Here is a 144,179-nt window from a genome sequence, read left to right as displayed (position 1 = left end):
CCCTACATGGCTACATCATTCTCCCATTTCAAAAGCTAACAGCCCTAATGGTTCACTTTCATGGCGGGTGTTCCTATTCCAATTCCATATTCATATTCCCGCCAACCAAAAGGACCCTAAAAATCTTATAGAGTACAGAAAAGGTTCTTTCACAGTTTCACCTACAAATAGAGAATGGGAAATATGAAAAAAACTTGGAAATCTGCGTCTGTTATATGGTCACCCAGAGAGAGCGAATAGGAAAAATTATTGGGAGTAGATAACAGAGATATCAACTGTTGCAATCTCAAATTGGGTCTTAATTAGGAATTTAAATGATACAATCAATTTGTAGGATTATGAAGGGAGAAAAATGATGGCTCATAAGCCATCAAAAACTCTAAAAAATCCCCATGCCCATTCACAATTATCCAAGCTGCGACAGCGTGTTCGTTGAAAGCTCCATGAGAGGTAGAGACAACTAGCCCGGCTATGCATATTTGGTACTACTCCACAGATGAAGTTGTAATCCACCATGTGTTAGAAACCTAGAAGCAAAGTGGCTTTTAATACGATGAATCCACATGTCTTTTGCCATCTTCTATCACTGTTGAACACTATTTAACAATCTAGTCATGATGAAGATGTTTGCTTGTAATGTCCAGGGTGCAGGAGGAAGAGAGAGAAGTAATGTCCAGTGGTGTTGTTATTTTAGCATCATTGATGAAGCTAGTAAGTGCTTGAACACTTTCAGTGTAGTGTTGCTACTCATTTTTATTTTGAGTTTTCTCTAATTTTAAGGCATGGACTAGTGTAATTCAATGTTGTATGTCGCTTCTGTTTTGTATAACTTGCATTTGAACTTGACATTAATCTCACTCATTGTTACCTTAGCTGACAGAAGTTTTTGAGTTAATAAGTGATGGAGGGTGATTTTCCCTGATGGAGGGGGACACGTGGGTATGACTCAGCATAACTGACAGCTCAGTGCGACAAATCTGCCAAGGTCCAGCATGGCAGCTCGGTACCAGGTGACACTCCAGTTATTCTGAGCTCCTCCCAAGTAAAGGAGCCCCCGAGCTCCTCCTCAGCAAGAAGCCCCTGAACTCCTCCTCAAGAAGGGAATACCCCGAGCTAAGATTCTTCCACAGAAGCATCCCGAGCCAAGGTTCTGCAAGACAGGAATCTCCCGAGCTCAAGGCACTTCGTGATGAGCTCGGGAGCCTCCTTATAAATTTATTCTGACTGACCTAAGTAGGCCACCTCGGGTAGAATCACCTCAGTATGGCACCTCCAACTCGGCACAGGGTAGCTCGGTGCAAGGTAGCTCGCAGGAAGACAACTCGGCGTATCACAGGAAGATCTCCCCTGACAACCATACTTGCCAAACCTGGAGCCCTGCACCCACGTCTCTCGCCAGGCAGCGTTGTGCCTGCCAAACCTGAGAGGTGTCCCCCGCTTGACAGAGCCGTACCTTGCAACAGTGACCTGTGCAGCCCTGGCAAGTAATGGCTGCGGTAGAGAATCAAAGGCGGTTATGTCAGATTTGACAGGGCACCATTATATAAGAATTCCAACCCCCAGAGAGAAAAGGTAATTTGTATTCGCGCTATCTGCACTCTAGCTTTCTTCATCTTCTCTGCAACTTTCTCTCAGAATTCTGACTTAAGCATCGGAGTGTTCCCGCCGGGAGAGCTCCCTGGGAATCCTTCTTTCTCTTCTTCTTCTTAGGTACCGTCCATCGCCAGCTTAGAGTGTGCCCCCTTGCTAGCTAGGAGTGCTCAGATTGCACACCATCATTTGGCACCGTCTGTGGGAATGCTTCAGAAAAGCCTCTCACCAAGCTACTTCAGAAAGACTTCCATGGCTTCCTCCAGCAACGCTGGACGAAGTGCCGACCAAAATACCTCTGGGGAACAACTTCAGCTCCCTACCATCTGCATTGGCCAGTTCACTCTACCCCTCTCCGCGGATGGAGTCCCTACCCTGAGCGCGCCTTAGATCATGGCGTCGGTAAGTGCTCCACTCCCCTCGTTGGTAGAGACGACCTTTGCAGAACCGTTAGTTCTCCCGGTGGCTGGACAGAACCAGCTGGAAAATCTGGTACACTGCATGCGAGCTATGCAAGCTCAAATGCAGTAGGTCCATCAGTTTCAGTTGTACCAGCAACAAATGCTCCACCACGTCTACCAACAGCAGTACCAGCAGCAGTTTCCACCGCTACCTCAGCATCAACAGCAAGTTCCACCTTGACACCCCGCTGCATAGCAGGTCCAGCCCCGCTGTCGCAGCGAGTGTCTCTCCCGCCGAGGAGAGACCTCCCGAACCCAGAACCCTCTCAGGAGTCAGGTCTCATCCAACGACAGGAAAGAAAGACATGTTACTCCCCCACCCCGCAGCTTGTAGTTAGGTCGGGGCGTTCTCATCCGATCAAACCCACGTTGCCTAAGCCTTTGCAGTTCGAGATCCCGTTCATTGAAAATTAGTTCAAGGTCCTGGCCGCAGACTATAGACAAGGCCCTTCGGTTCACAGCCATCGGCAGCAGTCCGAGCCCCTCCCTGGGCCTACTGAGCTCGGCAACACAGAAGCAATCAGTACTAATGTTGAGCCAGCGAAGAAGCAGTGGAGACGTCGCTGAGCTCGCTGAACTACAACCCACAACCTGCCCGAGCTCAAGAGTAAGGAAGAGGTAAACTCGGGCGAAGTGAAAGCCTGCATGTGCGTGGCCTTCTCAACAACTTTCAAAGGAGTTGCTCGCACGTGGTATAGGAACATCGCGCCCAGGTCAATAAGAATCTGGGCATAGTTTGTGCAAGTCTTTACCTCTCATTTTGTCACCAACAAGCGGTGCCCGAGAACCCAGGAGAGTCTCCTCGGCATAGTCCAGAGGGAAGGAGAGTCCATCCGGAGTTACATCAACAGGTTCAATGATGCTTGTTTGCAGATACTCGACTTGGACCCCGTAGTGCGGCTCACAACAGCCAAGAGAGGCATCACACACAAAGAGTTCAAGTGGCACGTGGTGGTCAATCGGCCCAAGACTGTAACCGAGTTTCTCAAGCTCGCGGACCAGTTCATAGGAATGGAGGAAGAGATCAACCAGAAAAATGAAAGTGTGCCTGAAAAGAGGAAAAGAGAAACTGAGTCCTCGACCCACGGGGACAGCAAGAAGAAGAAAGGCCCAGCTCGGGGGGCAATGTCAGGACAGTCTTTCCGAGCTCCTCCAGCAGATAGGACTGACTACACACCCCTGAACGCGAAGCGGTCCGAGATCCTCATGGCGATCAAAGATGCCCTGTATGTGAAGTGACTGCCCCAGCTGAAAGGGGACCCCAATGTAAGAAATAAGAATCAGTATTGTAGTTTTCATAAAGATCACGACCATAGTACCAAGAATTGTAAGAACCTCCGCGACGAGATAGAAGAGCTCATTCGTCACGGATACTTAAGAAATTTTGTACAAAATAATAATAATAATAATAAGGCAGGTCGACAAGGGGAGCAGGGTAGAGATGCTTCCAAGCCCAGCAGCAGGCAAGCAGAGCAGCCGCAGCGGCAGCCCCCTAAAGAGAGACCAGTTCGGGGGACCATTCATGTGATCGTTAGAGGATCGATCATTGCGGGCTGCACCTCAGCTACAGCTCAGACATCTGCCCGTGAGGTCGGAAGGGAAGAGCAGAACCCCCCGAAGCGGCCAAGGACAGAAGACCCAATCTTCTTCACTGAGGATGACGTGCGCGGGGTCCACTGCTCCCACGGTGACGCGTTCATCGTAAAGATAAGGATTAGTGACTTTGAAGTCAAGCGCATCCTCGTCGACTCCTGCAGTTCGGCAGATATCCTTTTCAAGACAGAATTCGATAAGCTTCAGCTCCAAGAGAGCGACCTCAAGCTTGCAAGTACTCCCTTGGTGGGCTTTAGCGGAGAGGAAGTCAGACCCTTGGGGAGAATCACTGTACCTGTGGAGGTCGGCACCTGGCCTAGCATGGTGAGACTCAACCACGACTTTTTAGTGGTCGCGACTCCCTCCCCGTACAACGCCATAATAGGTCGGCCCATCACCCATGCTCTACGTGCGGTGGTCTCCACCTATTATTTGGCGATGAAGTTCCCCATGCACTTCAGAGTTGGGATAGCGCGAGGCGACCAACCCGAGTCTCGCAAGTGCTACGTCGCCGCTCTCAAAGGAAAAGCCAAGGTGGTAGACGACCTCGAGCTGGAGCAACCTATGGAGCCTTGGGAAGAGCGAGCTGCACCTACGGAAGAGAATGTTTCCGTGCCAACTTCGACAGAGGACCCAGCTCAGACACTTCAGATCGACGCTTCTGTCGAGGAGCCTCTACGATCTCAACTGGTAAGTTTATTACTTAGAAATTTAGATGTTTTTGCATGGTCCGCAGCAGAGATGCCTGGCATAAACCCTAGCATCATCACTCACAAACTGAACACTGATCCTGTAGTTAGGCCCGTTAGATAGAAGAAATGCAACCTAGCCCCAGAGCCAGGGAGAGCAGTTGACGAGGAGGTCGGGAAGCTCCTCGCAGCCGACTTTATCAGGGAAGCCCCTTACCCAAGCTAGGTGGCCAACCCCGTTCTAGTAAAAAAGGCTAACGGTAAATGGTGCATGTGTGTCGATTATACCGACCTGAACTGAGCTTGCCCAAAGGACTGCTTCCCACTCCCCAGGATCGACCGTCTGGTGGGCGCGACCTCAGGGCATGAGTTGTTGAGCTTCTTAGACGCCTATTCGGGCTACAACCAGATCAGGATGGACCCTACTGACGAAGAAAAGATAGCCTTAATAACCGAGCTCGGCCTGTACTACTACAAGGTCATGCCCTTCGAATGGAAAAACGTCGGGGCAACATTGCATAGACTTGTAAACAAATTGTTTGATCCATTGATCGGCAAGAAAATAGAATGCTATGTAGACGACATGGTCGTCAAAACTTAGTTTTCAAATGATTTAATAAAAGATTTGCACTCTGTTTTCAAAATTTTGCTTAAGTTTAACATGAAACTAAACCCAAACAAGTGTGCCTTCGGTGTCACCTCAAGTAAATTCCTAGGGTACATCGTCAACCGGCGCCGCATTGAGGCCAACCCAGAAAAAATTAAGGCTATCCTAGATATGAGACCACCCTGAAAATTGAAGGAGGTTCAGAGGCTGAATGGTCTTATAGCCACCCTAAGCCACTTCATGTCCAAGTCGGCAGATCGCTGTCTGCCTTTCTTTAAGGCAATTAAAAGCAAAGGGTTTGAATGGACCGAAGAGTGTCAGCTCGCATTCGACGAGCTCAAAAGGTACCTCACCAGTATTCCAGTCTTAACCCAACCCGAAGAGGGTGATGTTTTGGAGCTGTACCTCACTGCAAGCGACGAGGTGGTCAGCTCAGTACTGATAAGAGAAGTATACTGGGTCCAACGACCTATCTACTATGTTAGCAAAGTGTTGTAGGGGGCAAAGACGAGGTATCCAGAGATTGAAAAATTGGCGTATGCTCTAGTCATTGCTGCTCGGAAGCTCCATCTGTACTTCCAAGCTCATACTGTCGTCGTCCTCACCAACAAGCCTCTGAGGCAAGTCTTGCTCAAGCCCGAGGTCTCTGGTAGGTTGACAAAGTGGGCCATTGAGCTCAGTGAATACGACCTCCGGTACAAGCCGCAAACTGCTATCAAGGCCCAAGCCTTAGCTGACTTTGTCGCGGAATGCACTTTCCGCACCGAAGTCCCTAGGCTGGTCGTGCCCGAGGCCCCCAGGTCGGATGAGCCCGAGGTTCCCAGGCCAGTTGGGCTCGAGCATCGTGAGGTACCAACCAGTGCAGCTTCTCTCCTAGTTAGATCAAACCTGAGCTGGGATGAGGAGCCCTGGATTCTTCACGTGGATGGCTCATCCAACCAGTAGGGCAGCAGAGCTGGAATCGTTCTGTATGGGCCAAGCGGGGTGAAACTGGAGTATGCGTTACGCTTTGAGTTCGCGGCGTCCAACAATGAAGCGGAACACAAGGGCGCTAATAGCCGGGCTGGCTCTAGCAAATGAAGTGAAAGCCAAGCACATCGTCATCTACAGTGATTATCAGCTCGTGGTCAACCAAGTTACAGGTGAATATGAAGCTCGCAAGCCAACCATGATCGCCTACTTAGCCAAAGTCAAAGAGGCTCTACTAAACTTCCAGTCACACTTCATCAAGCAAATCCCGAGATCAGAGAACGCTGAGGCCGACGCCCTATCCCGGTTAGCCAGCATTAGTGGTAATACCATGAGAACCGTGTACATAGAGAACCTGCTTCAGCCTAGCATTCTCGGGGGGGTAGAGGAGGCCGCTCCTGTCGTACAAGCAGTGCTGAGCTGGATCGATCCGCTCGCGAGCTTCCTGCTGCGCGAGACCCTCCCTGCAGATCGTAATACTGCTAGAAGGGTAGAGCGTCAAGCGGCCAAAACGTCATAATAGACGAACAACTGTACCAAAGATCTTACACGCTCCCCTATCTGCGCTGCTTGTGACATTTCGAGGCCGAGCTCGTGCTCTGCGACACTCATGAGGGCCTCTGCGGCGGACACTTGGGGGGCAGGGCTCTCGCCCAGAAACTACTACGACAGGGATACTACTGGCCAACGATGAAGGCAAATGCGATCGAGCTCGTCAAAAGATGTGACAAGTGCTAGAAGCACGCCAATATCCACCACCAGCCTGCCGTCGACCTGAAGTATCTCACCAGCCCATGGCCTTTCGCACAGTGGGGGATTGATATACTCGAACCATTTCTGGCAGCAATAGGGCAAAGGAGGTTCTTAGTAGTGGCAGTTGATTATTTCACTAAGTGGGTAGAAGCTGAACCTCTCACAACGATCACAACGCGGAATGTGCAGAACTTCTTCTGGAAGAATATAGTGTGCCGTTTTGGACTACCCCGAGAACTGATATCTGACAATAGTAAGTAGTTCGAGGATATAAAATTCCAGAACTGGTGCAAAGATATGGGAATTCAACAAAACTTCACCTCGGTGGTGCACCCTCAAGCAAACGGCCAAGCGGAGGTCACAAGCAGAGCCATTCTCCGCGGATTGAAGGCACACCTCGACCGAGCTAAGGGACTATGGGTAGACGAGCTACCCAGTGTACAATGGGCTTATCGGACCACGGTGAAGACCACAACAGGCGAGACCCCCTTCAACCTCACTTATGGCACGGAGGCAGTCATCCCAGCCGAGATCGAGGTTCCCACGCTACGTCTAGAACTGTGTGACGACAAAACAAACGAAGACGAGCTACTTACCAACCTCGACCTACTTGACGAGGTACGGGACCTCGCATATATTAGGACTGCGGCCTACCAGTAGTGAGTAGCTAGGTACTATAATGCCAAGGTCAAGAAGTGGAACCTCCGCGTCGGAGACCTGATTCTTCGTAAAGTCATGGTACCTGAGCCCGGTGTTGGTAAGCTCGGGTCAAATTGGGAAGGACCCTACTGAGTAAAGCGGGTGCTCGGGGAAGGAACGTATGAGCTCGAAAGCCTAGAAGGGAAACAAGTACCTCGGGCATGGAATATTGTCAACTTAAGACAATATTACCTATAATTACCGAGTTGAGTGAACCATAAGTCGCTCCCCCAGCCTAAGGGCTAAAATACCGAGCTAAGGACCTTGGTGCCCAATCGCCTCTTCGGCATGGGAAAACTCCAGAAGAGGGCAGACTATAAGTCGCTCCCTCAGCCTAAGGGCTAAAGCGCCGAGCTAACGAAAGACCTCAGCACCACATGAGACCTAGTCGCCTCGTTGGCATGGGTTAAGTACTTTTAATGCCAAGGCACAGGCAGCTTTGGTGTGAACCCTATGGTACATAGCCCACCTGGCATACAACAGGTTGAACCCGTTAGGGACAACCGATGTCAACTTAAGTAGCTCGGGTGCAGACAGTTTGGGCATATACCCTACTATGTTGCTCGCCCTGGTGCACATCTTGAAGTTACCCCTACTAAGTACTAGGAGACAGTTCGGGGTAACAATAGTTGAGAAACCTCCACTTCGGGTACTTAGCTCGATAGCTTGACAGTTCGGGGAAACCCTTACACCCCTTATTCCGATCAAAAAGGATAATTGCACAAGAAGGTTAAATGCACAACACTTAGCAAAACAACATATTTCATTACCAGATTTTCATTACAATGAATTTGGTACAAAAAAAAAAAAAGCTGAGCTCGTAGGCTCAAAGTACATGGACAGTTTGAACTACTTGGGGAACTCACTCGGAGCCTCCGCAGAAGTGTCAGCCTGGTTGGAAGCCTGGTTGGTAGCGTCAGCCTCTCCGATGTCCTCGTCGCCCTCCTCCTCAGAGTTCAGGTCTTCAGCGGCCTGACGAGCTACATCTCCTGTGATTCGCGAGGTAGTGATAGCACTTACATCGAGCTGTGGGAACTCGCACTTTATCAGCCACCTGCTGAGCTTGAAGCCCTTGCGGTAGGCATCCACCATTACTCCGTCGAACTCCTCTGACATGACGTAGTCTTGGACGGCCTTGACTTTGGCTTCCTCCACGGCATCAAGGAGGGCCTCAGTTCACTCCTTAACGTCAACTTCGAGGTTCTCGACCAGACGCTTCAGAGCTCCCTTCTCGTGCAGCAGTTCTTCCTTCTTGCGCAGCAACTCCTCCTTCTCGTGCTGCCACTCCTCCTTCTCTGACATCAGCGACGTAACTAGCTCTTTTTGAGCTAGCACATCAGCCTCCAGTCGGTGGATTTGGCCGCGAACTAGTTTCAGATCAGAGTGAGTTGTGCGGGCTGAGTCTTCGGCAGCCAGAGATTGCTTTAAGTGCTGCTCAGATTGGTAGGTCAGGGCGTGCACGGCATTGTTCACCTGCCAAGAGAATGCCAGTGAGCATTAGTAAAGCAACAATTGCAGAAAGTGAAAGTCGAAATGCAATGAGACTTACCCCCATGCAGTGGGTAGCTGCTCGAGCTCCGAGCTAAGCAGGGGATAGCTCGGCCCAGCTAGAGACCTCCTCAGCACACGCAGCCCCTTTGCTCTTCCGGAGGCTGTACTGCGGGTCCAAAATACTGCGGGCTGATCCTCGGGTTGATTTCCTACTTCCCAAAGTAGTTGCAGCGGTCTCGGGAGCAAGCTCGGCAGTGGCCTCGGGAGCGGGCTCTAAAGTCTCAGGGATGAGCTCCGAAATCGCCTCAGGCCTCCCAAGGTGGAAGGCTCTCCGACTCCTCCAAGTTGATCACCGGAGGAGCATCACCAGGTAGCCCGGGCTCAGGAGTAGAAGCCCGTGGGGACTCAATGCAAGCTCTCTTTGCAGCTCACTTCTTTTTCCCCTTCATCTTTCCGAAGAGATTTTTTGCATTGAATCGCTCCATAGGACCTGCAACAGAGTTTGATGTCAGTAATACTACCAAGAAGTAGAAACTGGCTACTAAGAAAAATACTAACTCTACACAAGGCAACCTACCGTGACTCAGGTCGGCCTCGATAAGCTTGTTCTCGGTGAGGTGGTCCTTGTAGTTGAAGCTGAGCTCCGCCCAAGATTGAAGCACCTCACTTGTATTCTTGTCCAACCTAATGCCGGAGTCTTGAATGGCTACCCTCCAATGAGTAGGGAAGGGCCACCCCGCGGTGTTACAAACTACAAAGTAGTCTCGTTTCTAGGCCGGGACTTTACTGGGAAGTTTGTGTAACAACTTGAAGCCAGGGCGGGGGGACAGGTAGTAGGTCCGCCTGTGCTCAGGGAGAACGCTAGATGCATTCTTCTTTATTGACAAGATAGAAGAAAAAATGTCAAGATCAAGGGGAAAGGCGTAGTCAAAACAGAGGAAAATTGTACCGACCATGTTCCGGAGAGAGTTCGGGTGGAGCTGATCTATCGTTACATCAAAGTGATTCAACACTTCAACAATGACAGGGTGCAGTGGAAGGCGAAGCCCAGCTGCGAGCTGTTCCCCGAAAATCACGATCTCGTCGCGACCGTGCTCCTAGGGAAAGTCGCCCGCGGGAAGATGGTAGGTGTACTCCCTAGGAAGGTTGTACTAGGTTATCAGGCTCCTAAGCCTGTCTACCGTCATGGTAGAAGGACCAAACTTGTCTGGTATCTGACCTCTATTAGAGGTGGATGCCGGGTTGCCCGAGGTCTTACGCATCTCGTAGGTGGAATGTGCTTCAGAGGCACCTACTTGAGCCGAGGTACCCACCTCGGGCTCATCTAGGAGACTATCCGCTGGAGCCGGGGCACCCACCTCGGGCTTGTCTAATTGACTGTCGAAGCTATTGTCTGACATAGCTACAGACTGAGAAATAGGCTAAAGGAGACTAGCTACAAAATCGAAATTGAAAAACTGGAAACAAACTGAAAGAAGGAGATAGGGAGACTCACCCAAGAAAATGCAACCAGACAGAAAAAGGGACAAACTGGAGAACCTGAGCTGAAGACCTTAGACGCGACCTCAAGGCGAGTGCTAGTTAGCTTATGGCGGAGAAAATGATGGGGGTCCCCCCCTATTTATAGCCGGTATGCCCGAGATTCAACAGTTGAGATCAAGACAATCTAACGGCTCTCAAGAAAACCGGCTGCATGACCCTCGAGGTGAAATCAGTTTACCGCATTTTTTGACGTCTGCGGAGTCTATAAATCGCGTCACGTCCGCGTGTGAACTGTACGCGATTCGGGTTATTCTTGGTTGAGCCAAACGACAAATTGGTCCGACCGGTGAATTCTGACAAGGCAGCCTAGACCTCGGGCCAAATCCACCCGTCACGTCGTGAACTCCCCGCACCAGGTTAGGACCCCTGGCTTGAGGAGTGGGGGGCAATTGATGGAGGGTGATTTGCCCCGACCTCATCATAGGGGGACACGTGGGCATGACTCAGCATAAGTGACAGCTCAGCGCGACCAGTCCGCCAAGGTCCAGCATGGCAGCTCGATACCAGGCAACACTTTGGTTATTCCAAGCTCCCCCCAAGTAAAGGAGCCCCCGAGCTCCTCCTCAGCAAGGAGCCCCCGAACTCCTCCTCAAGAAGGGAACACTAATGAGAGTAGAATTTATCATATTTTTATCCCCAAATATTGTGTCTCTCAAACCTAATTAGTATTTAATTGGACTCATATGTCTTGTATTTCGGTTCGGGACATGAAAAGAAGGCATCAGGAACAAAGAAAGGCAATTCGGATGATTTTTCACAGTTTCGGCATCGTTCAGTAATCTAGGCCTAACTCCCGTATCTGAACTCCGATTGGGCTGATTCAAGACCCACTGGAAATCTAAGAGAAAAATCCACAACTTTTGTGTTTTAGGCTTTTGCAGATTCAGCGTGCATCAAAGTCAAATCCAGGCCTGAAGTTGGGGCAAATTCGTAGGAAGGCCCAATCCGCAGCTGAAGCCCAACTTGCAGAAAAGCCTAGCTGAAGCACAATTCGCAGACAAGGTCTAATACGAATCCAAGAACAAGAAACTGAGAAGAGTCCTACCAGATCTAAATTTATGATGTAATCCCAGAAAGATAAAGAGATTGAGTTCATTAGATGAAGAGATAAGAGTAGGATTAGACTAGGACTTTCTAATCTTGAGAAATTAACTTCAAGAAAGAGTAGGAGACCACCCCCTCCCCTTAAGCTATATAAAGGGGTAGGGGTCAGACTAGAGAGGCATCACTCAATCTCTGGATTGAATAAAGAAGCAAAGAAGCAATCAATCAAGAAAGGAGAAAACAAATCAAGAAACTTGGGGAAGGTGATCAAGAATTCAAGAAACCTCAAGAAGAAGGTGGCGGCAAGAAGAAGAGATCTCAACACCATGGGAGAATTCAAGAGTTCTTTCTTTCCCTTTGTTTGCTTTAATCCTCTTATCATGAACTGATTTGTTTCTTGCTAGGGCTGAGGAAAGCCTAATCATGTTATTGAATATATTTTTATCTTTATGATTTAGCCAAGATTGTGATTTTCATATAGTCTATGAATTATTGTGCTTAATGCAATTAAGAGCTTGGTCATCTCTTAATTGATTTGAGTTATATGAATGAATCGAGAAAGGAATTCACATAATCGACTGAATAATTCATAGTGTGAATTGAATGGTATATAAAGATATATATACATGATTCATCTGAATTTCATGGTCTTCTTGGACTTAATGCACTCCCATCTTGAGAGTTCTACTCGAGAGATCGAAGGGCTACCTGATGGGCATAGGTTTAGTATATCTCGAGAGAGAATATTAAATAAAATTGGAAAGACTTCAGCTTATGAGAATGACAACTAATCTTGGTAAATCGAACCCATAAATATTCGTTGCATTGGTAAATCGAACCCAAAAGCCCTAGCGATTCCATCCTTTGAAGATTCGATTAGTGATCACCTTCGCTTTTATTTTCTTATGCTAATCTTTATTCTCAATAGTCCTTACTCAATTCTGAATTTTGGTTGTCTAGATAATTAGGGAAGATTGTGGTTCTAATACTTATTTTTTTAAATCCCTGTGGAAACGATATTTTATACTATTTGATAACTAGTGCACTTGCTAGGGTTATATATTTATAGCTATCAAATTTTTGGCACCGTTGCTGGGGATTTAATCCTAAATTAATATTAGAACTTGTTAACCTTGATTAATTTGGACTTTTTTTCTTTCTTTTTTTTATTTAAAGAAATGCTTGGGAAGTATCCTCACCATGGAATACCAGTTTGGCATCAAATTCAAACTTTTTGTAATAGTATTACTCCATCCTATCACTCCATTATTGATGCAGCAACAGGTGGCACAATCATGAGAAAAGTACCAGAGGAAGCCTATGACCTAGTGGAGTAGATGATATCAAATAGCTACCAGTGGAGCAATGACCGAACCAATCAGAGGGGAGTACACCACATCGATTCCTTTGCAGCCCTATCTGCGCAAATTGCTAATCTGAATAAAAAACTTGATACTTTTAATATTGCAGCCATTAATACATCATCTAGCATCTCATGCAATTTATGTGGTCAAATAGGACATATAAATTCTGATTGTGAATTAAATAGTCCTTTTATTTTCCATGAGAATGCTAATTTTATCTTTCATGTTGGCAGGCCGAATTTCAATCCCTACTCAAATACATACAACCTAGGGTAGAGCAATCATCCAAACTTTTCATGGAGCAACAATCAACAAAAGGTACCCATGGGATTCCAACAACAGCCACCCCCACAAGAAAAAAAGAGTAATTTGGAAGAGATGATTTCTAAGTTCATCAATGCTACCGAAGCAAGATTCCAAAGCCATGAAACATCGATTAAGAACTTAGAAGTTCAAGTAGGGCAGATTATAAGCATGTTGTCAGAAAAAAAAGAGGGACGGTTACCCAGCAACACGGAGAAGAATCCCAGAGAGCAAGTAAACGCCATAGCCTTACGAAGTGGAAAGATAGTTGGTGAAATCCAGAATGACGACAAAGAAGTTGAGGCAGCCGATTCTCAAATGGAGATCGAAGGGAGTACACCTAAACTGAGTTTAGATGCTATTAAACTTCCTCTCCCTTACCCTGAAAGAATTTTGAAAGATAACTTGGATGAGGATGTTAAGGAGGTTTTGAACAATTTGGAGGCCGGTCAAGATGGGTCCAAGCCAAGACAAGGTACTGCGCATTATATGATATTGCCAATTTCTAATAAGAGACCGTTACCCTCTGTTTTGCAGGCTCCTGTTCCATATTTAAACCCACCCATGATGGATGGAAGGGGAGCACACCGAAAGCTGAAACCACGAGAGCTAGAGGATTTGATTCATGATAGGGAAGCTTGTTTTTTCCTTTTTCTTTTTTGTTTTTACATTTCTAGTTTAGTTTTTTTGCCCTTTCTTTGCATTTAACCTCACATTGGGGACAATGTAAGTTTTAAGTGTGGGGGAGGGGATTTAGGATTTAGGTTGTGTTTTAAAATTTGATTTAGGTCGTGTTTTCTGCATTTTCTAAAAAAAAAAAGAAAGAAAAAAAATCAAAACCTCAACTCTTTTGAAATCAATTGAAACAATGTTCTAGGAATTTTTTTGTGAACCTAGTATTGATGCACAATTAAGACATACACGACCTATCTGAAGTCATTTCCAGTTAAGCTAGTCCTAAATTCAGGTTTAAGTAAATAGGGTAGATATTTTTGGTAGGATGGAGCATAAAATGCACCTACCAACAAAGTAATTCAATAGTAGAATGGAGCATAAAATGCACCTACTAGCCAGCAATTCAAACAGTAGGATGGAGCATAAAATGCACCTACTGACCCAGTAATCCTAAAAGTGAGATGAAACATAAAATGCATTCACTTCCACCAAAGAAAAAAAAAGAGAGAGAAAAAAAAAAGAGAAAGAAAAAAGAGAGAGATGAGATAAAAATGTTTTTCCAAGTTTACTACCTGGTTTGTAGTAGCAAGAATTAGATTGACTGATGAATGAGTCGTGTATGACTTAGTTGTGTTGATTCAACGGTTTGCAATAGTTAACCTAGAATATTTGTGGAAAAAGAATGAAGGAGAGTTGAGTTTAAAATTCAATAGGCTAGCTAGTTTGTTTTTGTTTTATTTTTGCTTGAATTCTGTTTTGCCCGAGGACTGGCAAAGTTTAAGTGTGGGGGGATTTGATGAGAGTAGAATTTGTCATATTTTTATCCCCAAATATTCTGTCTTTTATACCTAATTAGTACTTAATTGGACTCATATGTCTTGTATTTCGGTTCAGGACATGAAAAGAAGGCATCAGGAGCAAAGAAAGGCAATTTGGATGATTTTTCACAGTTTTGGCACCATTCAGTAATCTGGACCTAACTAGCGTATCCGAACTCAGATTGGGCTGATTCAAGACCCATTGGAAAGATAAGAGAAAAATCCACAACTTTCGTGTTTTGGGCTTTCACAGATTCAGTGTGCATTAAAGTCAAATCCGGGCCCGAAGTTGGGGCAAATTCGTAGGAAGGCCCAATCCGCGGCTGAAGCCCAACTTGCAGAAGATAGCTAGGCACAGGGTAGCTCAGTATGGCACCTCCAGCTTGGCACAGGGTAGCTCAGTGCAAGGTAGCTCACAGGAAGACAGCTAGGCGTATCACAGGAAGATCTCCCATAACAACCATACCTGCCAAACCTGGAGCCTTGCACCCACGTCTCTCGCCAGGCGGCGTTGTGCCTGGCAAACCTGAGAGGTGTCCTCCGCTTGATAGAGCCGTACCCTGCTACAGTGACCTGCACAGCCCTGGCAAGTAACGGCTGCGATAGAGAATCAGAGGCGGTTATGTCAGATTTGACAGGGCACCATTATATAAGAACTCCAACCCCTAGAGAGAAAAGGTAATTTGTATTCGCGCTATCTGCACTCTAGCTTTCTTCATCTTCTCTGCAACTTTCTCTTAGAATTCTGACTTAAGCATCGGAGTGTTCCCGCCGGGAGAGCTCCCCGGGAATCCTTCTTTCTCTTCTTCTTCTTAGGTACCATCTATCGCCAGCTTGGAGTGTGGCCCGCTACCAGCTAGGAGTGCTCAGATTGCGCACCATCAATAAGTAATGTGGATTCATACTTGAACATATGATGACTCAGGTGATTTATGCTTTGATGTTACCTCCTTGTCAAATGAGAATTTCTATATGGTGAAAACAATGGAGGAGGAGCAGTAAGCTTGTCACAACTGGTATATTTCTGAAACTTCCCTTCTGCTAGTTACCTAATTGTAGATTGTTTTTGGATCTATATTTCTTTGCTTGTGGTTTAACAATCATACTTATTGCTGATAACATCAATTATGCAGATGTGGTTATTGATTTCTTATACTTTTTTTATTTTACATGTATATGTAGAACCTCATCAGTCTGGCAAGTTCTGAGAGCTCCAAAGCTGAAACCACTGGTGTGAGACTAAAAGAAGGATCATAAATCAATAAAAGCTTGCTAACTCTTGGAACTGTGAGAACCTAGACATTATTATAGCAATAGAAATACTCATCTTTGGAATTCTGGATGCTTTTGAAATTTTTAATGAGCACATTTCTAGTATATGATAACTAATTGCTGGACTTGAATCATTATTAATAGATACTTTTCTTTCTTTCCAATGTTCATGTTGTTCATTGGTAACTAAAAAAAAAAAAAACTCTTGGTGTAGTAATTGGAAAAATATACTATCAGTAACATGCATGAAATCATCTTAATTTTCAACTACAGTTTGATTTACTTATGCAATTGTATTCTATCTTGCCAACCATTTTGGATTTTCCTTTAACCAAAATCAGACTATTAAAGGTCAAAATGTATACCGATAGAAAGAATCATTGGTATAGCTTAACTTATACTAACAACATGTAGGTATAAATCAAAGAAAAAAATACAAACCTAAGCACTACCCATTGACATCCCTACCAAGGACACTCATAACTTCCCTCAACCCACCTAAAAACCACCTGGTAAACCTCCTATGCTAACAGATTCCACCAGCTTGATGAGAAGGCTATGTTCGGATCTTGCAACAAAGAAAGAAACCTGTCTCTTATGGGCAAACCATTCCAAGGATGGGAATGACAATTACAAAAATTTAACATTTCTATTCTGGTTCAAACTTAAGAATAAAATCCATCATATATCCATGACAAATTTAGAGTCAAACCTATAATATCCATTAAGTGGATCATGCACTGTTGCACCATATAAAAGGATAAGAGGCTTAACATATCAAACATGAATATGGTGGCACAGAACCCAAGAAACTAATTTTCCAAACATCAATTGTTTATCCTTAAGTCAGTAAATAGGCAAAAAATATCATTATTAATTTTCACCCAAAACTTGCACTAAATATTGTATTTGTTAGAGCTAGCCGAATAAGGGTAGATTAGTCATTTTATTTTTGTTAAGTTATGTGCTTATGTGGCAGTCTTAATAGAGACTTCCTATCCCATACTTAAGTGAGGGCAGTTTAGTCTTTGTACTACTAATTAGAGGCTGATCCATATTAAGGGTCAACTAATAGGGTTTAATCTATCAAGTTCGATTGTTCTCTTCATCATCATCATCTTCTTCTTCTTCTTCTTCTCTTCTCTTGGTTCGAACTACTGTAGCTACAGAACAAACATGGTATCAGAGCAGGACGTTGCTCTCTAAATCTCCTCACAGATTCATGACCTACTCCTTTCTGTTCGTGACCTCATTTTGTTTTCTTCTTTCTGGGCTGAAAAATGGAGAACACTGATTCGACCTAGGTCTGAGAACAACTTCAGAAGTGGATGGTCGACTGAAGCTCTCCATCGAAGGTTGGTTACCTCCTTTTTTTTATGTTGTTGGTATTTCTGGGTTGAAAGCCTTCAAAATCTACGGGAACTGATCAGAACCTAGAGAACTAGGTTGTTTGTAGCCTTGGTTCTTGGAAAAAGGTCCAAGAACAGGCTGTGTTTACAGTGGCCGAATGGTGTAAGGGTATGTTTGACCCTTTTTTGTTGGTCTGTAGTTGTTTTGAAGCCCTTGTTGGTCACAAGTGACTTGAATTGAATGATAGGTTACTACAGTGGCAGCAGTTGATGTTTTCTTTGGAGTTGTAGTGCCCTCTGAAAAGGTCAGACAGATCTGTACCATGTGTGACAGCTATGGTTGTGTGGTGGTGCTTGTGATGCTCAATCTCTATTGAGCAGCTTCAAGAGGGCTTGTATAAAATTAGTGAGTTGCTGAATTAATGTCAGTGTGATTCATGATTTTGTGAAATCAGTAGTGGTGTGAACAAGAACAAAAGTTTGTGTACCTATCAACTATGTTTGGGGACTGCTATAGTGTCAGGAACATCAAACTCCTGACAATAGTACTTACTTCGCTACCGGGAATTCAGATTAGAAGTAGCATTGGAAGAGCATCATGGCAGCAACTAGAGATGGTCGTAGTGATCAGAAACCTAGTGTGGTGATTCCCTCTGACTATCTGGGTGTGCAGATGACGTCAATTGAACTTAATGGTGAGAACTATGTACCATGGGCCAAGTCAGTGGAAGTTTTTCACAAGGCAAAGAGAAAAGTGAAGCATGTGAAGGAAGATAAACCACCTGCTGACTCTTCAGGGTTTGATGACTGGGAACAGGAAGATGCCCAAATCATGACATGGTTATGGAATAGTATGGAACCCAAAAAGAGTGCCAACTTTATGTTCTTAGATACAGCTAAGGACAAATGGGAGCATGCCAAGAAGCTTTATTCTGAGCAGGATAATACTACAAGGGTATATAAGCTCTATCAGGAGTAATTTGGTCTGCAGCAAGGGAATAAAACCCTAGAAGAATACTATGCCAGTATGAAGAACCTCATAAATGAACTCAATGTCTATCATCCCCTCACTCCAAATTTTAAAGTTCAACAACAACAGAGGGAACAAATAGATGTCACTAGCTTCTTAGTGGGGTTGAAATCAGAATATGAACTAGTTAGGGCCCAAATATTAGGGGGCTCTACTCTTCCTACACTTGAGGAAGTGTTTGCACGGCTTCGTAGGATTTCTTTGGGGCCTACAGAGAATCCCACACAGTCTGACAGATCAACATTTGTGATAGCCAGAGGAGGTGGACGTGGTACTAAAGGTGAAGGACATGCCTCCTGAGGAGGTCGTGGTGGTTCTATATTTGGCCGTGGTGGTGGTCATGACTCAAGGGGAGGCCGTGGTAAAGGAAAAAGTAACTCTACAAGAAAGTGTACCCATTGTGGCAAGGACGGACATTCGGTGAATTTCTGTTATGATATCCAAGGCCCTCCTTCTACATGGGCCAATCATGCAGTAACTGGTGGGGTTGATGTCAGTGATAACCAATAGGAAGATCTAACTCCTTCCACATCTACAGTTGTTTCCGGGAAGGAGATGGTGAGTGTACCGCGTGATGAGTATGAGCGGTTCCTCCAAACTACATTGCATACTACTGCCACCCTTGCCCACTTAGGTATAGCTTGTCTATCATCCAAACCCTCTTCCTGGATTATTGACTTTGGAGCCTCTGATCACATGACCGAGACTCCAGGTGTGTTCTCTTCCCTCTCTGAAACTTCCATATCTCAAACTGTTACCCTTGCCAATGGTTCCTCTTCTCCCATCTGTGGTGTTGGTAATGTTGACACGACTTCTCTTTCATTATCATATGTTCTATATGTCCCTAAGTTTCCATTCAATCTTATGTTTGTTAGTAAATTAACCAAGAATCTTAATTGCTCTATTACATTTTTCCCTTCCTTTTGTGTTTTTCAGGATCTCAAAACGGGGAAGAAGATTGGTGGGGGGCATGAGGCTGGTGGGTTTTATTACCTTGACGGTGGTGGATCGTCAGTTGCACTTCAGACTTCACTCACTCCTCTACAGTGGCATTTTCGACTAGGACATCCATCTCTTAAGGCACTCAAGATACCGGTTTCGTCTTTGAGTCATTTGTTGTTTTTATAGTGTGAGTCATGTCAGTATGGAAAACATTGTCGTGTTCCATTCAGTCCTAGAGTTGAAAGTCGTATGTTGAGTCCTTCTGCTTTGGTTCATTCAAATGTTTGGGGCCTGATTAAAATAAGTCTTATAATGGTTACAAGTATTTTGTCACTTTTATTGATGATTGTTCAAGGATGACATGGATTTATTTAATGAAAGAAATGAGTGAATTATTTTCCATTTTTCAAAAATTCCATGCTGAAATACATACACAATTGGTGTTCCAATCAAAGTTCTTCGTTCAGATAACGATTGTGAATACTTTCTTACTTCCTTTCAACAGTATTTAGAACAGCATGGCATCATTCATCAAACTTCATGTGCATCCACTCCTCAACAAAATGGGGTGGCTGAATGAAAAAACCGTCATCTCCTTGAAACTGCTCGGTCTATTTTTCATCATATGAGTGTTCCTAAACGATTTTGGAGTGATGTTGTACTTACTACGTGTTTCCTTATTAATCGGATGCCCTCCTTCATTCTTCATGGGCAGTCTACCTTCTCTATCTTGTTCCCCACCTTGTCTCCCTTTCCATTAACACCTCGTATCTTTGGCTGTGTGTGCTTTGTTCACAATCTGAGTCCTGGAATAGACAAACTGGATGCACACTCTATTAAGTGTGTCTTTCTTGGCTACTCTCGGACTTAAAAAGGGTATAAGTGTTACAATCCCATTACTCAAAAGTGCTATGTTTGTCCTGATGTCACCTTTTTTGAGTCTGTCCCCTTCTTCTCGGGACCTGAAGTATCAGTGTCTCCACCTTTGCTTCCTCTTCCTCTTCCAGTCAGTGATCCCGTTTTGGGTGTTCCAGTTGGGGTTGACCCTTCACCTCCTCCAGTGCAGCTCCCTACTGAACGACCACCGATCCGACATGTGTATACTCATCGATAGACACCGACTCCTCCTCCAGCTTCTACCTTGTTTGTGGATCCTGTTGTTGCTCCTATCCCTGAACCTTCAGGACTTGATCTTCCCATTGCTTTACGAAAAGGTAAACATAGTTGTACCCTCCATCCCATTTCCAATTTTGTTTAAGTATCTCGCCTTTCCACTTCACATCGCCAGTTTGTTTCACTATTGTCATCTATTTCTATACCTAAGAATGTCTAAGAGGCTCTTAGCTCACCTAGGTGGCGGCAGGTAATGGAGGAGGAACTCTCTCCCCTTCAGCATACTCACGCGTGGGAGCTCACTACTCTTCCACCTGGTAAGCATGTTGTGGGTTGTAAATGGGTGTATACTATTAAATACTTGCCAGATGGTAGTGTGGAGCGTATGAAGGCCAGACTTGTTGCTAAAGGTTATTCACAGTTGTATGGAATGGACTATATGGAGACCTTCTCTCCAGTGGCTAAAATTGGCTCTGTCCGTGTCTTAATTTCCCTGGCAATTATGTATGATTGGCCCTTGTTTCAACTTGACATTAAAAATGCCTTCCTTCATAGTGACCTTATGGAGGAAGTATATATGGAGCAACCACCTAGGTTTGTTGCTCAGGGGGAGGATGGTAAGGTGTGCAGACTGAAAAAGGCAATTTATGGGTTAAAACAATTGCCTCGTGCTTGGTTCGGGAAGTTTAGTGAAGTGGTGAAGAATTTTGGAATAAAACAATGCCAGATTGACCACTTGATGTTCAACTATGATTCAGAAGCTTGAAAGATTTTATTAGTGGCCTATGTGGATTGATGAACATACATTTTATCTATAATTTATGAGGTCTTTGCATGGATTTTTATGTCGTTTTTATTTAATTTTGCCCTAATTTAGTTTAATGATAAGAAAAGATTTCAGGGGTAATTAATCCAAGAAAAAGAAAGAAAAAAAGGCAAGAAAAGAAGGTTCAAAAAGACCAATTTCAGCCCAACCCAGTTATGGAAGCAAGAGAGCATACTTCGGCCCAAGAAGTACAAGTTGATTCCTTGTAAAAAACCCAAGAAAAGAAAGCCTAGTAAAAAGTAAAATTCGGCCCAGTAGAGAAGAACCATTCTCAGCCCAAAAGAGCAGCCTAGAGTGTAGTTATCATGTGCTAAGAGGGAGCCTAAGTGCAGCCCAAAGAGATAGGAGCAGCAACCCTTAAAAGGCTTTCAAGAGAACTCTAGAAAGTTCAAGAAGGGGGTGTAATACACCCCATTCTAGAGGCTTCAAGAAGGGGCAAGAGCCCCCTTGAAAATCTATATAAGGAGGCCTCTAGAAGGGGAGAAAGGTGTTCAATTGCTTGAGAGAAAGGCTCTCCCACTCTTAGAGGTGCGAACACCTTGAAGAGAAGAGAAGAGAAGAGAAGAGAAGAAGGGGCTAGGCACAAGGAGGAGAAGAAGAAGGGTTGAAGGAGTTCAAGTCAAGCTAGCAAGAAGAGAAGGTGAGTTCGAAATTGGGGGTTTTTTATTCAAAGATCTATTGTAATAATTTCATTCTAGTTTCATTTTCCTTTGATTCGAATTCAGTTTCCTTGTTGTAATTTTTTTCTTTCTCCCTCTTCCTTTCTTTCTTGATGTAATTAAGTTTGTAAAATTTCATTTCAACAATCAATTTCTTTTTGATTCATTCGAATGGGTGTGAATTGTTTTGAAAGTTTCTTGAATAGGGGTTAATTGTAGATCAATTCAGCCAATTAAACTTTCAAAACTCGGATATGAATTCTTAGATCTGAGATTGCAAGATATGAATTGCTTGAAAGAGAATTCAGATCTACAAATTTTCAGATTGGCCGAATTGATCTAAGCTTGGAATTCTTATAGTGTTTGAGAAAGACTCTAGGAATTCAGATCTACTATTCAAGAACTGAATTACATGCAAGGTTAGAGATAATTTGCACAATTCAGTTGGTGATCAATTCAGATTTGAATTGATGTCTTAGATGTGTTTGAAGAAATGCATACATGAATGATTAGATTCTTGCTAGAGATAGAAGAATCGTCACTCATGCATAGGATGAACATGCGCTTAAGAGAGGCTGTTCATGACCTTGGGGTTATACCAAACCAAAGCTCAATCACAATCTATTCAAATGATTCAATTTGATTGATTGCTGAATTATGATATTAACATTAACTGCTTACTCTTCTAACTTGAATTGAAGGCAATTGGACCAATAATTTAGATGGATTTTAGTTTAGGATTTTTAGCTTTTGAATAAAGTTGTGATTTATTGTTGATCAGATAAGAAGTGCCCAATTTAGTATTTGTAATTGTTTCCTAAATCCTCGTGTGAACGATAGTTTATTCACTACTTTACTACTTGAACGGCTAGTGCACTTGCTAGTGTCACAATGAGCCACATCATGGGTTCCTTTTTAATGAAAAATAAAGGGATTTCTCTTTTATAATGATTTATGTAATCAGTTATTAGTATTTTATACTGATCTAGATTTTGCATTGCTGCAAATGTCCAATAGAATTGTACTGTATTGAGTATTTGTATTGTGGGTTGAAGCTATTTACTCATCAGGCTGTGCAGTTTCAACCATTACTGGTTATAGGAAGGACCTTAGGTGGATTAAATTGCAACCCTTAGATGTTAAGATACGATAGCTTATGATTATAACCCCTAAACTGTAGAGAGTTCATACTGAGAAAAGGCTTTGTTTTCCTCCCCAAGTGCTTGACAGTGCTGAAATGTTGCTTGAAAGATGGTTTATGTCTCATCTGTACTGCCAATGTTGATTTGCTCTTTGTTTTTATTGTGTTTCAGTGCTGTTTGGATTGGAAAATCCATCGACAGATCTCAGAAGATTGAGTAACATCATGGTTCAAAGTATCGATACGATATATGCCCCGTATCATATCTTTTGAAAAAGATACAGTCCAAAACGCTTGTTTCCAGGTGTTTTGGACCCCCAACTTTTTTTAATAATAAAAAACATCTTATAAGCTTCCCAAAAAATCAAACTTTGAAAAAAAAAGTGTGTATCAGCTGTTTTTAAGTACCGATACGATGATACGGTCAAAATACATATCATATCGATACTTTTAACCTTGAGTAACATAATTTGGCAAGTCTGCAACTTGCACTTTTGGCCTTATAGTGATATTTTTGGGCATGTATATTTGCTGTTGAAGGTTACAGGAGTGTGGACTTACTGTAGTTACTTGGGAAACTTTCTATCTCAGCATTGGGTGTGCTTGTGCATGGTTGATTGGTTGAATTGACAGAATAGGTGCTGGAAGTGGTTGATTCGGAGAGTGAAGATTATCTTGAGACAGTGCTACACATTTCAGTCTCTTATGAGGACTTTATTGTTTATCATACTTTTTTTATTGGTTACTTGGTTTTATCATACATTATTTCATTATTTCAAATTTTGTTTTCTTTATTTTTCTTTTTAGGTTGCATATGTAAGGAGCAACTCTAAATGTGTGGATGGAGACATTGGATCATATATGTTAATTGTTTATCATGAAGGCATTTTTGAAATTATTATACATTGGGTTGGGTAAATTACAAAGACTCCGCTGTACTATGGTGTCAGCGACAAAGACCCCCTTAAACTTTAGTCTTTAGACAAAAACCCCCTCTATTAGCGCTCCATCAGTTAACTTTGAAAAAGATTCTCACCCAACTGTTTAAAGCTTTCCAAATGCCCAAACTACCCTTTTTTAATGTATTTTATCATTTTCCTTAATTTATGAAATTATCTTACTTTGTTTTTACACTTTGTACTGTTCATTGTCTTCTCCAATGGAGAAGATCCATTTACAGAAAGAGAGAGAAGAGATCAACAACATGAGCCAGAAAGCAGAGTATGTTGTTTTCCCGGTTGCTTTGTTGAAGTAACATATATCCATTTGGGTCAGTTAGGTTTTAAGAAAAATGGAAAGAAAAAGAAAATAGAGAGTTTAGTGAGGAATTTTTGTAATTTAACACCTTCTGTCATTTGACTTAACAACCAAGGGGGTATTTGTCACAATGTAAAATTTCAAGGGGGTCTTTGTCGCAAATTGAAGTTCAAGGGGTCTTTGTCATTGACCCCATAGAATAAGGGGGTCTTTGTAATTTACCCAAAAAAGAAAAAGAAAAAAAAAAGAAAAAGAAAAAGAATCTTTGAATGTAATTTATATTTATCATAAAATTATAGATTTTAATAGAAATTTGTAAGTAAATTGATAAGTTGCAAGCATGGTTTTCAAAACCGGACTGGATCGGATGATTGGACCAAAAAAATTGGGAACCGGTCTGTTTTACCCTAGAACCATTATTCGCCAAAAACCGTTGATTTGGTCAGCAAACCGTTGACCCGAACGGTTGAACCATCCAACGGTTTTGGCCATTTTTTTATTTTTTATTTTTTTTAGAACTGGCCATTCGTTTGGTGAACGGTCTGACCGTTCGACCCATCAATCGAACCCTAACCAGTTCATTTTCCAGTTCGATTTTAAAAACCTTGGTTGCAAGTTTCTTTTATTTAATACAAATGCATATTTTTTTAGAAAAATAATTCTATTTTTTTATACCAATTTGGACAAAAAGCATCATTATATCATTAGGAGAGTTATATGTTTTCAGGTTTTTAGTGACAATGTTAAACCGTGACTAGTTCACGGAAATTGTAATCAAGGCTCAAATTATTGATACGCCCAATACGCAAATAGGGGCATACTTTGAACCTTGATAGTAATGATCAAGTAGTGTCATCTCTATAGTTTTCTTGTATTCAAAATGCTTCATTGAATAGCAATACCTATGTGCGAACATTTGCTAATAGGGGTTTCGTTTTACTAGGTTAAATGTGGTTTTCAAAATTCAATACTCACCTCATGTGAATGACTTGATTCAAATCAGCAATCATTATTGCCTTTTAAGCTATTTATTTGTAGGTTTTGATAAAATTCAACTACATTTGGCTTTTATCTATTCTTAATTCCTGAATAAAATGGATGCTTTTGATTAGTTAGGGACTAGGGGTAATACCAAATGGGCAAACTGGGCCAGGTTATGTAGGGTCGAGGTCACACTAAAAAATAAAAAAAAAAGAAATTTTATTGTAAACAAATAATAGTTATTTAAAAACAGCTTATGCTTATATATCAAAATAGTTATCCATAAGGATAAACCGTGCATACCAAATGGTTTCATGGGGTCTTTATCAAAATTAACTAGTGGGGACATTTGTGATGCACAGGATTTGTTAAGTAAAAGCTAAATAATAGATAGATAGAATCATTTACTAAGGTGGCATTTGGTAGCATATATATATCGTGGATGGGACCTTTTTAGTCCTGTCTACGGTAAGATATGGCATTCTGCTATGTGTGGGCAATCCTCGTCCACAAAATAGCATGGACAGGGAGAGGCTACACCCCAATTTATCATCCACAGTATTTTCTCGTGGATGGTCCACACTATGGTCTAGATAATTTGTGGGAAGGTTTCAATGTGACACACCTATGTTACATTGATCCAATTATTCACATTTTATTTAATCTTTTAATAATTTTAAAATTTTAAAATTTTAACATGTATCAATAAAATAATATTTGTTAAATGTTAATTCTAGCACAAGTTCGATGGTTCTCCTTCTCAATTATTTTTTCATTATTTAAATATTAATTTTTAATATTTTTATCAATAAAATAATATTTGCAATATTATTTTTTATTTTTTTAATATTTTTTAATTATTTAAAAAATGTAATTGTTGTCTACATGTTGATGCCTTCTTTTTTATCTTGGGTGAATTCTAACTTTCTATGATATTCAAAGGGATCTCGCTTTTTGGAAGGCAAGGTACCTCCCTAAGGGAGGTAAACTAACACTAATCAAAAGTATCATGTCGTGATGTCAAGCCTTCCTAGTTACTATAGTTCCATGTTCTGGTTCCTTTCAAAAGTTTCAAACAATTTAGAGAAGATTCACGGGGATTTCTTATGGAAGGAGTAGAACAATGATAGAATATTGATCTAGTGGACTGGACTAGCATTTGCTCTCCCAAGCAGATGGGTGGTTTGGGAATTTATTGAAATGTAGATATGAACACTTCCTTAGTATAAGCAAATGACACCAGAGATTTAATGTTGAAAGATATAGTTGATGGAGTAAATAGATAGCACACAAAGTATGGGCTTTGTAATGAAGGGTGGGATACAAATAAATCTACATGTATCACTAATAGAGCAGTTTGGAAGGGAATCCATAAGTATTTGAGCTCATTTTATTGAAGTCATTGCCAATAAACTAGGTAATGGCACTTAGCTGAGATTTTGGTTAGACATTTGGTCTAGTGACAAGACTCTAACTGACCTATACCCCAGCCTTTTTAATGTTGTTAGCAATAAAGATGTTACACCTATAAAAATGTTCTCTACTAATGGCCCTAATGGAGTTTAGGGCCATTAGTAGAGATCTTATTGTTCCAACTTCAGTAGTACCAACCAATTGACACTAAGGATGACACTAGGATCTAGAGGTGGGATAGTAAAGGAACTTTCTCAGTAAAATCTATGATGCAACATCTTGACCTGGGTGTAGTCCCTCTTTTCCTCATAAAAGTAGCTTGGGCTCATAAGTCCTAATGTGCCTTCAAAGGTTGCATTCTTTGTCTGGATGGTAGCCTCTAGCAAGTGCTTGACCAAAGACAAGCTAAGCAGAATAGGCATTCATATCATTTTCCCCAATTATCCACTTTGCAATGCTGATTTGAAAACTGAAGACTATCTTTTTTTGCATTGCTCAATAAGTGGCCTTATTTGGGATCACTTGCTTGTTGGTCTACAATTCTACACCTGAGCTAGGTCTTCCCTAGTACCATTCTAGGCTTCTTAAATAACTGGTATATTGAGGGCCTACCTAGAAAATGGTAAGCTTGTGTGGTTCATACTCCATGCAACTGTTTTTTGGACCATTTGGATGGAGAGTAATTGCAACTCTTTTTTTGAAGGTAAAATCCTCTCAAATTGATAAAATGATACACAATACGTTGACAAAAATTTTATATTGGGCACAAGCTTCCAATGTTACAACTGATGACCTCACTTTGTAATTAATACATTTTGTATACTCAATATATGTGCAATGGCCATTGTAATATTAATACAATATATTTTTCTTTTTCAAAAAAAAATCAACAAAATTAACTTTTTGAACACATGACAACTACAACCTCCTCTTAAATACTGAATTGAAGAACTCAATTGTGCTGCCAATCAGGCTGAATTTGGATTGGATTCAGTCATATCCAAAACTCATCTGATTATTGAAAATTGAAATCCAAATTTGACCTAAAACATGGTTGGATATAAGGATTTCAGATCCTTAATCAAATAATCCATTACAAATCAAAGCCAATAAAAATTAGGAAATCTTCAATATATTGATAATTTATATGCTTATTTCTTTTACTACATTTCTAGCAGTGGATAGTGGATGGTAAATTAGTCACCAGCAATAAAATTATTTGTTCCATGGCCACAATTGTAATGCCAACTAATTGTATCACATGTGACTACGTGTGGTCAATTCAAATTGATTTAAAGATATAGATAGAGAGAAATGAGTGGTTTAAGGGCTTTTTGAATCTTCTAATTCTTTTTATTTGTTTCCTTTAATAAAATAATGATTTGACAATCATAAGGGAAAGCAATTTACCTTTGCCAAATTTAACTTGAAACCATATTAAGTGGATTAAGAATGAGATCCACAACAGTATGGCATGTTAACTTAGAACCAAACATAAAGTACTCATGAAGAGTCCCTACAATTAAGGAAACTAAAAACCCATATAATAAATGAATAGTTTCTTGTTGTAGAGAAGTTGGTTATTAGTTTGTCCCCATTCCAATACTCCATATATTTCATTGTAAAAATACCACAATCATTCCTTTAAGATTAACTAACAAAGTTATATCATAATATCAATTATACTAAAATAATAACTTCAAAAATACAAAACATAGGATATTGATAATTACCCAACTTTGTCAAGTGGAATATCACTAATAGCAAGGCCATGCCAATTTAAAATGGGTATATCTCCATTGGTTAAAAACATAATAGTAACATGAATTACTTTTTTCTACAAGATAACATGAAATTATCAATACAATAAAAGATGTAACACCACTTATTTTAAATCTCTCATCAAATTGAAGAATCCTAGCGCCCATACAATCTAGTGCTTCCGTTCTTTTGCTTTTGATGTTTATAACATAAAGGAACTAGAGGTGGTTTATACTGATGGTGCGTGATCCAGTCACTCTTAACTGGCATTTGCGTGGCTCCTGAAAGGTACCTGAAATGGAGAAGATGAAGAATCTCCGGGGGCTTGCCCGACGGGAACACTCCAACTCATGAGGGTCTGTGCGGCGGACACTTGGGGGGCAGGGCTCTCGCCCAAAAAGCACTATGACAGGGGTATTATTGGCCAACAATGAAGGCAGATGCCATCGAACTCGTCAGAAAATGTGACAAATGCCAAAAGCATGCCAATATCCACCACCAACCTGCTGTCGACTTCAAGTATCTCACCAGCCCGTGGCCTTTCGCACAATGGGGCATCGACATACTTGGACCATTCCCGCCAGTGGCAGGCCAGAGGAAATTCTTAGTAGTAGCAGTGGATTACTTCACCAAGTGGGTAGAAGCTGAACCTCTTATAACGATTACAGCCCAGAACGTCCAAAACTTCTTTTGGAAGAACATTGTGTGCCGCTTCGGGTTACCTCGGGTATTGATTTCTAACAACGGAAAACAGTTCGAGGACATCAAATTCCAGAACTAGTGCCAAGACATGGGAATCCGACAAAATTTCACTTCAGTCGCACACCTCAAGCAAACAGTCAGGCAGAAGTCACAAACAGAGCCATCCTCTGTGGACTGAAAGCACGCTTGGACCGAGCTAAAGGGTTGTGGGCAGACGAGCTACCCAGTGTTCTATGGGCTTATCGAACGACGGAGAAAACCGCCACAAGAGAGACTCCCTTCAACCTCACCTATGGCACTGAAGCAGTCATCCCCGTAGAGATCGAAGTACCTACGCTATGACTGGAAGCATACAGTGACTAGACGAATGAAGATGAACTACGTACCAACCTCGATCTACTCGACGAAGTAAGGGACCTCACGTACATCAGAACCGCAGCTTACTAGCAGAGAGTAGCTCGGTACTATAACGCCAGGGTCAAGAAGCGGAACCTCCACGTCGGTGACCTGGTCCTTCGTAAATACAAGGACTGAGCTACTTTGGAGGCTCATTGCCTTCGCCAGGGACCTCCTCGAGGGTAGTAACCGGACCAGTGGCCTCTGCTTCATCACCGGTGCCTTCGTCCTCAGAGTCTGGATCATCCGCTGACTGACGCACTATGTCATCAGTGATCCGTGAAGTAGTGATCGCGCTTGTATCAAGACCGGGGTAGAGATGCTTAATCAACCATCGACTGAGCTTGAAGCCCTTGCGGTAGGCCTCAGTCATCACATCATCAAATCATCAAATCTTGAAGACTGGACGTAGTCGATAACTACTTGAACCTTAGTCTCCTTGAGGGCATCCTCGAAGATCTCGGTCTTCTCTTTGAGGTCGGCTCGGAGGTACTCCACCTCGTGCTCCAACTTCCCTTTTGCTTCCTTGAGGCCCTGCACCTCGAGCTTCAGGGCATCCCGGTCTGCCTTGAGACTGTCAACCTCAAGCCTCAAGGCTTCTTGGCCGACCTTAAACCCGTTCACTTCGGCCCTCAGTCTGTCCTTGTCTCGAGCCAGCTCGCTCTTCTCCGCCAGCAGCACCTCAATAAAGCTCTTCTGGCATCGTTCTGCAAGCGGTGGATTTGGCCGCGAGCTGCCCTCAGTTCGGTATGGGTTGCGCGGGATGACTTCTCAGCTTCCAAAGCCCGTTTCAGATGCCGATCAGATTGAAAGGTCAGGGCACGCATGGCTGAGTTCACCTACAAAAAGGAGACCAGTCAAAAAAAAAGAGAAGAGAAAGAAAGAGAATCTTTCACAGGGAACTCACCACCATGGTATGAGAAGCAGCCCGGGCACTGAGCTGACCAGGAGTGAGATCGTCCCATTTTGCGACCTCATCCGGGTACGCGGCCTCCTTACTCTTCTGAAGGCTGCATACCCGGAGTGAGATCGGCCCTCCTGACTCCTTGAGCTGGATTCCAACATCCTGGTCGCATGGATGGACTCCTCGGAAACCTCGGCGGCGACTTCAGCAGGACGAGCTCCGGTTGTAGCCTCTGCAGGACGAGCCTTAGCAACAGCTTCAACGGCATCCCCAGCAGCAGTCTCAGTGGGATAGAGGTGGGCTTGGTCGCCACTTCGGGCCCTTGAGGCGCCATGTCCCCCTCCAAATTGATGACAGGATGGGCGCTGGGGCCTGTGGAGGCTGAACCTCGGCGGAGGCCTGCGGGGACTCGATACGCGCCTTCTTGGCTACGCGCTTCTTTCTCTTCATATGGCGGAAAAGCCTCTGACCGTCTATCTTGTCCGCCTCCATAGGACTTGCTGTGAAGCTCGACGTTAGTAGCCCCAAAGTAAGCATGCAGACAAAAAAGTCGGAGTAAAGAAAAACCTACCCGGGCTTAAGCCGGCCTAGATGAGCTTCTCCTCAGCTGTGAAGTCCTTGTAATTCAACCCGAGCTGAGCCCACGACTGAAGTGACTTCTTGGTCCTCCCATCGAGGATAACACCGGGGTCTTGAACGGCCACCCTCCAATCAGTAGGGAAGGGTCACCCTGTGCTGCTCCGAACTACGAAAGTAGTCCCACTTCCAGGCCGGGACTTTACTCGGGAACTTATGCATTAATTTAAAACTCGGGCAGGGAGACAGATAATAAGCCCGCCTGTGCCCAAGGAGCGTGCCCAAAGCGCTCTTCTTTATTGCCAAGATAGTACTAAGGATATTTAGGTCAATGGGGAGGGAGCGGTCGAAGCAAAGGGAAATGGTCCCAACCACATTCCATATGGAATTCGGGTGAAGCTGGTCCAAGGTAATGTTAAAGTGCACCAACACCTCAACAATTAGGGGGTGAAGAGGAAGTCAGAGTCCGGCAACCAGTTGCTCCCTAAAGACCACGATCTCATCGGGACCATGCTCCCATGGAAAGCTGCCGGTGGGGAGACTGTAGGAGTACTCCCCAAGAAAGTTGAACCTTTGTATGAGGTCCTGGAGGTGGATGCCAGATGACCCAAAGCCACCCGTACATCGAACGGTTGGGCGGTTGAAGAGCCACCCTGAGCCGAGGTACCCACCTCGGGCTCGTCGATGAGGCTATCTACACTAGACGACATCACAACGCGGAAATGAAAGAATATTCGGAAAAGGAAAGGAAGCTCGGGGACTCACCGCAGGAAACACGAACTGAACTAAGGGGAATAACCGAGCTGGGAACCTCAAACGCGAGCTCAACACTGACGCTGAAGACTTTGTGGCGAAGAAATGACCAAGGGTCCCCCACTATTTATAGCCATTTCACCCGGGCATTAACGGTCAAGATGGAGACGATTCAATGGCTCTCAAAATAACCGGCTACGGGTTCCTCGAGGTGAAATTAGTTTAGCACATTTTTTGGCATCTATGAAGTCCGAATCGCATGATGTCTGCGTGTAAACCAAACGCGACCCGGGTTCCTTTTGACTGAGCCGGGAACTAGACTGGTCCAGTTAGGTGAGTCACGTGATGAAGCGGCATGAGCACCGAAGCCAAATCCACACGACCTGACATGAACTCCCCACGCTGGGTCAACACCGCCAGCACAGGGAGTAGGGGGCAATTGATGGAGGGTGATTTTGCCCGACCTCGTAGCACGGGTACACGTGGGCGTGACCTTGCTCAAGCGATGACTCAGCATGACAGCACAACAAGCGCAACTGCAACTCAGAGGGAAGGGCCCACCGAGTTCAGCCTGGCAACTCGGCGGGATAAGCTACCCACCGAGTGTCGCTTGACCTGCACCTCCTCCCCGAGGCTAAGGCATTTTGAGCTACCTCCGAGCTCGGGGCGCCCTGACCTTTCCTAATGCCCGAGCTCCTCCCAGAGGATTTTGGGACACTCCCAAACAGGAACACCCCGATCCGCCTCTAGATATCCCGAGGTAAAGACACCTCGGGCCGGACAGCTCGGTGTAGGTTGCCACGGGTAGCTCGCCACTTGCGGGATAGCTCGGAACAGGGTAACTCGTGAAAGAGCAGTTCGGCATATCGCAGGAAGATCTCCTGTCGGACCACCATACCCGACAAATCTGGGGACAGCAACCATGTCCCTCGTCAGACAGTGTCATGCCTGCCACCTTTAGGGGGTGCCTTACACTTGACAGGCATGTACCCTGCAATGATGGCCCCGTGCGTGACACCTCAGCCCTGCCTGTAACGGCTACGGTAGGATGACAGTGGCGGTTATACCTGCCCTGTCAGAGGTGGAGTACGAGCTCAGCTTCGGTAGGTCGCAAGCATCGCAGGTAGGAGAGCGTGTAGGATCTCTGGTACAACCGTTCGTCTATTATGACGTATTTGGCTGTCTGGTGCTCTACCCTTCTGGTCGCATTGCGATCTGCAAGGAGGGTCCCATGTAGTAAGAAGCTCACGAGCGGTTCAATCCAGCTCGGCTCTACTTGAACGACGGGAGCGACCTCCTCTGCCCTCCTGAGAATGCTAGGTCGAGGCAGGTCCTCTATGTACACGGTTCTCAAGGTGATATCGCTGGTGCTGGCTAACCTGGACAGGGCATCAGCCTCAGCGTTCTCTGACCTCGGGATTTGCCTGATGAAGTGTGACTGGAAGTTGAGTAGAGCTTCTCTTACTATGGCTAAGTAAGCAACCATGATTGGTTCGCGAGCTTCGTAATCTCCTGTGACTTGGTTGACTACGAGCTGGGAATCGCTACAGATGACGATGTGCTTGGCTTTTACTTCTCTGGCTAAAGCTAGCCCAGCTATCAACGCTTCGTATTCCGCTTCATTGTTGGATGTCGTGAACTCGAACGTAACGCATACTCCAATTTCGTGCCACTCGGGCCGTGTAGAACTATTCCAGCTCCGCTGCCCTATTGGTTCAAGGAGCCATCTACGTGAAGGATCCAGGGCTCTTCATCCCAGTTCGTGCTTGGCCTAACTAGGAGAGATGCCACACTGGCGACTACTTCACGGAGCTCGGACTCAACTGGCCTGAGAGCTCCGAGCTCACCCAAACTGGGGGCCTCGTGCTCAATCGGCCTGGGGACTTCGGAGCTAAAAGTGCACTCGACAATGAAATCTGCTAAGGCCTGGACCTTAATAGCAGTTCGCAGCTTGTATTGGAGGTCGTACTCGCTGAGCTCAACGGCCCACTTCGTCAATCGGCCAGAGACCTCGGGCTTAAGTAAGACTTGCCTCAGAGGTTTGTCTGTGAGGACGATAACAGTATGAACCTGGAAGTACCTTGAGAAAGGTCAGGCCCACATATACCCGTACTACGAGGTCGAGCCAAATCACCCTCCATCATATACTATGAACATATATAAATAACTGCATCAACTAGGAAGTAAGACACCAAAATTATGATTAATTTTCAAAGTGAGTTAATAAACATCACTTTCTAGCTCTTTAATTGGGTTAAAATCACTATCTAGCTCTTTTATAGAATTTCAATAGTTCAATAATGCCTAAATTAACCAAAATGCAGATGGTTACAAACATGAAACTCATATGATTCAAAATAATTATTTGCATAATATATACTCATCGAAAACAGTATTGGAACGTAATAGTGTGGTACCAACCCATTTGTTGATTATGCAATGTTTAATCGCTTATAAAAAGAATCAATGACTTACCAATAACATTTATTATTTATTAGACATTAATCATTATAAATAGAAAAGTATAGACATTTTTAAAATACTACGTACTTAGACTACTTTCCACCCATCCCTTATCCTTCATAGACAACATTTCTCTTTCATTCCAAACAATCTCACCATAAATAAGTAGTGTTTCTTACAAAAAAAATCTATTATACTTATAACTAAATGTTGGGTTTGCGTCTTACTTTTCAACTATTTGATTGTTTTTAATCTAACAGTTGTCCCTTTTTAGGTTAAAGAGGGTTTTACATATAAAAGGTTTCTTTTGTATGTAAGGTTGTGTGAGAAAGTGAGAAGAAAAGAGAAAAATAGTGCTCTTAGTGTAAGAGTGGATTTTTTTCATTTCCTCTCATAGTTAAGAACAGATGTACAAGGGTTAAGGGTTAGTTTAGGTTGTAAGCCACAAGGTACCTATATTGTTTCTCATTTTCTTTCATAGTAAAGAACATGTTTTATCTCTCCCATGGACGTAGGCAATAAGGCCAAACCACATAAATTCTTTGTGTTCTTGGCGGTGCTTGTTTTTATTTTTATTTGATTGGATTTCATTATTTTTGTTATTTTAAATACTTTGTGGTTTTATCCTATGGGTGGTTGTTGTGAGACCCCAATAAAGTGGTATCAAGAGCTCCATTTTTGGTGTTCAAAAGGTATTTGTGAAATTGCTCAAGAGATAATGGCAACAAAAGGCACAAGTTCTTGGTTCCATATTGAAAGGTTTGATGACAAAGAAGGGTAAAGGACATCCTGGTTCAACAAGGCTTAGCTAGAGCGTTAAAGGGAAAGGATGGAAAGCTATGGAGGAAGATAACGTTATGGAGGAAGATTATGCACCAGAGTTATATTTGAAGCAGCATAGCTGATAACGTTATGCAGGAAGATTATGCACCGGAGTTATATTTGATTCAACAAGGTGTATTAGTACGATTCAATTGCTCATAGCTGATAACGTTATGGAGGAAGATTATGCACCGGAGTTATGGGACAAGTTGGAAAAACTTTATTTGGGGAAAATCTTGACTACAAAGTTATATTTGAAGCAGCATTTGTATGGGTTGGATATGGTAAAATGTGGGAATCTCTTGGAACACCTAAATGTTTTCAACAATATCTTGGATCAACTAGGGAAAGTTGATGTCAAGGTGGAGGAAGAAGACAAGGTCCTTTTGCTTCTTACCTCACTTCCTGATTCATATGAAAATTTAGTGACAATGTTGCTATGAAGTTGGAAGAAGTCACCACATCTCTTTTATCCAATGAAGTTAGGAGGAAGCCCAAGTATGAGAATAGGCAGGATTTTGCATTGGTTACGCAAGGAATAGATCAAAAATAAAGGTTATCTGACAGGGAATCTATGAGCAGCAAGTCTAAATCCAAGGCCAGGGAAAAGGGAAAAGTACAGTGCTACAAATGTAAGGAATTCGTTCACATGAAAAGAGATTGTCTTACATGAAAAAGGGGTGGGAATGAATCTGGAAACGTAGCAATTACATCGGATGATGATGGTGACGTTCTCATAATCTATGAAGGTATGTGTAATTTTTCTCTAAATGAATAGGTTTTAGATTCTGGATGTTTTATGCATATTTGCTATAGGAAGGAATATTTTGATATGTTCTAAGAGATGATATATAGGTGTTGTCTCCTTGGATGATGGATCGTGTAACATCACGGGTGTTAGGACAATAAAAATCAAAATGTTTAATGGACCGGTTTGCGCTTTGGGCAGTGCAGTGTATGTCCCAAAAGTGCGTAGGAATCTAATATCACTGAATCGGTTGGATTCCAAGGGTTGCAAGATCTTTGCTACAAGCGGAGTCATGAAAATCACACACAACAGTATGGTCCTGATGATGGAGAAAAATGCAAAGGTTTGTATCATCTAGTTGGGAGTATAGTGGTTCCCAAGACCTCGATGGGATGTTGGAAACGAAGTGCACAAAATAGTGTGGCCACACAGAGAGTTTTTCATACATAGGACAAAGACAAGTGCTATAAGTTTTCAAGGTACAAATGATGGTGAGAGGAATATTCCTATTGGAAGAGAAGAAAAATTGAGGCCCCTCTCTGGAGTTTACTAGGACTATTAGCTCGGGTACAATTACATAGGTACATTGGCTATTTTATTTGAATCAGGTGGAATCAGGACCAAGTGATCCAGGTTATGTGTAGTTGGTGGTGTTTTACAAGGCCAATGAAGGTTTGCAGTATTTGTGAACAGGTGGAGGTACAAATAGTAAATCTCCAAAGTGGTTGAAAAAAAAGCCAAGGTGGATATTGTTGGGTTTGTGTCTTATTTTTCAACCATTGGATTACTTTTAATCTAATGGTTGGTGTGGTTCCTCTTTAGGTTAAAGAGGGTTTTACATATAAAGGTTTTTTTTTGAATGTAGGGTTGTGTGAAAAAGTGAGATGAAAAGAGAAAAAGAGTGCTCTTGGTGTAAGAGTGGAGTTTTTTCTCTTGTTTTTGTTCTTTGGGTTGAGAGAGGAAAGGGAAAATGGGTGTACAAGGGTTAAGAGTTAGTTTGGGTTGCAAACTACAAGATACTTATACTATTTCTTATTTTCTTTCATAGTGAAGAACATGTTTCATCTCTCTCGTGGACATAGGCGTTAAGGCCAAACCATGTAAATTCTTTGTGTTTTTAGTGGTGCTTGTTTTTATTTGTCTTTACTTGGATTTCGTTGTTTTTGCTGCTATTTCAAATAATTTGTGGTTTTATCTTATGGGTGATTGTTGTGAGGCCCCAACACTAAATGCATCATGATTATTAAAATATGTTAATAATAGATATAGAATTCCTTACTCCATATCAACATTATCATCAAATAAAGTTTTCTTAATTACATTATTTTATATTGTTGTCAATTTAGGATCTTAGAAGAATAAAATACAAAATTCTCATTTTTACTTAATTTTTTTCCCTTGAAGTCCTACCAACAAAAAAAACACACACACACACAAACATGTAAGATAATGAATGAAACTTTTATGATTCTAGAAGGGTAAGATACTAAAAGAACTTTGCCCTATTAGAGCCCTTTGGTAAATTTTAAGGAATACCTAGTGAAAAGTTACCAGTTATATGTTTTCGGTTCATTAGTTATTAATTCTTTAATTATCATGTTTCTTTGATATTATAGCTAAACTCAATTATAGTACATTAGAAAAAAGATAGTCATAAAACATAATGGAAATAATTAGTTTACCTTTGAAAACTTTATTCAGATTCATATTTGGAGATCTGGAATGTGGTCTTAGCTTTTTATCATGCAATTCCCTTTGCATCAAAGATGACCCTTGCTCCTATTTTTTACTTACATTAATCATGTTATACTTTGAAGTATTTTTACTAGTCGTTAAACCTTTAGTTAAGGGAGGATGCTCTAGAATTATAGGAGTTGAAGAAGACGAGACCGGTGCAATTTTCCTTTGAAAATTTTAGCCTAAGGGATGGTATGGTTCATGGGTCCAAGGTCATCATGTCATAAGGCTATCATATCCTTTATGTTTTCAAGTTTCAACTCAATCACTTTATATCTTTCAATTAGTTGTCCTCCTAATTCTTCCAGGCAATTGATTTTATCTTTTAAAACGTGACCATTTAACCACTAAAAGACATCATAACAAGTTATTTTATATCATTTAAATCATATGAAATAAAACATTTACTTCATATATTGAAATCCTCGATGAGGTGCTTGTTTGGGGAATCTTCCCTTTAGAAATCAATTTAAATTTCTTTGATAAATTTTTTTAAACCATCAACAGGTTTCTTCAAGTTCTCTAATACTTGCAATATTTTTAACCACTATAACAAGTATGTAAGCATACAATTTATTGCAATTAAAACTATAAATGAATAAAATCTTAGTAGCACATTGATATTACCTTATTGTCTTCCTTTTCAAAAGTCTCCACCTTTTTATCTTCTTTGTTGAAACTTTTCATAACTAAAATCAAATTTGTTTGTTAGTGAGTATAATACATAGTTAGAATAAAAGGCTTGCAAAGAACCAATTCAAAACTTATATACATGTCTTAGAAAAACAAAGTCATTATACAAAAGAGTGGTTATTGGGGATTTTGAGAACTTAATTTTTCTTTATTATGTTCTTTCACATATTTGGAGAGTGTGTCCTACTTATAATGTCTTTTCTCATATATAGTAACTATGTGCCTTCTTATTATCAATTGGTTGTGATTCATTTTGTCGTATTTGGATCTCTGGTTTCAAGTGGTGCCAATCTTATGAAAACATTCTATGAGAAAAGAAGGGAAAATTAAAAGGGAATAAATTCTAGTGCTAATTTTCTTTATTGGTTATCTCTAGTCTTAAATTTTCACACTTATTTAACTTGTCATTGCTCTCTACCTCTATAGCTTTTATGCACACAAACAACAATCACAACAATAAAATGAAACACTTATTTTATAAGCATATAAGCAATTTACTATTTACCATCAGTTTTATTAAGGTTATATTATTGAAAATTCCAAGTTGTTATATCATAGGTAAATAGAGATGTCTCGAGTTTAATAGGGTTAGACCCAATTGTTTTGATTAATAATTGGTTCAGTTTTGGGTGATTTGATAGAACAAATATTATGGTGTAGGAGATTATGACCTTCCCAATATTGAAATTAATTTTCTAAATAATTAAATAATTTCAAAATCAGCTTAATTAAATAACCATGTAATTTTAATAAACTAATTATTTGAATTGATACAAAATGGGAAAGATTAATAAAATAAATCAAGATAGCAGGTTTATTATTTTTGACTTTTTTTATAAGTAAAGAAAATTTTCATTAGGGAAAAATAAAAATACAATGATGAGGTGTTGAGGCAACACCAATAGCAACTCAAATAAAAAACAAAGCCAAATTAAACAAACTCCAAATAACAAATAATACAAAGCTGAGATTCCATTGACTCCCTATACACTAACACAAAGGCAACTTTATTGATTTGATCAATTTAGACATTACCACAATCTAACCAACAACAAAAAAACCTGCAATGCCACTAACCTAATCAAATTCCATTTCTTGACTTCAACATGTTTTCTAATTTCTTCTTCCACCTTGAAAATTTTTACCATGCTTCTTACCTAAACTTTTATTTCATCTTTTAAACCCTAATATTCCTTAAATGCCACCTCATATCCAATTTCACCCTCCATCGTCCATCCCTCTTTTCTACAAACAACCCCTTTGCTCTATTCCCCCCAACTTCTCTTCCCTATCTTCTCCCTGCTCCCCCTCCTCTCAACCTTTCTTATTTTCTTTATAACTTCAGAAAATCCTTTCACTCTTCATTAATGACTCCTAGTACCTTCACTTCCCCTTCCTCCCACAAAAAAAAAAAATCAAAACAGGTAAGTAATTGTTTAGAATTGAGTAAAGTTCTTTCACTTTAACTGAAGAAGATTATGTGTGGAATTGTTATTCTGATTTAAATCACAAGGGTTCTTTTGTTGGAATACATTATGTGCATTATTGGGGCATTTAGGGTTTGAGGTTTTTTTTCCCTTGTAATGGGTATTTCTCAACTCATCTAATTGAAACAAAAGCTCTTTTTTTTTTTGAGAAAAGAGTGACATTTTATTAAAATAGAGAACATGAGTACATGAGAGGATGTACTTACTAAAGAGTAAAAGACTTCTCCTGAGAGATTACAAGGGTAACATACAATCACTAAATAGAAAATCCATGTGAATCCCTGATTTTTCTAGGTTGCCAGCCACAGAATTTAGGGCCCTAGGGGTCCATCTAAGGCTTACATTTAACATGTCCATAATATCTCCTGCTTTAGCCAAGTAGTGCTTTAAGTTCCAAGGGCCACTATCCTTTTATAATCATCTAGTTTATTTATACTATCCTTCAATAGTTATGGATGATAAGCCTAGCCTAGACAATTTGAAGGCCTGTTAAAGCAGCCAAAACCTTGGCTTTTGTGGAGTCTACAATCCCCAAGGGTCTACTGAAAGCCCATCGAATGTTCCCGTCTTCCTCCTTGAACACACCTCCAAACCCAGCTTCCCCTAGATTGCCTATAGAGCTTTTGGCAAAGATTAGTCTTAAGCCTGTCTCCTCCCTTGCTCGGGGAATACTAGAAGCTGGAAGAGTCAATGGAGAGGAGAAAAAGAATTTCCACTAAACACCTTTGGAGATCTATCATACTAACACCATTGAAAATCTCTAAGCCTCTCATCCAACTGTTGCATAAGAAAGAAATGTGGAAGATGAGATCAACTATTATTCTCTTCTTGTTCTCAAAGATTCTATTGTTTCTCTTCCCACACTCCCTACATTACAACATAAACTAAAGTATTCCAATAAACTTTCCCTCTTTGGCCCAATCCCCCTCCTTTCCATTGTCTAATGAGATCCAACACATGTTCAGGTGAAGCCGAACTATACCTTACCATATTCAAAAAGTGATTCCAAATTTTCCTTGTCTCGGTACAATGAACAATTATGTTCTCAATAGACTTCCCCATCATTTAGGTACAAGATACAAGCATGTGGGGAGATACACATCCTTCCTCTATTCTTCTTCTGAATTACATCAAAGTGTTTATTTTCTTTAAGCTCGCCTCCCACACAAAGAAAGATACTTTCACAAGGGCTAGGGTATTTCGAACCTTTTTTCAAGGGAATGAGGGATTTTGTTCTGTTGAAATAAGAGCCTTAAAGAAAGTCTTTGTTGAGAACTCTCTAACTAGGTGAGGGATCTAGATTCGTCTATCTGAAGAAGGGAAACAAGAAATATAGACATCCTTTAGGGAGTGAAGAAGGTAGGAGACTTTAATCATCTCCATGTCTCTAAGAGGCCATCTAAGGTTGAAGTTCCAACTAATTACAAAGGGATAGGGGTTAGTGCAATCAACAATAGTGGCTTCTTGAATTTGGGTGAGTTTAAACACTTAGGGAAAGGTTTCAGTTAAGGATTGGTTCTCCCACCAAAGGTTAGTCCAGAATATAATTTTGCTCTCATCCTCCACTTGCTAATATCTAATAAAAGAAATAAAAATAGAATGACAAGAAGAAATACCTTTCTAAGGGTTTATTGCATTCTCCCGGGTTAAGTAGACTTTGTTGTTCCAATTATTGGCATTTAATCCATATTTGCATTTGATAGCATCAGTCATGGAGAGCTTGATTCTAAGGGGAACCTCTAAATCCATTTGCCAAGAAGAGCTCAATTTCTTTCCTTCAGGTGCCCTAGACCCAAACCCCCTTCCTCCCTTGGCTTGCAAACTTGCTTCTAGATAATTTATAGGCAAGTTTTCTACTTTACAATCCAAAACCTCCTAGAATCTAGTCAATAATTCTCTATCATCAATGTTGATACCAACCAAATTGCTTTTGGAGAACTTTACATGTAAATTGGACACCATTTCAAAACAACGAAATACCCTTTTCAAGTGAGTAATATTTTCCAAATCAGCTTCTAGGAAGATAATATTGTTGTCAGCAAAAAGATGGTGGGAGACTTGTGTGCCTTGTCTCAAAGACCTTGCCTTCTCAAGGAAATGACTAAGAATGTCCGCCACTAGAATAAACAAAAAAGGGGAAAGAGGGCAGTCATGTCTTAGACCTCAGCTGGCTTTAAAATAACCCTTAGGTTCTCTGTTTATTAACATCGAGAACCAAGTTGAATGAATACAGCTTTTTATCCAACTCAGCCATTTGTCACCAAAATCTTTCAACAAAGAGTTCCAATCAACTTTATCATGTGCCCTTTCAAGGTCGAATTTGATTACAATCCTCGACTGACCTTTCTTTTTTCCTGTCCTCAACACTTTCATTCGCCCCTAGAATGCTATCAATTATTTGTCTCCCTTCTATGAAAGCATATTTATTAGAGGAAACAATGCCCCCACTAATTTTGTCTTCATGTCAAGACTTTCACCAAAATCTTATATAATCTATCGACCAAACTAATGGGTCTAAAGTCCTTGGCTTTCAAGGTGCCATTTTTCTTGGGAATTAGGCAGAGGAAAGTCAAGTTATTACCTTTGTTTACAATGGTCGACTGGTGAAAATCCTTAAAAACCTCCAATAAATCTTCTTTAATTATTTCCTAGAATATTTGATAAAGAAATAGGGGGGAAACCATCTTTGAAATCTCTTTCTGACTAGTCTCTCTTCTCTGTTTACGAGGTGGATCCGTCCCAGCTGCTCAAGAAAGCATTGCTCTGACTTTCTTTTAAGTACAAGGTTTTAAAATAATTTATGATTGTCTCAGAAATTATAGCAAGATATTCTACCTCTCTCTGGTCCACCTTCAACTTGGAAATTGTATCTTTTTCTTCTCCTCCCAGATGAATAGGAATGTAAAAATCTGGAATTGTTATCCCCTTCCTTCAACCATCTTATCCTAGACCTCTGCCTCTAATACATCTCTCCTTTTGTAACAACACTTTCATAATATTTCCTTAAAGTTTCCCTTCTGAGTCTTCCCTCTTCAGTTTGCTTGCCCCAATTGCTCCTTGTTGTCTAGATCTTTTAATTCTAGAATTTTTTTTCTTTTCTCTTCTTCTAGGGATTTAAATTTCCCCTACCCCAAGATTTTAGCTTCCTCTTTATGAATTTTAATTTTTAGAGGAACCAAAATCTGGCTCAACCTTCCTCCTTGCATTCCAACCACCAATTAGCCACCTTCTATGGCGACTCCATAGCTTTTCCAACCAAAAAGGGGTTTTACCTCTTCTTACTTCTTCCATTTGTAAAGCAATAGGCCAATGGTCCAAAATGCATTAGGTTCTAATCCCTCGAGTGACCAAAGGGAAATGCTCCAACCAATCAGAAGACATCAGGAATCTGTCCAATCTACGACAAATTGAGTTTGCCTTCATGTTAGACTAAGTGAAACTCCCATTAATAAGAGGAAGGTCACACAGATTGTTCCTTGAAATGAAATCGGAAAAGTCTCTCATACTTTTGGTTAATCTACCACTAGTGGATTTTACATGGTAGAACCTTGTAGTGTTGAAATCTCTTCCTATACACCACAGGAACTCCTTATGCTCACAAAGGTAATCCAACTCCTCCCAAAAGTTGGCTCAAATTGATGGACTGTTGGTACTGTACACCCTTATTAGCAGCCAAGAGAAACCATCAACTATGGAGGCGTTTGACAAGTCTTTTTAGGAAGATCTTCTAAAAGCTCAAGACCTCAAAAGACTGATGAACTTTCATAGATAGATCTTCGAAGACCAAAGATTGTTTGGTTCAAATTTTTCTCAAAGATCTTCTTAAAAGCTAGAAAGACCAAAGACCGTTTGGCAAGTATACTTGTCGGTCCCTCTCACATACATGTTAAATGTTATGTGCAGGACCCAATAACACATTCAAACATGCAATGATGCAAATATTACCTATGGGTCCCACAACACAACAAAATTTTAACTAAAAAATCCCTCATTTTCCTCTCCATCTCACAAAGATTTCATTTTAAAGCTTAAGATGAACCAAATCGTTGCTCCTCCAAGTCTATTTGCTCCAAGCCTTGTTGGGTCAATCTAAGCCCACAAATAGGTCCAGAATGCTCAAAAACCCCACCCTGTCAAATTTTAACCAAAGATTCCCACATGTTTCCCTCTATCGCACCAAAATTCTGTTTCAAAGTTTTGGATTGACCGAACCACTCTCCTTTCTAGATCTACTCGATACAAGCCAAGTTAGGCCAATTTGACCCCACCGATCGATTTAGAATGCCTGAAAAACCCCATCCTTCCAAATTTCAATGAAAATACCCCTGATTGCCCATTAATATAAAAAGATTCTACTTCGGTCAATCCCATTGGTCCATGCACATAAAACCACTGTGTTCACTTAGACTCATCTCAACCCTTCATACTTTGACTCAAAAACCCTACTAGACCTGTTCATGGGCTGGGTAGCCCGACGGGTCGGTCCAGCCTAACTCATTATTTTTTGGGCTTGGACATAATTTCAGGCCCATGGGCTTAGGCTTGGGCTTTAAATACCAAGTTCGACTATTTTTCGGGCTGGGCTCGGGCTTTCTCAAATAAGCTTGGCCCAGGCTTAATCCCAACCTGACACTATTACATATAATAAAAAAATACTTATAGATGGAGGACGGTTTGACCCGACCTATGAAACGATGACACGTGGACACTGACTCAGTGCGAGCAACAACTCAGCATTATAGCCTAGTGATGGGCCCATAAAGCAGCTCGTTGTATCATAGCCCACAACAAGAGAAGCTCGCCACGACGCGAGCTCCGGGTTCCCCGAGCTCCCTTTGAAGGAATACCTCGAGGCAACTTTAGCTCGCGAATGAGCCGCCTGGCCAACACCCCCTTCCCAGGGCTAAGGCACCCCGAGCTACCTCCGAGCTCGGGGTCCCCTGACCTTTCCTAATACCCAATCTCCTCCCAATGGACCTCGGGTCACTCGTAGACAGGAACACACCGATCTGCCTATAAACACCCGAGGTGAAGACACCTCGGGCCAGATAGCTCGGCTTAGCTTGCCACAGGCAGCTCGCCACTTATGAGATAGCCCAGCACAGGGTAACTCGCAAAAGGGTAGTCTAGCATATCGTAGGAAGATCTCCTGCCCGACCACCGTACCCGACAAATCTGGTGACAGCAGCCATGTCCCTCGTCAAGCAGTGTCGTGCCTGCCACCTTTAGAAGGTGTCTTACACCTGACTACTTGACAGGCACGTACCATGCAGTGATGGCCCCGCGCGTGCCACCTTAGCCCTGCCAGTAATGGCTGCGGCAGGTTGACAGTGGTGGTTATACCCGCCCTATCAGAAGCCAAGGGGCTAGAAGCAACCGATTTCTGCTATAAGGAGTTTAGTATCAAGGAGAACAGGTATGATCTTGATTATCTTCATCATCTTCTATACTCGTGCTATTTGCACTCTTAGCCTTCATCTTCTCCTTGCTTCTCCTACCGAGTACTAACTTAATTATCGGAGTGTTCCCGCCGGGTAACTCCCCCCGGGATTCTTCTTCTTCTCAGGTATCTTCCAGGAGCCACGTGAGTGCCAACTAGGAGTGACCGGATCGCGCTACATCATTTGGCGCCGTCTGTGGGAACCGCTTCGAAAAGCCTTTCTCTAAACCTTCACAGCTCTTTCTTCTTCAAAAACTCAACACTCATGGCATCCTCAAGCAACATCGAACGAAGCAAGGAGATGGATAACTCTAGGGAACAGCCCCAAATTCCTATTGTCTGCATCGAACAGTTCACCGTCCCCCTCTCGGCAGACGGGATCCCTAGCCTGAACGTGCCTCTTACAAGGGCACCCACCGTTGCTCCACTCCCTACTACAGTCGGAGCAACCTTCGCCGAACCCTCGGTTGTGCCCCCAGCGGCCAGCCCGAACCAGCTGCAAGACTTGTTGCAGTGCATGCGGGCCATGCAGGCTCAAATGCAACAGTTCCAACAGTTTCAGCTCTATTAGCAACAAGTGCTACACCAGGTCTCCCAGTACCAGTATCAGCAGCAATTTCCTCAGCTGCCTCAACCTCAGCTTCAACAGCCGCAGCTCCCTCCTCGGCACCCAACCTCACAGCGAGCCAGGTCTCACCGTCAAGAGGAGCACCTTTCTCGCCAAGGAGAGGCCCCCTAGAACCCTCCTAGGAGCCAGGCCTCCTCCCGCGGCAGACAAGAAAAACCGGACACTCCGGTCTCACTGCGAGCAGTCAGGTCAGGAGGACCTCAACTCGCCAGATCCACATCGCCTCAGCCCTCCAAGCCTGATACCCCGTTCTTAGAGAATCGGTTCGAGATCCTGGCCGTAGGCTCTAAGCAGGATCCCTCTATCTGCAGTCACCACCAGCGGCCCGAGCTACTTCCTACACACACCATCCCGGACAGCACAGAGGTGAGCAGTACAAACGCCGAGCCCGCCAAGAAGCAGAGACACCGCCGCCGAGCACGCCGGTCTGCCACCCACGACCTGCCCGAGCTCGAAGGCAAAGAAGAAGTAAGCTCAGGCAAAGTCAAGGCTCCCATCCTTTCAGTTCAATCCCCCTATCTCCCGAGCTCCTGGCAGTCCCAATGCCTAAAGACTTCAAGCTCCCCCCTCTTGACAAGTACGACGGGTCGTTTGACCCAAATGATCACGTAGATGACTTCCAATCGTAGATGCACCTGGCAAGAGCCAGTGAGTCGTGCATGTGCATGGCCTTCTCCACCACTTTCAGAGGAGTAGCCCGCACATGGTACCGGAACCTGGTGCTCGGATCAATAAGAAGTTGGGCGCAGTTGGCACAAGCCTTCACATCCCACTTCGTAACCAGCAAGCAGTGCCCGCGGACTAAAGAAAGCCTCCTCAACATAATGCAGAGAGAGGGAGAATCCATCTGGAGCTATGTCAAGCGGTTCAACAATGCTTGCATGCAGATACCGCGCCTGGACCCCGCTGTACGCCTCGCAACAGCCAAGAAAGGCGTGACGCACAAAGAGTTCAAATAGCACATGGCCGACAACCAACCGGCGACCATAACCGAATTTCTTAAGCTCACAGACACGTTCATAGCCATCGAAGAGGAGATCAACCAGAAGGGCGAGGGCGCGCCCGAAAAGAGTAAGAGGAAAGGAGAGCCTTCCAGTCAAGGGGACAGCCGAAAGAAAAAGGATGCAGCTCGGGGGGCAGAGTCGGGTCAGTCGTTCCAAACTCCTGTAGCAGACCAAACTGATTACACCCCACTCAACGCAAAGCGGGCCGAAATCCTGATGGCGATCAAGGACGCCCCGTATGTGAAGTGGCCACCCCGTTTGAGGGGAAATCCCAATGAGAGAAATAAGAATCTGTACTGCAGTTTTCACAGAGATCACGGTCATAGTACCGAAGATTGTAAAAACCTCCGTGATGAGATTGAGGAGCTCATTCATCGCGGATATTTAAGGAACTTTGTACAAAATAATAATAATAGTGATAAAATAGATCGGCAAGGGGAGCACGGTAAGGAGGCTCCTGAGTTCAGCAGCAGGCCAGCCGAACAATCACAAAGGCAGCCTCCGGAAGAGAGGCCGGTTCAGGGCACCATCCACGTGATAGTGGGAGGTTCGATCGTCGTGGGTTGTACGTTAGCAGCAGCTCGGACGTCAGTTCGTGAAGCCGTCTGGGAGGAACGGAATCCTCCAAAGCGGCCGAGGACAGAAGAGCCAATTTTCTTCAAGGAAGATGATGCGCGAGGGGTCCACTACCCCCACGATGACGCACTCATGATAAAGCTGAGAATCAACGACTTTGAGGTCAGGCACGTACTCGTTGACTTGAGCAGCTCGGCCGACATCCTCTTCAAAGTTGCGTTCGACCAGCTTCAGTTGCAGAGAATTGACTTGAAGGCCGCGGACACTCCTTTGGTGGGCTTCAGCGGAGAAGAAGTCCGGCCCCTTGGGAAAATAGCAATACCTGTGGAAGTCAGCACATGGCCTTGCGTAGTCAGACTCAGCCACAACGTCCTGGTGGTTGTGACCCCCTCCCCATACAATGCCATAATAGGTCGGCCGATCACCCATGTCCTACGGGCGGTGGTCTCCACCTATCATTTGGCTATGAAGTTCCCAACAGACTTCGGTATGGGGGTAGCGCGGGGCGACCAGCTCGAGTCCCGCAAGTGCTATGTCACCGCCCTGAAGGGAAAGACCAAGGTGGTCGACGACCTCGAACTGGAGCGGCCTACGGAGCAGGTGAAGAACGAGCCGCACCCACGGAAGAAACAGTCGCAGTCCTGACCTCAGCAGCAGATCCAGCTCAGACGCTTCAGATCGGTGCTTCCATCCAGGAACCTCTACGATTCGAACTAGTAAGCTTCTTACTTCAAAATTTAGATATTTTTGCATGGTCTGCGGCAAAGATGCCCGGTATAGACCCCAACCTTATAACTCACAAGCTGAATATTGATCCTATAGTTAGGTTCGTTAGACAGAAAAAACGCAACCTAGCCCCGGAGTGGTGGAAAGCGGTTGACGAGGAGGTTGAGAAGCTCCTCGCGGCTGACTTCATAAGAGAAATCCACTACCCTGGCTAAGTAGCCAACCCCGTCCTGGTAAAGAGGGCCAACGGCAAGTGGCGCATGTGCATCGACTACACCGACCTAAACCGGGCCTGCCTAGAATTGACCGCTTGGTGGACGCAACCTCAGGGCACTAGTTGCTAAGTTTCTTGGACGCCTATTCGGGCTATAACCAAATCAAAATGGACCCGGCGGACGAAGAAAAGACTACCTTCATCACGGAGTTCGGTCTATACTGTTACAAGGTTATGCCCTTCGGGTTGAAAAACGTAGGGGCAACCTTTCAAAGACTTGTAAATAAGTTGTTTGCGCCATTAATTGGCAGAAAAGTGCTATGTAGACGACATGGTCGTCAAAACTCAATTTTCACATGAATTAATACAAGACTTGCATTCTGTCTTTGAAATTTTGCGTAAGTTTAATATGAGACTGAACCCAAACAAGTGTGTATTCGGTGTGACATCGGGCAAGTTCCTAGGATACATCGTTAACCAGCGTGGCATTGAGGCCAACCCGGACAAAATTAAGGCCATCTTAGATATGAGACCACCCCGGAAGTTGAAAGAGGTTCAGAGGTTGAATGGCCGCATAGTTGCCCTGAGCCGCTTCATGTCCAAATCGGCGGACCGATGTCTGCCATTCTTTAAGGCAATCAAGAGCAAAGGGTTCGAATGAACCCAAGACTATTAGCTTGCATTTGACGAGCTCAAGAAATACCTCGCTAGTGTGTCGATCTTAACCCGACCCGAAGAGGGCGATGTTTTAGAATTGTACCTCTCGACAAGCGACGAAGTGGTCAATTTGGTACTAATAAAGGAAGTAGATCGGGTTCAACGACCCATCTATTATGTTAGTAAAGTATTGTAGGGAGCAGAGTTGAGATACTCAGAGATAGAAAAGCTAGCATACTTACTGGTAATTGCAGCTCGGAAGCTCTGTCCGTACTTCTAGGCTCACACTATTATCGTTCTCACCGACAAACCTCTGAGGCAAGTCTTACTTAAGCCTAAGGTCTCTGGTCGGTTGACGAAGTGGGCCGTTGAGCTCAGCGAGTACGACCTCCAGTACAAGCCGCGAACTGCCATTAAGGCCCAAGCCTTAGTAGATTTCATCGCCGAGTGCACATTCAACTCCGAAGTCCCCAGGCTGGTTGAGCACGAGGCTCCTAGCTCGGGTGAGCCCGAAGTTCCCAGGCCAGTCGAGTCCGAGCCCAGTGAGGTAGCAGCCAGTGTGGCATTTCTCCTATTTCGGCCAAGCACGAGCTAGGATGAGGAGCCCTGGATCCTTCATGTAGATGGCTCCTCGAACCAACAAGGCAGCAGAGCCAGAATAGTTCTACACGGCCCAAGTGGCACGAAACTGGAGTATGCGCTATGCTTCGAGTTCACGGCATCTAACAATGAAGCGAAGTACGAGGCAATGATAGCTGGACTAGCTCTAGCCAAAGAAGTAAAAGCCAAGCACAATGCTGTCTACAGCGACTCCTAGCTCATGGTCAACCAGGTCACCGGTGAGTACGAAGCTCGCGAGCCAACCATGATCACCTACTTAGCCAAAGTCAGAGAGGTCTTGCTCAACTTCCAGTCACACTTTATCAGGCAAATCCCAAGGTCGGAGAACGCTGAGGCCGACGCCCTATCCAGATTAGCCAGTGCCAGCAACATCACCATGAGAACCGTGTACATAGAGGACTTGCCTCAGCCTAGCATTCTCGGGGGGGCAGAGGAGGTCGCTCCCGTCGTTCAAGCAGAGCCGAGCTGGATTGACCCGCTCACGAGCTTCTTGCTACACAGGACCCTCCCTGTAGATCGCAATGCAGCCAGAAGGGTGCAGCGCCAGGCAACCAAATACGTCATGATAGACGAACGGTTGTACCAGAGATCCTATACGCTCCCCTACCTACGTTGTTTGCGACCTACCGAAGCCGAGCTCGTACTCTGCGACACTCATGAGGGCTTGTGCAGTGGACACTTGGGGGGCAGGGCCCTCGCCCAGAAGGCACTTCGATAGGGATATTATTGGCCAACAATGAAGATAGACGCTATTGAGCTCGTTAGAAAATGTGACAAATGCCAGAGACATGCCAATATTCACCACCAACCCGCTGTCGACCTCAAGTATCTCACCAGCCTGTGGCCCTTTGCACAGTGGGGCATCGATCTACTCGGACCATTCCCGCCAGCAACGGGTAGGAGGAAGTTCTTAGTAGTAGCAGTGGACTACTTCACCAAGTGGGTAGAAGCTGAACCCCTTGTAACGATCACAGCCCGGAACGCCCAAAACTTTTTTTGAAAGAACATCGTATGCCGCTTTGGGTTACCTCGGGTATTGATTTCTGACAATGGCAAGCAGTTCGAGGACATCAAATTCCAAGACTGGTGCCAAGACATGGGAATCCGACAGAATTTTACTTCAGTTGCACACCCTCAAGCAAACGGTCTGGCAGAAGTCACGAACAGAGCCATCCTCCATGGACTAAAGGCACGGCTGGACCGAGCTAAAGGATTGTGGGCAGATGAACTACCCAGTGTTCTATGGGCCTACCGGACCACGGAGAAGACCGCCATAGGAGAAACACCCTTCAATCTCACCTACGGCACTGAAGCAGTGATCCCCGCAGAGATCGAAGTACCTACGCTGTGACTAGAAGCATACAGTGACCAGATAAACGAAGATGAGCTACGTACCAACCTCGATCTACTCGACGAAGTAAGGGACCTCGCGTAGATCAGGACCATAGCCTACCAGCAGAGAGTAGCTCGGTACTATAACTTCATGGTCAAGAAGCGGAACCTCCGTGTTGGCGACCTGGTCCTTCGTAAAGTTATGGTACCTAAGCCCGGCGCTTGCAAGCTCAGGTCCAACTAGGAAGGTCCTTACCGAGTGAAACGAGTGCTCGGGGAAGGAACGTACGAGCTCGAGACCCTCGAAGGGAAACAAGTACCTCGGGCATGGAATATTGTCAACTTAAGACAATACTATCTATAAGAAATGAGTAGGCCACGAGCCACTCCCAGAGCCTAAGGGCCAAAATGTCAAGCTAACATGACCTCGGCACAACAGGACTCAGTCGCCTCTATGGCATGGGCGAACTCCAAGAGTGGGCCACGAGCCACTCCTCCAGCCTAAGGGATAAAACGCCGAGCTAATGAAGAAACCTCGGCAGCATACAAGACTTAGTCGCCTCATCAGCATGAACTAAGTACTTGCAATGCCCAAGGTGCAGGCGGTTCGGGCACGAACCTTGTAACGAATAGCCCGCCCTGGCATGCAACAAGTTGAACCCGTTAAGGACAACTGATGTCAACTTAACCCGAGTGCAGACAGGTCGGGCATGTACCCTACTATGTCACTCACCTCGGTGTACATAAGGCTACACCTACTAAGTATCGGAATACAGTACGGGACCGCGACAGCCGAGAATTCCTACTTTGGGTACGTAGCTCTAATAGCTCGGGTGTTGAGATCTTCTTAGCAAAGATAAAGAGTGCACACCATACTTACGAGAAAAAGAACTTTCATTACCACTTCAAAACAAAAAAGAGAAAGAGAAAAACAACAATGCAATAACCGAGCTAAAACAGCTCGGAAAGGTTCGACAAACACAGGGCACAACCGCCCAACAAAAGACCTTTGAAAGACCGGGTTTATGGCACCCGAAAGCCATCAGAAGTCCAGGAAGGACACCACCTCAGGGATCCGCCTCCTCATCCTCATCCTCTGGGGAGTCAGGCTCCTCTTCCTCCGCTTGATCCGCCGTCTCAGGAGACAAGCCCTTCATAGTGATGCCATCGAGGTTGAGCCCGGAGAACTTCTTCCGCACCAACCACCGACAGAGCTTAAACTCGGAGCGGTACGAACTCGAGCCATACTCCACCTGGAGGTTGTGGTATTCCTGGGAGTCTTTGAAGTCCCAGACCGCCTTCTCTCGTTCAGCCTCCACCATCTGGTCAAAGTTTTGAGTCCGATCTAGAAGAGTAAACTCCAAGTCCCATACCTGCTGCCGGAGAAGCTCCCTCTCCGCCGCCACCCTCGACGACTCCTCCCGGTAATGCATGCTCTCTTCAGAAAGCCAGGCAATTTGAGCCTCCTGGTCACGGACGAGCAGCTTCTGAGACTCACTCCCCTTGCGAGTGTGATGGAGCTCGCCCTGGATCCTGTCGAGCTCGCCCTGGAGCTTCTTATTAGTAGCCCGTTGGTCGAGGGCGTCGACACGGTGGATGCGCGTCTGGAGAGCCATGGCATGGATGGCGGTATTCACCTAGCAACAGAAAAGAAGATCAGAGAACAGTAAAAGGAAGCAAAATGAGAAAGGAAAAAAGGCAAGAATCACTTACCACCATGTAGTGGGAGGAGGCGAACGCGGCGAGGTCCTCGGGCTCCATATTCCCCTAGTGAGCGACCTCATTGTTGTTAATCGCCTTTCGGCTCCTCCGGCGGGCCACTTGGTAGTCGTTCACCCCTTCCCAGTTCCCCACCTGGAACGAAGGGTAAGGGTACGGCTGGAGGGGGTTACTGGGAGCTGCCCCCTACGGAGGGAGCTCGTCCCCCCCGACACCAACCCCACTAGTTCCCTCGAGCAGAGGTGCCGGGATCTCAGGCGGGGGGAAGGTTAAAACCAGCTCAGCGGAACCGAACTCAGTGCCCCCCGAAGGGGGAGTCCGGTCGGGGCGCGATCTCTTCACTTGGCGCCTCTGTTTGCTTGAGAGAAGGCGGTGCGAGTCGATACTAGACATGATGGCTGCCAAGAAGAAATCAGTGTTAGTTCGGTAAGAATGAATTATATATGCATGTGGACACAAATGTCGTGACAAAACCATGCGACCTAAAAGGACAACCTACCCGGGCTCAGGCCGACCTGCACGAGCTTCTCCTCGGCCAAGTAGTCCGAACAGAGGAAGCCTACCGATGCCCAGGACAACATCGTTTTCCGAGTTTCGGGGTCCAGCTCGGCCCTGGGGTCCTGGATGGCACCCCTCCAAGAAGTTGGGAAGGGCCACCCCTTGGGGTCATGAACCATAAAGTAATCTCGCTTCCAAGCAAGAATCTTATTCGGTAGCCCATGCAAGAGCTTATAGCCGCGGCGGGGGGAGAGGTAGTAAAAAGCGCCTCTCCGGTGGAACCCCGGGAGTGGCATTTTTTATACAAAGAATAGAAGCAAAAATATCAAGGTTCAAGGGAAGACAGTACTCATGACACAAAGATATAGTCCCAACCATGTTCCGAATGGCGTTGGGATGAAGCTGGTCAATAGTGACATTGAAGTGGTTTAGCACCTCCACTATCAGGGGGTGCAGAGGGAGACGCAGGCCAGCCTCGAGCTGTTCCTGGTAAATGACTATGTCACTGGGGCCATGCTCCCACGGAAAGTTACAAGTGGGGAGGCAGTAGAGGTCCCTAGGAAGGTGGAAGTAGCTAATCAGAGCCCTAAGTCTCCCCTCTATCATGGAGGAAGGGCTGAAAGTATCGGGCTCCCTTCCTCGCAAAGTGAAAGCTCCTTCTCCGGAGAACTCCCTAGCCCCCGGAACCTGCTCCCAAGCTCCCCCCGAGCTCGAGGGAGCATCATCATCTTGGTCACCACTGTGGTGATGGACATGGTACGGGTACCCCGACATGACTGACAATAAGCGAGACTCATTGAAAGGAGACGGGATGAAATAAGTTGAGGAACTTGGGTAGACTTGACAGGTGCGCGAACTCTGAATCCAAAGATAGCAAGCTGGAGTGGGGAGAAACGAGGCCCAGAGGACCCCCTTATTTATAGCTCTAGTGTCTCCGAAGCGATGACCCGGATCTAAGCAGATCCAACGGCTCGCAGGCGTGCTGACCGCACGCCTTTTGAAAACTGAAGGTGATTAGCGGTTCCCCGAAGCGACGGCCCAGATCTGAGCATATTTAGCAGCTCGCAGGCGCACTGACTGCACACCTTTTGAAAACCAAAGGCGATTGGCGGCACGTCTTCCGCGATTAAGGCAATGACGGCTGCACAACGCTCAAAATTAAAAGCCACTTTTGCACGTTTTAGGAATCCGAAAAGTCAGAAAAGTCAGAAAATCTCTTGATTCTCGCGGACGCATTTAATGCGAGTTGTCAATCAAGTTTGAATTTCGGTCAAATCAGTCCATCACGCTTCATGAACTCCTCGCGCAAAGGCAATGCTCTCAGCACAAGGAGTGGGGGGCAATTGATGGAGGACGGTTTGACCCGACCTATGAAATGATGACACGTGGAGACTGACTCAGCGCGAGCAACAACTCAGCATTATAGCCTAGTGACGGGCCCATAAAGTAGCTCGCTGTATCGTAGACCACAACAGGAGAAGCTCGCCACGATGCGAGCTCCGGGTTCCCCGAGCTCCCTTTGAAGGAATACCCCGAGGCAACTTTAGCTCGCGAATGAGCCGCCTGGCCTACACCCCCTTCCCAGGGCTAAGGCACCCCGAGCTGCCTCCGAGCTCGGGGCCCCCTGACCTTTCCTAATACCCAAACTCCTCCCAATGGACCTCGGGTCACTCCTAGACAAGAACACACCGATCCGCCTATAAACACCCGAGGTGAAGACACCTCGGGCCAAACAGCACGGCTTAGCTTGCCACAGGTAGCTCGCCGCTTACGAGATAGCCCAGCACAGGGTAACCCGCGAAAGGGTAGTCTGGTATATCGCAGGAAGATCTCCTGCCCGACCACCATACCCGAAAAATCTAGTGACAGCAGCCACGTCCCTCGTCAGGCAGCGTCGTGCCTGCCACCTTTAGAAGGTGTCTTACACCTGACAGGCACGTACCCTGCAATGACGACTTCGCGCATGCCACCTCAGCCCTGCCAGTAACGGCTGCGACAGGTTGACAGTGGCGGTTATACCCGCCCTGTCAGAAGCCAAGGGGCCAGAAGCAACCAATTTCTGCTATAAGGAGTTTAGTATCAAGGAGAACAGGTATGATCTTGATTATCTTCATCATCATCATCTTCTATACTCGCGCTATCTGTACTCTTAGCCTTCATCTTCTCCTTGCTTCTCCTACCGAGTACTAACTTAATCATCGGAGTATTCCCATCGGGTAACTCCCCCCGGGATTCTTCTTCTTCTCACGTATCTTCCAGGAGCCATGTGAGTGCCAGATAGGAGTGACCGGACCGCGCTACATCACTTATGTTATATATAATAAATATATGTAATATATATTTTTTCATTAAATTGTTATCAAATATTAATATACTATTTAAGAAATACAAATTAGTTTATTAATTTATTAAATTATTACTAAATTAATATAATACTAGTTTATAAAATTGCACTGAAAATATGACACTTTATGTGTAGATTGGGCTTCAGACTTTATATAAGGGCTGGATTCGGGCTCAAGATCTAGGCTCGATGGTCGGACCAGGCTCGGGACAAAGCCCATCCCAACCTGGCCTTTGAACAAGTTTAAACCCCAATTCTGGCCCGACCTTTGAACAAGTTTAAAGTTTAAACCCCAATGTTAGATTAGAAACTCAATTTGACCCAACTTTCCTAAAGTTACCAATGCCTTGATATAAATATAACCTAGCGTTTTTTCATTTGAACTAATCTACTGTTCATCTTCCCCTCCCTCTCGACACATAGCGGCGGAACAATGTGCCCCCGATCTCTCCTCTCTAGTTTTTTTCTTTTATTTTCTTATCTCTCCCTCTCTTTTCTCGATCCCCACTCTCAACAGCGATTTATCCACAAATGTAGCAATGGCGACGACTCAAACCTTTTCGTTCCCCTTCTTTTTTATTTTTTTTTTGTTCTTCTTTTTTTATCGATTTCCACATCCTCTGTTTTTTCCCAATCGCCACAGCAAATCACAACAGTGGCAATCTATCCACTCCATTCCTTTATTTCATTCTCTCTCTCTCTCCCTCCCTCCCTCTCCCTCTGTTTTTATCAGCTTTATCTTCTCTCCTTAGCTCTCGCCATTGTAACTCGACGCTGCATCGAGTTTGGATCCAACATAGACCATAAGCTTGAAGACAGTGAATAACAAGCCTCAGTCATCCATAGCTCTCGCCTGAATACAGTGAATAACAAGCCTCAATTAGTATTTGTGAGAAGAAGAAGAAAAAGAATAAGAATAAGAAGAAAACCAGAAGAACATACATTCGGGCAGAGAGTTTCTTTCGAATTTTTGTAAAAAGCATTGGGAAGCCGAGAAGCTCACATAGACCATAAGCTTGGCTCAAGGCTTCTCAGATCCAGACGATTTTGGTCTTTTAGAGTCTTTTTTGGGATTTGTCTTTGATCTAATGGGCTTTCATTAGCCAAACAAAAACTGACCATTTTTGGCCTACAAGGTTTGTAAAAGCCCAAAAGATCTTTTAAAAAGAGGGCCTTGTTGGTGAAAAGAATTGTGATAGAGAACTCTCCCCTATCCACTTCAAGACTTGAAACTACTTCTTTCCACATGGAAGAGTTTCCCAACTCCTCCCCCTAATACCCCCCTTGATGGCTCTGATCAGTTTTCTGTCAACAGATTCTTTCTTTGATTCTTGTAAAATCACAACATTTGGGTTTTTCCCTTCTCAAGGATTCTTTGACCAAACTTCTCTTCAGACATTCCAGCTGAGAATTTTCATTGATTCACTATATTCAATCTTCCCTTACTACCTCTTCTATTTTCACTAATCACAGAATTTGAACTTGGATTCTCCATACCCCAATTCTTTCTTGATTTCCATCCCTTTCTTTAGCCAACTCCTTGCCATCTAGTTAACCGGTTGCTTGGCCAGAGTCTTGGGCTGGGGCTGGGGCTGGGTTTTTTAGAATTACTAACTACAGTCCTACATGTGCCGTTATTGATTGTTCAGTCCCCCTCAATTCTCAAAAGCCATAATGAGTTCGTAAAGATTCACAATTCACGGGGATGGTGTGCGTAGGGGCGTGTGGGTAAATATATTTGCTTTGGGGGACTGAACTCTAAATACGATTTTCTTTTTAAGGTGAAGGTCTGCGACTGACCCAGCTCTGTCGTTAGGTAAGGAGCCGTTTTTTCGAGTTGACTCAGGGAGTTGAAAGCTTAACTCGTTCGTCTTCTCCACTGTGATGGCCGCCTGAAACCAGACGTTACTGTCCAAAATTGGTACCGATCGAGGGATTAGGTGTATGTCTCGGCACTGACTTTTATTCGCGCTGAGGATAACTCCTGGAGGTTTTTTTGTACGAGTGAACTTCTTCACGACCGCCGCAGAGGTTACCTACGAGACGGAACACCTCTTCAGTCCAGAGATGAAACGGTAAGCCTCTTATCGAAATCCAACCATCAAATGACGGAGTTTAATGGACCGCTTTAACCGTCGGCCATTCCACTACTAGATCCTCTGAGGGAGCGAAACCCACTGCCCTGTTTTTATCGAAGGGTTTCAGCTGGATCGTAGCAGGAGTGTAAAGGTTAGCAGACAGACCCAGATCCACCTCCTTCCAGTCTAGGTCTTCAGGCTTTGTACACACGAACGCCTTCTTCCAAGGTCCGAAAAGACCAGCTTGATGGACTATAGTAATATGGGTTGAGCCTCCAGAAACCACCACTCCACTATTCCCCGTCTGAAGAGGAGGGAAAGCCTTCGACTCGGGAGGATGAGTTTTAAGGCTATTTCTGTGATTATCAAAAACGCTTAACGCCTCTTGGAAGATTGTTCAACTGGATCTTTTCTCCTCCTCGGGAATGCACAGGATTCTAATTTTACCTGGCCCGTCCCAGACGCTCAACCTGATGAAACGACCCCATCTATTCTCCTGTTCTTGAATAAGCATAGACCTTCTTTTTGAATGGGAATCTTCTAGATTATTTTAATTTTAAAGGGAATACTAATAACTTATGATTGCCAGGAGCTCTTGTTCTGGTTCAGTCAAGCTTGTTTCGAACTCAAAAGTCTTGGAGCCGCGGGCAACCACTCGTCGTCTTCTCTCCACTCGTTCTCACATCTTGGTGCGCCTTTCGAAACAAAAGCTCTTGAAACCCTCTATTCGGAATATGTTGATCCGGCATTAGTGCTTTGGGTGAATTGGTCGGAGTCTGAAAGTTGCAATAGCAATTAAAATCTCTGAATGCTCGATTGGTTGTTGCCATGATTTCTGTGCTTTTGCTTGGTCATTTGGTTGGTCGGAGATTCTCTAGCACTCGCTGTATTTCACGATCCACATGTGGCCGGTTCTTCGGAAGTTGCGACGGTGATGATGGGTATGGTATTAATGATGAATTATCAATTCGAAGTTATGGAAAGTCAGATTATGATCCGGCTTTGCACATTGGCCTTTCATATGATGATGGCGAGGGAAACGGTTCTCAGCAAGATTGCTTCAATCGGCAGAGGCTCTTGGATGATGTCAGATTCAACGCCGAGAAGATTCTTGCAACTCTTCAGCAAGATGGGCCAGGTTTTGATGTCAGATCAGCTTTGGATGAGTTGCAGCTTAAGGTGTCAAGCCGTCTTGTCAGAGAAGTTCTTATAAGGATCTCTAAAACAATAAACCATGCAAACAAGAACCGTTGTGCTAAGTTAGGATATAAGTTCTTCATGTGGTCTGGTCAGCAAAGTGATTACAAGCACACCTCAAACGCATACCACTTGATCATGAAAATTTTTGCAGATTGTGAGGAGTTCAAAGCCATGTGGAGATTAGTCGATGAGATGACGGAGAATGGCTATCCTACTACTGCACAAACGTTTAATATTTTGATATGTACCTGTGGGGAGGCAGGCATGGCAAGGAGGTTGGTGGAGAGGTTCATCAAGTCAAAAAATTTTAATTTCCGGCCGTTCAAACACTCTTTCAATGCAATTCTACATTCACTTCTTGTAATAAACCAATACAGGTTGATTGAGTGGGTGTATCAACAAATGCTACTGGAGGGGCATTCCCCTGATGTTCTCACTTATAACATACTTATGTGTGCAAAGTATAGGTTGGGGAAGTTGGATCAGTTCCACAGACTACTTGATGAGATGGGAAGGAATGGATTTTCCCCGGATTTACACACATATAATATCCTCCTCCATGTGCTTGGTAAAGGGGACAAACCACTTGCAGCCCTTAATCTATTGAATCACATGAAAGAAGTAGGTTGTGATCCAAGTGTGCTCCATTTTACCACACTGATAGATGGACTTAGTCGTGCTGGAAACTTAGAGGCATGTAAGTATTTTTTTGATGAGATGGTTAAGAAAGGGTGCACTCCTGATGTGGTATGTTACACAGTCATGATCACTGGATATATCATTGCTGGGGAGCTTGAAAAGGCCCAACAGATGTTTGATGAGATGATTGTCAAGGGGCAGCTACCAAATGTTTTTACATATAATTCCATGATTCGTGGACTTTGCATGGCTGGAAGGTTTAAAGAGGCACGTTCAATGCTTAATGAAATGGAATCCCGAGGATGCAATCCAAATTTTGTTGTGTATAGCACACTGGTGGGTAATCTGCGAAATGCAGGAAAGCTTTCTGAAGCTCATGAAATAATTGGAAAAATGGTGGAGAAGGGCCATTATATCCACCTCCTCTCTAAATTCAAGGGATATAGAAGATGCTGAAGTTTTAGATTGTGTAAGTGGATATTCTTTGGTTTTAGCATTCTAGAAAATACATTCTGCAATTAACTTTATCTTGGCTGATGCATGTCTCTTTCCACAGGTTGACAAGTTGACAAAGTTAAATTTGGGCTGTGATTCTGAATCTAGATGTCTTTCCACAGGTTGTGGCTTACCCATGATATGCTGTTCTCCTTGTTATCTTTGTGATTTGGAATCTTATCAAACCCAGCTACACTTGTTTTTTTATATATTGCTTCAATCCTTTCCTTACTATTAAAAGAATAACACTTGTCAGAAAAGAACAAAAAAAGACTTACATATTTCTATATGGCTGGTTTTTGCTTCTATTTTTTTTCACTGTTGCTGATTCTTTGTATCTTCTTCAGAGAATTTTTTCTTTTATTGGAAACAGTAATTTTCATTAATTCTTTAAGAAACGTAGTACAACTGTCACCTTCAAAAAACAAGGTGACCCCTCCACAGATTACAAACAGGCCCAAAAAAGGTTCTGCCTACCAACTCCTTGCTTTGCTAAAGTATCAGCCATTGCATTGGCTGATCTCCTACTCCATTTAAACCTGCTAAAGTATCAGCCATCTTCTTCAGAGAATTTAACATTTTATGAAATAGGATCTGATTTTTCGAGGCAATTAAGTTGGGCTCTAACTCTCCAAAGTTGCATGAATTAATTCAGATTTTTCAATTGCTTAAGTGCAAATGCTTCCAACTGCCTATGTCAATCCCATTGTAGTATATTTATACTTATACTAATCTATGTGGCTGCAGAGGGGCTATACAAGTGCTATGCTCCATTTGTGTAGAATGAATCATAACAGTAAAGTAACTGAAAATTTTATGAATGGACTCGGTTCACATTTCACATTTTCATATTTGACTGGAGGTAATGCGTTAGTTGATGCACTGACACCAAAATGGAAAAGAAGACTGGATTCCACAATAAGTAGGTATCTGACATATTGTTTTATGTTTTGCTTTGCCCAAAAAAAATTGTAATTATGTCCAGTGGGAGAGACATTAGAGTTTTAAAAGTTACTGTGGCACTTCATCAAGGCTTAGTAGTTAGCCCTTATTATTTATGCCAGTCGTGAATAAATTGGCTAGACATATTTAGGAGGAACATGGTGTATATTGTTTTCCAATGGCATAGTATTAGTTGATGAAACTAAAGAACGTTTAATGAAAACTTAGATTTATGGACAAATACCTTAGAAGCAAGAAGTTTTAAAATAAGTATGATTAAAGCAACATATATTCAATGAATTTAATAATGATAGGAGTGAAAATCAGGGCACACTTGGGATTGGAGACTAAGAGATATCTCAATGTGACCACTTTTGTCACCTTGGCTTGATAATCCATGACAAGGAAGAGATAGAGGAGGATCTCATCCATAGGGTTAGAGTTGGATGGGCAAGATGAAGGGGTGCACCCAAGGTGTGCCAGCAATGTTGTATGGAGCAAAGTGCTGAGCAATAAATAAGCATGTCCAAAAAATGAGTGTGATAGAAATGTAAATGCTGAGATGGATGGGTGGGAAAACTAGAAGGGATAGAACTAGAAATGAACATTTTTGAAGGCTAAGAAAAGATGATGTTTTACAAGTTGAAGGTGCTAGAAGAGATAGGGAAAACCGGGTCATGGATTGAAGTAGTGAGAAATGATTTAAGGGCCCATAATTTGACAATGAATATTGCACTGAACAGAATGGAATGACATTTTTGAAGTGTAAAAAGAAAAATATTCATTAAAATAAAAGAAGATTGTCTCAATACAATCATCAGAGGGTGATGAGTCAGCACCTGGATCGCCAAAATCCAAAGTATCAAAGAAACAACAGCAAAAGAAAGAAATGACAAATACTGCATAGGCCTCAAAAGAAAGCAAGCGATTGCATCTCCACAAAAACATGCTAAAACAGGCACACAAAACCCACACTTCTCCCCCAAAAACATTTAATCATCTCTTTCAAACACTTCTTCCTGTCCATCTTCATCTTCGTTCCTCGTCTCTCCTACTACCCCTACTATAATCTTCTTCAACCTCTCTTCCCTCTTGCTCTTCTCAAAAGCCTCAATAGCTTTCCTAGCAAACTCTTCTCCGCCCCAAAAGATCAATCCTAAACTCTTTCCATTTCTAACGTCTCTATCAGCCAGGTTCTCAATCTCCAGCACTGCTCCCTTTACCTCCTTGCTGCCTGATAGAATCTCCTTGGTCTTCTTTTCTACAGAAACTCCACCCTCCTTTTCCTCCTCCTTTAACCCAGCAATTGGCTTTAGAACTTCCTCGGATACCTCTAACGATTGGATCACCGCCCCTACTGAACCTTGTGACTTTGTAAACGTCTTCTTCCCCTCCACCTTCTTTGAACCCTTAAATCTCAAACCCTTTTTTCATATAAACCCTCTTGTATTTTCTTGTCGGATCAGCCCCATATAGGGCTTCTTTCAATCTAGGAAAAGATTTATATAGCTGACCCTGTATAATTGAGACAAGGCATGACGGTTGTGAATGAGATGAGATCACCAAATTGATTTTCAATATACCCTTATGCTTGAAATGTACACCTTTCTCTTCAAAAAACAAATGAATAAATAAATAAAGAAAAGAAAAGAAAAGAAATTTATCATGTGTTTATTTCTTTATGGAGTACGGACTTGGAAAACTCTCTAGATTGTATTCTCTTACATTATACACTTTGAGCTTCAATGTTTTCTAAATTTCATATTACCATCTAGATGTTTACTCCAGGAAGATTCTGATAAAACACTCATATTTAATATCTGATCCTGCTTAACTTTTTTTGTTTTATTTTATTTTTGCTGAAGATGATATTGGCATAAATTGGCCAAGAATATGAATTATAACAGCTAAGAAGCGATCCTACAAGATTGATTTGACCTAGCAAATGAGCCTTTATTTCAAGCAATCAACATTGAAACCAAGAACTGATTTACTGAATTCAATTTTTTAAATAAAATAAAAAATAAAATTTTCTATGGAAACAGATAAATAGACAAGTGGCAATTGAAGGTGAAATTCTTCTTGTGGTCTGCATTAATTAACAGAATCCCCACTACAGATCATCTTATCAGAAGAGGTATGGGTGTATGGCCATAGATAATCAATGTGTCTCCTGTCAGTCGGAGAGGGAGGATGTCTCCCACCTGCTATGGTGCCCTATAGCCTACTATATATGGTGCCATTTTTTGCAGCTGTTCAGGGTGGCACTGGTATTTCCTGGAAATCTGGACTCGCTGATTGCAGCCTGGTCTGCTAAGATATTTAGTAGGAGGGGCAAGAGGTTATGGATTTTGGTTCATGGTGCTTTGTGCTGGGTCATTTGGCTAGAACGAAATAGCAGAATATTCACCCAATCGGTCACAGAGTTGGAAAGAATGATTGGGAGGGTAGAGAGATGCTTGATTGAATGGGCCAGGGTTCTGGAAGAGTTTAATGGCATTAACCAGCGGCTATTTATAAATCAGTGGGAAATAATTCTTTTTGTCGATGATGTAAATGAATCACTAACAGTGGCATTTTTTTTTTTTTGTATCTACTATACTTTCTGTATTTTCATCCCGTTGTACAGTGCTTGGTGTACAGGGTTTCTGATGTAATTTTTTAGTGCAGTTTCAGTTAATATAAATTATACTTACCTTTCAAAAAAAAAAAAAGAAAAAGAAACAAATAAATGGACAAAAAGGGGAGTGTGAAGATGATATTCTAATACTTGGGTTGAGGCTGTAAATCATGTGCTAGTATGGTCGAACTACTTGGTAAATGCTATAGGCTATAGTGAAAGAGCAAGCTATTGTGATTAATAAGCCAAAACTATTCTTTATTTTCAATTCTAGATAAGAATTGTTAATGCAACAAGAACACCAGTATGGAAATTCAAGCTCTCATTATATCACCCATTAAAAGGCTTTCTAAAAGATGCAAGTATACTCAAGCCCTTTGTAATTCTGGTTTATGTTATAATGGAAAAATAGCATTGAGTTTTATTTGGGGGAGACATTTTGGAATTGGTTTCCAGACATTCAACTCTTTGAAGTCAAATGGTCAACCTCCTTAGTAATTTTTAATTCTGTTAAAACACCTATTTTGAAGGCTAGACTTCTAAATGCTGATCAAAAGATACCTCTTTAAAATTACTGACTTGGTGTTGTTATCTTTCAGACAAGCCATTCTCATTATTTTTTAGAGGGGACAGGCTATCCTCAAGACGGTGTTCTTTTTCAGGAACTAAAGCAAGAGTGAGTGATGCTTGAACTTGAATTTATTTATTTATTTTTTATTTTTTCCTACCAAGTGGGGGGTGTTTATGCTTGAGGATGATGGGTTAGGATTTAGCAGTTAGCCATACTCATAATGTTGTAATGGTAACTGGAAATTACCAGGAGCTGGCCTATTGATTATGGAGATTAAGGCTATATAAATGCTTTCTCTTAACTCCAATAAAATTTCAGTAGTGTGGTACATTTTTATCAATTAGGGAGTTGATAGAAGTTTCCTCAGAGAAGTTTTTTTTGAGATAGTCTGGATTAAAGAGAATGGACCCTCAGTGGATATCTTATGTGCACTAGAACCTTGTCCTGCAGTGATGTCTTGGCACCTAGGCATGGTTTCCTTTTCCTTTTAATTTTTCCTATCCCTAGATGTTCGAAAGTGGTCACTACTAGACTTGAAACTATGATGCTTATCTTCAATTTGTGGTTTTTCATTTTCTCTTTTGAAATTTTCCTATCCCTAGATGTTCCTAAATGACTTAGTTTACCTAAGCTTAGATTCATGGTATATTACATCCATACATGCCATTGAGTTCATAAATTCATTTGATTTTTGGCTGATTTTAAACCAGCTTTTACAACTTTGGCTGACAAAAGCAAATGTTTTGTGGAAATCACAGCGCACATTGAAAGCCATAAAGGCCCCAAAGATTTAGAAGGCCACTCCTTGATTGGGAATTCGAGGGGTGCTTTAAGTCTGCTGGAGAAGCTAGAGAGGGTGATGATCTCAGCCCAGCCTAGGGATGAGCGGTGGAAAGAATGCTCAAATGGACAGTTTTCAGTCAAGTCATGCTACTCAGCTTTGTGCAGGAACCAAATAGAATTTGAAGTCTTGGGTGGAATCTAGGGTAACCCAATTCCACCAAGGGTGGAAGCCTTTTCTTGGCTGGTAGCAATGGACAGTGTGCTGTGAGTGGATCATTTGAAGTCAAGAGGTTTCAGCATGGCTAACATGTATTTTATATGCAAGGAGGAAGAGCAATCAGTGAGCCATCTCTTTTTTACAATGAGAATTTCTGGTTTTGTGTGGAATCTCTTCACTCTTTGGGGTTAGGAACTTTCAGCCAAGGTCAACTGCTGAAATATTCTCTTCATGGCCAAGAATCAAGGGATAGAAAAAGCTAAAATAATATGGAGCTATATTCCATTTGCCATCTGCTGGAACATTTTGAAAGAAAGGAATAGAAGAATCTTTGAAGATAAGGAATATAAGCGGGATAAATTGGTGGCAGCTGTGGGCAAATCCGTCACAGATTAGGTCTTAATTTTTCCAGAGTCTCAGCTCAGAAGAGAGGATTTAGGGGAAAGTTTGTGGGAGGTGATGGGGATTCAAAATTGTAATCTGGATATTTAAAATTGTAATGTCAGTGTTAAGTTTTTTATTTTCTGTTGTTGATTAGGTGCTATCTTATCACCTATCCAGATTGTACTCTCTTTTATTTTAATGAATTTTCTTTTACTTATCAAAAGGAAAAAAAAAGGTGCAACGGGTCCATTCCATCATAGATCATACAATTGTATATGAGGAGTTGGCAGTTTAGGCTATGCACATTGTGGAATAGTTGCAGCTGCTTGGTGGATTGCAAAACTTGCTACTTGTCTTATTAAAGCCTTTAATGAGCAGATAGAATATAAAGTCAAGGTAAAACCATTTTGATACTCCTTTCTAGAAATAACACGAATGCTCTTATGTTGCTTTTATGCCTGTTCTCTTCCAGAGAACATGGATTTGACGATACAAGTTCAACCACTTGATCAGTGTTAAGAAATGACCACTCTCAATGATACCTGTTCTGTAAAGACAAATCATTTCTTTTTTGGATATTAGAATTCTAGTATGAAGACAGCAAGCACATTTATATTCAAGCAGTTAGAAAAAATTTGAGGACTTGTAATTTAACAGTGAATACAGCCCTGATAAAGCAAGGTGCTAACCGGTTGGTTGGTAAGGTCTCCTGCTGGTTGTAGCGGAGACTTTGGGGGATGGACAACCCCCATTGTGTATCTCCTTGGAGAAAAAAAAAAAGAATATGGCCTTGATAAAGAGTTACAAAACAGGATTCATGTAGCTGATTGCAGATACTTGTGACAAGTCTTCGTTGAGTTGATCTGTATATATGTTAATGATAGGTAAATTATTACATGCATCTGTTATGAAATATCTGTTTTAAAGCATGTCTAATATGGTAGAAATAATGTAATATTTTATGAGCTTTAATGAATTAGAAATTAAAAGGAAAAAAAAAAAAACAAATTAGTTTAGGACAAATTTAAGATAAAGTGTTCTGGCAACATTTTCTTTTTCTCAGTATATTTGATTATGTTTTAGAGTATGCTATTACATTTATAGAAAGAAAATTGAATAAGAACAACTAAACATTTATAAGTTCCATTAGATTGGGTTATGGATGGTGAGCAAGGTTTGAAATGTTGGCCATCCAAATATAAGAAACATGTCAGAAATGTCGGAAATATGGTATGGAAATATTGTAAAAATTATAGATATGGTGGAAACAAGTGCTTGCTCGACGATGAAAGCTAGCCTAAATACAGAATTTTTTTAGAAGAAGATGCTGGCGATGAAGGAAGTTGGGGAGGGCGAAGAATTGAAGCAAGTGCAGCTGCTGATGAGCAGTTTGCCAGCTAAGGGAAAGGTTAGGCGAAAGTGTTCACTGTACCATTTCTACAAACCCAGCTTTCGCCAGCTAAGGGGAAGGTCTCAGAACCAAATGAAACAGGGAGAAGTACCAATCAGCCCAGATCAGAATTTACTAGGCCCAAAGTACAGGGGGAATGCATCCTGACCGTGAATTGATGCCAAATTCACGGGCAGGATGTGGTTTATAGGGGGGGAGAGGGCTAGTTGTAGGGGGGGGCTGGAATTCAGAATTCTGCATCGTGTGTTTCCGTACTTTTCCCAATGAAAAAGCTTTGTATTCAAGTCCTTTTGTTCTGTGTGCTCCCTCTGTCCACCCAGGTACATTTGTAAATTCGTTTTTAGTGGCTGACTTGTTTTTTGTGCCTGAAACAGGTGCACCAGCATCCCACCTGCAAACAGAAGACTGCACAGGGGAGAGTTTAGAGGGAGAAGGTAGAGAGAGTAGAGATGTTAGTAAGGGGGCGTGTGAGGCAGACAAAATCTGGAATATAATTTTCACACAATTTGAGATTCTGCAACAGAAGGAAGGTACATTGGAGAAGAATGGCCAACATGAAAGTGAAGGAACAAAATTAATTTCAGAAAGTGAGAAGGGGGAGCAAAAGGCTGAGAAACTGGGTGGGAAAGAAGAGATGAAAAATGATGCTAGGGAGAATGAAGGAAAATAGGAAAAGAAAAAGAAAAAAATGGAGATGAAAAGGTTAATCTCTGATATTAAGGGAGACTTAGAATTTATTGAAATTGCGAGCTGAAGGAAATCGCACTTCTGAATTCCAGATTCACCTGGTCCAATCTATAGGAAAATCCCCTTTGCTTGAAACTGGATAGATTCCATTTTTAACTTAGATTGGGATAATCATTGGGGAGATTTGGTTTCCAGAGCCTTGCCTAGGGTCACCTCTGATCACTGTCCCATTAAAATAGGGGTGGAATCATTTGTCAATGGACCTAAACCTTTCAAATTTGAAAACATGTGGCTAACACACCCTAATTTTGTGAATAAAATGAAGGAATGGTAAGGTGAGGAGTTAAGCAGTGTAGAGTGGAAGGGTGTAAAATTCTATAAGAAATTGAAGAGACTAAGATGCACAACAAAAGAGTGGAATATGGATCATTTTGGGAAAATTGAGGAACAAAAAATGAGATTAATATCTCGGATTGAAGAGTTGGATGAAAAGGAATCTCAAAATAATTTGAACGAGTGTGATAGAGAATTGAGAAGACGGTTGAAGAAGGACCTAGAAGAGGTGTTTTTGAGAGAGGAAATTAAATGGAGGCAGAAATCAAGGCACAAGTGGATTAAGAAAGGTGATGGGAATACTAGATTCTTTCGTGATTTAGCAAATGGAAGGAGGAGGAAGAATTTTGTGACCAAATTAGAGATATGAGAGGAGATTATTACCAATTAAGATGAGATAGCCAGGAAAGCACATAGTAAGTCGCAGAGTTAATGCTACTTTTTTTTGCTCTAATCCCTAAGAATCCTAATGCTAGCCACCTAAAAGATTTTGGGCCAATTAGTTGGGTGACAAGCATTTACAAAATCTTGGCTAAAGTGCTCTCCTTGAGGATTAAAGCAATTCTCCCCTCCATTATCAGTCAAGCCCAAGGGGCTTTTATTCACGGAAGACAAAATAACTGATCAAATTTTGATTGCCAATAAATGTGAAGAGATGAAAAGGTTTGGAAAAAGAGGCTTTATGTGTAAAATGGATCTTGAGAAGGCTTATGATTTGGTGGATTGGTAGTTTCTTTTAGAGGTGTTGAGGAGGTGCGAGTTTGGGCAGAGGTGGTGTATCTGGATACTTGGGTGTATTAGTACTTGTCATAACTCAATATTGGTGAATGGAGTAGTGAAGGACTTGTTTTCAACTTGTAGGGGTGTTAGGCAAGGGGACCCACTTTCATATTTCCTTTTTACCCTAGTAGCTGATGTCTTCAGTAGAATCATCACTAAGGTTGATAGGGAAGATGGAAGGTGTGGATTAGTGATGGAGTTCAAGCCAGCGACTACATGGAGAAGAAAGCTGGAGTTCGAAGCCAAAAAGTACATATTTGAAGCTTGCAAAAACAAGGGACAGGTGTGCCTGAAGATTAGAGAAGAGAAAAAAAAATAATTATTTTTCTTTGCAGGGATGCAGTGATTTGGGTGAAGGGTTTTGTGGATGCATTTACTTACAACAAGAAGCAAACTGGATGGAAAGGTCAGTTGAATATGGGAAGGAAGAACTTTATAGCTAAGCTGAGAAACAATAGAAAGGGGTGGTTCACAGTTATAACAGAACGTTTTGGGGAAAGCAACAGGAAGTTCGTGTGTATTCCGAAAGGAAATAGGAAGACGGGTTGAAGTGTTTTGTAGATAAGCTACAGGAGTACTTGGTATTGACGGAGATGAATGAAAAGGTTCAGCAAAAGATTTCAACGGAGAAAGCAGAGATGGGGGAGAATGAGAGTGTTTTGGTAGGAAAGGGAGAGCAAATAACTCAGAAGGCAGTGAAGGAATACATTGCTTGCTCTGTTAAATTGAGTAAATTGGAGTTGAATGTTGATAAACAGAAATGGAATAACAAATTTGTGTTGATAGCTAGAAAAAAGATTAAGGACTGGCAGCTCATTGCAGAGGAAATAATGAAGAATTTTAGCATTAAAAAACTTGTTCTTGTGGTGTCGTTTAGTGAAAACAGAGCCATTCTCGACATAGGGGAGGTGAAAATAGAACTCTCTTCTTTTGAAACACAGGAAGGTTTGATCGTCATCGAAGAATGGCGTATGTCTTGTAATGAGAGAGATATTACAGTAGCTTGCTTCAACATCAAGCTTCTTGGGGTTCCGTTCAACTTCTGGAATAAGTCGATAGTAGATAAAATAGTCCACACGGTGGGTGGATCAATGGAGGACTACGGCTTCAGTGACTTGATGGAGATCAAAGTAAGAATCCGAGGGATCAAGCCGGAAGAGGTGCCCCGTCTGGTCACTTTCTTCTCGGAGGGACTATGGAGGAAGATATGGGTCCTAACGGAACTGGAAGCATCTTTGTGGAGGAGCTGTTCAAAGGAGGAAGAAGAAGGTGACATGGAGGAAGGAAGCGTACGTGGTAGACTTTTAGTGGGAGGGGAAGGAAAGGAACATGGAGAACTTTTTGGGGAAGAGGAAGAGTCGAGTTCCAAGGGGGTACTGGGCGGCCACATTGAAAGAGGAAATAATTCAAAAATATTTAAGGCGAAAAGCCAAGTGGTCGGCCCATCATATGCTGATGTGGTTAAGATTCTGGGTGGGTTGACTTTCAAACCGGGGGGTATCAGCAGTGACCCATGTGGGTCAGGGCAGAGGGCTGGAAAAGAAGCCGGGCAGGTCGACCTTTGAACCGGGGGGAGTTGTTAGTGACCCACATGATAACTTAAAGTCTCACGTGGGTCGAGCTAAGGGGCTAGTCGATAGTGGATAGATCTTCTGGTTTATCTTCTTCCAAAGCAGCGAATTTAAAAAGGAGAAAACTACAGTGGCGGAGCGAGAACAACAGTGATCTACGGTTGGTGCCCCATCGAAACTATGAAGACCTCAGAGAAATCGAATCCCAGGTATGCAAGAGAGAGAACTGAAGAAAGGGAGGAATTGGATGAAGGTTGGGTGCACTGTGGAGTAAACAACGAAGAGCCGGAGGACAATTTGGATGAGGGTACCAGCATTGGAAGCGTGAATGATGATGGTGAGTACGACATAGGTGACTTGGGCATGCTGAACATTACAAGCCTATTCCAGGAGGACATAGAGGAGAAATGGAGATTGAACCCAGACAGCCAGAGAAGTCCGATAGTTGATGAAGAGTTGGGTCTCTTGATGTAAATGAGGCTAAAGACATTAGTCAAAATGTTGTGCTCCCAAGACTTCCGATTGTGCAAGGTGCAAAAGAAGGGGTAAACTTGGAGAACCTGAGGCAGAGCGAGAACACACCAATAAGAGGTAAACAATGGGTAGAGAGGACAGATTGCCAAATTGCCCAAAGGACAGAAATGCTTACCAACAAACTCAAGGAGATAGACATTGACCAACCATCTAAACAAAGAAAGGGAGGATAGGAACAACATTATGTGCCCCCATTCATCCTTCCAGTCAAACTCAGGTAACCAAGTGAATTCAGTTTGTGCTACTAATGTGTTCTCTGTATCCTATGCTCTAGATTTTGTTCTTGTTCCAAGTTCAACAGCCCTTGTATGTGCTACCAACCAAGGTGGTGGGTATTTAATGAGTATGGAAAGGAGAGTGGAGGACTGTGGGGAGATGTTGGAAGGAAGGTATAGGAATGAGAAAGTTTGGGAGATTATTGAAAAAATCTTTAGTGAAGTTAAACAAAATATGATGCGGACGAAGAATATAGAGGAGAGAAGAGGGGAGGGATAAGGTGAAAGGGGAGAAATGGAGGGGAATATCTAAAGAGGACAAGGGTGGAGGAATCCAATAGGGAGGACTTCATAGTAGAATTCATAGGGAAGTTGGGATGCATAATGAAAGACTTTAATGTTTTGAAAGGTGGCCTATAGAAGGAGAAGGAAATTAAAATAAAGAAAAGAAAACTGAGTGAAGTTGAGAGACTAAAAAGAGATGTTGAATGTGACAAGAAGTTTGGGGTAAAAGGAGATAAAAAGAAAAGGGGGAAGTAGTGGTTTTTGTAGAAGGGACTTGAAGAAAAAGTGTCTATGAAGATTCTTAGTTGGAATGTGAGGGGTATTGGAAGTGCAAGGAAAAGATAGACGATTAGAGAGGTAATAAAGAGGTATGGCCCAGACATTGTATTACTACAGGAATCCAACAGAATGGAGTTTAATAATAGATGGGCAAGAAGTATTTGGAAATCCATGGGGATTAGTTGGGTGGCTGCTCCCTCTTGGGATGCTTTAGGGGGGATACTGACAATGTGGAAGAAGGATGTGGTGGAAGGCCTAGAGGAACTGATTGGAAAATACTCAATCTCAATGAAGTTCAAGCAATAAGATGATGATTTTGTGTGGGTGCTCACAAATGTTTATGGGCCAAATGATTATAGAGAACAAAATGAATTGTGGGAGGAATTGGCTGATATTTGAAGACTTTGGAATGGGACTTGGTGCATGGGTGGTAACTTCAATGTGGTTAGATTCATGGAGGAAACCAATAATACTAATCAGAGGGTGACAACTAGTATGAGGAAGTTTAACAGGTTTGTGGATGCCTTTGAACTCAAAGAGATACCATTAGCCCATAAGACATTCACTTGGTCAAATATCCAATCGAGGCCCACCTCCTCCAAGTTGGATAGGTTTATGTTTTCTTTGGATTGAGAAGAACACTAGGGAGATCTAGACTCTAGGGCTCTTCCAAAATTGACCTGTGATCATTGGCCTATAGTGATTTGCAAGGAGGAATGGAGGAATGGTGGACCTGCCCCCTTTAGGTTTGAGAATATGTGGTTGCTCCATCTTGGATTCACTAAAAGAGTAAGGGAGTGGTGGTATGAGTGCAACCCAGTGATGGATTGGGAAGGAATGAGGTTCCATAGGAAGCTACAATTCTTGAAAGCAAAGATCAAGGAGTGGAATCAATTGGAGTTTGGAAGCCTTGAAGAAAGGAAGAGAACCTTGATGAACAAGATTGAGAGCCTTGACTTGAAAAAAGAAAGGGGAGACTTTGGAGAGGCAAACAAGGAACAAAGAAGAGGTTTGAGAAGTCAGCTTAAGGACTGCCTACAAAAAGAGGAAATTAGCTAGAGGCAAAAATCTAGATGTAAACGGCTACAAGAGGGAGATAGAAATACTAGTTTCTTTCATTCTTTGGCAAATAGGAGGAGAATGAGAAATTCTATCTCCAAACTAGAGATAGATGGAGTTTATTTAACACAACAAGATGAAATTGTAGGAGCCTTTGTGGGACACTTTAAATCAATTCTAAGAAGGCCTATAAGTAGGGGGTATGGTTAGAAGGATTGGATTGGCTAGATGTAGGAAATGATAACAAGAGAAGGCTAGAGAGAAGGTTTGATTTGGAAGAGATTAAGGAGGTTGTTTTCTCTATGGATATAACAAAAGCTCTAAGACCAGATGGCTTCACAATGGTTTTTTACCAAGACTGTTGGGATACGGTGAAAGATGACCTTTTGTTGGTTTTTGAGGAATTTCATAGGAGATGAGTGGTTAACCCGAGTGTGAATTCTACCTTTCTAGCCTTTGTCCCAAAAAAGAAAGATGCATTGCATCCAAAGGATTTTAGGCCAATCAGCTTGGTAAATAGCTTGTATAAGATCCTTGCAAAGGTGTTGTCTCTGAGGTTGAAAGAAGTCTTGCCATATATTATCTCACCAAATCAAGGAGCTTTTGTGAGTGGAAGACAAATAACAAATCAAATTCTAATTGCTAATGAGAGTGTGGAGAATTTCAGGAATGATAGAAAGAAGGGAGTGTGGTGCTAGCGGAAGCGTGTCGTTAACCACTTTGGAACACCGGTTTTAATATTTATAAATTTCTTTGTTTCTCATAAAAATTATAAACGTAGTAAATGGTGAGAACGGGTCGTATCCACAAGGAAGCGAGGAAAAAATCGTTACAAACTTTAATTCGGATAAAAGAACACAAAGGGAAGTTGCAGAATCACAAAACTTTAATTAATTAAATTGAAAGTCATTAAGAATAAGATTCGAACACTGCTAAAAGTGAAAAGTGGATAGAAATAAATAAATAAAAGAAATTAAATTAAAAAAAAAAGTCTATAGTTCGATCAGAGGTAGTAGTCTCCGGATTTCTCCTTTGACCCTCAAACTTCTCGATCTAGGCCTTCCGTCTTACCTGGACGAATTCCAAATCTGCAGAAAAGAAACAAAGCAAAAGTTAAAGTAAAAAGTAAATTTGCAGGAAGGAAGAAATCAAACAGGAAATTAAAGAACAGAAGTTAAATATAAAACTGAATTAAAATGGTTGGGATCTGATTCCAGAGGTGGCAGTAGTGGCTTTGGTGAACTGCAAGCAATAACCCCTCCTCTTGCCTAGGCATTCTCCTCTTCCTCTACCCTTAAACTTCTCAAGATCAGCCTTCTGTTTTACCTGGGGGCAGAATCCAACCCCTTTTCAGGAGCCCTTGGGTCCTTTTAATAGAGAAAGGTGGATAAAACTGGGATTAGAGAGAAAGAGGGGGCAGCAGTTAGGTTTTAGCAAAAATATGGGTGCCCTAGGGTTTAGAATAAAGGGTTATGATGGTTCTAAGGTGATCCTAAGGCTGAGAAGAGAAGGAGAGGGTGCCAATATTATGTAGGGCTGAGATTTGGGCACCTAGGGCTGAAAGGTGGAGATTAAAAGGAATGGGTGGTGCCCCAGAGTGAATGGCTGAGATAGAGAGTGGAATAGAGGGCTGAGATCTAGTGGCTAAAGGATGAATGGTGAGGATTAGAAGTTAGGTGGTGCCCTAGGGTTAGAATGCTAAAAAGAGAGTGCCCTAGAATGAACGATGGAGATTAGAAGGAATGGAAGGTGGAGATTAAGCAGTTAGGGGCGGCTAGGGTTTGGTAAGGATGAAAAGGAGGAGTGGAAAAGAGCCATAGGGTTTGCTAAGGAGAGGAGAGTATGCTAATATAATAGGAGGGGCGTCATTCTAGGTTTAGCATATAGGAGGCGCCCTCTTGTGTTTCGTTTTTCACAAAAACACCCCCTCTCTCAGTTGGCCTTTACACCAGCTTTCCAAAAACTGCATTTTAGCCATGAAACTTCCACGAGATTTGCACAGAGACCCTCAAAGGTCACAATATTGAAATTAATTGGGAAAATGGACATTTTGACTATTATAAGGCCTAAAATACCCTTGAAATGATGCCCTCAAGGCATCAAAATGCAAAGTTATCAGAGTGGTCTATAAGTTGGATCTGGGAAAGGCCTATGACTTGGTGGAATGGGAATTTTTTAGGAAAGTTATGACAAAATTTGGATTTGGGGCTACATGTACAAATGGATTATGGGGTGTGTTCGTAATTGTCATTACTCGATACTAGTGAATGGAACAATGGTTGACTTCTTCCCAGCCATTAAGGGTGTAAGACAAGGAGACCATCTTTATGCCAGACAAATTCCTTATGCCAATTCAACCAATATATTTCATGATAGACCAAGCTCTGCCAAAGACAAGGGGGCTGAGAATCAAAACCACAGTTTCAACTATCTTCGGCAAACCATTGCCCTATCATGAAACAGGGGGGCTAAAACCAAACTTGACAAACCTCCCTTAACCAAAGGGGAGATTGAAAACTCGGATCATGCTCCAGCAATTATCTCTTAACAAGTCACTTTCTTGAGGCAAGGGGGTTGATAGCTTCACCAATCAATTAAGCACAGAGTTGTCCCTCGACAGAAAGCAACTTATCAAAAGACAGGGGGCTAAATCACAAAGAGAGTGAAAATTAACCCAAAACAAATGCTCCCGTTTCTCGCCCAAATAATATCACTAAGTCGAGTGCAAGAATGCTTATTGATAAGTTTACATTTACCAATAAGCAAGGGGGCTAATAACCTATCCAAATTAAGAATTCTTTATGCAAAGAACCTGATATGCTTCCCCATCAAAAACAAGAATGATCACCAAACCCAACATGAAAGAATCAAGGTATCACAACACCTATAATCCTCATCCTCATCACTCTATCACGAACCTCCAAAGCAAACCCCATGACCGAAATGCTTATCGGTAAACTCACACTTACCAAAGCAGGGGGGCTAATGTAGGTGCATGATGGTCACTTAGACCATCAGAGCACAAAAGGTGTCAAACCAATACTACACAAATGCCTGCAATGATTCCATAACTCATCGCACATCTGTGATGAGTTCATGACCCAAAACGAGTCGCAATGAGCTTAGGACCCGCACGGACTTGCGAAGCTTAAGCTCATCACACATCCGCGACAAGTACAAGATCATCGTAGGCCAGAAACAAGCAAAAGGAATATGTGTGTCGCTGACAAAACACGTGACGAGATGCTCCGTAGGCTTAAAGAAGACACATGAGATAAATAGTAACGCCATTCGAGCCACGTCGGTTTAAGAGGGTCATGAAAGGAAGTAGCACACGCGTATAATGAGAACCCTCAGACGAAAGGAAAGCTCAACCTTGAGATATTGAAAGAATGGTAGGATCCATATAATGGACGCCAAGAAAGTTGCAGAATGGGTGGGCGAATTTCAAAAATTTTCCTACCTTCTTCCAACTAGGAATCATATTCCCTAAATTTAGAATACAATATTCAAGGATCCTACTTGAACCATAATCGAACTAGATCTGAACCAAAAAGAAAAAAGGGAGGAATATACCTGATCCGGAGAAGCAATATCTCCCAAATTTGGTGTTCACGCCCAAAGAAGACACCAAGATCCGCTCCTGCTGAAGATGACACAGCTATGGGTGGAACGGAACCAACAGAGTGCATCCTACACACTGGATCCTTTGCAATAATCCTCTGGAAACTCTGAACACCGAAGCTTTTTCAGTCTTTTCTGCAAGACTGATGTCAAGAACTGATTTCTTGACTTCTTTCTTCTTCAAAGATCGAATCTTGCAAGGAGTGGCGGCGGCTGGAGGAGAACTCCTGGGACGAAGATGGCTGAATTGCCTCTCTTCTCTCTGGAGTGTGAATGAGATCTAATCTCAATTCGCAGGAAGCTTTCTTGCTTTTCACAAAAACCCCTTGTTCGAAATCTAATGTTTTTCTCTTAGGGTTTTTCCTCATTTCTTCTTGATTAAGAAACCTCCTAATTAGGAGTTATCCCAATCCAAATCAGTATTTGGATAGGGGATGATCTTAATCCTATCTGCAGATTAAGTTAGCTTACTATTGTTCTTATCAGGAGGTTACCAGATTCAAATCTGATTTGATTTTGGTCACCTATAGTGGATAAGGTTAAAAGGCCCTATCCTTTTACTAACATTAATCTCAGATCCGCCCCATGGATGGGTGATCATATCAGCCCAGCTCGAAATGGGCTTTTGGCCCATTAAGTGTTTAGTGCTTAACTAGTTTCCAATCTGCTGCCCAGTTGGGCTTCTTTGTATGGCGTGGGACCCAAGCATTGATCTACACACCAGCCACATGGGTTCGGTCCAGCCTTTATTACAAAGCACAGCCGAATTCACTGAAAAGCTCAATGAACCCCTGAGCCCATCACATGGACCCTATGGGACCAATACTTACATTAAGTGGTCCCTGGGCCAAGCCATCTTATAAAAACCCAGGGACTGTGGGCAGGTGCAAGATTAGCCCATCAGGTACAAGAGATGACCCCTGGTGGCATACCAGTCTTATCCAATGGCTGTGAACATTTAAAACTAACACGAGTCTCTACAAGTGTTCAGTTTCAGAGTCTTACACAGAATTATACCAAACAACATGAATCAAACATGCACTTTATTTATTTACACTAAATGTCAAAAGTACATCAAATCGGATTGAAGCTAAGGGCATACAAAACTGTCTAACAGCTTCCACTTGCACTCAGGTCCAATCTGGTACAAGCCGGAGTCCCGTACTTTCCACGTGTTTCTCAAACACCTTCTGTGTCAGTGTCTTAGTCAATGGGTCTGCCACATTATCCGCTGATGCTACCTTCTGAATTAGGACGTCCCCTCTACCAACGATCTCTCGATGTGCTTTGACCTCGAGTGGGCCCGAGGCTCTTTTGCCTGGGCGATCGCTCCATTGTTGTCACACAATAATGGGATGGGTGATGTGCTGGCCGGAATCACTCCCAATTCGTGTATGAATTTCTTCATCCACACAGCTTCCTTGGCAGCTTCACTTGCAGCAATGTACTCGGCCTCGGTTGTGGAATCTGCAGTGGACCCCTGTTTGCTGGTCACGATCCTATCGTGAAAACATACCCAGACGTAGACTTTCTATCATCTGGATCCGACTGGAAATCGGCATCAGTATACACTAGAACTTGTAGTGAACTACCATCGAATACCAGACAAAACTCTTTTGTCCTTCGAAGGTATTTAAGTATGTTCTTCACAGCAGTTCAATGCTCCTGCCCTAGGTTAGCCTGGAATCTGCTTACCACACTCACCGCCTGAGCAATGTTCAGGCGAGTGCATAGCATGGCATACATGATGCTCCCTACGGCTGAGGCATAGGGAACGTCTCTCATGCCCTCAATCTCCTCAGAAGTCTTTGGAGACATCTTCTTGGAGAGAGTGACTCCATGCCTGAAAGGAACGTTTCCTTTCTTAGAGTTTTCCATGTTGTATCTTTTGACAATTTTGTCAATGTAAGTAGCTTGGGATAATCCAATTATCCGCTTCGATATATCTCTATAGAGTCGAAGACTTAGTATATATGAAGCTTCTCCAAGATCTTTCATGGAGAACTGCTGTAATAGCCATACCTTGACCGAAGTCAACATTCCTACATCATTCCCAATGAGTAGGATATCGTCCACGTACAACACCAAAAAGGTGATCTTATCCCCATTGGACTTCCTATAAACACAGGGTTCATCCGGATTCTGCTCAAAGTCAAACGTTTTGACTGTAGAATCAAAACGGATGTTCCAACTCCTAGAAGCATGCTTAAGTCCATATATGGATCTAGTTTACATACCATGTGTTCCTGACCAGCAGCAATGAAGCCTTGCGGCTGCTACATGTAGATATCTTCACTAAGATCTCCATTCAGGAATGCGGTTTTGACATCCATTTGCCAAATCTCGTAGTCATGGTATGCTGCTACAACTAGTAGGATCCTAATGGATTTGAGCATGGCCACGGGCGAAAAGGTTTCCTCATAATCGATGCCTTCTTTCTGAGTATGCCCTTTTGCCACCAAACGAGCTTTGTAGGTCTCAATCCTGCCATCGGGGCCCTTCTTCCTCTTGTAGATCCATTTGCAACCAATTGATTTTACCCCGGAGGGCGGATCTACTAGAGTCCAGACTCTATTGGTCTCCATCGAGTCCATCTCAGCTCTCATGGCCTCCACCCACTTCTGGGAATCTATGTCTAACATAGCTTCCGCGTAAGTTACGGGATCCTCCTCACTAGTCAAGGCTTTCACCAGGTAACTATCCTGGTCATAACCATATCGGACTGGTGGTCTAGATACCCGAGTGGATTTTCTAAGTTGGTCACCACCTGGAACTTGTGGGACATCTCCCACTGCTCCTGAGCTCTCCTCATCAAGAACTATTTCCTAACGATGGGTGTCCAGGATGTATTCGGTTTCTAAGAATTGGGCGTTTCGACTGCAGAACACTTTTTGCTCGCTTGGGTCATAAAATAGATAACCCATCGAATCTTTTGGGTAGCCTATACATAGGTAACGACTGGTTTTAGACTCCTTGTCCGCACTTGTTCTTTTAACGTGTGAAAGACAACCACAAATCTTCAAGTGTCTTACACTTGGCTTCCTTCCGGTCCATAGTTCATATGGAGTTTTCGGAACTGATTTGGTTGGAACCCGATTCAACACGTAGATAGCAGTCTCTAATGCGTATCCCCAAAAGGATGTGGGTAATTTTGAGCGTACGAGAAGTGACCGGACCATGTCCAACAATGTCTTATTCCTCCTCTCTGAAACACCGTTGAGTTGAGGTGTAGCAGGAGGAGCTAGTTGTGACACTATCCCGTTGACCTTTAAGTAGTCTCTGAATTCGTCAGAGAAATACTCGCCACCTCGATCCGATCGAAGGGCCTTAATTTCTCTCCCTAACTATTTCTCGACTTCATGTCTGAACTCTTTGAACTTTTCAAATGATTCAGACTTGTGTCTCATTAGGTTCACGTAACTATATCGTGAGAAATCATCTGTAAAGGTGATGAAATACACATGTTGATTTCGTGTCCTAACACTCAGGGGACCACATACATCAGTATGTATTAGGTCAAGTGTGCCTGCAGATCTTTCAGGCTTACCGTCAAATGGCCGCTTAGTCATCTTACCTTGTAGGCAAGGCTCACAAGTGGGAAAATTTTCTATGGTTAGAAAATCCAAAGGACCATCCTTTACCAGCCTTGTGATTCGGTCAACACCGATGTGGCCAAGTCGGTAATGCCAGAGGCACGTGGGATTTACTGTATCACGATTCATTTTCTTGGGATTTTCGACCGACATAGTTTCGGTTAAGTTAGTTTCCAGAGAAGGATGTAGAACATAAAGACCGTTCTCCAGTTACCAGCCTTGTGATTCGGTCAACACCGATGTGGTCAAGTCAGGAATGCTAGAGGCACGTGGGATTTACTGTATCACGATTCATTTTCTTGGGATTTTCGACCGACGTAGTTTCGGTTAAGTTAGTTTCCAGAGAAGGATGTAGAACATAAAGACCGTTCTCCAGTTCCCCGCATGCGATGAATCTGTTATTCCATTTAACAATAATCATATTACTAAAATAAACAGTATATCCATCAGCACACAGTTTAGAAACAGAAATTAAATTTCTTCTCAAGTTCTGTACATAAAGACAATCTTTAAGTACAAGCACTCTTCTAAACACTAATTCTACGGTTCCTATTGCCACAGCTGCAACACTTCCAGTCGTTCCCAAGAATGATGTCACTTCGCCTTCACTCAATCTTCTGCTAACTTTGAACCCCTGCAGTGAGTTACACGCATGAGTTGAAGCCCCGGAGTCAACACACCAGGACACAGAAGTAACTAACATATTAGTTTCTATGACACAAGTTTCGACGTTACCTTTCTTAGATTCCAGGTAGGCAGGACAGTTCCTCTTCCAGTGGCCGGTCTGCTTGCAGAAGTGACAGACATCAGATGCCTTGTTCTTCTTTTGCTTCTCAGGCTTGGCAGTTTTCTTCTGGGGCTTCTTTGCCTTTCTCTTTTTCTTTCCTGATTTGTTAGCTTCAACAAGCATAACCACAGGCTCATCCTTCTTGAGTAGATCATCGGCCCTCTGCAACATATTGCTGAGTTCCTGGACGCTGACATTCAGCTTATTCATGTTGTAGTTCATTGTGAACGCATTGAAGGAAGAGGGCAAAGAATTCAGGATGGTATCCACTTGCATGCCAAGATCTAGCCGGATCCAAGGGCTTCGAGTTCGTTAATGTATCTCATCATCCGAAGACAATGGTCATGAACTTTCTGCCCTTTGGACATCTGCGCGGTCATGAACAATTCCAGGACCTTCTGTCGAGTAGAACGGTTCTACTCTTCATACATCGTCCTTAGACTGTCCAATATGTCCTTGGCTAGTTCGATCTGATCGAACCGCCTCTGTATTGAGTTGTCTAGTGATGCAATAACAAAGCAGCGGGCTAGGGAGTTCTTATCCTCCCAATCTTGGTAGTCCCTCCTATGCGCCTCAGAAGCCCTATCACCCAGACGCTCCGGGGCAGGATTTTTCACCACCTTATCTAACTTTTCGGAAGTTAGGACCAGCATAAGATTTTTGTACCAGTCGACATAATTTGGGCCCTTAAGCTTGTTATCGTCTAGAAGCTTTGTGAATTGACCGTTTGCCATTTTTTGACAAAACAACAAAGACGTTAGTCCATAACCTTAGTTTGATTCATGTTACCTACATAGATATGGTTTTTAATCTATGTTTCATTACCATTTGTTCATCTCTGAGATTTCCCTCCTTTCTCAGTGACGGGGACGACGAAATGTCTCTAGAAATGTGAGAAATCACATGGAGTGCATGAAGCCAACTGTTTCAGCTGCATAACCCCATCACCTTTCTATGACGGATCATATCCACTCATCGAATGAGTTTCCCTTTGGCCTCTGTCAGACAAGGTTCAGAGCCGTTTTTAGGTAAACCTTTCTGTCCAGTGAGTGCTCACCCATCATATTCAGGTTACGCCAAGGTACCGTGAGAGAGTTCCCATTTTCTGGTGAAGCCCCTCCCACATCGGTCTATGACTCCCCTATCATCTTATGAAACACTCTAACAAATCCAACAGCAAATGGATAGCCCAATTTTATGGTGTGTTTCCTCATTACTGAAGGACCCATCATTGTGCTAATAACGGAAGGCCTTTAGAGAGTCCATCATATGGATCTCCCAATCACATGCACTCATATTTGCTGGAGGGAACAAGATTACGCCATAGTTCTAATTTAGGTCAAACCAGAGTGGCTCCCACTAAGTTTCATAAAGTCAGATTTCTAGTGGGCCTTAATCGACTAGGGGTTCCGTACACATCCCTTTTTCAAGGTTGTGGGGCCCACCAAGCAATGAGGGGTCATCCAATGACTTTAAGGGACACCATGGCAATGATGTTCGTTCAGCCATGGTGTGCGCAAGAGCCACTAACGAGTCTTCATGGGCCATGTGCTTATGGCCCATGGTCGCAGCACATCAAACATCCAAACATCACATGTAAAGGAAGAATTGATCCAATCAATTAACTGTTGTAAAGCCCATTTAAAATCCATAACATTAACAATTAATGTCGACTAGGTATATGGGCTTAATCGCAGTTAGCAGTTCGGCCCATACAACTTTTCTCACAATAGTGGGTTTTTGCAGTTATAACCATTTAAAACTGGGCTTTACAGGTGGGCCGAATTAATCCCTATAATTGAACATCAGATTCGGAACAGCAACTGTGAGAAAAATGGACTGAAAAACAGTCCCCTTCGAACCCTAGATTCGGTCCAAACAGTTTTGGTCCAATCTAGTCCGAAATGGTCCGAAACTGATTTTCAATTCAAGAATTATATCATGAAAGATCTGAAATTAATAATTTTGATTTTCAACAATCATAAATCAAATATGGACTGTTCGCACCACCTACAAAACAGAGGTTAATCACTAAAGTTGCAGTTTCACAAACTGCAAATCGCAAAAAGTGATTTCTCCATTTGCAAATCTCCAGCGCCGCCTTCTTCTTCCTTCTTTAATCAAGAAAATAAAAAAAAAAAACAGAAATCCTATTTCTATTAATTTATTACATTCTTGATCAAATCCTATACATTCAGTCTAGAAAATAAAAAAAAAATTATTTACAGACCAAATTGAATAAAATAAATAAAAAAAATGTGCGCAGACCATCTGCGCCAAAACTACACTGCGATCTCCAGGTTCGAACAGTCCATTAAATCAAAATAAATAAAGAACAGTTCTAAATAAATTTTGGATTTAACAAAAATTAATTTCAGATCAATCGCCCTTAACAAGAAACGATTTCTTGAAAAAAATAAAACAATCTGCGCAGGTTCAGATCTGATTTTCTTTTGGTTCAAGATTCGAACCTGTGGCTCTGATACCACTAAAAGAATGGTAGGATCCATCTAATGGACGACAAGAAGGTTGCGCAATGGGTGGGCGAATTTCAAAAATTCTCCTACCTTCTTCCAACTGGGAATCATATTCCCTAAATTTAGAATACAATATTCAAGGATCCTACTTGAACCATAATCGAACCAGATCTGAACCAAAAAGAAAAAAGGGAGGAATATACCTGATCTGGAGAAGCAGTATCTCCCAAATTTGGTGTTCACGCCCAAAGAAGACACCAAGATCCGCTCCTGCTGAAGATGACACAGCTATGGGTGGAACCAGTAGAGTGCGTCCTACACACTGGATCATTCGCAAGAATCCTCTGGAAACTCTGAACACCGAATCTTTTTCAGTCTTTTCTGCAAGACTGATGTCAAGAACTGATTTCTTGACTTCTTTCTTCTTCAAAGATCGGATCTTACAAGAAGGAGTGGCGGCGGCTGGAGGAGAACTCCTGGGACGAAGATGGCTGAATTGCCTCTCTTCTCTCTGGAGTGTGAATGAGATCTAATCTCAATTCGCAGGAAGCTTTCTTGCTTTTCACAAAAACCCCTTGTTCGAAATCTAATGTTTTTCTCTTAGGGTTTTTCCTCCTTTCTTCTTGATTAAGAAACCTCCTAATTAGGAGTTATCCCAATCCAAATCAGTATTTGGATAGGGGATGATCTTAATCCTATCTGCAGATTAAGTTAGCTTACTATTGTTCTTATCAGGAGGTTACCAGATTCAAATCTGATTTGATTTTGGTCACCTATAGTGGATAAGGTTAAAAGGCCCTATCCTTTTACTAACATTAATCTCAGATCCGCCCCATGGATGGGTGATCATATCAGCCCAGCTCGAAATGGGTTTTTGGCCCATTAAGTGTTTAGTGCTTAACTAGTTTCCAATCTGCTGCCCAGTTGGGCTTCTTTGTATGGCGTGGGACCCAAGCATTGATCTACACACCAGTCACATGGGTTCGGCCCAGCCTTTATTACAAGGCACAGCCGAATTCACTGAAAAGCTCAATGAACCCTTAAGCCCATCACATGGACCCTATGGGCCCAACACTTACATTAAGTGGTCCCTGGGCCAAGCCATCTTATAAAAACCCAGGGACTGTGGGCAGGTGCAAGATTAGCCCATCAGGTACTATCTTAAATGGTGTTACACTTAACCTCTCAGCCCTTAATGATCAAGCACTGCCCAACAAGAGAGGACCTCTCCCTCGGCTGCAAGGAACAGTGCCGCACTCTCCACTCACATGGATACCGGGAATTAAAACCATTTGCAAACATTTCGAAACCGTACATATACATATATATATATATATATTAATTTTGCAAAACAAAATTCTAACGATTGAAATCAACTGCCGACTGTTTGGTTTCCATCAGAGAGAGTGCATTCCCTATCATTACCTTTGTCCGACAAAGGGGTTGATCTTGTCACTATGATCACCCACTCAGATGAATTTTCAGACTGTCCCAATATACCTAGGTTTTGATCCCCACTAAGGATCTCACTGATTGGCATGTCAAAGACACCTTGATCCGACACCTAGTGAAGCATCATAATCGAGTCTAGGGGTCAGCTGTAACTTTCCAGTTTTGCCCATCTATCTCCATGGTCCAGGGCAACACTGGAAATCTGGTCTGGTTCAAGGATTCGAGTAATCTCATACTGCATGTGCCTTGGGTCTTACCCTAGTGGCCGAGACAGGCCATCCCAACACTTGGTGGCACACCAGTATCAGCCTTGACAGGATAGATCTCCCCAGACTTATCCAATGGCTCTGAACATTTAAAACTAACACGAGTCTCTATAAGTGTCCAGTTTTAGGGGCTTGTACAGAATTATACCAAACAATATGAATCAAACATGCACTTTATTTATTTACACTAAATGTCAAAAGTACATCAATCGGATTGAAGCTAAGGGCATACAAAATTGTCTAACAGATATCTCATAAGACATGTGGCAAAACCCTAGTAGTGTTCCCTGACAACTAATGTTGAATCTATGATTCCCTTTCCTAATGAGAATCAAACACTTTTGGCTCCTTCCTTTCAGGACCCCAGGATCTCTCCCTATAAATAGGGTCCAACTCATAATGAGATAATCATTCTATCACTTCATTCACCCTAGCCTTTAGCCTACCTTTTGCTCTTGGCTTTTCTTTGTCCTTCAAGGAGACCCCCGTACATAGCCTTACCTTCCTACTAACAAAAGTAGTCAAATATTTGATATGCTTGATTAATTGTTGCATACGCTAGTTGATGTTTTGGGAAGTTCCTTTCATCATAGATAGTACCTGCAATCCATTTGAGAAAATGATGGCATTGTGACACCCAAAAAAATGTTTTCTCACACCCCTAATGATTGCCTAGGCTTTTGATTTAGTTGCTATTGTGGCCTTGCAAAGTTCTCCTTTTGCAATTATATTAGATGTTAGGTGTGAAACAAGAAAGAGGCCCATAGATTTAGTAAAGGATTCACTGTGCCATGAACCATCCACTAGAACAAAGGGGTGTGAACTGTTATAAAACCATGATGATGAAGGGATGAGAGATCCATCCCATGGACGCCCAAAGATTGCGGAATAAGTCATATTCCCTATTTAGAAAATCATATTTTCAATGATCATTCTTGAACCTTAAACTGAACCAGATCTGAACCAAAAGGAGTAGGATAGAATTATACCTGATACGGAGAAGTAGAATCTCCCAACGAAGGTGTTCACGCCCAAGGAATGATCCAAAGACTGCTCCCACTGAAGATGGCGCAGTGCAGGTGGAGCAGAATCAGCAGTGTTCTTCTCCAAGAACTCTGTCCTTCGCAAGAATCAGCAAGATGGTACGTGACCACAACTTCCTTTCAATCATTTCTCAAAGAACTGATGTCAAGATCCAATCTTGACTTCTCCCACAACTGGAGATCGAACTGGCAAACAGGGCAGCAAGAACAGGGAGGCAGCAAGAGAGTATTTGCAGGGAGCAGAATTCTCTCTTCTTTTCAGCACTAAAGAAAACCTGATAATCTGTGTCTAAAGGCTGTCGCCCCCTTCTTTTATAATCTTAAAGGGATCAGCTCCTAATCAGATTAGGAGTTGCTAATCCAAATCACATTTGGGTTAGAAGTCCCTTTAAGTGATAAGGGATAATCCTTATCTTATCTGGAGATCAGATCAGTCATCTCCTAATCTAATTAGGAGGTTTCCAGATCTAAATCTTATTCAGATCTTGGACTCTCTAAGTGAATAGGGTCTAAGCCCAATCCTATTAGCTGATCCACTTCAGAATTCGCCCCTTTATTAACTAAATCGGCTGCCGGCAGTCTTGGTTTCCATCAGTGAGAGTGCATCCCCGATCATTACCTTTGTCCGACAAAGGGGCTGGTCCTGTCACTATGATCACCCACTCAGATGAATTCTCAGACTGTCCCAACATACCCAGGTTTTGACCCCTGCTAAGGATCTCACTGATTGGTACATCAAAGATAGCCCAATCCGACACTTAGTGTAGTATCATAATCGAGTCTAGGGGTCGGGTGTAACTTTCCAGTTTTGCCCATCAATCTCCAAGGTCCAGGGCAATTCTGGAAATCTGGTCCAGTTCAAAGATTCAATTAATCCTACACTGTATGTGCCTAGGGTCTCACCCTGGCAGCTGAGACAGGCCACCCCAACCGACTTGGTGGCACCACAGTGTCAGCCTTGTCAGGATAGGTCTCCCCAGACCGACCCACTGGCTGTGAACATTCTAAACTAACACGAGTCTCATTAAGTGTCCAGTTTAAGGGTATTACACAGAAACATACCAAGGGAACATGAATCAAATATGCACCTTTATTCATTTACAATAAACTCATAAAGTTCATCATTCTGATTGAAGCTAAGGGCATACAAAACTGTCTAACAGATGAGGCTTCCTCGTTACTTGTTACTGAGCTGTTAGATGAGTTGTCCTCGCTAAGAGGGAGGTAGTTGTCTGCCTTAGAACAAACCATTAGTCGATTTGGGTTTACTCCTTTGAAAAGTACTTCATTTCTGACGTCCCGTAAATTCCTTAAGATGGCCATTATTCTCCATAGATATTTTCTTTTTAAATGATTCAAGATGTTTTGTTTTGTTTGCTTCACCATTGAAGTGGGTCTAGAGAACGTGATGACAAGAAAAGATCAGGGCTGAACCCCACTTGAGATTGTAGCCAGACTACTCTTGAGAAGTCACAGCCAAAAAAATCGATGCTCTTGGGATTCAGGTGCAGTGTTGCAGAAAGTACACAGAGTTTCATTTTCTATTCTTGATTGCCAAGCATTCATCTTTGTTATGACTACTCTATGGAGTATTTTCCAAGTCAGAAGCAAGCATCTTAGCAGAAATTGAAGGTTCCATAGTTTGGACCACTTGATTGCTGAAGAAGATGATTCACATTGTGATCTGCTAAAAGTTTTATAAGCTGATTTTGTGAAGATCACTCTATGGGCTGGCTTCCATTGTAAAGAGTCCTCTACCTAATTACCAAAGATAGGAATGTTTGTTATTTCTTGGATTGTGCAATCATCAAAAAGATCATCACAGACCAAGATCAATTGTGGATCCAACAAATCTGAGGGAAATACCTAAAGAAGTCTCACATCTTTGAATGTAAACTGAAAGGGAATAATTCATGGTGGTGGAAGTGTGTTCTGAAAATCCTTAAAGAGATCAAGAACTTTTATTGTTGGATGATAGGAATAGGGGAGAAGATCTCAATCTTCTATGATCCTTGGATCCCAAATTTATATGATCGTATGCCAAAGCTAAGAGATGGAGCTCAATGGCAACCAATTCACCCATCCTTAAAGGTCAAGGACCTTATCACAAATGAGGACAGATGGAATATGGATCTCCTTAGATGAGATTCCAAACCTATTTTGAAAAGAGTGCCTTATTGAGAGCATTTGCTCTTTTAATTCCTAATCCTCCATTCTTTATTTTGCATATTTTATGCCATGCAATATTGTGTCTATAACATTTCTCCTTGTCACCCTTCCACCAGAAATAATTTCTTTGTAGTTGTTCTAGTCTGACAATGACTTTTTGGGTAATAGTTAGGGGTGAGCATTGTTCGGTTAAAATCGAAAAGTCGAACCAAAATTTTTGGTTTGGCTTTGTTTGGTTCATTTTTGGTTCAATTAATTTGTTTTAAAAAACTTAAGTTTCAGTTCTGATTTTCAAGATTAGAAGTTTGGTTAACCGAAAAAAAATGAACTAACTAAAATTTATTATATACACAATATAATATATTATTAATATGTAAAACATAATATATGATAATATGTATATAATATATATTATATATAATATTAATATGTATATAATATTATATAATATATAATGTATATTATATACATTAACATATACATATATTATAATATTGGTGTGGACAAAAAGACAAATTACATGCAGTACTCCAAGTATATAGCAATAATTATAAGAAATACCAAGCTGAAAACAACAAAATAAGTTGGATTTTTAGGAATTTCATACCTAAACTTGAAGTAAAACTCCTCCAGGAATAGTTTTGCTACAATAACAATGGCAGCAAGCTGGCCTCCCGTGTGGACACGCAGTGATGGAGGGATTGGAAGGTGCCAAAATGAGTTGACTCCTCAAAACCCAAGCTCCCAATGCTTGAAAACCCTAGTTAGGGCTGAACTACAGCTCAAACAAGAGAGAAAAACCAAAGGACCCCTGTCGAAACAGCCCCCTTCTCTTTTATAAGACCCACTGGCTTGCTGGACAAGCCAATTAAAATATTTACACATAAGCCCCTAGAATGTTTCCCTCTCACAAGTAACTCCTTAAGAACAAAACTAACTTCAAATGAGCCCTCAAAAGATAACTTTTGTTACAAAAAACCCAAGAGACCAAAACCCAACATAAATGCACCCAACTGCCCCTAACCAAAAAATCTGACTTATAAAATGACAAAAATACCCCTGGGCCAAACTATTAACAAAGCTACCCAAAAACAACAATTTGGGATCCCACTACAAAAACCATGCAAAACAGAAAACATTCACACTTTTTTTTGCCTCATCATTCCCGCTAGGTTAAAAAGAGCTTGACCCCATGCGAGCAGCAATTTTAGTAGCCTTGCACATGTTTCCATCTACCTTCATAAACTCCTCTTCACTAATCCAAGAGTTCTCAATTGATGGTTTCCCTTTCCATTTGACCAAGAACCTAAAACAGGCCCCATTTCAAGTGTTGGTGGCTCAAACATCTTCTACATGCTATAATTGTTCAAACTCATTAGAACTACTAGCCCTTTGTTCTTGTCCTCACCCGTCCTTTGTTGCTGCTTCTAGACCCCCATGGTAATCAAAGAAGTCTACTTAAAAATGGGTGAAATGGACAAATCAGCTGATAGCTCAATTTCATATGAATTGTCACCAAACCATCTCAGCACTTGACATGGACCAATCTTTTTCTACTTCAACTTATGGTAGGTTCCAACAGGAAACCTCTCGGTCTGCAAATAAACCATGAGTAGATCACCCTCATGAAACTCTTTCATCCGACGATGCATATCCTTAGCTTCTTTATACCTTTGGTTGCTTTCTTTCAGCTTTTGTCATACATTCTCTTAAATCTCTCGAATGGATTCAACTAAAGCATCGACATCATCACTCACTCACCGCAACCCTATTATAGGAGATAGATCAACAACACTTTTAGGCGATCAATCGTACACAACCTCAAAAGGAGTCTTCCCTATAGATCTATTAACTAAATCATTGAAGGCAAATTCAGCTTGTGGTAGGATAAGATCCCATTGCTTTAAGTAGGGGTGAGCATTCGATTTATTCGGTTAAAAATCGAACCGAATAAACCTAAATTTTTAAAACCAAAATAAAAAAATGAAAACCGAACCAAAACCAAATTACAATAAAACCAAAATTTTTGGTTTGGTTTTCGATTATTTCAGTTAAAAAATGAATTTAATTAATATATATAATATTATATATTATAACCTATAAAATATATTATGAAATTGAATTTCATTATAATATATTAATATATAAATATATAGAATATTATATATTGTATATTATATATTACATATTATATAATAAATTTTAGTTAATTTGGTTTTTTCAGTTAACCGAATTTCTAAATCTAAACTGAATTACCTAAAAACCAAATTAATCGAACCGAATTACCTAAAAACCAAAAAAAAGGAAACCGAAATTTTTGGTTTGGTATTTCGGTTTTAACCGAATAATGCTTACCCCTAGCTTTAAGTAGTCTCCAACTAGGCTCCTCAACAAGTTGCCTAAGCTTCGGTTAACCACTTCAGTTTGTCCATCTGTTTGTGGGTGCAATGTACTACTATATTGTAGGGTACTACCCATACACTTCCATAAAGTTCTCCAAAAGTAGCTAAGGTATCTTGTGTCATGATTTGATGTGATAGATCTTGGCAATCCATGCAAGCGAACAACTTCTTTGAAAAACAAGTTAGCTACATGAGAAGCATTAAAAGTCTTTTGGAAACCAATAAGGTGGGTTAGTTTACAGAAACGATCAACCACAACAAAAATAAAGTCATTACTCTTAGTTGTTCTTGGCAACCCCAACACAAAATCCATAGTAATATTAGTCCATAGTGCTTCTAATATGGGTAAGGGAAGATACAAGCATGTATTTTGATGTTGCCCCTTAGATGTTTGGCACTATCAACATAATAGAACACATCCTTTTGTAGCCTTGGCCAAAAGTACCTTTTGGAGATCATTTCAAGTGTCTTCTTGTGACCAAAATGTCCCTTGCAATGCAAATCAGCAATGAGTAATGCCCTCAAGGATCCTGATGGAATACATAACCTATTGCCCATTAATAAGTAACCACCATTCCACAAAAACTTAGCTCAAATATCTTGTCACCTGTTGTATAGCTTCTACAAATAGGGCCAAAATAAGGGTCATCTTGGTATTGGTCTTTGATGGAGCTGAATCCCACCACATTAGTAGACATTGTTGACACCAAGTGAACTCTCCTACTAAGAGCATCAACTACCCGATTTTGCTATCCAGCCTTATGTTTCAAAACAAAATTATATTCTTGTAGAAAGTCAAACCATTTAGCACATCTTCCCTTTATCTTCTGTTGGGAGTTAAGGTGTTTCAATGCTTCATGGTCTGAATACAACACAAACTCCCGTTGGATAAGATAATGCCTCCAAAACTTTAGTGCTTGCACAATGGCATAAAACTCAACATAATAAATGGAATACCTCCTTTTAGCATCATTGAGTTTCTCGCTAAAGTAAGCAACTAGACGGCCTTCTTGGCTAAGGACAACTCCAACCCTAACATGGGATGCATCACATTCAACTTCAAAGAGTTTGTTAAAATCAAGTAAAGCCAATACCGGAACCTTCATCATCCTCATCTTTAGCTCTTAGAAGCTTTTTTCAGCTGCAGGAGTCCAAATAAACTCACCTCCTTTCAAACATTCAATAATGGGTGCCACAATAGTGCTGAAATTCTTTATAAACCAACGATAAAATGTTGCTAGCCCATGGAAACTATGAATTTCAGTTAAGGTCTTTGGTGGCCACTCTTGAATAGCTTAAACTTTTTCTTGATCCACCTCAATCCCCTTGGTTGAAACAACATACCCCAAAAACACCAACCGATCTATCATAAAATTACAGTTCTTCATAAACCTCATAAAGGTGCTAGGGGCATTAGACAACCCAAATGGCATAACCAGTCATTCATAAAGACCTTCCCTAGTTTTGAATGCAGTCTTCCACTCATCCCCCTCTCGAATATGAATTTGATGGTATCCACTCTTCATATCTATCTTTGGAAAGACTTGTGAGCCAGCCAATGTGTCTAACATGTCATCGAGGTGGGGTATGAAAAACCTATATTTAACTGTAATCTTGTTAGTGGCACGACTGTTAACACACATACGCCAACTACCATCTTTCTTTAGTGTGAGCAAAGTTGGTATAGCACATGGGCTTAAGCTTTCACAAATCAAACCCTTCTTTAACAACTCTGTTACTTGCCTTTGGTGCTCCTCATACTCCTTAGGATTCATTCTATAGTGGGGTAGGTTAGGCAATGCTACTCCTAATATTAAATCTATATGATGTTGTACATCTCTTAGGGGAGGAAGGCCATCGAGTAATTCTTCAGGCATCACATTAGCATACTCATGAAGTAGCTTCTTCACCAACTCTAAGACAGGTGTTTCTTTGCTAACTTCTTTTGTAACCAGCATGTAAACAACATCTAAATTCCCATCTTCTTGAGCCAATTTATTTGAGGTGAAGAGAGTAGTGGTTGGCTTTGTTTCCTTCTTTGGAAATGAACCAAGTTGCATTGGTTTAAGAGTTATCTTCTTATTGTCTTTCACAAAAGTGTATGTGTTTTTGTCCCCATAATGAATGGTCTTACAGTTATACTGCCATGGGCGACCCAAAAGAATATGGCACGCATCCATTGGGACAACATCACACCATACCGATTCTTCAAATGTATTACCAATAGAAAAATGAACTAGGCATTTAGAAGAAACTCTTACCTCATTTCCTTTGTTGAACCATAGAGTATGATATGGTCGGGGATGTTAAATAGTCTTGAGCTATAATTTATCCACCATCTCTTGAGAAACAACATTCTCACTACTCCCACTATCAATAATTAGGTTACACAACTTCCCACCAACTGTACAACATGTTCTAAAAATATTCTTTTTCAACCAGTCCCTGGTAGTGGTTCTTGAGGTGCAACCATAGAGTGTTGTATCACTAGAGCTTCGAAGGTACTTAAGTATGTCTTTCACAGCAGTCCAATGCTCCTGCCCTGGGTTGGCCTGAAATCTGCTTACTACACTCACTGCCTGAGCTATGTCAGGACGAGTGCACAACATGGCATACATGATGCTCCCTACGGCTGAGGCATAAGGAACGTCTTTCATGCCATCAATCTCCTCAGAAGTCTTGGGAGACATCTTCTTGGAGAGAGTGACTCCGTGCCTGAAAGGAACATTTCCTTTCTTGGAGTTTTCCATGTTGTATCTCTTGACTATTTTGTCAATGTAAGTAGATTGGGATAATCCTATTATCTGCTTCGATCTATCTCTATAGAGTCGAAGACCCAGTATATAGGAGGCTTCTCTAAGATCTTTCATGGAGAATTGCTGTGATCGCCATACTTTCATCGTAGTTAACATTCCTACATCATTCCCAATGAGTAGAATGTCATCTACATACAGAACCAAGAAGATAACCTTATCTCCACTGTACTTCCTGTAGACACAGGGTTCATCCGGATTCTGCTCGAAGTCAAACGATTTGACAGCGGAGTTAAAACGGATGTTCCAACTTCTAGAAGCTTGCTTAAGTCCATAAATGGATCTGTTAAGTTTACATACCATGTTTTCCTGACCTGCAGCAATGAAGCCTTGCGGCTGCTGCATATAGATATCTTCAGTAAGATCTCCATTCAGGAATGCAGTTTTGACATCCATCTGGCAAATCTCATAATCATGGTATGTTGCTACAGCTAGCAGGATCCTAATGGATTTAAGCATGGCCACAAGCGAAAAGGTTTCCTCATAATCGATGGTCCTCTTTCTGAGTGTACCCTTTCGCCATCAAACGAGCTTTGAAGGTCTCAACCTTACCATCGGGGCCCTTCTTCCTCTTGTAAATCCATTTGCAATCGATTGCTTTTTACCCCGGAGGGCGGATCTACTAGAGTCCAGACTCCATTGCTCTCCATTGAGTCCATCTCTGCTCTCATGGCCTCCACCCACTTCTGGGAATCTATATCCAACATAGCTTCCGCGTAAGTCACGGGATCCTCCTCACTAGTCAAGGTTTCCACCAAGTAACTATCCTAGTCATAACCATAACGGACTGGTGGACTGGATACCCGAGTGGATCTTCTAGGTTGGTCACTACCTGGAACTTGTGGGACATCACCCACTGCTCCTGAGTTCTCCTCATCAAAAACAACTTCCTGACGATGGGTGTCTAGGATATAATCGGTTTCGAGGAATTGTGCATTTCGACTGCAGAACACTTTCTGCTCACTTGGGTCATAGAATAAGTAACCTACAGAGCCTTTTTGGTAGCCTACAAATAGGCAACGGCTGGTCTTGGATTCCAACTTGTCTGCACTCGTTCTTTTAACATGTGTTGGACAACCCCAAATCTTCAAGTGTCTAACACTTGGTTTCTTTCCGGTCCAAAGTACATATGGAGTATTCGGAACCGATTTGGTTGGAACCCGATTCAGCACATAAATCGCAGTCTTTAATGCGTAACCCCAAAAGGATGTGGGTAACTCTGAGTGTATGAGAAGCGACCAGACCATATCCAATAAGGTCCTATTCCTCCTCTCTGAAACACCGTTAAGTTGTGGTGTAGCAAGAGGAGTTAATTGTGATACTATCCCATTGTCCTTTAAGTAGTCCCTGAATTCGTCAGAGAGATACTCGCCACCTCGATCTGATCAAAGGGCTTTAATTTCTCTCCCTAACTGTTTCTCGACCTCTTGTCTAATCTCTTTGACTTTTCAAAGGATTCAGACTTGTGTCTCATTAGGTACACGTAACCATATCGTGAAAAATCATATGTGAAGGCGATGAAATACACGTATTGATTTCGTGTCCTAACACTCAGGGGACCACATACATCGGTATGTATTAGGTCAAGTGTGCCTGTGCATCTTTCAGGCTTACCGTTAAATGGCCGTTTCGTCATCTTGCCTTGTAGGCAAGGCTCACAAGTGGGAATATCTTCTACAGTTAGAAAATCCAAAAGACCATCCTTTACCAACCTTGTGATTCGTTCAACACCGATGTGGCCAAGTCGGTAATGCCATAGACACGTGGGATTAACTGTATCACGGGCTCTCTTCTTGGGGTTTTCAGCCGACGTAGTTTCGGTTATGTTAGTTTCTAGAGAAGGGTGTAGAACATAGAGATCGTTCTCTAGTTCCCCGTATGCGATGAATCTGTTGTTTCTTTTAACAGTAATCGTATTACTAAAGAAGACAGAATAACCATCTGCACACAGTTTTGAAACAGAAATCAAATTTCTCCTTAAATTTAGTACATAAAAACAATCTTTCAGTACAATTGTTCCTTCTCTAAAAAATAACTCCACGGTTCCTCTGGCCGCGGCTGCAACAGTTGCATTAGTCCCCAAATAGAGTGTGACTTCTCCTTCACTCAGCCTTCTGCTTACTTTGAACCCCTGCAATGAGTTACACGCATGAGTTGAAGCCCTAGAGTCAATACACCAGGACGCAGAAGCTACCAATAAATTGGTTTCTATAACACAAGTTTCGAAGTTACTTTTCTTGGATTCCAGGTAGGCAGGGCAATTCCTTTTCCAGTGGTCGGTCTTCTTGCAGAAGTGACAGGCATCCCGATGCTTTGTCTTTCTTCTGCTTCTTGCCCTTAGTGGCTTTCTTCTGAGGCTTCTTTGCCTTCCTCTTTCTCTTGCCTGTCTTGCCAGTTTCAACAAGCATGGCTACAGGCTCATCCTTTCTAATCAGTTCTTCAGCTCTTTGCAACATATTGTTGAGCTCTTGCAAGCTGACATTCAGCTTGTTCATGTTATAGTTCATGATGAACGGATTAAAGGAAGGAGGCAAGGAATTAAGGATAGCATCTATCTGGGTTGCAAGGTCTAGCCCGGATCCAAGAGCCTCTAATTCGTTGATGTATCCCATCATCCGAAGACAGTGGTCATGAACTTGTTGACCCTTGGACATTTGTGCGGTCATGAACTGTTTCAAGACCTTTTGTCGAGTAGAACGATTCTGCTCTTCATACATTGTCCTGAGACTGTCCAATATGTCTTTGGCAAGTTCGATCTGATCGAACTGCCTCTGTATCGGGTTGTCTAAGGAGGCAATGATGTAACATCGGGCAAGGGAGTTTTTCTCCTCCCATTCTTGATAGTCTCTCCTTCGGGCCTCAGAAGCCCTATCACCCGGACGCTCCGGGGCAGGATTATTTGCCACTGTCTAGCTTTTCAGAAGCTAGGACCAGCATAAGGTTCCTGTACCAGTCAGCATAGTTTGGGCCCTTCAACTTGTTGTCATCAAGCAGTTTTGCAAATGATCCGTTTGCCATTTTCTAATAAAAGAGCAAACATCAGTCCACAACCTAATTTGATTCATGTTCATTTCATAGATATGGATTTTAATCTACATTACATTTCCATTTATTCGTCTCTGAGATTTCCCTCCTTTCTCAGTGACGGAGACTACGGGTTGTCTCTGGAAATGTGGGAAATCACATAGGGTGCATGGAGCCAACTGTTTCAGCTGCATAACCCCACCACCTTTCTGTGAAGGATCATATCCACTCATCACATGAGCTTTCCCTTTGGCCTCTGTCAGACAAGGTTCAGAGCCGTTTTCAGGTAAACATTTCTATCCAGTGAGTGCTTACCCATCATGTTCGTGAACGCCAAGGTACCGTGAGAGAGTTCCCATTTTCTGGTGAAGCCCCTCCCAAATCGGTCTATGACGCCCCTATCATCTTATGAAACACTCAAACAAGCCCAACAGCAAATGGATAGCCCATTTTCTGGTGCGTTTCCTCATTACTGAAGGACCCATCCTCATGCTAATGATGGAAGGCCCTTAGAGAATTCATCATATGAATCTCCCTATCACATGCACTCATATTAGCCAAAGGGAACAGTTAATTACGCCCTAGTTCTTATTTTAGGTCAAACCAAAGTGGCTCCCACTGACTTTCATAAAGCCAGATTTCGGTGGGCCTAAATCGGCTAGGGTTCCACACGTAACCACTCGATGAGGTGTGGGGCCCACCACTGAGGGAGGTCATCCAATGACCAAAAGGGACACAATGGCAATGATGTGCATTCAGCCATGGTGTGCACAAGAGCCACTGCCGATGGAGCATGGGCCAAGTACTTATGGCTCATGTACGTAGCACATCACACATCCATACATCACATGCAGGTATAAATTGATCCAATCAATTAATCATTTGTAAGGCCCATTTGAAGCCCATTTTAAATCCATAATATTAACCATTAATATTATCTAGGTACATGGGCCGAATGGTTCAGCCCATATAACTTTAAATGTTAAGTGGGCTTTCAACAGTTTTAACCTTTTAAAACTGGGCCTTTACAGGTTGGGCCGAATTAACCATTTAATTAAACATCAATCCTTAGGCCCATTAGTGGGAAAATTAGGGCTGACTTTCAGCCTTGATTAAACCCTAGATTTGGTCCAAACAATTTGAACCAATCTTGGTTTGAATGGGTCTAGGGTTTGATTTTTAATTCAAGAAAATAATCTGAAATTAAATACTGATAAAATAAAATCAAGAATCAGTCAATCAGAGTTGTTCGCACAATCCACCCTGCAAAACAGAGGTTAGATCACAGTTTGTAGTTTCACAAGCTGCAAATCGCAGATTGCAGTTCTCATCTGCGAAACCGCCTTCTCTGCGAAATCTCCTTTTCTGCGCCGCCATCTTCGATCCAAAATAAAACAAATAGAAATCCTATTTCTATTAATAATTACATCAGATCGAATACCTAATACATTGTGTCTAAAAATAAAAAATAAAATATTTACAGACCAAATGTAATGAATTAATCAAGAAACTGCAAATCTTGCAGGTTTCCTGCGCAAACCAAGAATTCGATCTCCTCTTGTACGAACAGCCCATAAATCAAGAAAATCATAAAGAACAATTCTAAATAATAATCAGATTTAAGTAAAATTAATTTCAGATTATTCGCCCATTAATTTTGGGAACAGATTTCCCAAAATCCATATCTGCGCAAATCGGGTAGAACACCTTCTGCCCATTTGCGCAGGTTCAGATCTGAAACAAGATGGTTCAAGATTTGAACCATGGCTCTGATACCACTGAAGGGGATGAGAGATCCATCCCATGGACGCCCAAAGATTGCGGAATTAGGGGGCGAATTTCAAAAATTTTTCTCTCCCTTCAACTAGGAATCGCATTCCCTATTTAGAAAATCATATTTTCAAAGATCATTCTTGAACCTTAAACTGAACCAGATCTGAACCAAAAGGAGTAGGGGAGGATCATACCTGATACGGAGAAATAATATCCCCCAATGAAGGTGTTCACGCCCAAGGAATGATCCAAAGACTACTCCCACTAAAGATGGCGCAGTGCAGGATGGAGCAGAATCAGCAGTGTTCTTCTCCAAGAACTCTGTCCCTCACAAGAAACAACAGGATGGCACGTTTGCACAGCTTCCTATCAATTCTTCCTCCAAGAACTGATGTCAAGATCTAATCTTGACTTCTCCCACAACTGGAAATCGAATTGGCAAATAGGGCGGCAAGAACAGGGAGGAGGCAAGAGAGTATTCGCAAGGTGCAGAAATCTCTCTTCTTGTGATTTCAGCACTAAAGAAAATCTGATATTGTTGTTTCTAAAAAGGTTGCCGCCCCCTTCTTTTTGTTAACCTAAAAGATCAGCTCCTAATCCAATTAGGAGCAGCTTATCCAAATCATATTTGGATAGGACCTCTCTTTAGGTGATAGGGATAAACCCTTATCTTATCTACAGATTAGATTAGCTTTCTCCTAATCTTATTAGGAGGTTTCTAGATCTGAATCACATTCAGATTTGGACTCTCTGAGTGGATAGGGTCAATACCCTATCCTATCAGCTAATTCTATCTCAGAATTCGCCCCTTTAATTAACTAAATAAATAGACCAGCTCGAAATGGGCTTTAGGCCCATTAAGCTTATGTGCTCACTTAACCGTCCTAACTACTGCCCAGTTGGGATTCCTTGTATGGCGTGGGACCCAAGCATTGATCTACACATCAGCCACATGGGTTCGGCCCAGCCTTTGTTACAAGGCCTGGCCGAATACACTGTTAAAGACAGTGCACCCCCTGAAACCCATCGAATGGGCTCTATGGGCCCAACACTTACCCTAAGTGGTCCTGGGCCAAGCCACCTTGTAACACCCAGGGACTGTGCGTAGATGCAAGATTAGCCCATCAGGTATTATCCTCAATGGTCTTACACTCAACCTCTCAGCCCATAATGATCATACACTGCCCGACAAGAGAGGACATCTCCCTCGGCTGCAAGGAACAGTGTTGCACTCTCCACTTATATGGATCCCGGGAATTAAAACCTTCTTGCAAACATTTTAGAAACCATAGTATATATACTTTTATATCTCATATAAAATATATTTTGCAAAACAAATCTCAACGATTGAAATCGGCTACCGGCAGTCTTGGTTTCCATCAGTGAGAGTGCATCCCCGATCATTACCTTTGTCCGACAAAGGGGCTGATCCTGTCACTATGATCACCCACTCAGATGAATTCTCAGACAATCCCAACATACCCAAGTTTTGACCCCCGCTAACGATCTCACTGATTGGTATATCAAAGACAGCCCAATCCGACACCTAGTGCAGTATCATAATCGAGTCTAGGGGTCGGGTGTAACTTTCCAGTTTTGCCCATCAATCTCCAAGGTCCAGGGTAATACTGAAAATCTGGTCTAGTTCAAAGATTCAATTAATCCTACACTGTATGTGCCTAGGGTCTCACCCTGATAGCTGAGACAGGCCACCCCAACCGACTTGGTGGCACCACAGTATCAGCCTTGTCAAGATAGATCTCCCCAGACCGACCCACTGGCTGTGAACATTCTAAACTAACACGAGTCTCATTAAGTGTCCAGTTTAGGGGTATTACACAGAAACATACCAAGGGAACATGAATCAAATATGCACTTTTATTCATTTACAATAAACTCATAAAGTACATCATTCTGGTTGAAGCTAAGGGCATACAAAACTGTCTAACATCCTTTACCTTATACAGGCAAGTAGGTTGACTTGATCTTGTATTGCCAACCTCAACCCATTGATATATCTACTATTTTTTTGTTGTTCAGTTTCTGACATATTACTCCGAAGGGTTAATCTATTAAACTCTTTTGTATACTCCTTCACACTCTTTTCACGTTGCCTTAAATTTCGCACCCTTTGGTAAAGAGTTTGCTCATAGTCTGGTGGTAAAAAAATGGGATTTCAGCTTCTCTTTCATTCTTCCCCAAGAACTAACCTTTCTTTTATCCTTCCTTTCTCTGTCCCTTTGGTAATTTTTCCACCAATCTAGGTTGTCCCACGCATCTTTGTTGTTACAAGGTTCACTTTTCTTTCTTCATTCATTTCTTTCCAATCAAAATAATTTTCAATGTTGTCCAACCAGTCCAGAAGCTTTTCAGATCCAACTCACCATCAAACTCGGAAATATGAAGTTGAACACCATGACTTTGATTGGATTGTAAACCTTGCACTATTTGGTCTTTCCACTGCTGGTTTTTATTCCTTCCATGTTGATCACCTTCAGGTTGTTCAATGTCTTCACTTGATTCTTCACTAATAATGTCAGTGAGTTGTGTTAGACAGTTTTGTATGCCCTTAGCTCCAATTAGATTTGATGTACTTTTGACATTTAGTGTAAATAAATAAAGTACATGTTTGATTCATGTTGTGTGGTATGTTTCTGTGTAAGACCCTAAAACTGGACACTTAATGAGACTCGTGTTAGTTTTAAATGTTCACAGCCGTTGGATAAGTCTGGGGAAATTTATCCTGCCAAGGTGACACTGGTGTGCTGCCAAGTGTTGGGGTGGCTTGTCTCAGCCGACAGGGTGAGACCCAAGGCACATGCAGTGTAGGATTACTTGAATCCTTGAACCGGACCAGATTTCTAGTATTGCCCTGGACCTTGGAAATTGATGGGCAAAACTGGAAAGTTACACCTGACCCTTAGACTCGATTATGATACTGCACTAGGTGTCGGATTGGGTTGTCTTTGATATGCCAATAAGTGAGATCCTTAGCGGGGGTCAAAACCTGGGTATGTTGGGACAGTTTGAGAATTCATCTGATGGGTGATCATAGTGACAGGATCAGCTCCTTTGTCGGACAAAGGTAATGATTGGGGATGCACTCTCTCTGATGGAAACCAAACTGCTGGCAGTTGATTTCAATCGTTGGAATTTTGTTTTGCAAATTTTATATATATGAAATATATACATATACGGTTTCAAAATGTTTGCAAATGGTTTTAATTCCCGGGATTCATGTAAGCAGAGAGTGCAACACTATTCCTTGCAGCCAAGGGAGAGGTCCTCTCTTGTCGGGCAGTGTTTGATCATTATGGGCTGAGAGGTTAAGTGTAAGACCATTGAGGGTAATACCTGATGGGCTAATCTTGCATCTGCCCACAGTCCCTGGGTTTTTATAAGATGGCTTGGCCCAGGGACCACTTATTGTAAGTGTTAGGCCCATAGAGCCCATGTGATGGGCTCAAGGGGTTCACTGGGCCTTCTAGTGAATTCGGCTAGGCCTTGTAACAAAGGCTGGGCTGAACCCATGTGGTTGATGTGTAGATCAATGCTTGGGTCCAACGCCATACAAAGAAACCCAACTGGGCAGCAGTTTGGAAACTTATTGAGCACTGATTACTTATTGGGCTTAAAACCCATTTCGACCTATGCTTATATGATCACCCACTTAAGGGGGCGTATCTGGGATTAGGGTTAGCTAAAGGATTAGGGTTCCAACCCTATCTACTCTTGGAGACCAAATTCAAATGTGATTTGAATCTAGTAACCTCCTGATAAGATCAAGAGTGGACTGACTTAATCTGCAGATAGGATTAAGATTATCCCATATCCTAATGCTGATTTGGATTGGGATAACTCCTAATAGGATTAGGAGGTTTCTTAATCACTAAGAAAGGAGGAAACCCTAATCTTGAATTACAAGAATTCGACTTAGGGTTTGGCAGTGAATTACCCTGCAAGTTTGAGATAGGATCTCATCTTCCTAAGCTGAAAATCTGCATCCACACCACTTTCAGCCGTAGGAACTCCTTCAGCCGCCGCCACCTTACCGCTTGGTTCGAACTCCTCTGAAGGGACGATCAAGAAGCTAGTTCTTGACATCAGTCATTGCTGAAAGACTGATTTGGTTCGGTGCTCTAAGCTTCCATCGGATTCTTGCAAAGAGTTCGGTGCATAGGATGCACACTGTTGGTTCTGCTCCACCGTCGCTATATCATCTTCAGCGGGAGCGGATCTTGGACCTCTCTTTTGGCATGAACACCGACGTTGGGAGATCTTGATTCTCCGTATCAGGTATAACCCTTCCCTTGATCTTTGGTTCAGATCTAGTTTGGTTTGGTTCGAGTAGGTCCTTGAATAATTGATTCTAAAATAAGAGAATATGATTCTTAGTTAATTGAAGGGAGAAAAATTTTTGTAATTCGCCCACCTATTCCGTTGTTTTCTTGGCGTCCATACGATGGATTTCTCCCTCCTTTCAAATTGTTCACCAACTCTTGGAGCTTGTCTTCTTCTTCCTAGCCCCAAATCATTTGCTACATCACCATCCCTAGCAGCATTTTAAGCTACAAGTTGAGCAAGATGTTCAATTTGTTCTTGCAGTCCTCTTATAGTCTCTTGGAAAACCTCTACAGTAACATGATGTGGTCTTCTACCCCTTGCAACCATGATGTGGTCTTCCACCCCTTGCAACCATGATAATATAGAAAAAACACAAGAATGAATGAACTTTGAAGCAAAACCAAGGAAAGAATATGCTCTGATACCACTTGATGTGGACAGAAAGACAAATTACATGTAGTTCCTCAAGTATATAGCAATAAGCACAAGAAATACCAAGCTGAAAACAACAAAATAAGTTGGATTTTTAGGGATTTCAAACTTTAACCTGAAGTAAAACTCCTCCTGGAACAGTTTTACTATAGTAACAATGGCAACAAGTTGGACTCCCGCATGGACACGCAATGATGAAGGGATTGGAAGGTGCCAAAATGGGTCGACTCCTCAAAACCCAAGCTCCCAATGCTTGAAAACCCTAGCTAGGGCTGAGCTATAGCTCAAACAAGAGAGAAAAAACCAAAGGACCCCTATAGAAACAACCCCCATCTCTTTTATAAGACCCACTGGCTTTCTAGACAAGCCAGCTAAAATATTTACACATATGTCCCTATAATGTTTCCCTCTCACAAGCAACACCTTAAGAACAAAACTAACTTCAAATAAGCCCTCGAAAGATAATTTTTGTTACAAAAAGACCCAAAAGACCAAAACCCAACAGAAATGCACCCAACTACCCCTGACCAAAAATCTGACTTATAAAATCGTGAAAATACCCTTGGTCCCAAACTGTCAACAAAGCTATCCAAAGACAACAATTTGGGATCCCACTACAAAAAACATGCAAAACAGAATACATTCACACTTTTTTTTGCCTCATCAAATATACATAAATATATTAATATATAATATGTATTAATATAATATTAATAAAATTCGGTTTTAACCAAAATAACTGAAAGCCAAACCGAAAAATTCGGTTTCAATCTTTTTGGTTTTTTAATAATTCGGTTTCAATTCAGTTTTATATTTTATAAGTTCATTTTTTAAAATTCGGTTTATTCGGTTCGGTTTTTAACTGAATGAACCGAATGCTCACCTTAGTGATAGTGATGAGAGCATTGTGTACGAGGGAATGCTTTGGCAAATTAAGCTTACTAGTGTGGTCCTATTAGCTTGTTAGAGGAACTCTGCTAAGGGTTCATTCTTTTCTCAACCCTTTCTATTAGATCTTTCTGAGTTTTGCTTTCGTTTTTGTTCTCTGTCAACTAGGCACCCGGGTACTTCAAATTTGTGTTCATAATGTTTATCCTCAAGATTATTCATAAAAGTTTTTGATGAGATCTATGAAAATTCTTGTTGAAAAGAATACCTAATTTGGAGTAGTTTATCTTTTTGACCAGAGAATTCTTGAAATTGCTTTAAGGCGGACTGTAGGGCTTTAAATGAAGTGGGGGCTGCCTTGTAGAAGACTAGACAATCATCAACAAAGAGTAAATGAGTGAGGGAGCTTGTTTCCTTTGCTAGTCCCTGGATCTATTAGAGTGTTTCTGATATGTTCAGAATTGAAGTAAGCATTCTTACGATAAATAGATAAGGAGAGAGAGGATCTCCTTATCTAAGCCCTCTCTTGACTTTGAAGTGTTCATAAGTTAACCCATTGAGTTTTATTGAGATAAATGTTGTGGTAATGCATTGTTGTATTAGAAAAAACCAATGTTGTGGGAAACCCATGCACTTTAAGATAGTAGGATATAGGACACTTACTTGGTCAAAAGCTTTTGCCATATCAATTTTTAGAGCCGCCCACCTCTGTTTTCCTTTCTGATTTTTTAGTTTGTGAACCACTTCCTTTGTGATAGTGATGTTATTAGTTATATGTTGGCCTTTTACATTAGTTCCTTGGTTAGATGAAATTAGCTTTGGGATGAGGGGTCTCAACCTATTTTCCAATGATTTTATGTAACTTTGTGGAGGGACTAACTTTTCCTAGAACATGCCAATACTTTTGATAGAAGAAAGTTGTAAAGCCATCTGGTCCTAGTGCTTTATGGGGATTCATTTCAAAGAGGGTTTATTGCTCCTCATTGAGAGAACAGGTTGAATAAGCTCTTCAATCAGTGTAATCCCTCTCTTCATCTTCCCCACTAATGCCAAGGATCATTTGTTTGAAGTTATCCACTATTTCTTTTGTTTCATTGACCCAGATACCATTTTTCTTTAGCCAGTCCATACTAGTCCATCTTTTGAATTTCACTTGATAATGGGAAAAAAATTGTGTTTTTATCTCCTTTTTTTTTCAGCCATAGTTCTCTTGACTTCAAATGCCACAATTGTTTTCATAAAAAAGCCACTTATTGTATTCCTCTTGGAGTTTCTTCAGGTTTGAGGCTTGGACCCCCTCCTTGTTGCAATGTTGATATCCGCTCCTCCAATTCCTTCAACTTGAAGTTGATATTTCCAAAACTGTCTTTATTCCATTTTGACAACTTCCATCTGATCTCTTTTAATTTACATGTTATATTGTAGGCTATTGATCCATTTAACCTTCTTTCCTGCTCCTTTTTTATTAGCTCTTCACAGTCTTGATGGTCAAACCACGTTGGGAGAAAGTGAAAAGATTTTGTTTTCTTTTCATAGGCAGGGTTGGAGTCTAGTAGAATTGAACTATATATGGTCTGAGTTGATGGTTGGGAAAGCAAATAGTTTTGCATTTGGGAAGAGTTCAAACCATTCAATGCTAGCTAGATCCAACCCTCATGACCTATTTTAGTTGGGTCCGGATGTAGTAGGCTTGTTAGGTATGCACTATGAGTGAGCACCTAGTAGCTGTGTGACACCTGTCCCAGCTAATGCTCCTTCTATCTTAACATTTTTGTGCCGTTTCAGAATTACCTATTATTTTATTATTTGTATCAAAATAATTAAAAATAAAAAAAACAACAAAAAAGGAAAACCTGTCCCAGCGTCTTTCTCTCCAACTTTCTGTCGTTTACGTTTCTCTTTCCAATTCTGACTTTCAATTATAAAGAGGGTTTGCAATTATAAAGAGGGTTTATCTCTCATTGAACTCATCTTCTTTCCCATTCGCTGTATTTGCAATTATAAAGAAGGTTCTGAACTTCTGCTACAGGCATTGCTTTTTAGGGTGCAAAAAGGGCAAGAGAACTACACAGATTATCATAAATTTGTAAGTAGAAACACCTGTATTAACTCTATCAATTCGTCAGAATAGTTTATGCATATTCCTAGAAAATTGATTCATGTCTTTTTGTCAGAATTAATTATGTCTTTTTTGTCTGAACTATAATAGTTTATGTCTTTCTCAATAAACAAAAATGACAAGACAAATATACCATAGGCATTAAAATTCTTCTATGCTAATTATATCATAAAATAAACAATTTATGCAAAAACTAGTAATTTACTTAAAAGCTTTTTATTTTTGGTGAATACTCTAATTTTAGAGAATTAATATATAATAAAGCATTACATGTTACAATTTTAAAGAGTATTTCTTATGCCTAGACTTAATTCTCTAATTTGCCATTCTTCCTCAACGTAGAGATGTAAATCAGGCCGAGTTTGGACCAGCTTGGCATGACACGACACGCTGGCACGCGGGTCGTGTCAGGCCCGCACAGATGGTCCGTGTTGTGCTAGGCTTGGGGTTTTAGGGTCGCGGGTCGGGCTGGCACGGCATGATCGAGTGGGTCATGCCTTCTGAAGCCCGCGTGCCGGCACAACCCATATATATTATTTATATATAATATATTTATATATATTATAAATTATAATTGTATAATAATATATTAATAAAATAAACAATTATTTTCGATTTTATTATACTAATCTATTTAATTATTGTATATATAAGCAATTGTATACATCAAAATTCATATTTCAATTTTTTAAATAATTAGGCAAAAATAGCTTTGGCCTGGTGGGCCGTGCCGGGCCTACCCCCCAAGTTATCCTAGGTGAGGGTGGCATGACCCAAGATGGACCACAGACCGCCTACAAGTTGTATCGTTCTGGCCCAACACAGCCCATTTTACACCTCTATTTCAACATATCTGACATAAAGATAAAATCAATTTTTACTTTATATCATACTTATTAAACTATGTACTTGAATTTATAATTTTAAAAAAATTGTTCAAGAAAAAACATTCCCATAGTAGCCTAGACTGAATTCCCTAATTTGGCATTCGTTCTCAACGTAGAGGTGTAAATCGGGTCGAGTTTGGATTGGCACGACACGACACGATGGCATGCAGGTCGTGCCAATTCCGACATGATGGTCTGTACCATGCTGGGCTTGGTGTTTTAGGTCCACGGGCTGGGCCAGAATGGCATGACCGAGCGGGTTGTGCCTTCTGTAGCCTGCGTGCCAGCATGGCCCAGCCCACCGCCCCGACCCGACATGACCCATATATATTATTTATATATTTATATATAATATATAATATATAATGTAAATTATAATTTTATAATGATATATTAATAAAATAAATAATTATTTTCTATTTTATTATACTAATTTATTTAATTATTTATATATAAACAATTGTATACATCAAAATTCATATAAATTAAAATTTTAAGTTTTTCCAATTTTTAAAAAAATAGGCAAAAATAGCTTTGGCCCAGTGGGTCGTGCCAGGTCAACCCCCCAAGTTATCCTAGGGGAGGGTAGCACGGCCCAAGATGGCCCACAAGCCACCCGTGGGTTGTGTCGTGCTGGCCCAACACAGCCTGTTTTACACCTCTATCTCAATGTATCTAACATGAAGATAAAACCAATTTTTACTTTATATCAAACTTATTAAACTGTGTACTTGAATTTATAATTTTCAAACAAAATGTTCAAGAAAAAGTATTCCCTTAGTAGCCTATATTATATGATATTTCTTATTATTATAATTTACTTTCTTTTTGTTAATTAATTGATGCTTTCTTTCCATTTTTATGTGTTTAATAAGTAGGTAAAATATTTTTGTCATGTTTGACAGAATAGTCAAAAGGAATATGGAGGTTGGTCCTCACTCCAAGTGTAGGCTGATTTTTTAGTTAGATGGGGGCAAATAGGGTTGTTCATAAGAAGGCCCAACTCGACCAAACCGACCAACCCGGACCGACCCAACCCGAGTCGGTCGGGTTTTCATCAGCACCGGTCGGTTTCGGGTTGGGCAAATTTATAAAAACCGAACCGAACTAATCTTCCTACTTAACTAGTCTTCTACTAGTTCGGTAGTTCCTAGTTTCCTACTTAACTAGTCTTCTACTAGAACTAGAACAGCCCTATCTTCTAGTTCCTACTTAACTAAATTGTATTTATCCTAGTTTCTATAGTCTTTTACACCAAATAGGCAACCCATTAGTCAATTACAATTAGAATTAAGTGTCCTCTTTTACTTAGATTAGAATTTAGAAAGTTTCTTTAAATATAAATGTTTCAGCCTTCTTTTTATAAAACAGTTTGACTTTCTATTTTATTGTCTTATTGAATATTGATAATTTTTGTCTTTTGTCTTCTAAGTTTTGTCTTATTGAATATTGATAACTTTTGTCTTCTATAAAACAGTTTTGTCTTTTGTCTTATTGAATACAAAAGTTTTTTGAGTTGAACAGGGGTTAGTAAGGTTGACACTGGACCAAAGGTGAGACAAGTTTCAGAAATAAGGTTTGACTACAGGAGCAAAACCGAAACCGACCCAAACCGACCCAACCCGACTCAAACCGACCAGGTCGGTTTTGCCTATCAGTGGGTCGGTTTCGATTTCCACCTTAGGTAACCCGACCAAGTTGGGTCGGTTGGGAAAACCCTAGTAAACCGACCCAACCTGACCCGTGTACAGCCCTAGGGGCAAATGTCAAGATATTGACATTACTAACATTGAGGCAAATGATTCAACCAAAGTAGATGAATTATCAAATCCTACTGAGCTAAATAAAGGAAAATATAATATTGCTAAATTGCATGAAATTGAAGGCCAACGGATATTTGATAAAAGTATAAAGAAAAGGTTCAAGGAAAAATGCTCCCTTGTTCCTAAAGAGTGGACCCCGAAGATTGGCATGGTGTTTAAAATAGAAGAAGCATATGAATTTTATAATAGGTATGCTGGAAAGGTAGGATTTAGTGTTCGAAAGGCCAATAGAATTCCATGCTCTTGGATTGGTAAAGCAAGATTTAGAAAATTTTGTTGTTCTATAGAGGGGAAGCATATCCAAGATACATGCTCTTGGATTGGTAAAGCAAGATTTAGAAAATTTTGTTGTTCTATAGAGGGGAAGCATATCCAAGATACATGCTCTTGGATTGGTAAAGCAAGATTTAGAAAATTTTGTTGTTCTATAGAGGGGAAGCATATCCAAGATAAACCTAGATTCATTGCCAAACAACCCCGAGTGGAGACAAGATGTGGGTGTATGGTAGAAATTAAGATAAGCCATCGAGAAGATGGTTTCTATTATGTGATTTCTTTTAATGAGAATCATAATCATATGGTTACAACCCCTAGAAAAATGCACATGCTAAGATCATAAAGAAGTATTTCAGAGGTACAAGCAACCCATGTTAAAAGAGCAGATGATTCAGGAATAGCTCCCAAAGCAACAATGGAATTAATGGCCAAGGAGGCAGGTGGACGGGAAAATGTTGGATTCACTTCTATGGATCTTAAGATTATTTGCATTCATATTGGACTAGGAAGATGGAGAAGGGAGAAGCAGGTGGTGTTTTACAATATGTAATCAAAAGATCCTTCTTTTGTATATGCAATACAATTGGATCAAGCTAAATTAGTCACAAATTTGTTTTGGGCAGATGGTTAGATGATAGTAGACCATGGTCATTTTGGTGATATTATATGTTTTGATACAACGTATAGAACAAACAATGAAAATCAACATTTTGCAATGTTTGTGGGAGTGAACAATTATGTGCAATCAATAATTTTTGGTGTTGCATTGTTGTATGATGAAACTGTAGAAACATTTGAGTGGCTATTTAAGACTTTCATCAAAACAATGGGTGGAAAACAATCAAAGACAATTCTAAATAATGATGATACAGCTTTGGCAAAGGCAATCAATTTGGTATTACCAAAAATCGATTATGTGTTTGGTAGGGGTGTCCATGAAAAACCAAAAAACCGAAAAAAATGAACTGAACTGAGAAAACCGAACCGCAAAATGCGGTTAACTGAACCGATCGGTTTGGTTTCGGTTCAAGATTTTTTAAAAACCGAAAGACTGGTTTGGTTTTCAATTAACCTACAAAAAAAAAACAATGGTTAACCAAACCGACCTGTATATATTTTTTTATGTATATTTTATATATTTTTTTAATATATGTCACATATTTTCTATGTATTATATATAAATATATATTCATTATATATAAAAATATATACTTATATTATATTTATAATGATCTATTTATAAATATATTATATATTTTTCAAATATTTATAATATATTATATATCATTTATTATTTATAATATTATATTATACATATATTTGTATAATATATTATATATCATTTATTATTTATAATATAATATTATACATATATTTGTATAATATATATTATAAATATAAAAAACCGAAGAACCAAACCAGTCAAAAATTGAAACTGACGGATCAATTAACCGGTGGTACCAGTTCAATTTCGGTTTGGAGAACTGGAAAAACTGGTACCACCGGTTCGGTTTACAAAAAAAGTGCCATGGTTCGGTTAACCGAACTGTGGACACCCCTAGTGTTTGGCATATGTTTCAAAATGTTGCAAAACACTTTAGTAGTGTTATTGAAAATTTTAAGACATTTTCTAAGGATTTTAGCAATTGTGTATATGATTATGAGGATGTAGATGAATTTGAAGATGCATGGGAAAAGATGATTAAGAGATATAATCTCCAAGAGAATGATTAGTTGCAAAAGTTATACGATAAAAGGCACAAATGGGCTTTAGTATTTGGGCGACAAACATTTTCTGTTGGTATGAGTACCACACAGAGAAGTGAAAGCATGAATAGTTGTCTTAAAAAATACCTCAACATTAAGCATGATTTATCAAGATTCCTTTGGCATTTTGAGAGAGTAGCTGCTGATAGGCGATATGAAGAGTTAAAAGCTGAATTTGTAGCAACACAAAGCATCTCGGCCTTGATTGCAAAGATGGATATATTGAATTATGTTTCTCGTATATATACTCCACCTATTTTTTCCTTGTTTTACAATGAAGTAATGCAACAACTCAATTGTAGTATTGAGGAAGATTATGTTGTATGTAGAACATCAACTAAGTATGCTGTTAGTGTATCTGGAAAAAGTCATTGGCACACGGTCACTTTTGACTGAGTAGATGATTTGGCCAATTGTAGTTGTAAAAATTGAATATATGGGGATCTTATGGGGACATGCATTGAAAGTACTTGATTTTAAACGCATTAAAATGATTCCCTCATGCTATATACTAAAAAGATGGACTATTGATGCAAAGATGACAACTGCTGAAACATCTCATGACTCTATTACATGTGTTGATCAAAGCATAGAAATAGCAATGTATCAGAAAGTGATGAATTGTTTGCATTCCCAAATAGCAAATAGAGCTGCACATTCTAAGAATTCTTTCAAGGTTGTTATGGAGATTGCAAAAAAGATTTTAAAAGAAGCGACGGAATGTTTGAAACAAACAACATTTGACCAATCATCTATTTCACTAGAGGGCATGGAGGTTGAAACTAATGACAATAGTAGCTCTCCTTCCTTACATGTTGATAAAATATGTGGGGATATTGATGGCAAAAATGTCAATTTTGCTGAAGAAGTGAAAGGAATTAAACACAAGACCAATGTGTGTTCTTCTAAGAGACCAAAAAATGCTTTAGAAAAAGCCGTAGCAAGGAGAACAAAACGGAAAAAGAATCATATTGCTGAAGAAAGTTCTACCCAACAATCTATACAGGTATTTTTTTTTAATTTATCAATTAAATATATTTTTATGTTCGATAATTCTTGATTAAATTGTTTTGATCCAGGAATATGGAGATGGAGGCAGCCCAAAACATGTCCTTCCAAAGAAGACAAAAAGGACAAGAGCACAACAATCTAATCAACGTCTCTCATCAATACAGGTATATCTTTGATTAAATTTATTTAAATAATATATTAAAATTCCTATTACATAGAAATCGGGGTTCGAGAAAAATAATGAGAATGTCACAATGAGAAATCAACAAAACATTGTTTCACATCTTACTTCTCAACTCTCTCATGATTCATACAAACTTGTTTTTTCTTGCTTATTTAATTTAATTATTCTTATGTATTTTTCATATTCAAGATTGGTTTGGAGAAGGGTCATGCTCATACTATACCTTTATTACTTCAGGTAATTATTATAAATAATTTATATATCTTAAACATATTCTATTTTTATAACTAAAAGTATTTTATGCATTTGTCCTAGCCACAAAACATTTTTACATATGGACACATGAACTCCTTTGCTAATGATCCTAGTATGTCTTAGTTATTGCAAGTAAGTGGCTAATATACATGCAATAATAGTTTTTCTTTCTTTTCTATGGTTTTACTATTTGTTTAATCGTCTTCATATAGGCACAGATATCTGCTACTACTTTCATAGAATTCCCTACCAGTGGCTCTTATATGAGTCAGGTAATTTCCTAAATCAAATGAAATATATTTTGAATATATTCTTAAACATACTTTAAATGATATATACATTTTGTAGGGATCATTAGGTGTTGGAGTATCCCACCAAACAATGGCTTGCAACAATTCAGAAGATGTTGAAGAAAATAATGACTGATAACCTAGGTGAAAACTCGTATCAATTCATGATATCTAGTCTAGATAAAAATTGGAAAAAGTGTTTCCTCTAGATAAGTTATCTATGTCATTTAAATTTTAAACCTTAATAATTAAGTCTTAGATCTTTTTGTTGTATTTGTATTTGAATGCAGGAATTGAAGGGCAAAGAGATAAAGGAATACAAGAGATACTTGGACAATTCTTTTCTATGAAATTTGATTGCATATAATTGTACAAAAGCCTTGCAATTCTGTTTTGGAAGCATGGCTATGATTTTTTATATAGTTTCTTTCTATACATGTTAAGCACATATTTTATAGTTTCTTTTATTGGTAATTTTTTATAGTTTCTTCCTCAATACTATATAACAAGAAGAAAAAAAAAAAATCATATGAACACAACAAGAAGAAAAAAAAAAAAAAAAAACTTCAGATAATTTGATGTTCCAAATATAACTTAGCCATATCTTTACATAACTAATAATGCTCATGCTGAAGTCTATTGTTTTAACCCTACTATCAATAAAATAACAATACTATAATAAGTATAATATTGCATTTGACATGTTATTAATTCCAATCTATCCTCCAAGAAGAAAACTTGCTTCTCAAGCCATTCCATACTATTATTCTCTTATAGTGATACTTGCTCTTCGAACTACTTCAAAACTTTGCTTTTTGCATCCAACCATCGTCCAAGCAGTAAATTTGTCTATCCACTTGATGCATATGCTAATTCAAAAATGTCTTGAAAATTGTATAGAATGCACCAATCAAAAATTACATCTTCTACTACTGATACAAAAGGCAAAAACATTAAAATTAGGTATGAGGTAGAATGCAATTAGCACAAAAATGAAAAACATATTGAGGAGATTTTTTACTAGTCTTGTGTTGTATGTTCTTGTAATATATTCCTATAAGAGTTAAGAAAAGAAAATAAATTCAAGAAAAAACTGCAAGGACAAATTTCCAACATCTTAATATTGTTGGTAGCAAATAAAGTTCACAAAGAAACAAGTTGATTCTACAAAAAAAAAAAAAGTTGCAGAAACCACAATCTAGGCTAATCATTCTCACTAGTCATCCCAATCAATTGTTTAAATTGTTTTGTTCTATCTATGGACATGTTTTGAAGTTGTTTATACTTGAGCATTTAACCCGATAGTGCTAGCTCTTGGAAATGGATTCCATGTATTGTACTAGTTGGTTGGACCATATAACCTACTAGTTCTGCACCAACAACTAAGTACTCATTGATTTTAGAATTTTTTTTTTATTAGTCACCATAAAATTTCCTCATTTTACAACTTATTTTTTCTTGTTCATCATTCTAATGATTTGAAGGTTTCTTTGTCTTTGAACAAGACAAAGCTCAAGCTAAGCTTTTTCTTTTACCTTTTCCCTTGCTGCATTTTTTTTTAACCTAAAGAAACAAACATAACCCTTTTTTATGATTATCCAAGTTGCAAGGGAAAAATGTTGTACATAGAAAAAAGTTACAAAGAGCAAAGATTTGTACTACTTACTTTTAACTAATAAGTTTTAATCTATACTACTAATAAAAGAGTGAATAACCCCATTTTTTGGACTTCTCATTAGACATTTTTACCCTTTATTTAAGCAACATACAACGGGCATAAAAAGGGCATATATGTCCTTTACTCTCACTCCAAAAACTGCCCACTTATAACTGTTCAAAAACTGTCCACTTATAACAGTTAAGAAACTGGCCACTTATAACTATTCAAAAACTGCCCATGAATTGTAAATAGTTGTCCTAGAGATAATGTCACGTGCAAATGCACGTACATGTTTACTAGTAATTTACAAAAGCATGATTATTAGTGATGAGGACCATTGTAGATGATTCCAGACCAAGCTAGTTAATAAGTATGTTAAATCCAGTCTTACCAACCTGTTGAACAACATAACGCCCAAGAAACCCAATAGCTCCAAATACAATTGCAAAAATGTCGCTTTCCAAATTGAATAAATATTTCAACTTAGATAGCAAAATTGCAAATGGACCAAAATGAAAGTTTCTTCTTTGATAGGTAAATGAATGTTTATTCTTTTTGACACTTACCCTTGTAGTCTAATGTCTAGACAAGTCCAAATACATTAACAGTGATCAAACAGAGCAAACCATCTTTATAGGACTCTTCCAACCAAACTAAAAGGGATTACATCACTAAATTTCAACTAAAAGAAAAAAAGTGGTAAAGAACATATGTCATAGATGATCTCCCACCAGTACCTTTGCAACAAGATGGGGAGGGTCGATCCATACCGCGAATTATCAGTAACATAATTTGCATTTCCAATCAATATATCATGGTTTGAACTTATGGTTACGTAGATAAAATCCCACAAAAATCCAACAAAACCATTCTAGAAAATCAAGAATTTGCGTTTTGTTTGAAATCCCATGTTGTTTATGCAAATCCCTAAAGAAATGTAAGTGGGAGATAAATTGAAACCGTAAAGCATATATAGCAATGATAGACTATAGTCACCTGAGTTTGGACGAATGGATTTCTTAAGACGAAATCGCAGGTGAGGGCTTCAAGAACTGCTGCCCTAACCAAGTTGAGTGTCTGCCCCAACCAACAGTTGCAGCAGCTGAAGGTACAGAGGTGGGAGAACCCTAAACGGCAGAAGGTTGGAGAGAAAGGCGTTGGGATGGGTTTTCCTTTTTTGTTGGAGAGAAAGGCATTGGGACTGGTTTTCCTTTTTTGTTGTTTATTTATTTTTAATTATTTTAATACAAATAATAAAATAATAGGTAATTCCTAAACAGCACAAAAACGTTAAGATGGAAGGAGCATTAGCTGGGACAGGTGTCACACAGCTATTAGGTGCTCACTCATAGTGCTTACCTACATGCCTACTACATCCAGACCCATTTTAGTGTTGGTTTGTATTTGGTCTAACTACCTTGTTAAATAAACTGGTCTAGTCCAGTTGGATTAATTAAAATTAATTAAAATTTATTAATAAACTATTAATTTCTAAAATAATTAATGATCATTAATTTATTAAATAAATATTAATTAAGTAATTACTCTTAATAATAAATTATAGTTAACAAACTATTAATAATTGGTATTAATAAATAATAATTGCTTATACTAATGTTACAAAATTAATAGTTATAGTATCATTAATAAATTTTAGAAATAAATTAAAAATGAGTAATTTTTTATTAATAATATACATTTCTGTAAAATTACCAAAATAATTACCAAAATAATTATCGTTATTTATATTAGTAAAAATAAGTAATTAATGACTAATCTATTACTATATATTAAAACAATACTAGTCGTGTGAGATGGCCTCTCCTTTCTCCCCTTCCCCAATTGAGGCTTCTCCTTAGTTGCCTCTCTCTCTCTCTCTCTCTCTCTATCTATCTATCTCTATCTATCTATCTTCTCTGTCTCTCTCATGCCATTCCTAGCTCCCTCGATTTGCCACCTCAACAAACCCTCTCTCCTCTCTTTTCTCATTGCCAACTCCTTATCCTGTCGTTCTCTTATGTACAGTTGTTTCTCTTTGTGAGTTTTGTTATTAGGGTAGAATTTTAGTTTTGTTATTAGGATAGAATTTTAATCAATTATGTTTCCATTATGGATTGGGTTTCCATTATTTCGACTTAGTTTCCATTTGATTATAGATTTGTTTGAGAAGTCTTTAATGCTTTTTTCTTCTAGATGCAAAGTAGAATTTGCCATCAACATCGATGTCAGGGAGGCTCTCTCCAATGTGCTTAATTGACACAAAGAGACGCTACTTATTCTTTCATCATGGGATGCATTACATTTATAGTAAAGACATCTCATCTTCCACACTAACTTTGCCATATTTCCAAAGAAAACTAACAGACATGTTCAAGGTGGTGTCATTGAAGCCAAGGGAGATCAAAGAGGTGAAGCTGGTTTTGTGAAGAATGGAGGGGTTTCAAGCTGGCATGGAGATGTGGGAGAGAAGCCAGGGGAGATTGCTTTGATCTTCTTTGGGAGAGAATCTAGGAGCCTATCCTGCTCTCCCTGTCACCCAAGTTGAGTAATCCAAAGGGTCTAGAAGCATCAATGGAGTTCTTATGCAAGGCACTAAAGCCTGTCATGGTGGGTGGGTCAAAACTCTAGTGTTGTTGCAATTGTTGGGTTAATAGTTGCTACAATTGGTGCATGTAGCAATAGCTAGAGGTATGGTTGAAAATAAAAGGATGGGGAAGGATGCTCCCAATGCTGCAATTTTTCTAGAGGTTGACTTCTACAAAATTATCCTTCAAGAAGAGGCTTTTAAGTAGGGGTGAGCATGGGTTGGTTTGGTTTGGTTCCATGATAGAACCTAGAACCTACCCTGTGAAGGTTAGTTCAAGGGTTGGTTCTAGCATTGGCAGTTCTAGGGTCGGTTCCAAGGTCTACCTATGGAACCTATTCTTTCTTTACTCTCTCCCTTCAAAAAAAAAGTAAAATGAAATACATGTTCTTTAAAATTTGATTTTCAATAAATATAATATATAGTTTAAAACTTATATTATTTTTATTAATTAAATTCAGTAATTTAATATGTAGATTATCATAATATATTAATATATGTTTCAAAACTTATTATTATAATTTAAATTTTATAAATATTATCTTTTACATTACTTATTATACACATTCAAATATTAAATGAAAAAAATGATCAAATCACTTAACTAACTCAATGATCAAGTGAGACCATGGCCTTTCTAACCATGAGTGCTTTGGTTCAAATATTCACATCCTCAAAAGTATTTTGGGATTTATTTCAAGGCAAGTTCAGTTTCAAGGCTGGTTCAACCAAGGTTGGTTCCACCAAGGCCAGTTCATTAGGTCAGTTTGGGTAAGGTAAACCCCTAGACCCTAGAACTGGCTTGGGTGGGGATTGATTCCAAGTATTTGGAACTAGACCCTACCCTGTAACAAATTAGGTAGGCTCTATTCAAGGTCGGTTCCATTAAGTGTTAGGTAGAACCTACCCATTTGCTCACCCCTGCTTTTAAGCATAGTAAGATCAAATTGTGTTGAGCTTTTGATTTGCACAAGTCCATTTACTCTTCGACATTCCACATAGAGAAGAATAATTGCATAGCCTATCTCAATATTCTTTTGCTTACAAAAAAAAATAATCTTCATATAGTTTAGGTATTTTGTTGGATATTTCAATTATCCATATCTAAAAAAAATACTTAATATATTTGTCACCAATAGGCTTATATTTTAGATTATCAATGAGAAGCAAGATTTGTACTCTCAATCTAGCTTTCATAGTTTATCCTTCGATAGGATATAATAAATAACCAAACTCTCATGTGATATTGTAACAATACTCTGCCTTTGTCAGATACCCAGGGTGAGAAATTCCATTCAATTAATCTCACCCACCTCTGGGTAAGCAAAAAAAATGACTCAAGGATATAGATGTTCATAATTATCTATTCTAGATTTGTTGGTCCATTTTTACCATATTGATTAGTTAAATTGTTTCATTACCAAAACAAATCAATTAAACAGGTTGGGGCAGTTGAACTACATATTCTTTTATATATTTCCTTTTCGAGAAGAGCATAAGCTAGGAAGAAAGCTTTTTAACTTTTTTTATTACTTTTCTAACTTGAGTACTATAGATAAACTAGCTCCTTTCCATATTTATATCATTTATTATACTAGTAATTAAGTGCATGTGTTGCACGTGAGAAATTTTTCTTCATATTAATTACTTGAATTTTAGATATATCATAGTTAAGATAAAAATTGAAAATTAACAAAAGTAATAATATGATTAAAGATAAACTTAAATATTTATTATTCAATTATGACATTATGGGTTTTTTTTGAAATGTTAAATCACTAACCCACATCTAGATAAGAAAATAACTTAGCTTTTTGATTAATTTTAAATTAGGGAAAATTATAGTTGGAGTCGATTGTGCATTTAAGATTATGCTATAAGTTGGTCCATAAACTAACAAAACTCTGACAACCGGCTCTACATTTCAAATTATAAAAACCATCGCCATGTCATTGGAGGCTTATATGGCTATTGCTAACATGGGACTCTTAATCCATGTTGGACACAACAAAAAGCTTATACTAGAATTGCCCTTTAAATTGGGTGATTGGAAAATTAAAAAAAAAAAAAAAAAAGGTTTTTAGTTTCTCTCTCTCTATCTCTCTCTCTCTCTCTCTCACACACACACAGTCATCTTTATCTACTCAGCAACTATGTGATTTGAAAATAAATAAAAATGGTTTTTGGTTTTTGTATTTATGTTCTCTATATCAATTTCTCTCATTCTCTCTCCATCTATCATTTTCCCTCAATCTCTCTCGTTCTCTTTCTCGGTCGATCTCTCATTCTCCCTTAATTTCTATCGTTCTCCCTCAGTTTCTCTCCCGCTCCCTCTCTAGTTTTTTTATTTTCTTACATACTTATATGGTATTAATCAGATCGTATAAAAGAACATGAGACCAACTTGGTATGGTTGAAAAATTATTACACCAATTTAATAAAAATTCACAAGAAGCTCTTAGCTATGAAATTTACACCAACTGGAGAACGATATAGATTAAGGAATAAGGAGATATTGACCGAGAGGAAGAGTGAAGGAGAAGAATGAGAAAGATTGAGGGAGAACAATAGAGAGAGGAGAGAGAAAGAGGTTTTGATTTGGCTGTTGATCGAAGCTGGGAGAATGGGAGAGACAGAGGGAGCGAGATATCAAGAGATAATTGTGAGAGTGAGAGAGAAGGGAAGGAGATTGAGAGACAAAGGGAGTGAGAGGAAACTTAAAACCTATTTTTGATATAAGTTTTTTGTTGTGTCCAACATAGACTAAGAGTCCTATGTTGGCAACAACCACATAAGCCTCCAATGACATGGTGGGGGCTTTTATAATTTGAAATGTAGAGCCGGTTGTCATAGTTTTGTTGGTTTCTAGACCAACTTGCAACCTAATTTTAAATATACAACCAACTTTAACTATAACTTTCCCTTTAAATTATATATTTTATTTACATTATATAAAATATTTTTTATTTATCACACTTAATTGTTTGTCTATGGTATCATTTGACTCAAACCATTAACCCACCATCTAAAAAAAAATTGTTTGATTTCTAGATTAACATTAAATTTTGTATTACATTTCCATCATTGATAAAATTATTTCTTATGTATAAAACTGTTTTTTGTTCAATATAATGAATGCACAATATTAGAGATGTACCCAATATTTTATTTTTTATAAATATATAACATTAGATATGTGCTCAAAATGTTCTCTATCTTTTTTTTATTTTTATGATTCTTTGTATTTTCTATTATTAAAAATTTTATTATTTGACTATGACATCATTTCATTTCTAGGTAGATTTTGAATTTGGCATTCCATTTTCATCAATAATAAAAATATTTCTTACATTTTATAGTTATTTATTTTAATCTTTATTGTTTAATTATGGCATTATTTATTAATCCATTTAACCCCAAATGTTCGAATTGTTTGCCCACCACCGGGAGGGAAGAAAATAGTTTTGTTTTCAAATTACTTTTCAAAATATTTATTTTTATATTATTAAAAATAATATTATGGATTTAATTACAAGAATTTAATGATGAGAAAATATATCTTAAATATAGGATTTAATTAGAGAGAATAGGAAAATATTTTTATTTCCAATTGGTTTTAAATTTTACATTCCATTTCCATCATTAATAAAAACATTTCTTATTTATCATACTTATTATTGTTTAATATTATATTAAAAATGTTCCCAATTTTTTTCATTTTATCTATTTTTTAATTTTATTATTTAATCATGGCAACATGGATTAACCCATTTAACCCAAAATGATTTAATTTCTTATCACCACCTAGATGAAAACACTATTTTTGCTAGGTAGATTTTAAAAGTATAAGCTTTTATATTATTGGAATTATTAATTTATTAAGTATGGATTTAATTAATAGAACTTAATGATGAGAAGAAACAAAAAATGACTTAAATATATAATTCAATGAACATAAATGCAAGTTAATAACTTAAATTTGGATTTAATGAGAGAGAATTGAATGCATCGAATATCTTTAAATTACCTCTTTAACTCATTTAATATCAAGAACCGATTACCCTATTTGCCCTCATTTTTTATCAATAAATTTAAATATAGAGGGGTAAACTTTGTCCTTAGAAAATTCCAGAAATAATCTTGAGGTCATTCGTGCTTTTTAAAGTAGTATAATTACTCTTTTAACTAATCACTCACAAGATTTTTTTTCCTGCAACTTTTCTTTCTCCTCAACGGACATGGTTCTTATTGGAATCTTAATGTAGAATTTGGAGTTCTCAACATTGGTATATGCTTCATTCTTGATGTCTCCTCATAGGCAGAATACAAGTATATTAATTATTCAGTTTCTTTTCTTATTTTGTTTAAACCATCTATATTATTTAGTTAGTAATGGCAACCATTAAATTTTGGACTGATAGTTGGGTTGGAGAGAATTCTCTTGCAGATTGCTTGGCTCCTTCACAATGTTACAATGAAAATGAGTTGGTGTGTGAATTCATTGATAAAGATAGAGGGGTATGGAAGGTGTATCAAATTAAAAATTTTATCCCTCCTAATATTTGGAATAAAATCAAAGCGATTTTTATTCCTATGAGTTCTAGAGAAGATAAATTGATTTGGGGTCTAAACCCAAAGGGCTTGTTCACCATAAAATCGGATTGCAAGCTTAAATGTGAGGACGGTTCTTCAAGAACAAACACAGTCAGTTGGGTTGCAATTGTTTGGAGCCTTAAAATCACTCCAAAAATTAAAGTGTTCATATTCTTGTTAAATACTAGACTGCTTGTGACAAAGGATATTCTAAGAAAGAGAGGTTACGATATTGATGGTGATTGTTGTAGATGTGGCATGGAAGAAAATACCAATCATGTTTTCCTTGAATGCAATGCTTTGAATCAAATCTGGAATAAACTATATTTGAATATTGGGAGTCCTAATCGGAATAACTTTGACATTGCCGAATGGTGGACAGAAATTCATAAGAAGGATTTAAGTGAAAGGGGTCGTTTGAAAGAAAGATGTGCCTTTGTCTTTTGGCATATATGGAAAAATAGAAATCAAAAGGCATTCAGTAATAAACACAACCCCCTCAAACTGTTTTGGGCAAAACATTGAGAGATTTTGCTGAATATGAGGACTTAACTGAAAAACCAAGTACCACCAAAGAATTAAGAAGTTGGAAAGCCATCTATTGGGTCCCTCCGAATCCTGGAGAAATTAAAATTAATTTTGATGCTTCTTGTCACGATAATGGTAGGTGTTCTATGGCGGCCATCATGAGGAACCACCTGGGTGAGATTTTGGACTTCAAAGGCTACTTCTTAGGCACTTCCACTATCAACTCTGTTGAAGCATGGTCTGCATGGGAAGCACATAACTTGGCAGCCAATTTTTGCAACAACTTGATCATCCTTGAAGGTGATTCGAACCTCACCATTCGGTGTCTCAAATGGTTGTCTTACCCTCCTTGGAATCTTAAAAATATCATTACAGAATGCTTGTGGATGAAGGCCAAGATGGAAAGTGGAATCAGCAATAGGCACGTGTATAGGGAGGCAAACCAAACAGCTGGACCGCAAATAAAGCTTTTTCTTCTTCTGATGGGTCGATTTCTTTTAATCCTTGTAATCTCCCTAAGGATCTTGTTTTGATTTGCTTAAGTGGTGTTTGGGGCGTGCTACCCCCAGCTTGTGTAGCACCTCTTGTTTTTATCAAAACAAAACAAAAAAAAAAGTTAGCTTTTCAGTTGCCAACTATGTCAAATCTTCAAGCATTATAATTAAATATTGAAATTCTATTTCAATTATTAATTCTATTATTTTCTATAGTCCTATCTAGGCATAAAGTATTTGGCTTATATTAAGCTAGGGTATGGGGTTTGAGCCATCCCCCAACGCAGGTGCAGGCAAGATTCGATCCCAAGTCTCCGCTATGATCAACCAGTTGGTTGGCACCTTGCTATATGCCGTTATTATACGTGCTAAAAATCAACCCAAGTTCATTTTTACTTGTCCCATGGTCACCCCTAATCCAGTAAAGCTAAGGACTCTTAACTTTGAGCCAGGTTTTGCCCTAGCCCAACCTAATCCACACCCAATGTGTGCTCCATTGAGTCGTGGTTCAGTGGTTAGTGTGATCGATTCAACTCAATTTTGTGAAATAAAATTTTTGGATTTTTTAATTTATTGTTTATTTTATATTTTGTTAAGTATTTGGTTGATTTTTTATTTTTCCAAAAAAAAGTTATTTAATTTTTAAAAAAGTGAAAAAAAAACAAAAAAAAAAAGAAATAGGCTCGTGGCCTGGTATGGCCCGACACAGCATAGACTCACTTGGGTTTGGGCCGTAAGCCATGCCAGGCTTCCCTTTCGAGGGATTCTAAGCCAAGCAGCCACAGCCCACCCAAGCCCACGTGTTGGCACGGTATGGCCCACTTCAATGCGAGCAGCCCACAAAAGTGGGCCATGCCAGCTAACATTCTGTTCATAGGCAGGGCCAAGCTTGGTCCGGGTCAAACTTTACCTCTTTATAAACAAAAAATGACTAAGCCCAAGCACGAGCTTAGCCCAACCATCGAGCCTTAATCTTGAGCCCAAGCCCAAAGCCCAATTTGGAAAGATATTTTATATTATATTAATTATATATTACTAATAATATATTATATATTATACAATATTCCATACATTATAATATATATAATACTTTTTTCACTACTAAATTATTATTATATAATATATATCATATATTATTTTTTATTATATATAATATTATCGGGCTGGACTTATTTGAAAAAGCCCAAAACTGGCCAAAAAATAATCGGGCCAATGTTTAGAACCCGAGCCCGAGCCTGAGCCTGCAGGCTGCAGGCTTAAAACTTTGTCGTTTCTTCAAGCCCGATATAGAACAGACCACCCCATCGGGCTACCCGGGTTTAAAGTCTCGGTTGCTTCCGTGAGACGAATTCCCTTTTCTTGCCGACGATGTGATTCGAACCAAAGGCCTCCTGCTGCTCTGTTGAATCTTCTTTGGTCCTAAACTTCTCATAATTCCAATATTCCATAAACCTACGCGTTTACAAATTACAGAGACAACAAGCGAAACGTGTGGTGTCAACATTTCACTGTCTCATTTCATTTCCTCCCTCTCTCTCTCTCTCTCTCTAGCTCGTGACTGTAATCCCATCCGACATCACCAGAAATTCCGTTACAGCAGAGACCTCACTTCGTCCTCTGGTTGGTTCCCTCTCGCTCGCTACCTCATTTTCTATCGAAACAAGAAAGAGAGAGGCGAAAAAGGATAAGAAGAAGAAGGAAAGAGGACGGGGAGTTGAGTCTCTGAATCGGATCGATCGGAGATTTACACACATTTCTGATCGATCTGTGTTCTGTTGGGTCGAGCCAAGATGAATATATTCAGATTAGCAGGGGATATGACCCATCTCGCCAGCGTCCTCGTCTTGCTCCTCAAGATCCACACCATTAAGTCCTGCGCAGGTACTTCTCTATCTCCCTATCTTTGTGTATTCATGAATTTCCTTCATTTTTCCTCAATTGTAACATTTTTATGATTAATGGCTTTCAACCCCTGAAGCAACATGGAATTTCTGGTCTTCGGTTGATTTTTTTGCAAGGCAGTGGAATGTTCAAGGCATTTTCATTCTATTGTTTGCTTTGGCTCTGTTAACGCGAAATGTAGGGGTTCATATATTCTGTATAATTGATATGGATCTCATCAGAACTTGAAAGCTTCAATATTTCTGCCTGATGGGCCTGTGATCCTGGTGTTGTAAGATAGTCTGGTTAGAGCGAGTTAACAGGTTACTACTTGTTAGAGAGATCGGGTTCCATTTTAGGAATAGGAATGAGCCTATATTATCATTTCGATATCATTCATAGATTTAGATCTAGTAGAAGCTCCATCTGAAAAAATGGATGTGGGAAAGTAAACTCAGTCCAGGAGGCAAGAAGTTCGGGAAAATTGCACTTACGTTTTTATTCACCAATTTATTCTTTTTTCTTGGGAGGTCATTTGTGGTTGAGGTCAAGTGTCGAAATGATTGGAGATTTTTCGGGATAAATGCTGCAAACAGGAACCGTTTCATGAGTTTGAAAACTGCCAACTTCCAACACGACACCCAATAAAGAATGCAAAAATGGAGACAACGTTTTGTTATTCCAGGCCAAGTATTTACAGGGAAAAAATGTGAAAACTTGATCTCGTCTCCAATTCTCCCCACCACTGTTGCATGGACTCTCTTAAATGTGTCCATTTCGTATATGTGTGGTGCTCTGACACTCCATGGATTCTCATATAACACATCTATGAGACGTTTCTCTTTTTCTCTTTATTCAACATGAATGAACAGTTAACGTATATACTAAATGCCAGTTGCCCTAAAAAATGTTATTAAGTAACAATTGATAGTCATTTAGACCTTCATGTTAAAATTCAACAAACATAGACATTTCTATGAGTCTTTGTTTCTTTGTCTTGCCAGGTTAGGATCCCAAACTGACATCAGAGTCTGATTCTGGATTCCCATGTCTGTGTTCATGTAATACTGTTTCCCACACCAGGAGACCATACTTATGAAGCATATATTAGAAATAAAACTATGACTCTGAACAAGCCAAAGCTGATATTTCCTACATTAAGAATGCTGCTAAAAAGTTTTAAGAGCTAAATTTCATGCAAAACTCCCTAGCAAAACACACACAAAAAAAAAAGAAATAAAGAAAAAGGTCCCATGTAAAATAAATCCAATTTGTCCATTCTAAAATGATTCAAGCAAACTAGAAATACATGTGTTCCATAGAAAATTCCATCCAATATGCCGAACAAACAATTTTCTCTGGTTCTTCTTGGTTGTTTGGGCAAAGTTTCAAAATTTCTCTCTTGAGACCAACCAACCTTCAATTAGTTCTCCAAATAATAATCTAAGACCATGAAAGTTAAGAATGAATAATATTTCGACCAATTACTGACCAAAAATCCAATAACTCACTCCCTAAAACACAGTAGCGGTATCCCCAATATGAGGTGATATATAAGGAGAGAGAGAGAGAGAGAGAGAGAGAGAGAGAGAGGAGGAGGAGGAGGTGGTGGTGGTGGGTAAGAAGATCCGCTAATGGTTTGGTGGATGGATTAGCTAAGCAAGGAGTACATGGACATCATTTGTATTGGGCTCAATTATAATATAAAGGGATTCTCTTGTTGTAATAAAATCCTCAAGTGGGAATGTTCCTGGGATATATAGACATCTGCTAAGGAGATAGTAAATAGCAAGGGAACTTAATGCCTCATTCACATGGATCAGGAGAAATGCAAACGGAATGGCTGATTCTCCCTGTCAGTCATTTTTTCCAAATCAATACTTTTCTCCACCAAATTGTCTTTAACAGACATTGCTAAGGCATCCTCTCCTATCTTCATTGTGCCTCCTTAAACTTTCTTACCACCCCCACTGTTCGTACCTGAACCTGTCTCCACCACTTCATTCTCTTGAGCTCAGATTGCCGACTTAATAGAAAGCTTGCAACTCAACAGCTGCCGATTGTCCAAATTCTCCTTCTCCCCATATCCCGACTTATCCACAGCTTTTAAACCTTTTCCTCTGCAAATTCTTTTAAATCTATTCGTAGGACCTGGCCCAACCAGACCTTCTTTAAGATGTGAGAAAACCTATGTCACGTGAACCAGATACGATCTACTCGAACCTCTTGACTTCTACACTTTTCCATATCTTTAGCACAAACATTTCCTCAACCTCCACCCTCCTAATACCAATATTGATGCCAATCCATCCCTCAACCATTTCAGAAAACTACTCACAGTTAACTTCACCCCCAAGTTCCCCCAAAAAAGAATCCCCTATCCCAGAATCTGAAGAGACCAAACCAGACCTTACCTCAGGAATGGGCTCCACTCTATTACCAGGGCCAGCATGATCATTCTGATCCAATTCTTCAGCAGCCACCACACCTGAAAGCAAACCTAATCAGCACCTGAAAAATAGGGGCTTTAACTTGGCCAATATTTGCTACATGTGGGAAAAGCAGGAGGAATCAGTTTAACGCCAAAGTCCAGAGAAGCAAAAAGGCCAGGCCAGGGTAGTTTGGAGTTACATTCCCTTTGCTGTGTGCTGGATCATTTTGAAAGAAGAAACAGAAGGTTTTTGAGATCAAATACTGGAACATTAGCTGATCAAAAAAAAAATATTGGAACATTAAAAGGCCGGTGGTGGTCATTGGCAAGACAGTGGCAGATTGGGTGCTAATCCTTCCTGAAATTGCACAAGTTAGCAGATCAGATTTGGGGGGATAGATTTTGGGATGTGCCCAAGTTACAAACTTGTAATCCTGATTGTTTTTTCTGTGCTGTACTATATACCTGGTTTTTTTTTTTTTTTGAGAAGAAAAAAAACCAGGTATATACCTGGTGTTACCTTGACACCTGCTTAGATTTTTTTTTTTCTTTTCATTAATAAAATTTTCTTTTTACTATAAAAAGTTACTATTTGTAGCATTTACTTTTTATAGTAATGACTTATGATTTATAGGTCAAAACCAGATCTGATAACAAGAACCCCAAGAGGAAAATGATTCAGAATAGGGAGACCAAACTAACAAGTCTAACAAGGGGAGATTGAAGACACCAAGGAAACTATAAAAAATAAAAAACAAAAGCTGAATGAAAACTAACCAAGAACAATATCAAAAAGAAGAATAAACACCAAAGGAGCCTCGTAGTGCAGATATGATCCAAATCAACTTCAGATTAGATGTTTGGTTTAACAGCAGTTCTTCCATGGTGTGTGCACTGACCTTGCTTGGTAAGAAAATCAATTTCTTATGTTTTGCATCACATTCTGGAAAGTGCCATTTTCATCAGAAATACTTGAAACTGTTCTGCTTCTATCAGAGGTGATAATTTTAGGGTAGCTTTGAAGCATGTAAGCTTTTTCAATAGTTTTTTTTTTATTTCCTACCAAAAAGGTTCTTCTTCATTTTCTTTTTCTTATATATATATATATATATATATATATATATATATATATATGTTCTCTTGCTTTTCAAATCAATGTTGGTCATTATTTTTATTTATGTTATGATTTATGTGTATCTTACATTTCCATGTCTCAAGTTATATATGCTTGTAACAAGCAGTTCTTATATCATATATATGTCTAACCAATAATTTATAAAATCATATGCAGGCATTTCTTTGAAGACTCAAGAACTCTATGCTATTGTTTTTACCACTCGGTACTTGGATATCTTTACTGATTTTATCTCACTCTATAATACTATCATGAAGTTAATCTTCTTGGGGAGCTCCTTTTCAATTGTCTGGTACATTAGGCAACACAAGATTGTTCGTAGGTCCTATGATAGAGAACAAGACACTTTTCGCCACTTTTTCCTTGTACTACCCTGCCTACTTTTGGCCCTATTTATTAATGAGAAGTTTACCTTAATGGAGGTAATCACATGCCTTTACTTTTTGGATACTAATGTCTACAGTCTATTCTTAATCCCTATTCATAATTTTCTTAAATTACCATTCATTTTAATTTTATGATACTCTTACATCTTGGTGATTGTACAAACTTGTGTTTCTGTTGCTTTGACTGGTGGATTGTCTTTCTTACTTTTCCATAACAATGGGGCAGGTAATGTGGACATTTTCCTTATATTTGGAAGCTGTTGCCATACTTCCTCAGCTGGTATTGTTGCAAAGGACTAGGAACATCGACAACCTGACAGGGCAATATGTTTTCCTTCTTGGGTAAATCATCTTAAGTTGTTTTGTCAGCTCAACACAATATTGTAAAATCTAATTATCTGATGTTCTTATACTGCTTTCTGTAGATTTTTTTTAAGATCCATATAAAAAGAAATTGTCAAAAGAGGTCTGTTGAGTTATTTTCTGGTATGTTCTTCACATAGTTCACGATATCATGGGTTTCTAATTGGAACATATTGTCAAATTAAACTAAGCTAATGTTACATTTTGAAACTTTTGGTTTTCTCACCATGTCATGGACTAATATTCAAATAACACATGCCCTTCTTGTTGCTTCTTTTTTTCCTTTTCTTTTTAATACACATTTATACAACAATTGGAAAATGGTAAATTTAGTTACCTTTAGGTATGTTCCCCATGTGCATGATATCATGGATTTCTGATTGGGGAAACATGGAAAAGGCCATTGCCCAATGTTGGCCCTAGCTATCTGTGGTCTTGGTGACTTGGGAAACATCATTTTTCACCTAAACAACTTTCTGGTGAAGATAGTACCACAGTGTGCCAACAAAACCATTTTCTAGGGAACACATTTGCATATCTATTCTGTTCTGCCATCTTTGTCATCATCATCATCATCATCCATGCCTTATCCCAAGTCCCAACCATATGGGGTTGGCTACATGAATCCTGTTTCGCCAATCCATTCTATTTAAAGCCATATCCACTGTTAAATTATTAGTGCTTAAATCATTTTTTGCTACTTCTACCCATGTTTTGTTGATTTACCCCTAGCTCTTCTAGCCCCTTCCACTGTTCTGCCATCTTTGTCTGTGTGAAAAATCAGCATCTTGACTCTTGACAAGGAAAAAACCTTCATCAGAGACAAAACTGTGTCATCACATACATGTTGAAAGTAGTAATATAAGTAAAATTGGACGAGCCTATTTTATTTTTTATAGGTCTTTTGTTACTGCTGGCTCATTATGAGGCCCATGATCTGATTTTTCCTTCCCATGTCCTTCTCTCTGTGCTATTTTCTTCTTTTAACACCAGATTTTATTTATTCGTCAATTGATTGTTAGGAATTATTTGACAAGAATATAGAATGAATTAAAATTTTAAAGTGTAGAGATGTTTAGAACTGACAATTTTCGAAATCAGGTATTGTCAGTGATGTTCCATCAACTTGCTCATTCCAAATATCAAGAATGTGCTCTAGATTATGTGCTTATGGCTTAGTTTGGAAGGAATACAAATACAAATATATACAAAATACTAGATTTTGCACTCTACATATTTGTTTTTGTACTCCTTCCAAACTAAGCCTATGCTACAAATGGAACTTACTGGAACAATGGCACAGAATAGTCTTTATCTGGTTTTAGCCTTCCAAGATATTTTTTTTCTCTTGCAAGACCAACCATAAAAGATGAAAGCCTTCCAAAACAGTTAAAGTTTAACCCTGTTGAGTTTCCGCCTCTTTTCTCTCTCCAGCCTTCAGATATCAACATCTCTCTTAGAGACTGGTATTGGAAAAACACTCGGAATAATCTCTGTTTTCTTGACCTTTGTTTCCTGTTATGAATCGGAACTAACAAGCCAGAAAGAAGAAAAGATGTTCAACATGAAAATTAGAGACTTTTTTTTATAGGTAACAGAAAGTTATCATCAAATAGACAATAATATACAGAAAGTGATACAACCATGGAGTGAGTACCCCTTAGAGCATGTGTAACAAACTAACAATTAAGTCCTAATGCAATCATTCCCTGCCCAACCCTTACCACAGTATCAGGTTAACATTTTTTTCCTTAAAACAGCTGAGCCCAAAAAACTGTTCCCTTACAACCCATTGCCTTGCTAGAGAGTCTGCCATTCCATTAGAGACTTTGATCTTAAAACAGGTTTCTAATAGGCTTCGATAGATGTGTTTTCCTCTCAACCGTCATCTTTAATCAAGATACTGGCATGCATAGTATATATTATATAACCTTTTCTGTAATTGGAAGCTTACTCATAATTCTTTATCTATTAGTACCGTATTGCTTGTTCTTGGTGCAATGGTAAAATCTCAGGCTAACAAGTGTGAGAACATGGTTTTGAGTCTAACAATGGCATTTTGTACAAAAAAAAAGAAGTTTAGTATTAGGTCCGTATCCAGTCTAGCCCTCCCAAGACCCTGGATAGTTAGGACCAATATTGTGTAATGTCCCTTTTTTTATTAGTAATTTATCCAACATCATCATTGGATAGTCTAGGCTTTCCTGCATTTTTAGGTTCCAGTCAGCCACATTTTGACTTCAGTTTTAGATATATGCAATAAAACTTGATCTTGATCAATGCAATCTGTTTGGTCCATTCTCCCCTACTAGATGATCTTGCAAACAGGTAGTTGATATCAATAAACAATTAATTCCTTTGTTTCTTTTAAAACGTCAAATTGCACACATGAAGCCTTTTCAAATTCAACATGGCATATAAAAGTGGGAAATGGAATTTTGCCTTGAAACTTTGGGTTTACTTGTGTCTTTGAGTAGTGTCATGCCAATTAAAAATAAAGTCTTCTTGCCAGGAAATTGCGTTGTTGTCAACCTTTATCTTGCACCTCTTTCCTGCAGTATGTGATAATACATACTTGTGCATTCACATTCATCTAGTTCTATCACTCTTTTTCTTGTTACATAGACTCTCCACTTAATAATTTGTGTTCTTATGCAGTGCATACCGGGCATTGTATATTCTCAATTGGATATATCGCTACTTTACTGAGCCACACTATGTACACTGGATAAGTAGGACTCTCTCTCTCTCTCTCTCTCTCTCGCTTGTGTTTGTGTATATGTGCATATGCATTCGATACATTTCAGTAGATGCCTGAGGTACATCAAACCAATGCACCAACCAAACTGCTACACTTCAAATTGTGTGCCATTCCAAGTGAAGCAGAGATGCTTGTATGGGACTGTAAGGAAATGATAATATATCCTTTCAGCTGAGTGCCTTGCTCGGAACTGTTTTGTAATTTTTCAGCCACTGTCATCATTGAGGCCCATCAATCATGTCAGAAAACTTTGAATACCTGCTTATGGATCAAAATCAATTTCCTCGTAATTTTCTAGCTGTCAAAGGGAAAGCTCTTGAGTGGATTATACCTGACTAATGCCACTGTTTTTGCATTGGTCCATTGAGGGAGTAACTCAGTACCTGGGAAGATTAGAAATCAGAAGTGCATATCGCATGTCAAGTCATTTATTTATTTTTATTTTTTATTTATTTTTCTGCATTCCTACTTTTTGGCTACTCTACTGTCAGCTTGGATATCTGGGCTTGTTCAAACATTATTGTACGCAGATTTCTTCTATTATTACTTCCAAAGGTAATAACCCCATTCTACTCAGCATTGTATTTAATGTACACTAATGCTTGCATAGGGATGTAAATTATACTCTTAATTTTGTGATTTGCAGCTGGAAGAACAATGAAAAGCTCCATTTACCAGCATGAGTTCTTGAAGGTCCAGTGCAGGTTCTATGCATTTGTATTTGTTTTGGTCAGGTGCTCGAGTCTTTTCATTTCTTTTATCCTCCTTTTTGTCCATGTAGGTGCTTTGTTGGATTGTCAAGCAAAAGGCAAGTTTTTTCAATTTTCTATTGCAAGGAGGATTGAGGATTTACAGCTAGTGTGTCATATTATTGCTAACATGGAAAAAGCATGTAGTCTCTAGAGTGCAACATGTTTTATGTAAAAACCAGGGATCACAGTGCATATTCTTTTCTGGATTTCCATCTTTGACAAATATTTTTTATATCACAAATCAGCCTACAGCATAATCTTTGATGTACTCAAATTCTTCTGTTTTCAATTGTCTCTCATTTAAGTGATATTTATTAAGAAAATGGAAGCACAAGCTGGTGCAGGCAGTTGATGGGTTTACCCTTAATTGAGGGAATTCAGATAAGCTCTCCCGAATTCTAATCAGCCTCGACTGAAGTATCCTAGTTGTTTCACCACTCAAAACAGCTTCTGCTACCACTTCGTAATAACTGATCACTAAGAATGTATTTGCACTGGCACATAATTTGGTGATCCAATTACAATGCTTTTTTGTTGATTTCTGGTTTCTACTGGGAACCAACAGATCAAAAAGTGATTGCTATTCTCTTTTCTCTTATCGATCAAACGATTATGGTTGATCTCTGTAAAATCATCAAAATTTGCCCACCGCAAATTTACTTCATTTTTCACACTTTTTCACAATAATTTAAAAGGTAGGTCATGAAATAAACAGGTTAAAACTTTTGATTGGGCAACCTCGTAAGGACAGACATATCTGGGGATTGAATGATAGAAGGTGAAATGAATTAAAACATATTTAAAAGCAAAATCTTTTGCACGTATGGAACCACATTCATGAACAATTGCAATTGTCTTGCATCCATCAACAAATTCCTCTAAATGGGATCTTGTAGCTACACAGTTTTCACCCAAGACTCAGTTTGGAAGGAGTACAAATACAAATGTATAGTTATGTACTGCACAAATATATACAAAATAATAAAAATTACAAAATACAAGGTTTTGCATTCTATAAATTTGTATTTGTACTCCTTTGGAAAGAGTGTAAATGCTGGTTTGGTGTATAACTGTATATATGTTTTCTGGTTCAATTTTGCTGGTCTTTGATAAGAATGCATTTATGTAAACTGAGTTTTTACAAATTTGAAGGCATATTTGCATCCAAAATGAGAGCAAAATGAATGCAAACTTTGCACTTAAAGTTGGCCAATATTTAAAAAAAAAAATCGAATCTAGGAACTTCTGTTTGCACCCATTACAACTAAAACTTGTTTGTTGAGGAAGAGAATAAATTTATTTGCCAAATTAAACCAACTTTACATTTGCATGGTATATTTGTATTTGCACTCTATTTACTCTTCTTAAATGAAGCCCTAAGGAGGGCATCACAAATCATAATGAATAAATGTTTAGATCATTATTCACAAATCTGAAGGTTAATCTCAATAAAAGTGTAGTAGCTGGGGTAAATATGGGGCAGGAGGAGTTGGAGTTGTGGGCAAGGGAACTCAGATGTGTGTCCAGTGATTGGCCTATGAAGTACGTAGGACTCCCTTTAGGTGCAAACCCTAGCTCTGTGACCTTCTAGAGCCCGGTAGTAGAGAGATTTGAGAAGAAGTTAACGGCTTGGAAGAGGAACTATATTTCTTTGGGAGTTAAGATAACCTTAATCAAATCCACCTTAGCTAACACTTTGTTCTATTACCTATCGGTGTTTAGTGTACCTCAGGTGATTGTTAAGAAGTTGGAGAAAATTATGCGGGTTTTCTTGTGGGAACCAAGATAAACAAAGAAGGATCACCTAATCAGATGGGAAATAGTTTGTAGACGGGAGGATGGAGGGATGGGGTTAGGAAGGCTGAAAAAAAAGAACCAGGCTCTTCTAGGGAAGTGGTTGTGGAGATTTCCGAGAGAATCAAATAGGTTATGGCATAAAGTGATCACTAGTATTCATGGGCTCTCTCTGAACGGGTGGGATGCCGAAACTTCTAGTAGGGCCTCTTGCTTTTCACCCTGGAGAGCAATTCAGAAATGCCTTCCATCCTTTCTCAATTACATCATATTCGATTTTAATTCAGGTAACAAGATCAAGTTCTGGGAGGATCTTTGGGTGGGTGAAGTCCCTTCAAAGGTTTATTTCCCTTCTTTGTTCACCCTTTCTGCTCTCTAGGGTAAGCCAATTTCTGAGTTTCTACTCCCCTCTCCCTCGGCTAACGGGCTTGGGTGGAATCTAGGTTTTCGTAGAAATGTGAGGAACACTGAGTTAGGCCTTCTTTCAAATCTTCTACGCATTCTTGAAGGGGTTTTCCCAGACCTAAGTAAACAAGATGATAGAATTTGAACTCTACATCCTTCTGGGGTTTTCAATTGTGTTTTTTTCAAATCGTTGTCTGTGCCTTCTCAACCAAATACTCCATTTCCGGTCAAAGAGATTTGGTGTCATCCGGTTCCCCCCAAAGTGAGTGCTTTTTGTTGGGAGGTCTTCCATGGTGCAATCAACACTTGTTATATTTTACAGAGGAAGAGACCTGGATGGTGTCTCTCACCTAATTGGTGTTGCTTGTGTGAATCCAATGGTGAATCTGCTCTTCACTTGTTCATTTCCTGTCCTTTTGCTTGTGGTATTTGGGATCGGTTATTTTCTCTTTTTGGGTGCAGGTGGAATACTCTGGACAGATTGGATAGGTTGTCCGATAGATCCACTTTCAGCTGGTCAAAAAAGGAGGGGAAGACTGATGTGGAGGTGCACAAGAGCGGCAATAATATGGACCCTATGGGAGGAAAGAAATAAGCGTATATTTGAGGAAAAGAAAAGAAGCAAGGAAGCATTAATTGAAGGGATCATGCAAAAGTGGCCTTCTGGATAAAGACTTTGGAGTTGTTCTCAGATTTCTCTATTGATGATATATTAAGGAACTGGAGAACAATTGCAGCCTCAATTTCAGCTAAGCGGAGGACACTAAAGGAAATGGGAACCCCCAGAGGTAGGTTTCCTGAAATTAAATTTTGATGGAAGTAGTTTTGGGAACCCAGGGCCCTCTGGAATTGGAGGGGTTCTAAAGAATGAAAGCATAATGATTTTGGGAATGTACTCAAGTCCCATTGGGGTGTGTGACTCTGTAACAGCAGAATTGAAGGCAGTACTTTATGGGATGCAGAAATCTTTGGAAATGGGGTTTTGGAAGCTAATAGTTGAAGGCAACTCCAAAATAGTAATAAGTTGGTTTAAGCAGAACGAGAAGATTCCTTGGTTTTTCAGAAACAATTTCAAACAGTTTAATAGGTTCTCGGGGGATATGCAGCTGATATTTCAATGGGCTCCTAGGTCGGCAAATGGCTTAGCTGCAAAGCAAGGGGTAAACAAAGCAAAGTGCTTATGGGGCTCAATTGTGAGACTCATCATCAATTTGTCTATGTTTTCTATTGTTGGTAGCCAAGGCTGCCCATGTTTTTGTATTATCTTTTTTCTCCAAGTAATGAAATCTACTTTGATTACTGATCAAAAAAAACAAAAACTAAATATATTCAATCAAAGAATTCTTAATCCTATAACAAAAGAGCAAGGCTAGCCCACTGTCTAACCAAGGACAAACTTTCTCAAAGACCCCAAGTTCCCCAACTATGTCGAAGATCAAAAAGGCAAAAACAAATTTACTTGTTTTCAATAAATAGAAACAAATTCACTCTTAGGGCTTGTTCCTGAGAGGAATCTTATAACTTCAAGAGAAAAATGAGTATTCATTTCCCTCGTCTCTTATTTCTTAAAGAAGATTAAGCTTTATTCATTTGTAACAGTGCAACTTATCTGAATAAATGTACTTACCCATATTCATTTTATTTTCAGGATTCCCAAGTAAATAAAATGACATTTTTACCCATAAAAAGTAACTATTAAAATGAGTAAAATGGTCCCATCATGTTTTGTAAAAATTTCTTTTAACTAGGAAAGTTACTGAACAACCTAGGAGATGAGTAAGTTTTAAGGGTAATTTTAATGTGGAGTCCATCGCTTAATGCAAAAAAAAAAAAAAAACATAAGAAAGTTGGTCAATGGGAAAAATTTACCCATTGCCAAACTTTCCCATGCATATTTACATGCAATCGGGGCCTTAGAACTTTTCCAATAATACTCCAAAACACAAACAAAAATTCTAGTATATGAGATTAAAATGAATATTTGACCAATTTTAGAATTCAAAACAACATTATTTGCATTCAAAGTTCAAAAGAAAGAAAAGTTCACTGTTCATCAATACCAATATACCTCTTTATAATAATTGCACATTTGCACTTTCAAATGTCAGACGTCAAAGCAATCGAACAAACCCTTCAAAGGCAGGCTTTAGATGAAACTATGATATTTCAACTTTCAATAGTATTAGTTTCAATTTGAATTATGTTCATGAATTCTACAAGAAACTGATCTGCTAGTTACATTAGTATTGCAATCTCATCCACAGCACAGATCACATGAACATTTTCCTGCTCCATATGTAGGTTTTAATGGAGCCAAAATATTATCCTCTTCTATTAAACAACCGTCAATTGTCATTGGCTTTTCTGCTTGACCCAATAAACCATAAAAGCAAGAGAAATTGGGTTTGTGAGCTATAAAATAAAAACACAAAAATAGTTTTAAGTATTATGTTTATATCCAATACTATTCAAATCCAGCAAAAAAAGGACCATCAATGTCCGTAGGACATAACCTGTTTTAAAAGCCGGATGAAGATACCATTATCATTTGATTTCTCAAGCCCAAGATCGGATCAACCATATTTCTTTTCTTTACATTTAAGTCTTAGTACATGGAACAAAAATCAAATGCTTAGCCTAAGGGCCTCCACAACCACCTCCAGTCTGGTGCAGCATTGCGTCAATTTCATCACCATCCTCCATTTCAAGCTGCAATCCCCCAAGTCAATAAAAACCAATCACTAAATTGCAGACAATGATAGCCAAAATTCATGTAAGGATGATCAGCCTATCCAATAATATGGACTGCATACTCAATAAAAAGCAATAGCAATTAGAGTGACACATTAATGGAGATGAAAGCCACCAATGAGAAACATAGATGTACCATTTCCTTGAAAAGTGTGCAATACAATGATGCAAAAGAATGTCCCAGAACAAGGTAACATGATCAACCAATCCAATGATGTTTGGTGCACATTACCCAAGTAGCTAGAAGGTTCAGAATGTGGAAAAAACACGAGGTTCAATTTTTTTTGATAAATGAACATGGCGTTCACATTTGAAAAAGCACTGAACAGGCCCACGATAACACCAGAGGACAGGAAAGAGAACAATGTGGGATAATTCTTATTAATGAACATTCAATGTAACTTTAAGGAGGCCAAGAACAGAGGTTCCTGGAGTGGGAGTTTCTCCGTTGAGGCCTTGGTGCCCAGAAGTGGGAGCAGACATGGTGGATTGTCAAAGTAAAAAAGTGCTAGAGAATGTGCATGCTGTATCCTTTTTATAATTTTGAGTGTATCAAAGGCACCATATGGCATCACCCGTAATTAAGTATTTTAGTTATTATGTACTTCAAATATTTTGTTTACTTTCAAAAACTAACTATTCACTATGACATGGACGGGGGAACAAAGTAGGCATTGGGAATAAGGTAGCACGCATTTGACATTTGACAATGCACGTTGAGAATGACAATGTGCATGTCTGAGAGGTGGTTTTGAAGGGTTATCAAGCACGCCTGCTCCAGAATAGGGTACTTTAAAACACAGAATAGGGTTCATTAGTTACATAAGACAGTGAGGACTGAAGAGTCATTAGACATACAACTACAAGGAAAGAGGAAATAGTGGATTTGCATAACAAATGAACTGCTGTTCTGAGTAGGACCAACTTTGTCTTTTAGGACAACTCCAGTTACTAAAGTCAATAAAATAGAGCCACTTTTCCTTGAAGTTTGCATGCCTATCCGCATGTGCATATGTGTGCATGTTGCATGGACACTGACATGGGAATTGAAATCTGATGTTTGTCCAAGTTCACTTGAAAATATGAGAAAATATGAACTCATTGACATCTATGAAAAAGTATATACTATTAAAATAGCTCATATTTTTAAATTCTAAAATTAAATACCTGCAGAAAAAATGTTGCCTTTGCTAGTAGGTAATATTTGATTGAAAAATGACATTCATCTTTTATAGTTTGATGTTCATTTATGTCAAATAAGCTAGGAGATAAAAAAAAGGAAATGCTACACAAAGTGCCCTCAAGAATCCATGGCATGTCAGACTATGACACATCCATGTTGGAGACATCATCCATTAAGGAGAGTCCATGCAATACTGGAGAGAGAGAGAGAGAAAGAGTTACTTCATCTGGCGTCTGCTCTCCACGAAGGCGCCGGCCATCAAACAAGAATGCAATGGAGTTGAGATCAACCGATTGTCGATCACAATATGCATTCATGAGCTTCCGAAGTTGGGTGCTACGTTTAATCCTGAAAAATACTTCATTCCCATCCTAAAAATCAAACAATAACAGCAAAACAGAAAACAATGAGAGCAGCTTAATAGTTGAAGTGTTCAATGCTAAAGGAGGATATAGATTTCAGTATATATAAATAAATACCGGGTAGAAGTACATCCCATTAAAGGTGGTGTTTGGAAAATCTTTTCAGTACATAGGGGTGTTCAAATTCAGTTGTCAAACCGAAAACCGAACCGAATAAATCAATTCGGTTTGGTTATTTTGGTTTTTAGTTCGGTTCGGTTTTAAAATTTTAGAAGTTTTGATTTTCAGTTTCCAGTTTGGTTTGAGAAAAAAATCAACCAAATCAAACCAAAAACTGAATTAACCAAAATAAATACATATATTTATATTCTAATTATAAATATTCATATTAATATTAACATTAGTATTTATATTAATAATAATATATAATACGTATTTTAATTATAAATATTGATATATGTTAATAATAATTATTAATATAAATATAAAATACATTTTGATTTTAACTAACCAAATTAACCAAACCAAACCGAACCGACCGAATGAACACCCCTCTCAATACATCTGTCGGTCTGCAGAAAGCTCAAAAGACCAAAAATGGTCTTCTCCGCTTGGTATCATGTAGACTGAAAGACCAAAGACAGTGCACAGAAGACCAAAAAAGCTGAAAATCAGGAAGCTTCAAATGAAACTTTTGGTCTTTCCTATTTTGAATATAGCCTTCCCAGCTGTTTTTAACAGAACGGTAGACCATGATACGAATCAAGCATCCTGGACAGTAGACCCTCAGATTTTTTTTCCTAGACAAATGGGCCACATAATGGGGGTAGTCCTCCCCAAAACCGTCCAACCCTGGTTAAGGCAGGATTCAACCCTATGTCTCCACTAGGACCAAGCTATATAATAGGAGAATGAATCCAAACACAGATAAAAGGGGCACCATCATATACATTGATGAGAATATTGTTTAGAGAATAACAACATATTCAGGGACCTACTTAACAGCTCAAGGCTTTAGGTTGAATGTTCCTTGAGATGGTAGTGTTAGAGAATCAAAACCTATTCATAGACTGTTCAATCTACAAGCTTAAGCTATTAAGTGAGGTTCCTGAATAGGTTTTTATTCTCTAACAAATACAATTACCACTGCTGCAGTAAAGTTTTTTTTTTATTTTGAGTTTGGCAAGATAAAGGTTCCTGGAAAGTGTCCCAGAGACAGTAAATTAAGCAATTAGCTAATTAACTAGCCCATTATATTTCATCAGAACAAACTGTTAAGCACCACTAGACCCCTTTTCTTTATCAATTGGTAACTGACCATCACAAGAAAATACACAAAAAAAAACTTTTCTGGACAATAACAGGCATCATTTTTTTATGTCAGTATACAAAAGGGTTCAGCACCACTAGACCCCTTTTGTATGTGCATCAGTGCATATGCATGCGAACATATATTTTGGGAGGAAAATAGGCGGTTAAATCTGCAACTAAACTAAAAATGAAGGCATAAAACAAATGTATGCAAGGCTACGCCATTCAACACGAGTTTGTGTAGTGTCAATTTGATAACCAGAAAATATGCAATCTACATCATGAATGCATTGATGTTCATATAGCATATCTATACATACACTGATCAAAACAATCCTTAAGGGGCTCAAATTCTTATGCACCTACCATCTGGCCTACAAAGCTTTGTAGAATCCATCTACTTGGAAAAGCCAACATCACATAGTTCATATCCCTTCATTTTGATGCTCAAAACATGTGAAGCAAAGGTCACAGTTGACCATAAATACGGGACAAAAAGGTTTTGTGCACAAAATAGGAATCAATCAAAAGAATATCCTAATAAGATAGGTGTTTTAAAAGCGCAAGGGGCAATTTGCACCCAGCACACAAGGCAAGGGTGCATGGCCTTTTTGAAGCAAGGCACAAAAATACAAAAAATAAATAAATAAATAAAGCCAGAATTTTCAAAAAATGCCAAAATTTCAAAAAAAAACGCAAAAAAAAATCAAAAGGTATTAAACATAATATTAATAAAAAATATAAACTTAAATTTTAAAATAAATGTTTTAAAAAACTATTATCTAAAATTTAAATACATAAGCACAACATGTAAAGTGCATTCAAACAAAAATTTAAAAATAAAATCAAGCATATAAAACATTTTCAAGCATGTAAAGCTTATGATCTCTTATTTCCTCAATTGCATTACTTCAAATAGCTCATGTGATGTAAAACATCTTGAGTTCTTGATTCTATGAGTCGCCTTTGTACCAAGCCCCTCGAGGCAATCCCAAACAAATCCATGTTAGGGTCTTAAATTCTTAATCCTTACAAAAAAAAATGATTTTATACTATTAATTTTCTTTTAAAATGATATTTTACTAGGATGAATGAATGAACAACATTAGAAAAATAGGGGCTTTGGGCTGAGGTGCACACCTCAGCTGTTAGGTTCAAAAAATAACAGAATGCAAAAATATTAATAAAAAGGCATACACCTGGGCTGAGGCGCAAGGCACACCAGGCACACACCTTTTGAAAGGTATGTGCCTCGCCTAAGCACCTAGGTGCGCCTCAGGCGCACCTTTTAAATCACTGAATAAGACTACAAGCATGGCTTCAGAGCTAATTAACCATAACAATGTGACAAAAGAAACCTGTAAAGTTCAAGCTGACCATAGGTTTGCAAAAGTAGAAGAGATCAAGGATCTTGTAATAAATGTGAGTGTAGCCTCCTTGGGTGGCATTTGGTATCGCTGAACAGAACCAAACGCTGAAAATATTGCTTTTTCAGCAATCGGTGATCATTCAGTTGCACCTCCGAACATACCCTCCGAATGCTGAAAACACCTCCAAAAATTTCAGAGGTAACAGACTAAATTTGTTTCCCACCGATGTGTGATGGAGAGCAAATAGGAATATTGGTCCGAGCTTGCACATGGTCACAACCTAGATGAAGCATCTTGAATAGGGGACGTGGCGGCTCTGTTTCTGCAATAGAATGCACAAGGGGCAGCAACCTGAAGAAAGGTGGTGCCAAAAGCCCAAAAACATTGAGCTGTTAACCTGCTCACTGGCAATAGAGGAGGAGAAAGAGGGCACTGGGCACAGTAGTGCTCACTAAAAACAGAGGAGAGAGAGGACATGGTCATGAAAAAATGAAAGAATAAGAAGAAAGGGGGAGAAAGAGATAGAAAGAGAGGGCACCAGCAACAGAGTTCAAATGTCTGTTCACTGGCAACAGAGGAGAGAGAGGGATCAAACGTGAAGAAGGGGAGAGAGAGAGAGAGAGAGAGAGAGAGATTGGGCAGAACCATGGAATACTTACCATCACAGATCGCTGTTCAGTCATGGTGCAAGAGGTTGAAGACAACCTCTAATTTGTTTAGTTTTATTTTTTATAATATTAATATTATTAACATTTTATAAATATTATTTTATAATATTATTATTTTGATAATTTTAATCTTATAATTAATATTGTGAATCTTATTTATTATTTTTAATTTTCTAATTTTAGTATTTCTTAATATTTAACATTTTTATTATTTTATAATTTTATAATATATAAAATTTTAATAATTTTTGTCATAAGTGAGAATTTGAGGGGTAAATTTGTAAAATGCACATTTTTCAGATGTTAGATCATTCAAATTGTCGAATATCTTAGTCACATTCAGATATCTACAAAAGTAGAAGAGCAAATTTTCTTCGGAATGCTTTCAAGGCTTTTTTGGAGATTTTTTCACTTTTCAGACTTCAGAGTTCAGATTTACCAAACGCCACCTTAGAACTCAAACGAAAAAATGGAAGCACAGCAGAAAGCAGTAGATTTCTGTCATACTGCCCAATGATATCTTTACCTAAGACCACTAATATTAAGTAGACTTTGGTCTATGATGCAGTAAAGGGTAATGAAACCTATTGTTTGTCATCTTTAATAAATAAAGAAATAACGAACTTTCAATTTCGATTTTGATAACTCTCTCTTACCCAGTTAGCAGCGGGAAGTTTTGCAACTATCCTACCAAAGCATGCTATAAATAGAAAGCTAGCCACCATCTATAAGATATGCATAATAGAAATCTCAAGTGGGAGAATAGCAGGGGCCATCCTGCATCCTTAATAATAGAATGACAATTTTCTAACTAGAAACCATCAACAACAATAGGCTAGTAAACCGAATTATGTAAACAGAAAAGAGAAATAATTACTAAAAAGCAGGACCAGCACAAAAAAATGAAAATTTAAAAAAAAAAACAGTGTGGAAAGGATGGTTGATATCTTCAGAAATTTGAAATTAAGCCAACATGCCTAACAAATTTGAATCAATAATCAAGTAGTCATACTCTTATTGAAAAAAAAAACTAATACTCTTAGAAAGGTAACCCTTGTTTACTATATGAAAACATGCCTTCCCTTCAATGAACATTCCTTTGATATTGAATATTTCCTTTCAACGCATCCAAAATCAATAACTAAAAACTATGAAATTGTATGGAGTCCATAATCCACACTGTAACTCCAAACCCAACTAGAAAAACAGCCAGACCCAAATAGGAAGGTGGAACAGCAATGCATTGATAGGGCACGTATATGATAAGTTGCTAACTAGAGCTAGCACCCACCACCAAGAGCTAGGAGCCAAGGGCACCAAGGTATCATACGATACAAACATGCAAATATGCAGATTTCTTCCTCCAGTCACTGAGCAAGAACAACAGCAAGGTTTAATGTTTCAGAGGCAATGCAAACTCCAAACCGAGAACCACTAATTAATTCCTCGCTTCCCTCCAAACCCCAATCACAACTTCAACGTTAAAAACCTAAACAAAGAAAACATCATACACGTTTCAACATGAAAACTGATCCAACCATAAACATTGATCTACACGAACATACAACCAAACAATCAATTATCAAATCAACCGACCCAGAAACAATAATCAGCAATTATGATAAAGGGTACCCAAAATACAAGAAAAAATTAAAAAAAATAAAAAAAAAAACTTATATAATAACAACAAATTATTTTTAAAACCCTAAAAAAATGGGGAAAAAACAACTGAAGAATGGGAGAGTATTCTTCACCTGGCCCTTGACCTTGAGATTGATGTGAGCCGACTGGTCCGTCGGCTTCTTATCCTCGTCCTGAGATGGGGCTGCAGACATTTTCGGACCAGAAAAGTAGGGTTTTTGCTTCTGCAAGTCGAACAGCAGACAAGGGGAAGAAGAGCCACGAGTCTTTAAATAATGAAACCCTCCTCGTTGTATACGTCAACCAACCCAAGTAAAACCCTTAATTAAAATAGGATTTCGAATCCGGGAATCGGAAGGAAAATGGCAGGATCAGGAATACTTGATTCGCCAGAAAAGCTGTTTGGTTTTCATTTCCATGGTGGAAGCAAAAAAGGACGGCTGTAATTGGTTAGTTTGGAATCTGACGGCTGGGAATTTTGAAACGGTGGGTATCTTGTGGATGGAATAGGCTTAGAAGTCATTTTCATGCTTTTTCTTTTGACTTTCTACGACTTGTATAGTTGTACCTTTGAAAGCAATTCTACCTTGTGGAGTTATGAAAAGACATTTTAACCCCACTTTTTTTTTTTCATTTCAGTTATAAGTGCAACTTGGGCCTTGTTGGATCCGGCTGATGTCACCCAACTCAATCCTCAACCAGGTGAACTTTAACCTGGCCTAACTAAAACCAATTTGAATTCCAAATAAATAAATAAAACCAAGTTGGGTTGAACTTGATTTCTGACCACCTGGTTTTTTAAAAACCCTAACCCAAACGAGCCCAATTTTGGGTTGAGTCAGTTGGGTTTCCAATGGGGCCACACCTTGTTGCACCCAACAGATTTTTGTGATAACAAAGATTGGTTTCTTTGTCTTTTCACCATTGGGAATGTGCCCTAATCACTTCCTTCTTGGAGAGTG

At 40.2% G+C, this 144,179-nt stretch overlaps 4 protein-coding genes across 13 annotated transcripts; 3 read left to right on the top strand and 1 right to left on the bottom strand.

Annotated features, from left to right (window-relative positions):
• The first annotated feature begins 56,637 nt into the window (after nt 1-56,637).
• LOC104586013 (pentatricopeptide repeat-containing protein At3g60050-like) lies at nt 56,638-111,129 on the top strand. 5 transcript variants are annotated; one of them, XM_088896825.1, is made up of 6 exons: nt 56,638-57,457; nt 58,050-59,768; nt 59,856-59,916; nt 60,542-60,716; nt 63,956-64,032; nt 64,686-65,521. In XM_088896825.1, the coding sequence occupies exon 2, from the start codon at nt 58,289-58,291 to the stop codon at nt 59,753-59,755; it is 1,467 nt and encodes a 488-aa protein (XP_088752951.1). In that variant the 5' UTR covers nt 56,638-57,457; nt 58,050-58,288; the 3' UTR covers nt 59,756-59,768; nt 59,856-59,916; nt 60,542-60,716; nt 63,956-64,032; nt 64,686-65,521. The 5 variants fall into 5 exon arrangements, with proteins under 5 accessions (XP_088752951.1, XP_088752949.1, XP_088752950.1 ...); XM_088896823.1 differs by lacking the exons at nt 60,542-60,716; nt 64,686-65,521 and adding exons at nt 105,582-105,638; nt 111,066-111,129 and having other exon boundaries at nt 56,639-57,457; XM_088896824.1 differs by lacking the exon at nt 60,542-60,716 and adding an exon at nt 57,537-57,611 and having other exon boundaries at nt 56,639-57,457; nt 64,686-65,545.
• Nucleotides 105,645-112,715, top strand: LOC104586012 (uncharacterized). 4 transcript variants are annotated; one of them, XM_010243093.3, is made up of 6 exons: nt 105,645-111,430; nt 111,504-111,599; nt 111,809-111,856; nt 112,087-112,146; nt 112,223-112,308; nt 112,455-112,714. In XM_010243093.3, exons 1-5 carry the CDS (start codon nt 110,825-110,827, stop codon nt 112,298-112,300), a joined length of 888 nt encoding a protein of 295 aa, XP_010241395.2. In that variant the 5' UTR covers nt 105,645-110,824; the 3' UTR covers nt 112,301-112,308; nt 112,455-112,714. The 4 variants fall into 4 exon arrangements, with proteins under 4 accessions (XP_010241395.2, XP_010241396.2, XP_010241398.2 ...); XM_010243094.3 differs by lacking the exon at nt 111,809-111,856 and having other exon boundaries at nt 112,455-112,710; XM_010243096.3 differs by lacking the exons at nt 111,809-111,856; nt 112,087-112,146.
• A 10,799-nt stretch (nt 112,716-123,514) lies between these two features.
• On the top strand, nt 123,515-132,006 carry LOC104586014 (ER lumen protein-retaining receptor). Of its 3 annotated transcripts, none has more exons than XM_010243104.3 (7): nt 123,515-123,904; nt 127,627-127,892; nt 128,083-128,198; nt 130,878-130,951; nt 131,472-131,535; nt 131,627-131,684; nt 131,762-132,006. In XM_010243104.3, exons 1-6 carry the CDS (start codon nt 123,814-123,816, stop codon nt 131,661-131,663), a joined length of 648 nt encoding a protein of 215 aa, XP_010241406.1. In that variant the 5' UTR covers nt 123,515-123,813; the 3' UTR covers nt 131,664-131,684; nt 131,762-132,006. The 3 variants fall into 3 exon arrangements, with proteins under 3 accessions (XP_010241406.1, XP_010241407.1, XP_019056164.1); XM_010243105.3 differs by having other exon boundaries at nt 123,523-123,904; nt 131,627-131,673; XM_019200619.2 differs by having other exon boundaries at nt 123,523-123,904; nt 131,627-132,006.
• A 4,338-nt stretch (nt 132,007-136,344) lies between these two features.
• LOC104586016 (small ubiquitin-related modifier 1-like) lies at nt 136,345-143,508 on the bottom strand. Its single transcript, XM_010243107.3, has 3 exons — nt 143,331-143,508; nt 138,087-138,236; nt 136,345-136,640 (listed from the first exon to the last, which is right to left on the bottom strand). Exons 1-3 carry the CDS (start codon nt 143,409-143,411, stop codon nt 136,569-136,571), a joined length of 303 nt encoding a protein of 100 aa, XP_010241409.1. The 5' UTR covers nt 143,412-143,508; the 3' UTR covers nt 136,345-136,568.
• Nucleotides 143,509-144,179: the final 671 nt, after the last annotated feature.

The sequence above is a fragment of the Nelumbo nucifera genome, chromosome 1 (assembly GCF_055504915.1).
Source record: "Nelumbo nucifera cultivar China Antique chromosome 1, China Antique-T2T, whole genome shotgun sequence".
In the NCBI taxonomy this organism is placed as follows: Eukaryota; Viridiplantae; Streptophyta; class Magnoliopsida; order Proteales; family Nelumbonaceae; genus Nelumbo; species Nelumbo nucifera.
This window is presented reverse-complemented; position numbering and strand designations above follow the sequence as displayed.

Coding starts and splice junctions, on each gene's coding strand:
- LOC104586014 (XM_010243104.3), top strand. CDS start 123,814: ATGAATATATTCAGATTAGCAGGGGATATGACCCATCTCGCCAGCGTC. Junction 123,905..127,626: donor CACCATTAAGTCCTGCGCAG/GTACTTCTCTAT, acceptor AATCATATGCAG/GCATTTCTTTGAAGACTCAA. Junction 131,536..131,626: donor TTCTATTATTACTTCCAAAG/GTAATAACCCCA, acceptor TGTGATTTGCAG/CTGGAAGAACAATGAAAAGC.
- LOC104586012 (XM_010243093.3), top strand. CDS start 110,825: ATGATTTGGCCAATTGTAGTTGTAAAAATTGAATATATGGGGATCTTA. Junction 111,431..111,503: donor CTACCCAACAATCTATACAG/GTATTTTTTTTT, acceptor GTTTTGATCCAG/GAATATGGAGATGGAGGCAG. Junction 112,147..112,222: donor GTGGCTCTTATATGAGTCAG/GTAATTTCCTAA, acceptor TACATTTTGTAG/GGATCATTAGGTGTTGGAGT.
- LOC104586013 (XM_088896823.1), top strand. CDS start 58,289: ATGATTTCTGTGCTTTTGCTTGGTCATTTGGTTGGTCGGAGATTCTCT.
- LOC104586016 (XM_010243107.3), bottom strand. CDS start 143,411: ATGTCTGCAGCCCCATCTCAGGACGAGGATAAGAAGCCGACGGACCAG. Junction 138,237..143,330: donor ATCTCAAGGTCAAGGGCCAG/GTGAAGAATACT, acceptor TTTGATTTTTAG/GATGGGAATGAAGTATTTTT. Junction 136,641..138,086: donor GAGAGCAGACGCCAGATGAA/GTAACTCTTTCT, acceptor GGGGGATTGCAG/CTTGAAATGGAGGATGGTGA.